Source organism: Symsagittifera roscoffensis, chromosome 2 (assembly GCF_963678635.1).
Source record: "Symsagittifera roscoffensis chromosome 2, txSymRosc1.1, whole genome shotgun sequence".
Lineage (NCBI taxonomy): Eukaryota > Metazoa > Xenacoelomorpha > Acoela > Convolutidae > Symsagittifera > Symsagittifera roscoffensis.
The window spans coordinates 30018720-30140783 of record NC_087063.1 but is presented as its reverse complement, the minus strand read 5'-3'; the positions used below and the strand labels follow the sequence as shown (position 1 = coordinate 30140783).

The window sequence follows — 122064 nt, the reverse complement described above, 5'->3', positions numbered from 1 at the left end:
CTGGTTGTCTTGGTGATGTGCGTTCATCAAAAATTTAAGTCAAAAATGAAATTCAAGTTTTTCTGATTAAAAAAATCCACAGCTAAAACATTTCCACTTGAGCGGTATACTATCTTGTCTAGCATATACCTTCAGAATAAATCTCTGGGCATTTTTGAGCGGTACAAGTTTCAAATATCAACGTATAGAATTTCCAACCAGAAAAGTTTTCGATAAGTTACAATCTTGTCAATCATTTGAAAACCAAACTGGCCCTCAACAGTTAGTTTTATTGAAATCTGTATCCACACTCAGAGGCACGTCTGCAAAAAAAAATATCTCAATGGACAAATAATTCTGCAAAAAGATTCTCATTGGGATTTTTTTCCATTGACGTATAGCATCCTTACTAATTCTCAAGGAGAAAATTCTAAGGGAATAACAATTATTTTGCAAAATTTCTTAAATGGTGACGCTGAAGTATAATTGATTGAGTTTTATCAAAAAAATTTCAAATACGAAAAATTCTGAAAGTTCAACTTGATGTCTTTATCATGACAGTGCGAAAAACGATAAACTTCTAAAAGTACACTTTTATCTGGTTTCTGGAGTTCGAGAATTCCAAGGTTTCTGCTAGTTGTTTTTTTCTTCAGGTATTAGTTTTTATGATTTAAAACAAAAAACGCCTTTTTTACTCATGCAACGGTATTGCAAACGGAATAAACGCTTTACCCAGTTTTTTTAATTTCAGTATGTGAACATTCGAAAAAGCAAAAATACAAAGGTGCTGCATTACCCGTTAACAACTTTTTAGTGAAGCTTGATAACTTCAAGACTCTTTCCCACTTGGTTTAGAGGTATCGTGGTTGCATTAGTGCCCTAAGGTCTGAGATTTTAGTCCGACTGCACCTTGGTTTTTTATTCAGTTTGTATGAGACCACGTATACAGGAAAATTTGGATCGGTTATTAGGAAATATTGGATTTTCATACTTTCTTTTGTATGCTTATGTTTTTTGTTCAATTTGTATGAAACAACGTATGTAGGAAAAGTGAATCAGTTGTTAGGAAATATTGGGTTTTCCTACTTTCTGTTGTCTGCTTATGTTTTCGGCTTGGTTGCAATATCGAGGATTTTGCTCGTTTTTTCCTAGATGCACGTAGCTTGAATTTACTCACGAAATTTCTAAAATTGACAGACTGGACGTTGAATATTTTTTTTTGGTTTAACTTTTTGTTTGTACTCGGTTAAAAGCTTTCTGCAGCCTGAATGGTTTCGGTTTACGTTTTATTGGCTTTGTAACCAATTTTGTAACGCTTCATAAGCAAAAACTGATTGATGATTTTTGAAAAATTCGATGATTTTTGAAAAATTCATGTATTTCATATTGCAAATTTTCAAAGCCTTGTAACTCATTTGCGTAAGTTTTTTTTAATTTACTTTCTGTCCTCTTTGCATCCTTTAGCTTGTAAAACAATGTTTCTTTATAAAATAAACCAATAGTTTTGATCGATTTTTGACTTTTTGTGCTGTCAGTTTTTTGTGTTAAATCTTGTTTTTCAAATTTTGCAAAAGAATTGATTTGATAAACTAAGCTGAAGTCAGTCTAAAATGCTATCAGAGAACAAAGTGAGTTTTTTTCGAAAAGTTTTGACTTATTCAGTTTCAACTTCTGAGAACAAAAAAATGTCATTTTATTCCGTTTTCGTTTTTTTTTGTGTAGTTTCGATTGTTTTAATTTGATGTCTTAGTTGATTCAATTTTTCTAAAGTATCCAATATCTACATAAACTGATTATCTGATGTTTTTTTTGTTTTTTTCTTTGCTAAATTTTTTTAGCATTCATATCATTTCCGCGTTCATTTTTTCTTTTGTTTAATCAATGTTGTGCATTCTTGTTTGTTTTCAATTGTTTGTAATTGACTCCTGCTGCAATTGTCTTCAAATAGCTCGTGGTTTTGATTTGAACAAAATTGTTCATTTACTTGATAGAATTGATAATAATTTGAGTTTCAAGAGATCATAAACAATTAGCTTTTCCTTAGTAGTGAGCCTATCGGACTAACTTTTTTCCAGGAGTTCTAATTCCATATACGTCTCCGGTATATTATGGCTCTCTACTATTCTTAAATTGCCATTAATTGTGAAAGAGTTTCATTCGTCAATTTTATTGAGAACTTTTTGACAATAGTTCGGATTGTTTCATGCATGCAACACTGCATTTAAACTACATATGATTTTCGGCATGGCATTTTGAATAGCTAAAACTACGCTCTTTTTGATCTTTGCTTCAATTTTGTCCATCATGTCCTGTTCTTCCTGTTCTACTAATGAACTCCACACTTTTCCGTTTGTGATCCTGTTTTGCAAAGAGTTGTGATCCTGTTTTTGATGAAATCGCTTCTGTTATCATTTTGAGTAATCAATTCTTTATTTAATAATTTTTTTACAACAATTAGGCTAAATTTCAGCAAATTGTTTTGTGGCCAAATTGAAAAGTTTTGAAAAGTATGTAGTAGAGCATATGCTACGCCAACGTAAGGCTTTACTTAATTTTCCTACATTTTAAACACCAGTCCGTATTGAATAAATCTTAAGGTCACATGTTGTTCGCCTGCTTTTGACCGGCAAAATTAAAATCAATTATGTAGCCATTTGGTTGAGCTGGTTAACTCTACCGCCTTGAAAAGCAATGACAAAACCTCCACTTGTAAATGTAAAACCAATAAATTGTGTTGATCTATTCACTGCTTGATTTGTAAACTATAAAGTCACTTAATTGCAAAAGTTTCTCAATGAAGGTAAAGAGATAAAAAAATCTGAAGGCTATGTTAGAAAAAAATATATTTGTCTGAGAACAAAAATTGAGAAAAAATTGGCATGAACCTTAACAAATTTTATGCCCCATTTTTGAAGTCCAGTTAAAAAATTTTCCAGTTAAAAAATTTTCCCCGTTTTTTTTTTTAATTCTCAAAGTTCATTTTTCCATTGAAAATTACCAATGAAATTTTATTGGAAAATATGATCTTCCAGATAAGACAGGGTTAATTTTTTTGACTTAAGCCAACTTGAATTTTTCATAGCTGTACCTATAATCTCCAACTCTAATTTGGCGTTTTTGACAGTTGTTCAACCAAGTACTTATTTTAACATTTTCTGTTTTGTCTGTTTTCTCGTTTTATTTTAGTTTTTGTTCCAGATTGATTATGGTCTTTGACAACAACCAAAGTGAGACACATTTTTTTTAAGTTTCAGTTACTAATCAAAACAAAAGGTTCTTTCAACGAGCATAGTTTCATTTAGGAAGATTTTTTGCATAATGATTGGATTACTGCGTCTTGAAATATATGAAAAAAAAACAAAAAATATTTTTCTTGCACTATTGCATAGTTTTAGGAAGTGAGACTATATTAGTCAATTTTTATGCTAGAAAAGGAGGCTATCTATCTTAAGGCCGGCGATTTATTTTAATGTCATGTTCTCAGATACATCTAATGGGGTCAAAAGTTGCAACTTTCATCCATTTCACACAACAGTCTAGAACACTTCTCCGCAAAAAATAACTTTTGAATCAATGTTATTGTTACAACGACAAAAAACTCTCGGACTAAGCCGGCTTTTAAAACCGTTTTGTTGAGTAGAGCGCAATTTAATTCAATAAAAAACGAATTTAGTTAAACATAATCCATTTTCGGTCAGGTTAAACCCAATTAAATTGACTAAACAATAAAATTCATAAAACTACTCAGTTTTAGTTAAATTAGGCACATTTGAAGCAATTAAAAAAAGATTTAAGCTAAACTTAATCCAGTTTTGGTCAATTTCACAAAACTAGTCTAAGAAACGTAATTTAAAAGAACAAAACAATTTGGAACGATACAAAAGACGAGATCAAAAATCGGTTCACTGATGATGATAAAAGTAGAAGACAAAAAACTGAAAACATTATAAGACAACCTGATGAGTTTCTCAAAAGTAAGGTATATAGATTATGCACGGCAGATACAGTTTTAATGAGAGCCAAAATAACAAATAAAAAAACTTTTTATACAAAATTTGCACTCTCAAGATTTAAAACAAAAAGCACGCCAGTCGAGTTCCAGTCGCAACTTGGCAACAACGAAAATATCACATAGCTACAAAACTTTGTAGTTTCGCAGTAGGCTGCAAGTTTATTCGATTAGCATCCAATAGCATTGATAATGAGTAGGACTTAGATAGAATATCAATATAAAGCTCTGTTTTTTTCCGAGATTTCAAGCAAAACAACCAAAGTGAGACACATTTTTTTTTAAAATTTCAGTTACTAATCAAAACAGAAGGTTCTTTCAACGAGCATAGTTTCATTTAGGAAGATTTTGTGCATAATGATTGGATTACTGCGTCTTGAAATATATGAAAAAAAAACAAAAAATATTTTTCTTGTACTATTACATAGTTTTAGGAAGTGAGACTATATTAGTCAATTTTTATGCTAGAAAAGGAGGCTATCTATCTTAAGGCCGGATATTTATTTTAATGGTATGTTCTTAGATACATCTAATGGGGTCAAAAGTTGCAAATTTCATCCATTTCACACAACAGTCTAGAACAGTTCTCTGCAAAAAAATAACTTTTGGATCAATGTTATTGTTACAACAACAAAAAAACTCTCGGACTAAGCCGGCTTTTAAAACCGTTTTGTTGAAATAGAGCGCAATTTAATTCAATAAAAAACGAATTTAGTTAAACATAATCCATTTTCGGTCAGGTTAAACCCAATTAAATTGAATAAACAATAAAATTCATAAAACTACTCAGTTTTAGTTAAATTAGGCACATTTGAAGCAATTAAAAAAAGATTTAAGCTAAACTTAATCCAGTTTTGGTCAATTTCACAAACCTAGTCTAAGAAACGTAATTTAAAATAAAGTAAAATGAGTTTAATATAAATTAGTTTAAAAATGAACTAAAAATTCTTTGCAGAAAAATGATAACAAACCAAAATGAATAAAAAATCGGTCGCAAAAAATCAGTCAAATTTCTAAAAAAAAAGTATCATACTAACCAAAATGAAAACGAATATATAATAAAATTTAAAAGTAGACCACAGCAAACCAAGAAGTCGAATATGGTCACAACTAAGTGTAAAGTGTAATATGGTCACAATTGAGAGCCAAAAATTGTAAAGTAATTAGAATAAAGTAACCTAGAGCCAATCTGAACTCTAAAATGATCGTGCTAAAGTAAAAAAAAAAAACTCAAAATTAAACAAAAATAAAATAAATAACTGGGAAGTATGGTCACAAAGTTTTTTATGGTACATTTCAACATTGAAAAGGGTCATATTGGCGTCTTTTCAAAATACCCTAGTCAGGATTAATAATGTTTGAGAGCTAAAATAAAAGTGTTTAACATGAAAATAGTGGCTGCCAAAATTGAAACTTTTTGTTTTTTTTTCATAATTTTAATCTTAAGTAAATAATTGCACTCCTGTAGAAAACATCAAAAAGAAGTGTCAGTTTTTTCTCAAGGCGAGAGGAAACCGCAAAAAAAAACAAATATCGGAAAAAGCTCTGGTTCCATATTGAATTTTTTTTCAACACTCATAATTTTATATTGTAAATCACTGATACTCAGAAAAACCCAGTTTCGATTTGGGCCGAACACCCCAAAAACAATCCGCGCCTTAACTATTCTCTCCAGAAGCAAAAAAACCTCAAAAAAATTCAATTACTTTGGAAAACTTCATTATTGAGACAACTCACCCACCCGCATAGCATACTCAATATTTCCAACAAAAATTTAAAGACTCTCGAAAACAAAAAAAATCTAAACAACTAACCTGTGCAAACTATCCGAAAGAAAAACAAGGAAAGATCTTTATACGCATAATCCTAAGTACTTAACTCCCAACAACTAAAGTACTTTAAGTTGATGGTAATTTTTCTAGGCAGTAAGCAAAGCCCATGCAAGGATCCACAAGGTTATGATAATAGACAGGGAGTGTAGTTAGATCCTTATTGAGAGGTCCAGATGCTCAATGGTACCAGGGAATTGCAGTTAGTTTAATTTGGAACGATACAAGAGACGAGAGCAAAAATCGGTTCACTGATGATGATAAAAGTAGAAGACAAAAAACTGAAAACATTATAAGACAACCTGATGAGTTTCTCAAAAGTAAGGTATATAGATTATGCACGGCAGATACAGTTTTAATGAGAGCCAAAACAACAAATAAAAAAACTTTTTGTTCAAAATTTGCACTCTCAAGATTTAAAACAAAAAGCACGCCAGTCGAGGTCCAGTCGCAACTTGGCAACAACGAAAATATCACATAGCTACAAAACTTTGTAGTTTCGCAGTAGGCTGCAAGTTTATTCGATTAGCATCCAATAGCATTTATAATGAGTAGGAATTAGATAAAATATCAATATAAAGCTCTGCTTTTTTCCGAGATTTCAAGCAAAATAAATTAAACCGCATTTTCTGCCAACTGATTTATCGGCACGTTGGACCTGTCTTTCGGTTGTAGCCTCCACCAAACAATGGAAAAAGAAACAAAAAATCTTACGACAAATCTCGATTGATATCATTAAAAGAGCCAAGATAATATTAAAACAGCACTAGTCAAAATGAAGCTATTTACTTGTTTAGGCGTGCAACTGGCTCTTACTTTTTGTTCCGCCCATTGAAAATGGGGAGGAGTTTTGTGTTCGGGTGTGTTTTAGTTATTTTCTTTTTTTTCTTTTTGTTTTTCACGCTAAACTAGGTACCACAAACAATTATCATATCAAAGACCTTAAAGTCTCAATGCGAAACACAATTGAATTTTTCAAACAAGATTTCCCAGTGTCGAGAAAAATCGGTTTTAAGTTTTTGCTTTTCCTCTTGATCGAGCGAATAAAGCGAGTGAGCAGTCTTATTTTAATTGCTTATAAGTTTAATAGCTTAATTTAAATTGTGAAATATTGGTTTTAATCGATTAACGTTAGTTTCTGAGTTTTTTAGCGCCTCTTTGGAATCAAAAATTTGAATGTTTTTTTTTAAATTTTTTTTTTCGTTTTTCCTCAAAAAATGCTTTTCAATTGGCCTGTTTTAATATGAATGTCAAATATTCCTGGTCTCTAATTTTTTGTTCGTCTGTTTTTAATTACACTAGGCCGAATCAATTTTATTAGTGATGATAACTTTGTTTCAAATCTTGATTTTCGATGAGAAGTGTTTCTTTTGTATATCAAGTACCCACTCAACCCATGAAAAAATTAATAACTAAAGGTAAACTGCAAAAAAGGTTTGCTAAAGTATACGCATTGCTTGTACTTCGGTTCATGAATAAGCTATACAGAACAAGACTGCTCTCATACCAGGGCGAAGCCTTGAATGCTCTTACTGCTCTTGAAAGCCAATTTGAAATTTATTTTTTCGTTTAAATATTGCAAATTTATCGAAAGAAAAACCAAAACAAATTATTAGGTTTTTTTTCTTCAATTTTCCACCACACGTTATTAGCACAGCACTTATATGTAAAGTTTATCTAATCTTGCAAAAAAATCATTTTAGTTTTGTATCATTTAGGTGAAATTATCGAAAGAAAAACAAAAAAAAAATCCATTTTTTTTCTTCAATTTTTCCCCACCCATTATTGTGAACGAACTACAAAGCAATTTGTTTTGCGTTTATATTGATATTGCGTTTGTCCTAATATAACTTATTTACCGTCTGTTTTAAAAAGATTTTAAGATTTTAAAAACGCTTCGTTTGGGTTATATATGCAGATGAGTTTTTTAGTTGTTCGTTGTTTCGTAGTTCATCTTTAACAGGATTTTTTTTAATGTGTAACGCACACACGCGTGATAAACTGCTCCCAATTTTTCCCAGATTTTTGGTCACGTGAACTTTTTTACTCTGTCTAACATAGCTGTTGCTAACATAGTGTTCATTTTGCTTATGCATTTAAAATGAGCATCATCATTACTCGTTGGTTTCGTATCCGTTATAATTACCCTTGCGATAAGCAAGGGTGTTGCAATCGGGTACTAGATTTTGTGTCAAATTTGTCCACAGGGCTCATTGGACTCCTGGTGGCACCTTGGTTCATAATGAATTCAAATTTTTTAAAGTCTCTTGCACACTTAGCCTGATGGTAACCAACACGCCTGGGACGACAAAGGTCCTAGGTTCGAATCTTTTATTTTAGACAAAAACTATTTTCGCTGCAGTTAATTTGTGCATTTTGAAAGTCTGGCCGAATTGAAGTTTGCTTTCCACTTTAGCTGTAATTTTACTAGCTCGATTTGTTAAAAATTCACTTTTTTTCATCATCTTTTTTCGTCTTTTGTATCGGCTTACTTAAGTTCGACTCAATGGCCTCCTATTGCGCCGTTAGGTCAAAAAAAAAATGTGCGTGCGTGTGTGTGTGTGTGTGTGTGTGTGTGTGTGCTCTGCGGGAAAAGGGGCTTAACATTTTTTTTGCACACTCATCGTTCTTAAGATCAGCTCTTAACATCAGGTCCTTTTTTTTCAAACTAGAGTTTTTGTGCTTTTTCGGACTATCGTCCACCTGTTTTTTTTTGTCGACTTAGTTTCCTTGGTTTATTGGTTCAATTTTATTCAAAGTTGATGCTACCCCCATGCTTGAGACGACAAAGCTCGGGAGTTCGATTCCAGTTGAGACCTGTTTTTCTTGCTAATAGAAAGTTTTGGCTAATTTAGTTTATCGTCTGTTTGCTTATTTTTGTCTTTTTAGTTCTGAAGAAAGATTTTTTTGCAAACTTGGCTTCGGTATAGCATTCCCGAAGCTCTTCGTTTTCATTGGTTCAGGCAAATTTTCCACAAAAAGTTTGGGCTTTTGTTGCATTTTTTTGACAAAAACGATTATTGGATGTTTTTTTTTCGTTTGATTTTCATAGTCATTCATAATGTTATCGCAAATCGTGCGAAACTCAGCTTCGCCTCTGTACTGAAACTTTGTACTGTGGGGAAGAAGGGGGGAGAAACTATCAAAAATTTACAACTATTTCGAAACTGGATAAAAGGCTACGTACGGCCCAGATTGTGAAGCATTTCCAACGAGATCATTGAACCATTGAAGTGTTTTTTGACACCCGCGAGAAGAAACGAGGCAACGGCCGGCAAGGCAGTTCAAAAATATTGAGTAGGGAAAGAACCAATTCGATTTTTGTTGTAAGAAAAATACTTTTAACAACCAAAATTTTTCATGATAGCGGGGGTGTTCAATTGATGTTGAGTCACACGATGTAAAGTATTGAAAGTAATGGGGAAAGTCCGGTCTCAGAAACAAAAGTTTGTACCCCTTTCATCTGAAAACAATATACAAAAGTTGACTATAGGAACATGTTTCACGGACGAATGCGGGTCAATTTTGGACGGCCCGGATCAACCGTACAACCTCTCCACCCCCACCTAAGTTAACAACTGTAGAATTCCCCCCTAGCCACATATTAAATTTTAAACATTAATTCTGTATATTGAATGCACTTCGAACAAACGCGCAGACAAAATTTGGTTGTCACAATTTCTATGTGGGATTGCCTTTGAATGCTGTTAATAACCTCAACTATAACGTGTTTTTAATCAATTTTCTCTTAATAAATTGTAATTAAAAGTCTAAGGTATACTCAAATTTATTTCCGGAAAAGTTGATATTTTTTCTCCCCTAAATCAATTGGGGGGGGGGGGGGGTTTGAATGTTTGATCCGACGGCGCTGATGGCTTTGCTAGTGGTTTGTTTGCCAAGATACCAATGAATCACTTTGGTTGAGACTTCAACAACAAGAAGGAGGATAATCTTGTCAGCTATTAACCACAACAAACTTATGAAATTACAAATTATTCGAGCAGCGTTGCCATCTGCATTCAGTCTAGTGCAAGCTGAGTGCTTGGCAATTCGTAGATTTCCGGATCAAAACACATGCGCTGTCTAATCAGTTCGAAGTTAAGAAACCAACCCAGACATATGTTTTTCTCACTTTCTTCAAAATTTGGAACAATATCACAAACAGAAAATTTGAAATGCTATAAGGAAAATTTTCAACGAGAGTTGAACAAGTGATTTAATTTCAATTTTCATCAAGGATAATTTTTTTGTTGCTTCATTGGCGTATTTGATCTGATCTTCGGTCTAACTTAAAAAGTCTGGATTAGCTCTTTCAGCTCTTTTCCCATCTTCGTTTTTCAGTAAAATTGCAATTTATCAAGATTACGTAACTTGAATTTAAGATAAATTTCCTCCAGCTTTTTTTGTCAGAATTTCGAGTCTTATATGCACAAAACGGCCCAAAATTAAAATCTTTATATCTTTTAGCTAAAACTACTGCGGCAGAATTTGATTGGTTAATATTGGCCAATCAAGTTCAAGCAACATGGTCAGGCATGTCAATCAACCGTTCTAGCAGAAAAAACATTTAGCCGAGCTTAATGAGAATCTGAATCTTAATCAAATAATAAGATTAATTTCATGTTTTTTTTGTGAAATGGTTTCAACGCGATATTTATCGTTTTGGTCATTTCGGCCAATAATTTTATCTGCTTTAAATTTTAATTGAAATGCCGGACCATGTTGTTTGCATTTGATTGGCTAATGAACCAAACAGATAGAACGACATATTTACCTAATATCGAGATGTAGAAATACGTATTTTGGGCCGTTTAGTGCATAAGACCCAGAATTTCCTACACCGATACTAAATTCTTTGGTGACTCAGTTGCATGTTTTTGCATTCATAATACCCATCGCTCATGGGTTTCCTATACTGTGGGAGGGTGATTTTTGGTCGACGTCGACTCGCTTCTTCAATTATGGCTCCTTAAGTTTTCGTGCCCTAGGCTTGGAACATGTTGCAATCTCATGTTTCACTTTGTTATTCTCGCCAGTAGCGGATTTGGTGGTTGGGTGGGCGGATGACGTTTCCTTCACGCAAGGATTTGACCCCCTGCCGACCCAAAGGGTCCACCCTTTGTACTATTTTGAGATACCATTTTTGTCTGAGTAACATCAGAATTTTTCTAAGGGCGCCGTTGGCGCCAAGATAAACTATTTTCGAAGGGAGACCTTTTTTTGGTCAAAACTGTCCAAAAATGCCTAAAAACACCTTTGCGAGCCGACAAAGTTTTCGAAAGTTTTTTGAAAATCCGCCATCCCTCGAGAAAAATCTAGATCCACCACTGATTCTCGTTGTCTCTTTTTGGTGGTTGGTAGTACGTCTAGAGATCGGGGAGTTTCTAAAGACCTAGCTTTCACGTTTTTTTTCGCGTTCGATAGTCGATTTCATGCCAAGAGAGCCATCAAGTAGTTCCAAAACCCTTTCAATGTGATTAAGAGATTCTTAGCTTTGGTGTTTTTGCGTGCGAACAGTTCAGCCATATTCAAGACTGAAAAATAACATCGGTCTTAATGTTTTGTCTGCCATCGCTTCAAAGAATTCGTTGAACATTTTTGCTCCCACTTCTTTGTTTGTTATGAAACAATATTCAACGCCAAATAACGGTTTTCTCTGTTTTTTTTACTGGCCCGATTCAGATTCTGGAGATTCTTCAAGTACTGAAAGCTGGCACATACTAGGGGTGTTCTTGTCACATTAACGAACCGGTATTTTAAAACCAGAGGACAAAAAATGTTTGCCGAAGAAGTTGAAATTTCATAATAACATCACCAGATCCATATAAGCTAACGAGTTTAAATATTAGATAGATAAATAAGCAAATAGAATTCTACCGCATGATCAGTATTCTAAGTCAAGTTTGACATTTATTTTGCGGCAGAAAAAAAAAACGAGTAATGGATCTCATTGACTCATTGACAGACAGCGTAGACATCACCTTGGCTAGAAGGAAGAAAAGTATGGAAATTTCTAAACGAGAGAAAATGCTGGAGTCCTACGGGTCAACGTTGAAAGAGGAAAAAGAAGAAGATGGGATACAGTATACAGTTTTCCAGATGACCAGAAGCTTGAGTTGCGCTAACCGGGAGCTGACATCGGTTCCAGGGTTCATAGGAGAGCATTACGGGGACTGGTTGGTACGTTTGGATTTGAGCTTCAACAATATCCTCTCAATCAACGGAATCACCCAATGCAAAACTCTTGAGGAGTTGATTCTCAATTGTAACGATATTTCAGACGAAGGTTTCTGCTTCTCCTCCCAAATGCCGAACTTGGTTAATTTAGTGCTTAACAACAACAGTTTGAAGGATATAGGGCACTTTCTCAAGCAGTGTCAGAATAGTTTGCCCAATATTTCGATCCTGAGTCTCCATGGAAATCCTATTTGTCAAGACTCGCTGTTGGCTAAATGCGCAGACGACGAAGAAGATTATGAGCGTTATAGAATAACTGTTCTTCATAGTTTGCCGACATTGACTTTTTTGGACTCAAGATGCGTCTCGGCCAATGAAAAAGAAGAAGCTGCCAAAAGGGGAGATTTTCTGACTCGGGTTGCAAAGCCGAAAATAGTCGAGACTTCGGGTGAAAAACAATCGAAAAGTAAATCCGCAGCTCTGGATTTCAAACCTCTGCCCGAGACCAGGACTCATCAGAACATGAAAGCGCAGAAAGCAAGTGCGGCTCGCGAGAAGTATCACTACAAGGGCAACCATTCGGAGGGAAACCGATTTATTACCGATGGGCAATTGTGATTTTGGTAAACGTAAACTAAACAAAACATTTCTTATCTCGTATAAATTAGAACTAACTAATGAGCAAGATAACTGTGAAAAACGTATTTTCAGCCTTACTATGAGAGGTGGAAATAATGCGAGGGAAAATAAACGAAAGCAAAAGATGAAAGTAAAAAAAAATCAGATTTTTGAGACTTTTTAGGGGGAGTGAAGTCCTTATTGAAGTACATGACAAAACTAGACATTGATGATACTTTTTTTTGCTGTTTGTGTTGATTAATTCATTTAAAAACCCCTTCTTTAATTAAGAGTAATGAACGCAGTAATTACTCTTTTATAGGTCTAGGTGATTTTTTTTTTCACTCAATTAATCAATTAATGATGTTAGGACCTAGAGAATTGACTGTTACTAATATATCTACTTCAACGGTTTTTTGGTTTATTAATTCAAAATACTGCTACACTTCTTTCGGCTTATTGATTGTCTATTGAATTTTTGCCAGTGTAGTTTGAAAAATTTTAATATCCTAATATTTTTCTTTTTATGGGAATTTTAGCAGTTCTTTGCTAAAAATTTTTTATCAGACCTAAATTTGACGGAAAAACATCAACTTCATTAAGTTAACTTCATAAAAACCAATTGTCGACAAAATATTTTAAAGTTATGATATGTATCAGGTTGGTAACAGTAGTCCGTTGTCGAAGTTTAGTTTTGTAGAATGTTACAGCACAAACTCCAGATCTCGTTTTTATTAGAAGTTGATTTTAAAAAATTAAGCTTTTATTTGCCTCTTTGCTTAATCATTTAATTGACCTGAATGGATGCTGATTTTTAGCTTTTTCAAATCTATAATTCAGATTATCCGACAATTTTTATTCCACGCGAAGGCATCACACTTAAAACTAACTCAAAGGCATCACACTCAAAAAATGGCTCAGGACGGAGCAGCCCACGCAATTTAAATATCCCATCTGAGGAATCGAAACGATTAAAATAACCTAATAGGTCATACAAAGGAATTACAACCAAGCTGCTGCAAATGAACAAACTAATCAAAGCAACGCTAACTTTTGAAAAAACGAGTAAAATCAAATTTGTTCAAGGCAAAAAATAATCAGCGCATGTTTGAATGCACCAAACGTTTAACTTATCAAAGCAGAAAAATGCTACTTTCTCAGCTCACTTTGCATTATGGCTAAAGAATAAGAGTCACATTGTAAAGATCAAACGATCAATTTACGGTGGGTTAAAAGTTTAGTTCGAAATATTGATTACAATTGTCCCCTAATTCTCAAAAAAACCTTTACATGGATTCAAATTAGGTAGGGGGTGAGGGAAAGATTCAAATTTTTGTTGTAGTGGCTTCTACCACTTCCCAAAAATGGCACCTCTACGATGGTTTTTAGTCCAAAAACCTATTTTTTTCAATATCTGAGTTCTTGTGAGAGTTAGAGATTATCTAGACTTTTTTTATTGAGTTCTCGGTTTTTCGTACGGGTTTGATTAGTGCTGCCGTTGCTTGCTTTCATATTATTGAATCTCTGGTTGAATGAGTCACGCTGAAGTTGTTCCAAACACGTATGAATCGAGGGCTGACTGCCCTGGAAAAGCGACGTAACGTCGTTATGCCAGCCTTCAACTACATTGTTTGGTCCAACACGTACTGACACCGCGTTGTTATAGTGATTCGAGAGATCTGGGGAAATCATGAATCATTGTTGTTTGTCAATTGTTTCTCCATATAAATTTTCTGGAAATGTGATAGGAGTTTGTCACTCTTCTCGAGGATATCAGTTGATATGTCAAAATTAACACGAGTTCGCATATTTGGTCGATGACTAGAGGATATGCAGACTCGAGATCTGACAGAGAAACCAGGCCTAAAGCTGGGACCTTTTCAAAGGTTAAAGGTTGTTTTCGTAGATGGTTTTCAGAATTAGCTCTGTGAGTTTTGGCGATGGAAGCTTTGGCACAGATGAAAGTAGCAGCTTTTGCTTTAATTTTTTTTATTGGAACGAAAAAACGTTCACGACAGCTTGCTCGAAGACAATTAATTTTTTTTCCTGGAACGGCGTTTCCAATAAGGCTAATCAAGGCCGCAAGGATCATTTTGTTGATGAAATCGTTTTTGTAACTACGCAAAACGTAAACGCAAGGGGGGTAAAAGGTTCTCCTTTAAAGATAACCAACGTCGTACCTGGTTGAGTTTTGCCACAGATAAAATCTGTCATATTCTTATTTGTTGTAATTGCGCTAAATGAAAAGTTTTATTTTTGTGTTTCTTTATCAAATATTTCCTAATTATACTTTCTTTAGGAAGTTGAAAAACAAAACTTAATCCCTAGAAACGAGTTTTTTAAGCACTATCGCCACATGGCGCTTCAAAATAATTGGGACAGATCATTTAATAGAGATTTGCGCCAACCCTCGACACTTTCTATCATAAAATAATTTTTATTTTGATATGGGCTATTTTGGAATGGGAAACCTTTTCATGGGATTTTTGTCCCATCACCGTATTTACAATAACAGAACGCAATTTGAAAGCATAGTAACAGATAGGCTGTTAATTCGAAATTGTATTTGCGTTAGATTTGTCTTACTGCGTGATAGTTAAAATTTTAGCAAAGCTTGATTTCGCAAGGTTTATTATTATGGCTGAGCTGAAAAACGTCATTTTTAACAAAATTACAATTTCCGAAGCTAAAAAAGTGTAGTACTCTTTTTTACGTCTCTATCCAAGTTTAAGATGGTTCCATGTCAAGTTGGACTTGCACAGCTTCAGTATACCGCTTATAGATAATTGAATATGTATTTTTCAAGCAGGCAAAAACGACAAACAAATGCTTTAGAAAATTGCAAGAAAAAAATTGTTCAAAGAAAAACAATTTGGACTTGACCATACTGCTCATTCATCAAAGCAAAGAACTGTAATTGTTAACCAACCTTTTAGTAGTTTGCATTTGTTTGATCGTGAAAATAAAAACAGATTGCAAAAAAAGCAATTTGAACAATTTTTTTTTGCCCACACTCTTCCCCGACTCCCAAAGTTAACTACAAGGTACTAGAATTTGCATCTCCTGAAAAACTATTTGAGATAATTGGCTCAATTTAAACTTATGTTCGAATCGAATTATTTCGGCGCTTTTGCTCTGTGTTCATGCTACATTTTTGCGACACATTTTGCGCAATATTGCCGCATTTGTTGTTTCCAGAAGAATTCATAAATTGACAAAATCGGTCAAAAATTGTCTGAATAAAACATTTTCGCAACCTGGAATATTTCTCAACTACTATTGAATCCCATTTCCAACCGCTTAGCTATGGCGTCCTGACAATAATTTTTGTACCGAAAATGATATTTTTTAGTTAACAGGCGGAATAGATTGTGCTTTAGTACAGCAAAAATAGCAAGAACATGCTGTTTGCTAAATTTACTGAAAAAAGGCTGCTTGTATAACACCACACTCGTACGCTCGGTTGATTAATGACCAGGGGACATTTTTCGTTAAACTGATATTTTTGTTCTACTAGTGGCAGCTGGAGTATTCTCTTTCTTCTTAGATTTACCAAAATTTTCTATCCACGGTGTTTTTTGATAGAGAAATATCAAAATACAACTCTTCTATCGATGGCTACCTCGTGCTATTTAATGACTTATCTCAACAGATAGAGTTAGGGATCCAAAAATCAAAACTCCGACAAAATAATCTATCAAGTAAATCTTGCACAAAGTCATCTTAAACATGGTGTTTTTAGTGGGTCAAATAGTATTTTTTCTGCTTTGTATTTTCAAGTGGATTAACGCTCGGCGAATTTCTCCAAATTATCGCCTACATGAAAATTTTTACCCGAAATTCGGTGAAATAAGTATTTTTCACATCAGTATAAAAATTAATTTAGCAATGATGTTTTTTTCGTGCTCAAAAATGTTTCCTTCAAGGCATTTTGATGTAGTGTTCTGTTTAATTTTCAAAAGAAACTAGCAATGCACTTCATTTTTGAAAACTAAATCAGTTATTTTTTTCCGGTAAGTTTATTTGATATGGTTTTGCAGATTCAAACTACGATACATTTTCCACTGTAACACAAAACATACTTTAAAAATTAAAGTTCGAATAACTTTTTTGATACAAAGTTGAGCAAAAAATAGAGATGAATTTTTTTTCTATACCCACATCCTTCTCCGAAACCCGATGTACAATACATTTTAGCTCAAGGCCTCAGCTTGTTTGCGGAAGATCAAAAAAATTCAAAAGCGGTCGAAACTGATCTGAATAATATTATTCTCCCAACTATCTGCATAGGTCAGGTTTTTTTTAGAAATGTAAGGAAATTGAAAGCGGCCTTTCCACTCTTGATTCAATGTTCTAACCGCCTGGCTATGGCATCTAGCCAAAGACTTTTCACATATCTGAATTTTTCAAGATAACAGGCGGAAAAGAGTATGTGCTTTAGTACAGCAGACAGCAAGAACATGCTGTTTGGTTAATTCATTGAATTTCTACAAAATTTGCTTATTTTCCAGAAAAAAATGGCTCATTGAATAACACTACCCTCGTAGTCTCGTTTGAGTAATGATCGATGAGCATTTTTTGCTCAAATAATTTTTTTTTGTTTAACTGCTAGCAGATTAATTACTCTCTTGTTTTGGATGTTCTAAAACTTTTCTGCACGGTGTTTTTTTGATAGATGAGCATCAAAATATAATATTGCTATCGATAAATGCCTCTTGCTTTTTGAAGTTTTATTTCAACGGGTAGAGATTGATACAAATGATATCTTTCAACGTTGGAAATTGATATTGATTAATGTCAGTTTAAATTTGGTTTGTTTTTAACGGGTCAAACAGGGGAAGAACCTTATTTAGCGTTGCATTTGCAAGTGGGTTAACGCTCTGCAAATTTCCTTCCAATGGTCTGCACGAAAATGTTTTCTTAATGCTCGGTGACACAAATACTTTTCAAATCAGCAACGAGACTAATTTGGCAAAAAATTTTCTATTTCTTTTCTATTTTCGTGCTCATTTGTTTCGATGTACCGTGTTTTGTTTTAAATTCAAGAGAATGCAATATTTTTTCTTCAGTAACATTATTCGTAATGGTTTCGCGGATTAGCAAAGTCTGATACGTTTTCCACAGTAACACAACAAATTTACTAATGCAAGCTTGTGAAACTTTCGTTGGTATAAAACCGGATTTCAAATTTCGAAATAAACAAGACTGCTCGTATCAGGGCGAAGCCCTGAAAAATCCGGCTGCCTCTTTAGATCTATGGAGCAGTAATAACATGAAAAAATAAAATGTATAAAAATAAAATGATTTTTTATTTGACCTTTTTTGTGAAAAACATCTCCCCTCACGCCAAATTAAGTACAAAGTGATAAATTATGCTCCTAGCTACAAATCATTTATGGCAAATAAGCTTCCTTCAACCAATTTGGAACGATTTTTAAGACGAATTAAATCTCCGCTCAGGAGATATTATCGCGAAATATATCTCGCGTTAATCGTCCCAAATTGGCCAAAATGATAAACTTCAAATCCTCCATAACTTTACAAACAAGACTGCTCGTATATCAGGGCAAAGCCCTGAATGTTGCGACTGTCCCCTAATTCATATCGAATAGTTTCTGGGAAAAGAAAGTATTGAAAACCTATAAATTTTGGACAATACCAAAGTCTGAAATGTAGAGTCGTATGAAATTAATACGATCGATTAGCTAGCCTCAATTTAATTTAGAACGCTTTTGCTGTGCCGGATAATTCGCCACGCAAAAAAAATTTGCGTTAGGCTCTCAGCATTATGAATAAATTCTTCAGAGCGGGCATAATTTAGCCCAGTACATGGCCAATTTGGCAATTCTCAAACCCCCCGAACTTAACAAAAAATTATCTTTTTAAATTTGAAATCGGGAAGCGATATCTTCAATGGGGTATAAAAATTGTTTTTCGAAAACTATTACTTCGATCGGCGAAAATTGACCGAATAAAAAAACCATACCGAGCATAAATATTCCGTTTTCTTCGAAAGCCGGAACAAAAATGATCACAGGTGAAATATCTTTTCAAATTTAAGCTCAAGACAACATAACTTTTTGAAGGATATTTTAAAACTCCGTCAAAAATGGCTAGTTAAAAAGTCGAAATTTGTCTGAAAAAAAAACACTCCGAGCACAAATATTCCGTTACTTTCGTCGGATTAATTACAGAACATTTCATTCACAAAACATTCAAAGGGGCCTCACATTGCTATATAACACAATCCGCACTTGCATAAAACTGAGCCTGAAGGATATATTGGTTAAACAATAAATATACTATGCTTAGTAATTTATAACATCGAGTTTCAATAAATTCAAATCCCATTTTTGGGTTCATTTCCGTTTTGAGCTGCTCTTTTTACTTTTCTTCTTGGTTAGTTGAGCTGATTTGTTGCTTTTGGAATATTTGCACTTAGGGCAGAACCACTTTTCATCTGGTGGCTCTTCTGTAATTCCCAAACACTGCCTAAAAATCATGAAAAATTAAAAGAACCCAATTATTTAAGAGCTTAACCGATATCTTCAAATATTTCCATCGTGTGAAAACAAGTTCAACGATGCATAACTAAGATGAATATTTCTACAAATTGGATATTCCACTTGCTAGCGGAATTTTCAACTAAATGAAGTTTCAAAGACAATTCTTCTCCTCTCAGACAGAAGAATCAAAGCTGTTTTCAGTACCGGCATAAACTGGCAGAACGCCTCCTCAGACGCATTTTTCTACACGTTAAGTTTCCCGGTGGAGCAAAATCTTTTCAAAAATGGGCCTTGCATTTTATTTTAGTTTATTAAAAACAGCCTTATCTGAAAAAAGTTTTTCTAACCTGAATCTTTGGAAATATATTTCAATTCTATTGACTCAAATTTGTTTTAAAAAATGATAAGTTTGTCATTACGAGGCCAAACTGTGCACTGCATGGGCGCACAATTTTGTGTCTGTACGTTCCTAGATTCCTGAGACAAGTCTTTAAATATGTTCCAAAATGTAAGTGGATTCCACAAACAAAATTTCAGTGGATTCCGCATACATATAGCTGTAACGTAAATTTTGTCGGCACATTTGTTTTGTTGCGGATTCCGCAACAAGAAAATATAGCTAGTTGTTCTGGATTCCGCAACTGTAAGTGGATTCCGCAAAATGTAAGTGGAATCCGCAAATGTAAGTGGAATCCGCAAAATTTTAAAAACGATTAAGGCCACTTGTAGAAAAGGCCAAAGAAAATTTGAAGGTGTAATCAGCAAAAAAAAAAAATTAAAGTACATAGAGAAGAGAAGGATTGGTATCCTTTAGATGGCGAAGGGGAAATATGCAACTTGAAGCTGCAGACTACCAGAAAGCGACCAAAAGAAACAAACTTTGCTTTTTAATCAACGACTTGCTCAATCTGGTTACACTTTGCCCACAACAAATTTATGACTCACCAATGATACCATGCGTCACACTGGTCGCACCCAATCATGGGATTGTGTCCGTTATCTGCGAACCCACATCCCGGACAAATCCACTCCTGACCCTCCCCCGCGCCACCTGGCTCTGCTCCCAACACGTCAGTTCCACCGGGTTCTAATTTGATCACACCACCAGCGCTGTGTATTAATGCAGTTGATGATGAAGCAGGTGTGGGGTGATAATAGTCTGGGTTTGCAGTGCCCACCAGAGGAGGTAGATTGGGACTCTGCAATACCATTTTCACCAAAATTATTCAGCCCAAGTTTTGACTTGCAAACTTTAAATTTCGACTTAACACTTTGAATTAATTAAGAAAAACCTTGCTTTTAATCTTTCTTTTCTTAACGTAATGGCAACACGACATAATTTGAGTTTTGAAGAAGTGTTCATGAATCAAAAACACCAGCATACTTAATAAGATCAGGGGCGGATTCAAAGGGGGCAGACGCCCCCGCAGGAATTCGACCCCCTGGGACCCAAAAGTACCCCATTGGTCTTATTTTAAGATATAAACTTTTTGCTGACCGATCCTAAAATTTGAAAGGCGACTTTGGCGCCAATATATACTAATTTTCAGGGCGATGTTTTATCAACATTTTCGAAGTAGCTAAAAACACCTTTATTGGCATGTTTTTTTTTCAAAAACTCGCCTGCGGCGCAGAGAATTTGGTCAAAATAGGTCTTAGTGTGATTTGGGAGAGCTCAGAAAATCAATTTGGTCGACCCAAAAATATTGACAAAATTTTGAAAATTCAACCCCCTCTCGAGAAAAACCTAGATCCACCCCTGAATAAGACCAATGAAAATAAGACTAAAACGAAAAAAAAACTAGAAAATGATTCAATAAACTGCACGATTATCAATACAAAATAAGTTATAACAATCTCACGGTATTGGTGAAGTCGCTGTCTCTTATTCCCACAGGGGTAATTGGAGAGGAAATCTGATCGCCAATTGATGAAACAGATGGGGCCTTAATGGTCAAACTAGGAGGAGCAGCTTTTTGCATCAGTTCAGCGTTGGCCAACAAATCTCGCATGTTATCTTCCTTCTGCTTCTTAGACGCTACAGTTTTCTTCCCACTGCTTGGTTCTAACAAGTCCATAACTGATTCGTTTGCTTCTGGAGAGTTATTCATTTCTGCGTCAGGGACTGCTGTTGTAGGCTCGGAAACTGTGGCTGCGTCTTCCGATTGGCCTTCTTCACCGAGCGTACTGGAAAAAAAATGTTCCAAAAATAACGTCGAACTCACAGTAAAATTAAATGAACGTGAACAAAAGCCCCGAGCCGTCAAAAAGTCATATCAAGCTTTGTCTACCATAAGCCATTTTCAGATTATTTATAAGAATGAACAGGACAACAACATTGTTACTTAGCGCGATAAACTGGTCTTTTCACTATGTCATTTTTATTTTTTATTTAAAATAGTACCAGCCCATGGAAGCAAATCTACCCTTTGAAAATTATGTCTATTTATCAGCTTGCCTATATGTCAAAAACTTACACACTCTTCCCTCCGAACTTCAAGATGAAACGAAACCCTCCAAAGGAACTCTCATCCTCTTCGTCCTCTACAAGGTCAACATACTCCTACAATACAAAACTTTAGAAAAACTAGTTTGATTGCTTAAAAAACCTCAAGACCTAAATGAGTGTCTTCACTTTTAAATTGGCACTCAATGAAAGCAGATCAATAAAACAGATTCAAATGTATTCAGGGAGAGAGAGGTCAATATTTCTAGGATTTCCACCCCATCATCATCCCTAGTTCTATTTTACGGTATCCATTTTAGGCTGACCAACCCCCAAGTTTTTCTAAATGCACATTTGGCGCCCATATGTAATTTCTATGGTGCGAGCGTCGGTAAACCCAATTTGCTGGTCAAAATCTTCCAAAAGCAAACACTAAAACAGCTATTTTGGCGTGTTTTCTGTAATTTGCGTGCGACAGAATTTTCGGCAGAATCGGCTCTTTTTAGTGTTTGAAGAGGGCCAGAAAATCAATTTCGTCAACACTTAACAGGCGTTCACGAGGGCATTCAGAAAAATCATATGTAGAAAAAAAACAATTCCAGTAAAAATTTCAACACTGATGTTCAACCCAGAAGAATTGTGATCGATTTTTTTGGAATTTTAAAGATTATCTGCTTATTGCCTTCTCATAGCTAATCACGAGAAAAACAGCTTCAATATTCTTCAAAATCTGGCTAGGGCATAGTTTCTTCTTACATAATTTTACGGTCGTAACAAGAATATGAAAAATTTGACAATAACGTCTATAACTAAAACTCAGAAATTAATCAAATTTATGTTGCATAAGTGTATTGATACCTTTTTCATCTTCTTGTGCTTCTTCTTCGACTTATGCTCGGATGTGTGTTTCCTTTTCTTGCTTTGTCCAGAAGATTTCTCTTTATCTTTCTGAAATAAAAAATAGTAGCGAAATTGTTTATCTACCCATCATCAAATAACCAGCGTATTAAGTTATTTATCGAATATAATTTCATCTCTAATTACCCAAGCAAACGCTTGTGTTAGATTACTATTTTTCCAAACTAACTCCATAAATTACTGCGCTATGAAATTTAGCCTTGGGAATGTAAAAGCATGAGTTGAATTCACTTTTTTGATAACTAATGTTTGACAACAGAAAGTCGTCATAATGCAGCTGGCAAGACGCTAGATTCTAAATCCGAGGTCGAGGAGTTCGAATCCCACAAACTCAATCATAAAGATGCATGTTTAATTCTAACCATAGAATCGGAAAAAAACTGCAATGGAAATGAAAAAGTCACTGACTTCCAATTTATTGATCTTTACTTTATTTTATAATTTCTGCACCAAAATTGGAAACAGCGAAATGCAAACAATGGTTATTTGTAACTAAACAAAAAAAAGATTTAAACGAACAACCACATGAAATATTGATGATCGCAAAAAGTTAGAAATATTTCATATTAATTCAACAGTAAGTACAATCTAGCCGTTTTCTAACAGATTTTTGATTCACAAAAACTGAATTGACAAACTCAAACCAAGCAAAGGAGCCATTTGTAAAAAAACAGAGGAAGAATGGTTTTAACTGATAGCAAATATTAGAAAAATTCAATTTTTCTCTTTTTTCACGATTTCAAATAATTTAATAATCGCCGCCCCATTTCTTGCCTTCCTGTGACTACGAGAGGACAAACAAAAATTGAACATAACAAACACGAGGACAAACAAAAACTTGAACATAACAAACCCGAGAGTTGGAAAATTGCAAAAGAAAAAAGAACCCAAGAAAAAATTGAATTCAAACAATTCAATAATCGCCGCCCCATTTATTGCCTTCCTGTGACTAAGAGAGGACAAACAAAAACTTGAACATAACAAACCCGAGAGTTGGAAAATTGCAAAAGAAAAAAGAACCCGAAAAAAAAAGGTTTTTGAACATTTTCGGCGTTCGAAAAAAATATATATTACCTTGAAAACCTTTGAGTTTATGATAGGCAGTAGTTTTTGCAAAATGAGATCATTCAGAGAAAACTGGATCAATAGGTTATTTTTTTATTCCGCGAAAAATCAAATTCTGCGAAAAATCATATCTGAGTAGGAACAATTTTTAAATTCTTCCAAAAAACAATACATCAAAAATCACAACCCATATATGTGAAAACCATTTCGTTTATTTACACTTAATAATATCGTCAAAAAATGGTATATCGAACATTTTTTTAATTACAGGCACCATAACGGGAATACTTCTTTCCATCCTTTTGACCAACACAGTAGCATTTCAACGGCCTCATCAATATTTGAACGGCCAATCAAATATCTAAATAACTAAGTTACACAAATTTTTACCTCAAGGTCCCTACTTTTTTGTTTTTCTACTAAGGTTCAGCCAATCTTTTTATAACAAAAAAATTTTACACCAATCCGAGCGTGGAAATAGATAACGGAAGCCTGCTCTTCAAAAAAAACATTCAAAAAGATTTGGTGTCTTCTTCGACCCGACCCTAAATTCGTTGCCGAACGCTGCAAGCGAGCTTCTGCAAAAACCGCGCGCATAATTTCAACCCTGACGGCTCTATCCAGGTCTTCTTGGAGATAAAGCGAGCACTGCCAGGCCGCAGGCTGGCAGTAAGTACAACATCTTTAACTGCAAATAGTTCAAAATGCTCCTCTCAGTGTGACAAAAGGGTCTACAAAGACGAGCGCAATAGAACATTTGCATTCAGAATATAAACTTTTAAATATGGACAACCAGCGTTATCTACTAGCAATGCAGTTTGCCCTCAAAACTCTCGTTCCGTCGAATCTGCTACTTTTTAATCATCATTATCCTGAGCTCTCGCGGAAAATTCGACCTTAGCTGATTGACTCAATACACCCAATATACACACATAGAATTCAACACCCTACCCGAACGTTCTGCCCCCTCAGAGAAATGACATCTCCCACGTCGAATAATCCTTCCCTTATTCCACTAGTAACAAATTATCCCCGTTGAGATCCGGGTACAGTCCCTTCCTCACTCTGTCTGGGTCCGAATTGACCTCAATGTCTCCCAAAACTGCCCAAAACTTCCCCCATAACACAATCCATATTTTTAACTGTTTTACAGAATACCACTTTTCTGAGCCACAATACAACTGTAGCGTGGTCCGCGGCCAGTTTGGACGTCTCTGAGGCTTGAATTGAGCATGCGAGACGCGCCTTTTTGGGGCCAATAACAACAACAAGTGCAGCAACAGCAACAACCACAACAACAGCAACAATAACACGAACAACCACAACAACAGCAACAACAACAACAACTACAACAACAACAACACCATCATCATCAACAACAACAACAACAACAACAACAACAACAACAACAACAGCTTCAACAACAACAGCTTCAAGAACAACAACAACAACAACAACAACAACAGCAGCAGCAACAACATCAACAACAGCAACAACAAGAACAACAACAATAACAACAACAACAACAACAACAACAACAACAAATGCAACAACACCAATAACAACAACAACGGCCAATCCGAGCGTGGAAATAGATAATCGCCACAATACCTCGACATGGTTTTCGAGGTAAGGTCATTATTCCTGTCAAATCTTGCTTGGAAAATCGAATGCAAAAAATTGTTAAGAATGAAAACAAACGGAACATGGTACCAATCAATTTTGCTGCTCATCAACAAAAATACATTTAAACAATTCTTTTCGCACATGAAATTACAATCAATCATAATGAGAAATAATTGGACTCATTTTGCCAGGGACCAAAAAACGCTGGTCTATAGAAAAAATTGATAGCTTCAGTATTAGACCATAAGTATTTGTAAATATCTCAGAGTTATGTTGGACAAAAAACAATTTGAAGAACACATAGAAAAACTTTTTAGAAAACTATAAGTGTATTTTCTCGTATTTTGTACAAAGCGATTGATTCCATTTTAAAACGCACACAGAAAATAAGATCTAGAAAACACTAAAACAGATCCAGGCCAGATTCGCATCCTTGACTTTTGTCGTCCCAGGCCTGGACGTTACCTCTGCGCCAAATGTGCAGACAAAACGCTGAATTTGAATTTATTATAATTCAAGCTACCAAATGATTCAGCGATTGTTTTTCATTGCATGTGTAAAATTCAAACAAGCTGACCCTATTTTTTGCATCAAATGATTTGCCTACAAATCTTAAAAAGAATGAGGTAATTACTGTTTTATGATGCATTGGCGTTTCTTCTACTGAACTTCCTTCATCTTGGAACTGTATTCCGAAATCAAAATCGAGCACTGAATCTAATTTTGACACTTTTTCTGGATTCGGATTGAATTCACTGTTTGGCAAATGAGCGCCATCACCGCCGACCAAATTTGGACTGGGTGGGTTAAATATCGTTTCCTTTCTCCCACCGAAAACTTCAGGAGGTGCCGTTGTTGTAGTTGAAACTGGATAATGATACGCTGGCTGGATTTGGGCAGGGTTGTATTCTGCGGTTGGACTGGTAACTCCAACTGAATTGGGACCTGAGTTTAAATCTGCGTCCAGATTCGGTGACCTAGGAATTTCGGTTGAGGTCGAAGGACTCAAAGGTATGAGGTCAGGTGAAGGGGGGATCTCAATTTCCCCGTCTGACTCAATTGTGACTACGGGTACCCTTGGTCGCAACAGGGAAGGAGGATCGAGCTTCACCTCTGGAGCAAGTACAACAGGTAGGTCAGTCTTGGGATATGAAGTTGGAAATAAGTCGAGACTGAAACATGTATGAAATTTTCATATCTAAAAGAAAAAACCTACTTAAGTTATATATATTTTAAACTCTTGTATTCTTATCATTGAATAGAATTGGAAAAAATTGTGAAAAATGGCAATCACTCGACAAAATAAGACACTCGAATTCTTTTCCATTTGTGTACTGGTTCATTAACAATTAGTGCGCATCAACTAAAAAAACAGATGCTCTACTAACTCTGGTGAACAAGGCTTCTCAACGTCACTTTCGGCATCCGTCTCTTCACCCAAATCCAAAACTTCCTCCTTTACTTCATTCGCTGATTGAGTGACAGTCAAACCAATATCTATCTCTGGACTCCTCGGACGTTTATCGAGACCTTCATCTTGGAAACTCTCATGTACATTTTCCAAGTTACTCGCCAGTTGCGGAACAACTCTTGAACTATCTTCCTCTTTTATACTCACAAGGAGGGGTGTGATGAACATAGTGGAGAATTTATCTTTAGGGGTGCTCAAATCAGGGGTATCTGGAATCATCGGAGTCTGCAGCTCCTCTGAATCGCTCTGCGTGCAGCTTTCAATTTTATCTTCATAGTCCTCGGAGTTTTCCTCCTTCAATTTTAACTCAAAACTTCGAGGTTCCAATTCTTCCTGCTGCTCTTCATTTGCACAAGACTTGACATCTACAACCCTTGGAAGCAAGCTACTCTCTTGATTTTCTTGTTGCTCTTCCTCACTTTCAATGTTTTCAATCTTGACTGGATTTTGACTCGGATTAAATTCTGTGCTTTCTTGCTGCTCGGAGATCTCTATATCTTCATAACTAGAGTCGGCGGAAGTATCGTCAAACATTTCTGAGGTATCCTCTTCTTCTTGGGAAAATTGTGAGCTTATCTCACTACTTTCCTCCCCACCTTCGGATTTGACACCAGAGCCTCCTGAAGGCTTCGTTGACTCCTGTTCTTGTTGAATCTGAGCTGATAGTTTCATTTTCTGTTTTTCGGTTAAAAGTGACCCCAGTTTAAACTGCATTTTTGGAGATTCCTCTTTCTTCTTTGTTTGGTACTTTTTCTTCGGCAAAGGCATGGAAGGGAAATGCAACACTGGCAAAGCTTTATCTGTTTTGACTTTTTTGATAATCATTCCGCGAACTTCGACAACTTTTTCTGTTTCCGTTTCATAATCAACCGCACTTGCCGGTTTCGCATTAGCTGGTGGAATCGGAAGCGTTTTCACCAAAACAGTCTCCTTAGTCGGCTCGGCTTCTTTAACCGCCGGCTTTGTGGAACTGCTAACTGGGTTTTCAGTCCCGCTATTAGTGCTCGATTCTACGTTGCTAACCGGCGGTTCAGATTCAGCACTAGCTTTTGAACCCACTTCTTTAATTTCAGGAACATAGGTATCTTTAGGAGGCGGCGATTTCTCGCGGTCGTCTTTTGTCGTAGTACTAACACCCGCGTCAATACCCAATCGCAATTTCCTAGAAACAGTTCCACTCAAATTTTCACCGCCAATTTCAACTTGATCTGGTTTTTTCAATAAACTTTGTTTCAAAAGGAACACTTTTTTGGGTGTCAAAATTGGCGCTTTTGAAGAGTCGAACTCGGACTCTTCGTATGTCAAGGTCACACTGGTCGGCAGCATTCCTCCGGACGTTACGGGTGCCAAATCTGCTGATATGGGGGATATTGATGTTCTCAAGACACCCGGGGGTGTGGTCTGAGACAAGCTTATTGAAACAGGTTTAGTTGGCGAGCTCTCGGATAATTTTCTGTTTGATTTGTTTTTCTCCGTAAGCAGTTGCGACTTCAAGGGAGATGTTTTTGGAGTGATAGTTGATGCTTCTTTCAAAGCTTGTTTATTTTGAGCAGCTTCAACTGACGACTTGATATCTGAAACTCGAAAAATATTTTTAAGATGGCGCATACTAGATATATTTAAATGAAGAAGGTTCAATATTGGATTGGAATATAAGAAGCAAAAGGAAAAATAGGGTAACTTAAACATCACCCCACTCACACACAAATATAAATTATATACACAAACAGATTATATACAAAAAAGAACCCACATGTAAAATACCCGATTTCGACAGATATGCCTACCAGAACTCATCTTAAATCCACGTCACTGTTGATCATATCATTTTAATACACCACGAAACATTTTCAGGAAACCAAAAGATGTTTTTGCACGAATTTTTGCATACCTTCCTCCTCTGCCGTCGAGGGGTCGAAGAAGTCTGCGTTCTTCATATCTCCTCCTCCCGCAGTAGGGGGAATGGGAACGGGGAAAAGGGGCACTTCCAGTCCCAGAGTTCCTGGATTGAACTCCCGCACACACTCGAATAGTTCTTCCACTGACATTCCCAGCTGGTCCAGTGCGTAGAAAGCATCTTCCACCTCATTGATGGTCCTCTCACAGTCTTCGCGAATAGGACAAATTAAGTACAAATATCAAAGAGGTTTTTGTTTTCAAACATCTAAAAATTAAAGCGAGTACTAATCTCAAATCTCAAAGAAAAAAAAACAATTTGTGACAAGTTGAACTGAGAACAAAAAGTCAACCTTTTGGTTATTGTTGAACTAATTAAAAACTATCCGACATATATTTTCATAAACTACTCGAGAACTTTCTGTTTTAAGAAGGGACATACATGTAACATTGGTGGGTTCCCAGTAAAAAAAAACTTGCACCACGAATCTGCACAAATTGTCAGGATCACCTAAAACGCTCCCAAAATGGAGACGAAAAAGAACTTACAATCTTCTGCGTTGACCCTCATCAGCACTCCAAACTTTGCAAAGAAGTTCGTGACTAAGTCAACCATGACCTGGAGAGAACTTCCATTTATGGAAGTGTAGCCCAACTCCACGCATATTTTGGCCACACTCTTCTTAACTACCGCCCGTGCAAATTCTTCTGAGGCAGCACTTGTCATTTCGATAACTTTACTCTACTTGAATAAAAAAAGTCACATTTTACTCTGAAACATTGAAAGAACGGGTTGAACTTTTGATGCTAAATTTTTGCAACACATCAGAATACCACACCAAATTACATTAACAAAAATCAAATTATTTCGCTTTTTGAGATACAGCCAATTCAAGGAATTGTTTGAAAACTTTTAATTCATGTTAAAAAATTTTTTAAAATCCAAGATCTTTGAGACAAGATTTGATGGGTCTTCTAGTCTGAGTTTGTCTTGTTCCTTTGCCGACTTCTTTGTTTCGTCGGTTAAAGCCGGATTATAAAACTTGTGAAGTCCGGCGGCCGGCGGGTTATATGGTGCTTTGTTGCCCTTAAAATGATGATTCTTAAAAAATGTGCAGCCTTGCTTGAATAATTTATAAAACCGGTGCTGAAAAGTTTGCTTTCTTTTTCATCAGTAAAAATTTCCCAAACTGCTTTATAAAAAAATGAAGTTTTCTTGCAGAGAGCGGGATGTCCTCTCTAAAATTGGAAGCTGGTCTGAGCCCCAAGTTAGACTAGGTTTCTAAGTTAAAGGGAGTAAAAATGATGATGACGCAGGAGAGAAGTTCTGGGAAGAGGATCAAGTGTTTTTCAATGGTAAGCGGGTCTGATAAAGGTCATTTTGAGGTACACGGTAAACAGTTATAGGGACCAGTGTTGGAATTGATGCCGGCACGTAAGAGTAAGATGAGTATTAATAGACGGAGCAGCCCAGTCGAGTTTGGCCGCTCCCAAACAAAAAAACTCATTTCGAGCATATTTTCTGGGTTTGCATTGGGGCCAATTGCGGCGACTGTAGTGGCTTGTCAGGTGAACCGCGAGTAGGCCGCACCGCTGGACCCATGAGACTCTCTCGTTATTCTCTACGTTCCATTGGCTGGAGAGTTTATTACCATCCTAGTAAATCATTCCAGAAGCTAGTTTTAACTCTTCGCCAAAAATTTCATTTAGAGTGTTTTCAAATTTGAAAATTATTTACCATTTTATGGAGAATGACTATGGATTGAACATTCTGCTCAGCAGCCATTTATTATTGACTATTTTCGATACTATTTCCTGAGGGGAAATTTTTCTGCATCGTTTTGATCGCTTTCTAAAACTATATAAAATCAATAACTTGAAAATCTGTCATGAGTTATGCGCTAGTTTTAACTCTTCATCAAAAATTTCTTTTTGAGTGTTTTCAAATTTGAAAATTAATTACCATTTTATGGAGAATGACTCTGGATGGAACATTCTGCTCAGCAGCCATTTATTATTGACTATTTTCGATACTATTTCCTGAGGAGAAATTTTTCTGCATCGTTTTGATCGCTTTCTAAAACTATATAAAATCAATAACTTGAAAATCTGTCATGAGTTATGCGCTAGTTTTAAATATTCGCCAAAAATTCCTTTTTGAGTGTTTTCAAATTTGAAAATTATTTACCATTTTATGGAGAATGACTATGGATTGAACATTCTGCTCAGCAGCCATTTATTATTGACTATTTTCGATACTATTTCCTGAGGGGAAATTTTTCTGCATCGTTTTGATCGCTTTCTAAAACTATATAAAATCAATAACTTGAAAATCTGTCATGAGTTATGCGCTAGTTTTAACTCTTCATCAAAAATTTCTTTTTGAGTGTTTTCAAATTTGAAAATTAATTACCATTTTATGGAGAATGACTCTGGATGGAACATTCTGCTCAGCAGCCATTTATTATTGACTATTTTCGATACTATTTCCTGAGGAGAAATTTTTCTGCATCGTTTTGATCGCTTTCTAAAACTATATAAAATCAATAACTTGAAAATCTGTCATGAGTTATGCGCTAGTTTTAACTATTCGCCAAAAATTCCTTTTTGAGTGTTTTCAAATTTTAAAATTATTTACCATTTTATGGAGAATGACTATGGATTGAACATTCTGCTCAGCAGCCATTTATTATTGACTATTTTCGATACTATTTCCTGAGGGGAAATTTTTCTGCATCATTTTGATCGCTTTCTAAAACTATACAAAATCAATAACTTGAAAATCTGTCATGAGTTATGCGCTAGTTTTAACTCTTCGCCAAAAATTTCTTTTTGAGTGTTTTCAAATTTGAAAATTAATTACCATTTTATGGAGAATGACTATGGATGGAACATTCTGCTCAGCAGCCATTTATTATTGACTATTTTTGATACTATTTCCTGAGGGTAATTTTTCTGCATCGTTTTGATCGCTTTCTAAAACTATATAAAATCAATAACTTGAAAATCTGTCATGAGTTATGCGCTAGTTTTAACTCTTCGCCAAAAATTTCTTTTTGAGTGTTTTCAAATTTGAAAAATAATTACCATTTTATGGAGAATGACTATGGATGGAACATTCTGCTCAGCAGCCATTTATTATTGACTATTTTCGATACTATTTCCTGAGGGTAATTTTTCTGCATCGTTTTGATCGCTTTCTAAAACTATATGAAATCAATAACTTGAAAATCTGTCATGCGTTATGAGCAACCAGTTTCACGTAAAAAGTTGGTTGCCATATATTATATGACACTAAGTTGTGGTACAACTCCCTTTTTTATATCTTTTAATGCTAGTAAAATATTGTACTATGACTCAATTTACAATACCATCATTGGTTTTCGTAAATTAGCTTTTGAAACGATCAATTCAACACAGAGGCGAAGCTGAGCTTCGCACGAATTGCAATAAAAAGAAAAAAATTTTTTAAAAAATCGGAAAGATCGAGAAAATTAGATCTATTAAATGAATAAAGCTAGTTTTGAAACAAAACATGCCAAGACTATAGAATGTGTAATAAGCATCGGAAGATAATGTACCCAGCGGCAACAAAGCCGAAAATACCTAGTCAGAAACCTTGTCAGAAATCGAATAAAAATCAACAGGACTTCAAACTTCAGAAAAAATAATAAGTCCACCTCACCCTCAAAACACTTGATTTGCTCATCAAATGAAACATTATGAGCCCACTTAGCCGATATAATATACTAAGCCAAAAAAATGAAAATAAAAACAGCCGAAAAAAATTACACTAATTTAAGACTAATAAAATTTTATAAAGCTTTTCTGGCTCGTCGAAAGATGCATTATGGGGCCAACAAGCCGATATAATATAGGCCAAAACCAATCAAGCCGAAAAAGGAAACAAAAATTGGAAAAAACTGTTAGCATCAAAAACTTGAACTATAATTATATAGGAAATTTAGCATTTTGTGCAATCCAGAGATGAGCATTAAAAATGTGTTTCTATTGAAACGACTCAAAGCTAGGTCACTAAGTCAAAAAAAAATAGGCCGAAATCATATCGGCATAACAAATATTTCAAACGAAAAAAGTATATATATATATATATATATATATATATATATATATATATATATATATATATATATATATATATATACGAGGTCAAGTTTAGTAAAAATACAAACAGCACAAACAGAGTGAAATCGGACTAAAAGCAAGAATAGTGTGAAAAAATTTTTAGAAAAACTATACAATATGGTAACTAAGCCGAAAAAAAATCAGCAGACAATCATCAGCCGACAATTTTTTTTGAAACGAACTATTTCCAGTTAGAAAAAAAAAACAGGTCCGGTCAGTTTCGAACCCAGGACCCTTGGCGTCTCAGGCGTATTTTTTACCTCCAGAATAAGTGTGCCGGAAACGCTCAGAATTTGAATTCATTATAAGCCAAGACACCAAATAATTCAAGTGATTCTGTTAAAATAGTTGTTAGCCCGAAAAAAAGTCTACATTCCAGTTTGATAACATTTGCGTAACAGACAGTTTCAGCTTTTGATAATTTTTAGGCCCCACTGCCAGAATACTAACGATGAGATTATTATCAGATCAATTTGCACGAGGGAAGCGTCTACACAGAGGCCAAGCTTCGCAAATACTAGCGAGAACACGAAAAAAAAGCAGCTCTAGAAAGTGCAAACATAGCCAATCGAAGATTGGAAAAGAGTAATGAACGCAAGTAAATGTTAAAAAACACTGACTTTGTTAAAAAAAATCTCAACTTTCGAACTTCAAATAAAAACAGATGCCTTTTCAGCTCTTTGAATTTGTATTCGATTTATGATTGGCGCATTTTTAATAACATTAACCCAACTTAAGAAAACTGGATCAGCAGGTAAAGTTTTTATTCCGCTGGTAATCTGAAAATTAAATTCCACTTTCGAAACTAGAAGTCATTCACATTTTTTGCGCCATTTCCACGTTCGTATTTGGAGAGTGCTATTTACGTCACTTTCAGCAGATGAATTTCAATTGCACTCAAAAAAATGCAAATTTACTTAAAAGCATGCATAAATATGTATGAAAGCACATCTAGGTTATTAGAGCATTTTAGGACTTTTTCCTGAAAAAAAAATACCTAGACTTATTTAGGAGTCTTCATTACTATTAATAAGAAAACTAGAAATAAAATTCGGCCAGGTCTAGGATTCCATCTGCGACCTACTGCAATCAAGAGATTTTGAGTCTCACGAACTAGCCACTCAGCCACGTACGCTTAACCACCGACAAACACAAAGTCAGGAATAAAGCAGCTACATATGCTTAAAAATTGCCAAGCTATTCAGCAAAAGTAGCACCAAATACAAATAGACACAATTTGCAAGTAATAATTTGGAATATAACAAACCAAAGGCATCTTCCATGAACTTAATGGAATCATAATTTTCCATGAACTTAATTGGAAAGCATGTAACCAGAAAAATCACGTTACAACACAAACATAACACGTGTAGGATTCGAATATGCGACCAACTGCAATCAAGAAAGTTTGAGTCTCACGCACTATCCACTCAGTCACACAAGCTTAACAACTCACAAACACTAGTCACGAATAAAGCAGCTACATATGCTAACAAATTGCCAATTTGAGTCAGCAAAATCGGCACCAAATACAAATAGACTCAATTTTGCAAGTATTAATTTGGAATATGACTAACTGAAGGCATTCACACTTACTTTGTACGTAACAAATCGCAAAACATCTGCGATTTGTTACGTACATTGTATAAATTATGCATTTCAAAAAATTGCGAGATATAGTGAGTTAGACAATTTCTGAAATCGAGTTCTTATCATTGTTATGTTGTTTGAAACAAATAGCTTTTTTGCTCATTTGATGAATTACAAATGCGTAACCTGTGTTAACTTATTACTATTCGAATGTCAAAGCACATGCTATCGAAAAACTGTAAAGGTGCCCCAAAAGCGGCACCAATATTTGCGACTTAGGTTAGAGAAAAGACGGTTCCTAATAATATACTTAGCTGACGCTAGTGTAATAATATGCCTTCTATAATTTTCACAAGACAACTGATGCAAAATCAGGCGAACATGAAAATTATCGAAAAAAAATTATAGGACAAAATTATTCAAGGAAAGAGCTCATCGACTGCCTGTTTTCTAATGCCCGTTTACTTTCTCAGAACTATCCGCTCGAAAAGTTGAGGAATAAGCATTCAAATTCTCTTATCATGAACATTACTTGAATTACATTAATTACTTTGTATTAACAGTTCTAAGCAAATGATAACAAAGTAAAATCTACAAATGGAATAAACATTGGAGGTCAAGACGAAGTTAAAGCAATCTATGATTCTGTTCGTTTTTATCGCTATCTTCACAGTCGCTGTCTGGTGCCTTTTTGGTCTCATCACGAGGTCGATCCCGGCTATACATTGAAGATCTGCGGGCAATACCGTCTACAAAATCTTCGTCATCAATCCAGGGTATTTTACCACTGTTATCATCGATCACACTCACTCTTTTCTTGAGATTTCCATTCGTAAATGAGACACTTTTTTCAGGTCGTAATTTAATTGGGACCTTTTCGTGTTCCCTTTGTTTGACGCGTTCTTGAGCAAACAGATTAACAATTCTGTATAACTGAAGAGCTATGACTATGAAATTTTTACCGATGAAGTATGCCACCGTATGGTTTACAACCTCGATAACGAATACACAATGCAGTCTAATAAGTACAAATGGGATGTCTTGCAAGCACAAAATGCAAACTGAGTTCCACAAAAAAGTTCCGAGAACCCACATTATCGGAGTTTTCTGTCCTTTCGAAACATTCTCCAATCGTGCTGTATATACAAGACTAAATTGAAGCTGACTGACTGAGAAAATCATGAGAACAGTGTAAACTAAAGCAGGGTTCCCAAATACTTGCTTCTCGTCCAGGAGAACCAGGAAGTTCAGTTGGTCGGCCATCATGCCCATCCAGCCCCCCAATTGTGCCGCCAGCTGTTCACGGGTCACTGCTGGGGGTCTTGGAATGATCCAGCGGATAAAGAGAAGAGTGACCATTGTCAGCTGTTCCAGCACTAGAGTGATAGTCGCTTTCTAGAAAACCAACATTTTTCATTCATCAATAACGAGCAGGACTCAAAGGTAAAATGGAAACTCAAAAAATCAAAAGCGTTTGTTTGTGTAATGAACAGTCGATTATTCAAAAATTACGGCACGGCATATGAACTCTTGTCTAACTCCAGCAATATCAAAAAATAATTAGAAATGGAAAACTGAATTTCATATGTAAAACGCAAAATTTGACGCAAAATTAAACTTAGCTGACCCAAGCAAAAGCAAAAACGGAAAAAAGAAGCTCTAAAAACGGCAAAAAAAAGAAAATACAAAAAGATACGAAAATCAAAAAAGCACCACGCCTTGAACTCATTTAACGAATGTTTTCTTCTTATATATAGACAGCAAAGTACGCTATCATAAAGCAGATAATGCGAAATCATATGTTGTTCATTAACACATAAAGTATGCAGTCTTTTCACTAAAATGTGCAATCAGCAACGGAAAAAAGATCGTAGAACACGAATCTCACCTCTTGTGTTTAAAATAAAAAGTTAATTTTTGTTTTCAGCAGAAAATGGGACCAATCAATTGTCTCTTGGGACCCATCAGTCTCTTCAGCAGAAATGCACGCAAATGACAGCGTACATTACTTCAAGTGCAGATAAAAACAAAAAACATAAACAAGAGAAAATTCAAAAATTCTAACAAGCTCAATGAGCAGAAAAATAGAAAAATATGCTTAAACTTATGAAAAAATAGATTTTCCTTAAATTTTTTGAACTTCCAGAAATTTGATTGGTATTTCTTTGATTTAAACTGACAATTATCACAGAGCTACTTTATCTTCAATTTAGCATCTGAATTAGAAGAAAACTTAAAATGACACTGAAGGTCAAACCGCCAAAATATTAACTTGCACCTGCGCAAATTTCCATATTTATTTTTGACAAAAGCTACAAAACCTAAAACAGCCAAAATACAGTTGAAAAACAAGGACACTGAAAAAAAAACGTTACTGAAAAACTTAAAACATGTTTCAATATTCGAAGAAATCACGTTGAAGCTCTTTCTTCGAATAATTCAAATAGTGTTTAAGGTTGGCACATTTAGAGAAAACTGGACCAATAAGAAACTTTTTATTCCTTTTTGTGGCCTTTTCGTTTTAACAGCTCGATAGCAAAGGAAATGAAGTCAACTGAAAAAGAAAACAAAAGACAAACCGCGAAAAACCAAATTTAAGCTGGAACACATTTGAAGACTTTTCCCTGAAAAAAAAGAAACCATCAAGATCACTTGGTTCTTTTACCCTTAATAAGCGATAACTCACTTTGTTCATTACGATAATTCACTTTGTTCATTAAGACTTAACTTACAGTGCGAACTTACACTCAATCGAAGAGTGCTTTACACTCATTCAATTCGCGCGCGTATCATTTCTTATGCTGAACTTGAGTGCAGATGAGCAGGCGCTCGTTAATGTCAGTCCCGAATGTGGAAATAATCGCGACACTAACGCAACTAAATCTCAATTTTTGGGTAGAATGTTGACTTTTAAGTTTGACCAATTTAGCTCTTTCATAATATATACAGCAACTCATTACTCTAATAAAGCTTTTTTATTGTCTAGGCTAAAAAGCTAAAGCATTATATTCAAGCATTAATCTTTTATAAGTGCACAGTAAGACTTTACGGCAAAAAAAGACTTCCAAACTAAAATTCAGAAACAAAAGTATATATGTCCAATATATTTTCAAAAAAATTTCAAAAACTTTTCGACCGTTTTTTAGATTGACAAAATTAATTTTCCAAACTCTGCAAAAGCACTAATAGACCCTATTTCGGCCAAATATTCTGCGACGCAGGCAAAATTCCACCCCGCCTAAATCAGTTACTGTACTTGTTCTTTTATGTTTTAAACATCGCTTTGCTATTCATACGTTTAATTTAAATAGCAACAGCACTTGCCATTTCTGCACTATCGTCCAGCAGTGCGAACTTGGACTTGGGTTCGAAGGGGTCGGGAGTCCTCCGGAGTCTCTGGGCTCTGCGGCTGAGCATCGAGTCACTCCTGCTGAAGATGTTGCGCTTTTTCCTCTTTAGCAGATCATATTCCTTTTCCTCCACAACTACTCTGAGTTTCAGTTCACACAACTGAAATAGAAAAACAAAATTATTTGAAATTGAAAGCGCAACTTAAATTTATTCTTGCTTCAATCAAATCAGTGCATAAGGTTGTTGACAAAAAATTCTTTTTTCGAAAAAGCCATGAGATGATTGGAATAGTGTTTTAAAAAGTCCATTTTAATACAGACTCAGAGAAGAAAAAAAAAGCTCAGAAAACAGAAAAAAAAACGCTCTAAAAACAAGCAGCCAGCAGATGTTTGAAAATTGGTAGAAATCTCCAATTTAAAATAACAAAGTTCACCATATGATAGCTGATTAAGTTTAAAAAACATCTTCAAATGGTGTTCAGTTATTCCGCTAGTATCTTTTTAGTGCTCCGATGAAAAATTTGACGCAAGCAATGAAACAACCAAAGAGTCTTTCAACAGAGGATCAGAATAAAAATTGTTAGTTAGTTGGAGCTTTAAAAAAGGGAAATACGTCATTACGGGAATAAGCTTCAGTAAAATTGTGGCTTAAACAGGGAAATCAACTAGCAGAAAAACTTGGCCAAAAAATTTAACACTTGACTTTGAATTTAAACACTAAGTCTTCCAGAGATCTGAACGAGAAATATTCGAATTAGCTCATTAACACTTTCAAAGAGTATCCAGTTGTTGTGAGGGTAGCATAATGTTTAAATTAACTATTATTTGTATTGATAACTTTAATATCGCAAAAAAATAGGAAAATGAGTTGGTCATTTTTCTGATGAGCTATGATGAGAGCTTTGATTGAAATCTATTGATATGGCGAACACAATGGGAGTGCTCCTATTCAATAGGCAATCTTTATTCCTGAAGTAACCATAAAATTTTAAAAAAAATTGTTACTATATTAGGCAATTTCTGCACTAATTCCAATTTTTAGCATGAAGCCAGGAAAAATAGCTAAACCATTTTCCGTTTAAATTTTGACCGCTATCAAAAGTACGATATCACATAATATATTTCTAAGATACCATAAAATAAATTTCCCATGATTGAATTTTTTCGTTTGATATTTCTCTCTCTTATTTTTATCTGAAGAATTACAAAACTTGAACATTGAACATCTCTGAAATATTTCCGTAAACATCAATCAGAATTAATCATTTTGGATGTTCATTTGATGACTCCACAATTTTTAATTTTTATCAAAAGCAGCATCCATCGTTTCCTTTGATGTGGGAATTTTTGATGATGCAGCTGGCAAGGAAGAGCTGAACTTTCAAATAAATCATTGCAACTTTAAAGATAAGTTGTTCGATTAAATGTCAGCTGCCAATTTTGATCTGAAGATACTTACTTGAAAACCTTCACTGGCGCTGTTTTTATTCTGGATTGTGATCACATTGTTGCCCAAGGATATTGACGGATCCAGTTCGATCGACTGTTCTCCTTTGTCTAATGTTAAGGTCCTGTTTAGAATCCCGTCGAACGAATAAATTAGAATATCGGTCGGATCACCCGAAGATTCCTTGCCATCGTTTTTAGGATAGAACTGAAGCTTTACGAACTTAAGCTGCTTATAAACATGCGTAGACTCGATAACATCAATCAGCATCTTTCTAAACAAAATTGAGCTTAATGAGAAATCCATTTCATTTTCAGAAACGGTTTCTTTCATATTTAAGAGCAATGCCTTTGTCTGAAAATTGAGAATGATATTAAATTAAAACATACCCCATGACGGTAGTAAAACAACAAAAAAATAGTCGCGACCAGTACAAGAGCCTGAATAACTTTTTATAAAAAAGTAGCCCAAATGGGTAACACTGGATCAATTGGTAACTTCCTTAATTCGCTGGAAAATTTACACAGAGGCGAAGCGGAGCTTGACACCACTTGCGATACAACACACATGAAAACATAAAAAGTCGAAAAAGCGAAGAAAAAATTTTTAAAAAAACTAGGTCTACCACAATTAAAATTTTCGTATGTCTCGATTAAGTTCATTCTAGTCAAACATAACAGACATTTGAAAATTAAATTAGCAACAGAAAAAAAACAAAAGAGGAGCCTACAATCTTTGAGCAGACACAAGTTGAGCCGACAAAAAATTAGACGTAATGATTTTTTTTAATATTTCATATCTTCACCCCTGAAACTAGAATGAACAACACTTGCATTTGCAATGAAACTTGCTTGCAGCTCAAGCAAAATCCAAAAAAAATCAATTGCATGCATGCTGAAAAAGAAAAGTCCAGCCGAGACCCGAATCCCACACGTTATGGTGCAAAGGCGACGGCGTTAGCCTGGACGAAGTGAGACGGAACGTGGATAAAGTTAGAAGATAACAAGGGAAGAAGTGAAAGAGAAGAATGTGTAAGATAAGTTGGTTATGGAAACAGTCTAGTTCCCGATTATAAAACAATTGCTCTCGCAAGTTAAAAAATTAAAATTTCACCTGAAAGCCATTTATTTTTTTGGCGAAGTTTCCATTTTCCTAATAGGAGAGGCTAATTTGCCTTCTCTTCAGTTCAGCAAACAAAATTTAATTGAATTTGAACAAAAATCAGAAATCAAACCGCAAAAGACCAAATTTGCTGTGATAAAATTTTTTCCTGAAAAAAAATCGCTTTTGATTCACCCTATTTTCGAATCTGAGGCATCAAATTACTATTCGGGCCAAACAATTCAATCGTAAAAGAAGTTAATAAAAACGGCACAAAGTATCTCTAAGAAATAAATGCACAATAGAAAAAACATGGAAAGAAACAGATTCATAAAAACAATATCAGTCTATTTGAAAAATTTCGAATCGGATCGATAACTGAAATAACTCCAAAACATTTTTGTTTCACCAGAAATTGATTCCAGCAATGAAACTTTGAAATATTGCAAATTATTTTAGTAGCCTGTTTCAGTTATTCAAAAATCTTGCTTGAATATAAAAGCGGGGTCTTATGCACTAAACGGCCCAAAATCAAATTTTTTACATCGTAAGCTGGAAATTATGCGAACGAATTTGATAAGGTAATTTTAGCCAATCAAATTCAAGTTAGACGGTCAGGCATTCCGATCAACCTTTCCAGCAGATAAAAATATTAGCCGAAACTTCCGAAAAGATGGAACTTTGTAAAATAATCAAATTAATTTTGAGTTACTTGTGAAACCTTGCCCAGACAAGAAAAACTTGGCTCGACAAAACAAAAACTCAAATTTTTTTTATCATTTCGGCTAATAATTTTATCTGCTTGAGATGTCAGAATTATTTCCTTTGAAATGGCAGAAAATGTCGATGGAACTTGATTGGCTAATTAGCTAATCAAATTCAACCACATTAATTTCAGTTCAACAGATGTAGAAATAATGGTTTTGGGCCGTTTAGTACATAAGACCCTAAAAGCGAAGATCTCAAGATAGCTTTTAGATTTTTTTAAAAAAAATAATTTTTTTTCACTATTAGTTCGCCTGTTGCCAAAAAAATGGCAGATACTATGTTGAAGTTCAATCGAGTTTATCTTGTCCGAAGTTTTGACTTCGGGTGGAAGAGTAGAACTCCAGAATACTACTGACGTCAGAATCTGCAAAAGATCTAGAATATTCTCGCCTTTCTTATATGATGAGCATAAAAACTCTTAAACATGCTGTCCACTTCAATATAGCAACATATTATTCATAAAATATGACTCGAACTAAACGTTTGCATAGGGGAGGTATTACGCTAGCAATACTATTCACGTCGGACAAAACGCTTGCTAGGAATAAAGGGTCCTTTCTACTTTCTATCTTAGAAAGTAAATCTAAAATTCGCTGAGAAATATTTTATTAAAAAAAGGAAGTTAGTATGAATTTACAGCAAGTTGCCTTTTGACTCAATATCTATTTTTTACGGTGAGATTGGAGATATTTTTTCTGAGATTGAATATTATTTTAGAGAAGGGTTGGGGTGGTTGAGGAGAGTGGTGGTGGTGGTAGAAGAGAAGTTGTTGGAATGAATTCCCGTAGTTTAGAGCTTCTATTTATACTCAAATGGGGAAATCACGCCACTTTTCGTATCAAATGAGAAGTTTCTTTTAACTTCGTATTCTTTATTCGTACATTCGTATTTTACGAGAAGAAGGTTTCGTATGCTCGTACTTTACGAGAGGAATCGTTATTATTCGTATTGAATGAGAATAGTCGTTTCAATTCTCAATGCTTAAAACGTTATACGAATTATTCCAATAGCATTTCCCTTCCTTTTGCAAGGGAATAAAAGCATATTTCTTTTGGTGGTGGCGGCGGCGTCACTTTTTGTGAACGCAATAAAATAATTCATGTTTCTGTTTCTATTTGAAATCAGAACATATCTATCCTCCTATTTGGAGAAGGAAAAAACTAAAACTTTCATTTTTATTACTTTCACTTGAATAGTGGGGTAATTGTTGATCGATCGAAGCTTTTTCTTTCAATCTCATAAAGTTTTGTTGGTATTACGGGTAGCAGATGTTTTTGAACAAAAGCTTTTTCTTTCAATCTCATAAAGTTGGTTAGTAGTTTATTGGTATTACAGGTAGCAGATGTTTTTAATCAACTGATACTTTGAGTCAGGCTTGAATAAAAATAAATACATCAGTTACATTTATAAATCAAAATAGGGTTTACACAACCAAGGAATTTAACTATAAAATTAAATACATCAAAATTATTTGTTTCTCAAAAGTTTGAAGGTTAGTTTTATTCCTTAAACATTCTTTTTCCGAAGTCTCCTTTTCTTCCTGAAGTATGTGAAGTCTGTCCAAACGCGTAATAAGGGGAGGACTGGTTCATACAAAGGGGGTATTTTTTGTGTTTTTTGTTTTTTTTAAAAGTCAAAATTGATGAGAAAGGAAATTAATAGCTATACTACATAGCGAAAGAATAAATGTTTAATTAAAAGGATAAATTTCTTACAATTTTCCTTCCAACCGGGCTATAAGTTGTTGATTTTTTGTTTTTAAATTGTGGATATGCTTTTTCAGCTCCCGGATTTGGTGCGTTTCATGTATATGACTGCGCTGAATTTGCTCAGTATAGTCATCTAACTGGGGGGTTTGTAATTTTGCTGTCAGATATTTTGCTGGGACATAGATTTTTTGATATTCAAGAAGGGAATTATTTATGGAATACATTTTTTTTATAGGGTGATAGGCTTCTAATTTAAAACGATTGATTAATGGATTCAAAGCATATTTGAGATCCATATCGAAGCCAGGATTGCTTTTAGAATTAATGTATCGTTCCCTTTCTAACTGAATATGTAATTTAGTGTTTAATTCAGTGGGTCGCAAGGGCTATCGCCTAATGGTCATTGGACAATGAGAAGTTGATACCGGCGTATTTGCCGTTAGTATCTTATATGGTCTTACAATCTGGGTCCGTTTTTTAATTTTAGAATTCGAGGGAACCAGGGGTATTTTAAAATCAGGGGGTGAAATTTTTAGGGGTGGTGGCTGTGATGCTGTAGTTATCGGGACAGCTGAACTGGTTTGAAGTAGTGGCTCAACGAAGGATCGTGTTGATGTCGGCTTTGCAGTGGGTGTTGTAGTAGTAGAAGCAGTTGGTTGTTGAGTGAGTGCTGAAATCTGCGAGTCCAGTGGATCGGTTGGTGGCAGAAGTGAGAGGAGATCCTCGAAATCTCTCAAGTCGTCATCAAGTGTTGCGTCCATAGTTGAATCAGTTGGTATATCCTAGAACAGTAGAATTTTTTTATTAGACTGGGTTTGTTGGGTGATCCAAGTTTTGAGTTCTTCTCTCAAAACTTGTTAATTGGATGTGAGGATACATGCGATCCTGGTTTATTTTATCAATTTCCTCTAAAAGAGGGGCTTGTATTTTCTGATCACATTCTTGTTCTATTTTAGTTTGCTCATCTTGAGTGAAAATTGAGGTCACTATGGAAGTGAAAAGTATATCATATGAAGCGGCAAGTAATACTTTGCCAAAGTGTAGTGAGCGGCCGGTGATTTTGTGAATATGCATAGCCTTTATTATGAATACTAGGCAATCTAGTATGAATTTCACAAATAGAAAAGAGGCGAAGACTATTCCGCATTTTTCTAAATAGTATTGTACTTTTCCGAATATACGGGTGTATTCGTTTTTCCAAAAGTTTGGAGAGATGAGATAGTCCAAATAGATTGTTTGGGAAGAGCCTAGTGGGCTGTATGAGTCCTTGAAAAGAATTTTTTTAGCATTTAGAAAGGACCTGGATACTTTTTGCAGTATTCCTTTCATCTCTGAATTATCGGAAATCATATTCCAGAATTTTTGCATTTGAGCATAAGTGTAGATTGAAGCGCCTTGGCTAGAGGCTAAAGAATGCTTAATCTTTTGAATTATCTCTTTTGGTTCAAAGAGATATGGTCCTGTAACCCTTGTAATTTGAGGGGTTAATTCAATCCAGGACTTATCATCATCAACATCTAGTTGAAAGAGATTCGAATGTTTGTCGGAGCAGTCTTGTAGATCTGCCGACTGAAAAGTTTGTCGCGTAATTGGATCGACAAATCGAATGTTTTCCTTATACATAATGGGAATGCGATTATAGCATTCATCCATTAATTGCAAAGGTGAATAAAATTTCGGACAATGGTAGAGCCAGGCAACATTGCCATTGGTCTCTAAGAACATAGAGCGGTTTTTGGTTAGAATATAGCCAGCCAAACGGGGGCTTTCAAGTGAAAGCATTAAAGTATTTAATATTGAGGAGCGTTCTAGCTCACATTGATTTTGCAGAAGGGCTAACTCGGCCGTTCTGAGCATGTAGAAGCTATAAAAAAGAATATAGTCCAATTTGGTACCTATATGAGCTTCGTAGTCAATTTGATGACTTGAAAATTGGAGTGGCGGCGAATCATCACTTAATGTGAGAAAAGTAGAATTTGGTTGGCCGGCATTATGAATAGTTCCCGTTTCTGGGGTTGGTTTAACTTGGATTCCAGTATCCATATTGAAACCGTCAGTGTATGCAATAAAAAGTGAATCATATGAAGTTGGATACACTATTCTGGGATGACCACAAAGAGATTGTGGTTTATTCATCACCTGTAGCATAAATTTTTGAGAATCCCTTGTATGGGTAGAATGAATAGACGGGCTAGAATCGCCTTTAATTATATAGTATGATTCTTCGTTTTGAATCATTTTAGCCGGAAATCTGTTTAAAACAGTGAAAATGCAATTGTTGGGTTCTTCCCAAGTATAAGCAAAAGCGTCTAAGGATGTTGTTTCACATCCATTTGTAGACACTGGACAGGGCAAAGGAATGTTTTGCCAATTATTGACTGTTCCATCTTTGAGGTTAACAGTCAGAGTTACATTTTGCATGTAAGTTTCAAAAGTGTCCAATTTAATCCAAGAACGGCCATCACATTCGTTATGATGTTTGCCGTCAACTTTGCCAGCATGGGCATTAGTTACTGTTTTAACATTAAATTTGAAAGGAATATTTCCAATACTAGCATAGCCTAGGTTAAGATAGCCTCTGTCGGCGGCCGATTTACATTGATCGGCAGATAAATGGAGATCAGTAGTGATCATATTTTGTCGAGCGTCGATACCGCTCGAATCAAAAGAATCGCAGAACCAACGCATTGATTGGTGTTTGATTCGACACATTGTCGCATTTACTTTTGTGCGATAATGTCTCTGATATAGAGTAACATAAGCATGGGCTACTTTAATATTTTCTGGTTGGACTTTGCAAGGTGCTACTTTATTTAGAGAGAACATTTTGTTAGAAGTCATTAGTTGACAATCATAATGAGCAACCTGAAGATTATTTGCAGTATTTGCATATAATTGTTCTTTCGGATCAAATGCTGAGGTTTGATTCGAAAGTATTATTAGAGTTAAAAGACCAACCAAATAAATTTTTTGCAAAATTATTTTTTGGTGGTGAATGATAGCAAAAGAATTTATAAAAGTACTCACTTTAAGCATTTCCTCGAGAGTGGTTAGAACAGGATCTTGGTCCATTAGTTCACCTTCCTCTATTTCATTATTAGGATTTGTCATTTTGTGGATTTTTGTGATGGGAAATCTGAGTTAGATTTCAATTTTTGTTGAGGAATTCAGCAGATTTTATTTTTTGGAGAGAGAGAGGAGGATTTGAATGAAAGATGTGGAATTGAGCAAGAATGAAAACAACTGTATATCAGTTAGTTTTTAAAGGCTGTTTTTGCTTTTTTGCAAATCTAAGCTCTGATTGGCCGTTGTTATTCGGCGTCTTTCGGAAGTGACTCTTTTTAAGTCGTAATTCATTCGCCATTCGTTTTGTGGTTTTTCCACTCTGGCTTAATGTCGTGGTTTTTCCACTTAGTTTTGATTTGTTGAGATCTAGCAGTGGAATGATAATCATTCGTTTATGCTGATGTTAATTTTAACAACTGCATTCCCCTTCCTTATTGGAGGAGGAAAATGAAAAAAAAACATCTCTTCATAAAAGAGGACTAAAAGCAACATCATTTGTTTGCTTTCCGTTTAAACTTCATCTGTTATCACAGTATTTTTAAAAATTTTTTGCTTTCTTGAAAAATGAGTTATATCGAGCCTGAAGACAATCTGGTGGACTTCCCCGAGAAGTTTTTGAACTTGCGGGATGAGTTAGATTTCACACACGAAGCCTTGCTGGAGGACAAGGAAGTTGAGAGAAGGGTCGAAATCTACGACGGTTTAGTCGAAAAGGGTGCAAATCTGACACCCATGGAATTCATGATATTCATGGACCGGAGTTACATCTTCAAGTATCCGGTCCTGAATACTGATGAACTGTTTGAGCTGGGCTCAATACAAAGTAGGTGCTTCGCGAAGAAACTTCGGAGCCCATGGAGTGGAAACCATGTGGTTTCCCAAGAGACAATGGACTTTTTGTCCTTATTCTTTGGAGAGGATGTAAGTTTGTTTTATAATACACCAAATAAAAAAAAAAATTTTTTTCAAGTGGCATGGCAACATAGAAATACTATATAAATTTGTTTTAGTTTCAAGAAGAATTCTTCAAAAAGCCAGTGGCGGAGGCAGAGTTTAGACGAAAATTAGAGCTTGATATTATGTTGGAGGAGATATATCAAGCTTGGTGGCGGCCTTACTCAGCGCTACAGTTTGCAGTGAGGAGCCTGAGTAGGGCCGCGGAAAACTCGTTGGAAAAGATGGCGGCAGCAAAACTAGTGAAATCGTACACAGATATTAAATCTTGTATTTATAAAAGTTATTTTTAAATTTATTTATTAACATGTTATTTTTGGTGTTTTGTGTTTTTATTACAAACGAAATATTTATAAAGTAGAAAAGAGAAAAAAAAAGAAAGAAAAGGCCAATAAAAAGAATTTAAAAAAATATTTAGTTTGGCCAAATAAATGGTTTAGTGTTTTTATTTCTTTTTAAATTTGCCAATTAGACTAGATGGAATTGTAGTTCCATAAAAGTTTGTAGGACGATTTGTCCGTTTAGGTTTTTTGGATTCAGAAACTGATCTAGGTGCGGATCGAGTGTTCTCATAGAAGCTTTCCTGAGAGCTATGAGGGATATTTTTTCCGTCAGTAAAGTTTTCTGATGATTCAGATAAACGAGAGATATCAGGAGGACGGGGAGTATTATATTGTGTTGTTATATTTTGGTGGCGGCGGCCAAAGTCATTTGCGAGACTAGTATTAGGACTTATACTGCGGCTAGGTAGGCGGCGGTGGCCATAACTACTAGATTGACTAGTTGGAGGATTAGGGGTTTTATCAGCAGGATAGGGGGTCGAACTTCGAATAGGTGTAAAATTCTGGTCAATCGCAGTCGCATCGAACAAAGTTCTTAGATGCATGGTTTCTCTGCCTGAATCTAATGAGTGCTCATGAACAATGGTTTTAATTTGATCCTCATTTGTAGGGGTATGATCAGTCATTTGCTGATAACCATTGTTGACTACTGGCCAAAACTGGTATTGTAGATTTTCAACCTGTTTAGGTTTATTGAAAGAGTCGATTTGATGATTTGTTATATGATCATAAAAATCACTTGAAAGTAAATCACTAGAGTACTCTTGTAGTAGCTTGGGCATTTGTTGTTCTTTAGTAAAGTATTCAACAATATGATTGCGGTGGACAATCTTTTTTTCGTTAGTGAAATCATTTTGAATTCCGTATGTTACTTCCGTGATTTTTTCAATTACGGTGTAAGGTCCAGATCTCAAATTCAAAAGTTTTTGACTTTTCAATAGTGGTTTGGATCTGTTTTCTAGTAACAATTTTGTGCCTTCTTTTATAGGCCGTCCTAATTTAAATTGATTCCGGAACATGTGGGCCTTATTAGTGATGCGGCGGCAATGGGTATAGGTGTTACTATAAATCAACTTAAAATCATTTTCCTTTTTTAGTATTTCGGCGGAAATTTGATTTTTTAGAAATCTATCTATGGTCTCATTGTTTGACTTATGCTCGGTATGAGCATGATTTTCGAGACCAGCGCAAAATTCAGAGGTACATCTTTTGTTTTGGTCGCGGTAGAGGCCTAATTTAAGGCTAAGGGGAACCTGAGGTTTTATGCCAAAGACAATCTCATATGGAGTGTAACCTGTACTTGAATTAATGGCGGTGTTATGTGCAAAAGCAAATTTATTTGTTAATTCAGACCAGTTTGAGCCTGAGGTACTCAAGAAATGTCGAAAGTACTGGGTTAAATGTTTATTCTGGACTTCAACTTTTCCGTTAGTCCAAGGCGAGTAAGTAGTTCTTGGCCTCAGGGTTATTCCCAATTCAGAGGACCAATGAGCAAAGTCATTACTCATGAATGCACTTCCATTATCATGAATAATTTGTTGTGGAATACCAAATGTTGTTATGTATTTCTCTAAGAGCTTAATGGTTTCCTTAGAGTCTGCATGGGTGCATGGATATACTTGAAGATATCTAGAAAAGGCATCTATCACAACTAAGCAAAAGTTTTTGCCGTGACTTGATGGTCTAAGTGGACCTTTATGATCAATGTGGATCGTTTTCATTGGGATTGTTTCTAATTGTCCCCATTGTTGTAATGGAGCTTCATTCAGGTCGGGTTTTATCAGCAGGATAGGGGGTCGAACTTCGAATAGGTCTAAAATTCTGGTCAATCGCAGTCGCATCGAACAAAGTTCTTAGATGCATGGTTTCTCTGCCTGAATCTAATGAGTGCTCATGAACAATGGTTTTAATTTGATCCTCATTTGTAGGGGTATGATCAGTCATTTGCTGATAACCATTGTTGACTACTGGCCAAAACTGGTATTGTAGATTTTCAACCTGTTTAGGTTTATTGAAAGAGTCGATTTGATGATTTGTTATATGATCATAAAAATCACTTGAAAGTAAATCACTAGAGTACTCTTGTAGTAGCTTGGGCATTTGTTGTTCTTTAGTAAAGTATTCAACAATATGATTGCGGTGGACAATCTTTTTTTCGTTAGTGAAATCATTTTGAATTCCGTATGTTACTTCCGTGATTTTTTCAATTACGGTGTAAGGTCCAGATCTCAAATTCAAAAGTTTTTGACTTTTCAATAGTGGTTTGGATCTGTTTTCTAGTAACAATTTTGTGCCTTCTTTTATAGGCCGTCCTAATTTAAATTGATTCCGGAACATGTGGGCCTTATTAGTGATGCGGCGGCAATGGGTATAGGTGTTACTATAAATCAACTTAAAATCATTTTCCTTTTTTAGTATTTCGGCGGAAATTTGATTTTTTAGAAATCTATCTATGGTCTCATTGTTTGACTTATGCTCGGTATGAGCATGATTTTCGAGACCAGCGCAAAATTCAGAGGTACATCTTTTGTTTTGGTCGCGGTAGAGGCCTAATTTAAGGCTAAGGGGAACCTGAGGTTTTATGCCAAAGACAATCTCATATGGAGTGTAACCTGTACTTGAATTAATGGCGGTGTTATGTGCAAAAGCAAATTTATTTGTTAATTCAGACCAGTTTGAGCCTGAGGTACTCAAGAAATGTCGAAAGTACTGGGTTAAATGTTTATTCTGGACTTCAACTTTTCCGTTAGTCCAAGGCGAGTAAGTAGTTCTTGGCCTCAGGGTTATTCCCAATTCAGAGGACCAATGAGCAAAGTCATTACTCATGAATGCACTTCCATTATCATGAATAATTTGTTGTGGAATACCAAATGTTGTTATGTATTTCTCTAAGAGCTTAATGGTTTCCTTAGAGTCTGCATGGGTGCATGGATATACTTGAAGATATCTAGAAAAGGCATCTATCACAACTAAGCAAAAGTTTTTGCCGTGACTTGATGGTCTAAGTGGACCTTTATGATCAATGTGGATCGTTTTCATTGGGATTGTTTCTAATTGTCCCCATTGTTGTAATGGAGCTTCATTCAGGTCTTTTCGTTTAGGTTTATTTTTCTGACATTCTAGGCAATCATGAAGAAGCATGTTGACCCATTTATAGAGTCCGGGCCAATAGAAATATCTTTTGATTATTTCCAAAGTTTTTGTTTCGCCGTGATGACCGCTAAGAGGATGCTTATGAGCTAACTCAAAGCAGTTTAGCACTAGGGAGATGGGTAAGCAAATTTTTGGACTCTTAGTGTAGTCATCATTATATTCATTAATACATAGAAGATCATGTTGGTCTTCAATGAATAATAATTCGAACTGCCTGATATAGGCTTTTAATCCTTTTTCTTCACGATAAGGATTTTTTTTTGTTTCTTTCTGGCTTTTCGTTTTGCTTTATGCAATTTTTGATATCTATGATTACAGTATCGTTACACTGCTCTTGCATAATTGTTTCAACGTCTAAATTTGCTTCTTGAGCAAAGTCGTCATTTTTGCTATCAGTTCAAGAGAATCTGATTTATTCTCTTCAGATTGGAGACTTAGGGGTTCAATTAACCTCAAGGATTTTGTTTTGGTTGCAAAATCATTTTTTGCTTTAACCAGGTCGTTGAGAAGGTTGTTCTCAACATTGCCTTCATATAAGTCAAGCCATTCTAAATTTTCCAAAGGATCATCAAGTGCAGATACTTCATCTGGAATTTCTTCATAAATGTTTTCATTGTTTATATCTGGTATAGATAGTCGTTTGATTTGGTTAATTTGTTTGCCAAATCGGAAGAAATCTGTTATATTCTGAATCGCACTACAAGATTCTTCAAAATATTCTGGAGCATCTTCAATGCTGAAGTCTCCTCTGTCGCTTATGTTGATTAATTTCTTTTTTCCGCCTTGCACTTGAGCAATGACTGGATAGCAATCGTTTTGAAATATGTTATCATCTTTGTGGAGTACTGAATAACATATTTGTTCTCCATTGTCTAGGATGAACTTTATATCATTTGGAATGGTTTTGTGTTCTAGTTGATATCTTTTGATATCAGCGATGGGTACATTTCGGCTCAATAAGTCAGGAAAAACTAGGTTTGAACCTGGGGTATAGATTATTTTCAAATTGTTGAATTTTGTCAATACGACTTGATATTTGAAAAATCTATGAGAAAGTTGTCCTTTTCTGGACCATAAGAAGAGAATAGGTCTGTGGTCGCAATATAGGTATAGAGGAAAGGGTGAACCTATAATGTAGAATTCATAGGTTTGCAAAGCAGATATTATTCCACATAATTCACGATGTTGAGTAGACATTTTCTGCTCAGCTTTATCAAAGACTCTAGAATTGGCAGAAACAATTCTTTTCCCTTCAGGGAAGTCTTGGATGAGTATACATCCGGTTCCTACATTTGAGGAGTCGGCGTGAATGTGGAATGGGTAGTTTACATCAGGTATGGCATTTGAAATATCATGACAGAATTTGTCTTTCAGTTTTTGAAAAACTTCTTCATGGCATGGTAGCCATTGAAACTTATCACTGCTGTTTGCCAGTTCATATAGACATTTTGCGTCAACATGAAAATTGATGATGTATGTGCTGTAGAATCCCATGACACCTAATACTCCTAGAACTTCTGTTTTTGATTCAGGGGATTTCAATTTTTTTATGTCATCAATTCGTGAAGCGATTGGGGAAAGACCATCTTTAGAGACAACGTGGCCTAGAAATTTAACTTTTCTTAGGAAGAAAAAAGTTTTGTCAGGGGCAGCTTTTAAGTTGGCCTTCCGTAAAAGAGAATGATATTCTCGAATTGTGTCAAACATTTCATTTTTATTTTGACTCTGTAACAGAGTGTCGTCTATGTAAGTAATTGCTTTTTTTTCTTTAATGAGGGGTCCGAAGGCATATCTCATTAGTTTACTGAAGAAATTTGGAAGTGGTTTCAAACCATAGAAACCAACTTGGTAGGTATATTGTCTACCTCCTAAAATAAAGCTTGTTAATTTCTGGGCCTCATCTGTTAGAGGTACTTGATGGTAGGCACAAGAGAGATCACTACTTGTGAAGTATGATCCGTTTATTCGGGTCATGAGAACTTGTAGTGGTTCTAATGGCCAACTACAATTGCTAGTATCTGTGATTGAGTTTAGATACCTAGCATCCAAGACCAACTTAACGTAGTCTTTTTTTGGAAGAATGATGACTGGATTTACGAACCATGAGTTCATATCATCTTTTTCATTTAGTTCTCTGACTATGCCTGCTTGGATTAATTCATCCATTAACTTGTCCAATTTATCTCTTAGATGGACTGGGATTTTACTCGGTCGTTGTTTTTTGAACGTTGCGTCCTTTTTAAGTGGTATATGGAATTTATGTTTTGTTTTTCCAATATCATATTTGTGATGAGAATAAACATCTTGATCCTCTATCAGCATTTGAATTAGATCTGCAAATTCATCATCCGAGATATCACTTTGTGTGAAATCGAAGTCAGATAAAAATTTAATAGTAGTTTCGATTTTTTCCAAAGTACTACTATTGTCCTTATCAATTGAGGAGTATTGGGTAAACGTTTCGTTGACTAGAAAGGCAATTAGCCGATCATTATGTTCTTTGTTTCGGTACTTTTAAATTGTTCTTTCAAGGGAGGCCTGCAAAGGTTCTTTGCATCATTAGAAAAGTCGGTTGCTATTTCATTTTCATTTTTGCATACTTTGACTATATCTGAACCAATTTGTTCAAATATTTCTGATACATTCTCTGTATCAAACACTTCAAGGGCAGGCATGTCCTTGATTTCTTGTCCTGAAACATAGACAAATATAGTAATTCCAGAATGTTGGAATACATCGACAATGATTTTGGAAACTTCTTCCCAATTCATTTTATCTAAGCCACAAGCAATTTTGGGCATTGCGATAGATCGAATGTTATTTGCTATAGCATGATCTTTCATTTCGGACAAGGTATTGAATATAGCGTCGTAAGTGGGTTTCTGAAAGTACCTCTGTTTGGTAATCAGGTTACATATGATTTGTCCAGATTTTGGATCAGTGAAGATGAGAATATCGTTAATGTTGGCATGTATTGAGTTACAAAAGTGTCGTAGCTCAGGATACCTTTTGCTAATTGATTCAGCAAATCCTTTTTTCATTGCTCTATCTGCAGAGATTGTATGGGCAATGGGCATATTCGATTCGAATATGGACCTTTTTTTGAAGTCTACATATTGTAGACAGGGGCCGGATAATTGAGTATTGCTTTCCTGTGTTGTATTGACAACAGTGTTCAGCATGAAACAGCTATCGAATTCTGAACTTTCATTTAAAATTCTCGTTGTGAACTCATCACAATCGTGGATAGCAAATATTTTATCCTCGTATCCTTGAATATCAGTTACTGCATAGCCTAGTACACACTTGTTTAGTGTGACAGGATGATCTTTCTGATTCTCAATTAGGATAGGTAGGCTTTGCTCAATTTGAGTACAAACTGTATTAATGAAAACCAATTCGGTTTTGGTTGTATTTTTATGAGGCAGGAATGTAGTCCCTTTTTCGAAGTATGAATTTGGTTCAGCCAAGTGTTTGTATAAGTATGTAGAGCGTGCTGAAATGAACAGGGGTTCTTTCAAGTTAATTGAGACAATTTTTGAAACGTTAGGATATTCTTTATCGTTGTTCATCAACCCGTATGATATTACACCTTCTTTTGATTTGAGTTCAACTGCGGGGATATCAAAGTAGAGAGCTTTTAAGAAGAGATGACAAAAGTCTACTCCTAACAGATTAGCAGTCTTTTCTTCAGTTATCCACACTTTGTGGTTAGATGGATATTTTCCATCAGTCTCGAAACAAGATTGGATGGATGTATGGCCAAACATACGTATATCAGATCCATTATAAGTCTTTGCTTTAATTTTGGATCGGTAAATTGTCATTTTTTGACCTAATTTTTCCAATTCTTGATAAGTTGGATAGTTTATGATACTACAAGTTGATCCTGGATCAATCATGAATTCAATTTCAAGTCCACTATTATTATTTTTGTCTCCGGTGGCAAAATGATATAAGCTAAGATATATCCTTGATTTAGGATTACTATCATCGCTTGGTTTCGGAGACTTTAATAGTTTAAAGGAAAGAAATCAGTGATAGCATCACAGTAATTGACTTCTTCCTCAACCCAGTGGGTAGTTTCAGACTGTATTTGATTCGATCTAAAATTTGGTGATTGAGATCGCGTTGAGTCTCGACTGTTATTGCTATTATAGCTTCCAGTGTTATATGGTCGACCTCTAGGGTTACTATTGAATTGCCTATTTTCTTGGTCGTAGAACTGTTTAGCAACTTGTTCATTTTCTCTGAATTTGTTTTCTCTGGGATACCTATCATCATAGGTTTGGGCTCTTTTGTTATTGAAAGACGATTGTGCATTAGCCTTTTGGAAATTGTTTCCGTTATAGTTATAATTATGGCGAATGCCATAGTTATTTTGGCTAGGATTTGAATTGTTAGTAGTTCTGTTTTGGTTATCCCAGAACCGGTTACTTGGGTTAGGGTTACTCTGGTTAGGGAAGTTATTCGGTCTTCGATTTCGTTTATAATCGGTTTCAAATGAAACTCTTCGTTCATTTTTTGTTGTGAGCTCCTTTCGCAACTTATTTACTTCGTCCTGAACTTGCTTTTTTGAACATCTAGATATAGAATGTCCATTCATTCTACAATATTCGCAGAATCGTGTACTATTAGGTCTTCCCTTGATGTCAGGGTGACGTCGTTGAAATGAAGTCTGGTCATTGATTGCACTAACTTCTTGATTCTTGATCAATTTAGTTAGTTCTTTAATTTGAGTTTCTAATGAAGTCATTTTATCCGTTGTTGACTTATTAGCAGGATCAGTAGCAACAATGAATGTTAGATCCTTAGTGATTACATGATTTGTGAATTGATCCCAATTGGCATTTGGATGCTCTATCATGTATTCATGAGCTTTTTGTTTAAGGGCTAGAGGTCTTAGTCCCTTAATTGAGAAATCGATATACTTTTGACTTCTTTGTCTGGTTTGTATAGTTCTCTCAGCATTTTGAGCCGCTTCAGTAGCATGAACGGTTTCATCAATACTTTCGGGCCATCCTCTATCTACAGAAGATTTAATTCTGTGGAAGTAATTTTTTATTAATTCGCCATCTTGGCGAGCTGCATTTTCAGCATCAATTCTATGTTTGAATTGATCTCGTCCGTCAGTGAATCTGTTTAGGAAGAGATCTTTGAGTTGTGCCCATGTGGTAGCATTGGTTACATTATCATTGAACCATTCAAGAGATGTATCAGTTAACAATGATCCGAATAGGGATCGTTGTCTGCTATCATAGCTGCGTCGTGCATCATTATCAGCAGGTCTTTGACCTAATGAGAAAAGAATTTTGTTTTCAACTGAATTCCAAAATGCTGTAGCATTTTGGTTCGGATCGTTTCCCAAAAATGTCATTAAAGACAAGTTGGGATGGGATATTGGGGTATCAGCCATTTTATATTTAGTTTAGAACTTAAAAAAAAAAAGATAGAAAAGTTTATAAATTTGTTTAGAAAACTTAAATTTCCGATTTGGAAATTTATTATTTCTCTTTATTTGTAAGAGAAATTTCAACAATTCTCCAGTTTGAGAATTGGAATCTTTGCTTTTTATCTCTTTTTGAGACTTTTTAGAAGGTGAGCCTCACTGGTCGCACCAATTTATTACGCTAGCAATACTATTCACGTCGGACAAAACGCTTGCTAGGAATAAAGGGTCCTTTCTACTTTCTATCTTAGAAAGTAAACCTAAAATTCGCTGAGAAATATTTTATTAAAAAAAGGAAATTAGTATGAATTTACAGCAAGTTGCCTTTTGACTCAATATCTATTTTTTACGGTGAGATTGGAGATATTTTTTCTGAGATTGAATATTATTTTAGAGAAGGGTTGGGGTGGTTGAGGAGAGTGGTGGTGGTGGTAGAAGAGAAGTTGTTGGAATGAATTCCCGTAGTTTTGAGCTTCTATTTATACTCAAATGGGGAAATCACGCCACTTTTCGTATCAAATGAGAAGTTTCTTTTAACTTCGTATTCTTTATTCGTACATTCGTATTTTACGAGAAGAAGGTTTCGTATGCTCGTACTTTACGAGAGGAATCGTTATTATTCGTATTGAATGAGAATAGTCGTTTCAATTCTCAATGCTTAAAACGTTATACGAATTATTCCAATAGCATTTCCCTTCCTTTTGCAAGGGAATAAAAGCATATTTCTTTTGGTGGTGGCGGCGGCGTCACTTTTTGTGAACGCAATAAAATAATTCATGTTTCTGTTTCTATTTGAAATCAGAACAGAGGGGCTGATCCACGAATGAACCTACAGTTTGGTAAAGATGGAACAGGTTTTGATGTCGTCGTCATATAGTCTCTGTACTAAGTCTGCCATGGTCACATCATCTGTGACCTCATTAGAAGAGGCTTTCAGGGCTATTGGAGGTTGATAGTACTCGGTTTTCCCACTGGCAGCCAGGTAGTTATCTGAACAACGAATCATTTTTAAGACTACGATTCCAGCTCTTAAGCTCATTATAAAAAATTGCTAAAACTGATTTTTCATTGACCATTAGATTCCTAAAAAACTATATATTTTCGGCAAATATTCGTAGCAGCAAAACAACGCAGATCAAATTTAATACCTAACTCACTTAAAACAAGGGTTCGGAAAAAACCAGCTTTTTGAAAAATCATATTAACAGCGTTTTTTTTTCAATAGAAAAATGCTAACTTTACGCGTTTTTTAGCCTCCATTTGGTTTCGTAACTTTCGAGATGTCTCTCATGTCGTTGTTGAGAAACGATATTATAATCCAGCTGAGTTGGGAACTCCGGAACGAGAGCCAACAGCAATATCTACGAACGCTGTTTCGAAACCCAGCCTCTTTCCCATTCTGATACCCTTATCGCCGCGGTTCGACTCCTAGCCATCGCTTGTTTTTAGCGGAAAACATTATAAAATAAAATATTTTGTTTTAAAACGTTTTTCGCCTTGTTTTAAAACACTCCCAACCAGGCTTGTTTTGTTTTGAAATTTTTTGATCATTTAGTAAACTAAATATAAACTCCAATCATTTCTAGCTTATCTAAGCAATCTCGAGCAGTCATTATAATGCGTTTGCGCTTTGATTAAATGATTAATCAGAAATTCACAAAAACCAGGAAGTCAATTAACAAAGCTTTCTATGAACTTTTAATATACTAATTTTGAAAAAATGTCTTTCAGATGTGACGCTTTATTTGGGCGACCAATCCACAAACTTTCGAAGCAAAATTTTATGACTGTAATGTTGACTGATAATGAATTTGATTTATTAATTTCATTTAGAACACCCTGAATTTAATTCAATTTTATCTTGACGAATTACTATCTCGGCGAAATTTTATCGCCCCCAAATGCTTGTTGTTGGCAGCCAAACTCGGCCACAATCAAACCATTTTTCAAATTAGGACAGGAAACGAATGAATAAATTATACGCTTTACTGGTCTGAGACGCGCTAGCCGACCATAACTAAGGGCAAACTGCCACACTGAGACTCATTTCCTCTTAAATAAATTATCATCGATCCAAAAGACCTAAGATCAATCAAAGAGAGGGAGATATAAGCAAAGCAATCACGTCCTCAAAATCACTGAACCTCATAAATATTTAAAACTTACCATCCAAAGTAAGGATAAAAGACGCCACTTGCCTGTGATTTGGATATTAATCAACCTCAAAACATACCAGACAACGGGACTACTTTGCACACGACCACCGAAAGTTTGCAGCAAGAATTGAAAACCCATAGTTGTTAGTCGTTAAAAGTCTATCCAAAAAGCGGGGAAAAACAACTCCAGCAGCTATTCTAAAATATAGCCAACAGACAATTGCAAAACTGCCCAAGAACTCGAACTCAAAGAGACCAAAAATGGCTAGAGAAATAATGCACCAACTTCAGAAAAACAGGATCACCTTAAAGCTCCGTGAATTTCTATAAAACTTCAAGGATGAAACTGTTTTGATCATCACTAACCCAAATTGAGAGAGCTCGATCAAACGATAATTTTCTCATTCCGCCGCTAATTCTGAAAAATTGAATCGAAACTAGAATTTGATCTTTTATTGGAGAGCGTAAATTGCCATTCTTTCAGCAAAACCAAATTGAACTAGCCTGTAACGCTCCTCCAGTCCTTCAATGAGGTTATTGAACATCACAATTACTTGTTTATAAAACATGAAAGGAATACTAACGTATCAGAAGATAGGGGTATCCAAAACCGCTTTTTATTTCTTAAACTGAACGATGAAATTAATTTCAATTTCTAGGTTCCTTTTAACCGAAAATGGTCAAATATCTAAGACTACTGAGTTTCAGTTCGTACTTTTAACTTGAAAAAATACTAAACAATAAAGTTAGGATGGATGCGCATCTTCAACTGCTGGTAGTAAAATGACATCACAACACCAAAGGATTGACAATTTCAAACATTGACACAGAGGCGAGGCTGCGCTTCCCAAACACTTGCGAGAACATGTCAGCTTTATGGAGTTAAATAAGAAAAAGTAGAAAAAAGCCTCGAACTAGCAAAAACTCGGCTACGTGTAAGATCCGAATCTGCGACCTACTGCAATCAAGAGATTTTGAGTCTCACGCACTATCCCTCAGCCACTCAAGCTTAACAACCGAAAAACACTAGTCACGAATAAAGCAGCTACATAAGCTAATAAACTGCCAATGCAATTCAGCTACAAATACAAATAGAATCAATTTTGCAATTAATAATTTGGAATAAAACACACTGAAGGCATCCACACTAAATTTGCATGTATAAAAATCGCAAAGCATAAAGTCACATTATGTATAAAATGTATAAATCATGCATTTCAAAAAATTGCGAGATATAGTGAGTTAGAAAATTTCTGAAATCGAGTTTTTATCATTGTTATGTTGTTTGAAACAAATAGCTTTTTTAATTCATTTGATGAATTAAAAACGCATCAACTGTCTAAACTTATTACTATTCAAATGTCAAAGCAAATGCTATCAAAAAGTTGTAAAGGTGCCCCACCATTATTGGGGTGCCGCGCCATAAAAGTGCCGCACCAATATTTACGACTTAGATGGGAAAAAAGAGATTTCGTACTAATACACTAGCTTCGAAAGTGTTAAAAATATATATATATTTAAAAATAAATATTTTTTCAAACATCTACAAAAGTATCAAGAAAAGTAAAAGGCGTTGAGCAGTCATATTTGGAGTCCAAGTAAACGCTTTTTTTTATCCCCGGTCCTACGTAGGTCCATCTGTGGGTAAGGCGGATGTCATCCGTTTGGCGTAGTCCCATCTCCTGAGACTACCTTGACAGAGCACCCCAAATTTTTGGAAAAACAAAACAAAACGGCATATCTTGGAAACAAAGACGGTTTAAGCATTCAAACTTGGAGGAAAGATCTGCAATCTCCGAGAGTAACTTGAGAGCAACCCACTAGAGTTGGAAAATTCAAATTTTGTGTAATTTTTTTTAAATCTTAACTAACGTGTAACGCACCACCGGTGCTTCGAGCTTTTGACAACTCAGGAAAAACCGCAGATAGTGGAAACCAGATCTACAGGCTTTTAGTGTACTCTGACGCACCCAATTACATGGTTAGAAATTTCAAATTTTTAAGAAAAAAATTTCGTTAAGTTTTCTGAAATTTATTCGAAAAGTCACAAAAAAAGTCATATCTCGAAAACTACAAGAAGTTGAGCAGTCATATTTGTAGGCAAGATTCGCAACCCCTGAGAGTACCCTGATATCACACAACTACAGGGTAAGGGATTTCAAATTTTGAAAACAAATTAATTTAAGTTTTATGAAAATTTTTTTGAAAAAAATCACAAAAAATGTCATATTTCAAAAACAACAGAAATTTGAGCAGTCATAACTGGAGGCAAGGTTCGCAACCCCTGAAAGTACTCTGATAGACCCCAATTACAGGGTTGGGCATTTCGAATTTTGAAAAGAAATTGTTAAATTTTCTGAAAATTTTTTGAAAAATCACAAAAAACGTGGTTCGCAACTCCTGAGAGTACCCTGACAATACCCAACTGCAGGGTAAAGATTTTCAAATTTGAAAAAAAAAATCATTTAGGTTTTTTGAAAACTTTTTGAAAAAGTCACAAAAACGTCATATCTCGAAAACAACAAAGATTTGAGCAGTCATAACTGGAGGCAAGGTTCGCCACCCCTGAGAGTACACTGAAATCAAACAACTACAGGGTAAGGCATTTCAAATTTTGAAAACAAAATAAATTAAGTTTTTTTGAAATTTTTTTTCTCAAAAACTACAAAAAATTGAGCAGTCATAACTGGAGGCAAGGTTCGCAACCCTTGAAACTACTCTGACAGCCCTCAATTACAAGGATGGGAATTTCAAATATTGAAGAAGAAAAATTCTTAATTTTTCTGAATTTTTTTTTGAAAAATCACATATCTCGTAAAACTACAAGGATTTGAGCAGTCAAATTTGGACGCAAGACTCGCAACTCATGAGAGTACCCTGACAGCACCCAACTGAAGGGTAAGGTATTTCAAATTTTGAAAACAAAAATTACGTCAAGTTTTTTGAAAATTTAAGTTTTAATTCAGAAACAAAAAGATATTTAAAAAAAATAGAAAAATAGATCGATAAGAAGGGTTGAAAGAGAAATCTAAAAAGGATTGACGAAATTTAAGAAAAAGGAGAATCGAAAAAAAATATAAAAAACTGAAAAAAGACCGAAAAGAAGAAGGATCGAAAAAAGACAGAATAAAAACATCGAATAGATTGAAAAAAAAAAAATCGAAAAAGAAGGATCAAAAAGATTGAAAAAAAAAATTGAAAAAAAGATCGAAAAGGAGGATCGAAAAAAATAGGAAATAAAGAGAAAAAAAATCGAAGAAAGATAGAAAAAAAGATCGAAAAAAAAAGATCAAATAAGAAGGATCGAAAAAAATTAGAAAAAAAGATAGAATAAGAAGATCGAAAAAAAAGGATCAGAAAAAAGCCCCAAAAAATACAAAAATCCAGATAAAGATGAAGAATTGGAGACAACCGTTTGACAGTAGTATTATTTTGAACTGAATCGTCGAAACCAAATTGAAAGTTAAAAAATTAGGAGACGGGTAGACAGACATAATCAAATTAAACAAAAAAGCAGGTATACAGACAGACAGACTTAATTTGGCCTGGAAAAAATACTGAAAAATTATCGACGTTGCGTAAAACTAATTGAAAAAATTTCTTAAGCATTGCAATATATGATATAGCTTAAACATGAAAAAAATCTTTCGTTCAAGATTTTAAATTATTACGCTTAAGCATGGGAGATAGCTGTCACTTGCATTTAAATATAGTATAGATATAAATAGATAGATAGATAGATAGATAGATAGATAGATAGATATAGATAGTAGAGATTTGCTGAAAATTTATTTAAAAATTCACAAAAATTTCGTAGACTAAAACGATTTGGGCATTTGTATTTGGAGGCTAAAATCGCAACCCTTGACAGCGTCCCATTATTTGGTTGCTTATTTCAAACTTGGTGAAAAAAAAACATTTAAAACAATTAAAACTGAAAAAACGAAAAAATTTCTTAAGCATCGCAATATACAATATAGCTTAAATGCAAAAATATTACATTGAAAAAGCTTAAACATGCAAATTTAATGAAGCCCGCGTTTAAATATTTAATAAAATCGATAGATTGAACTTGGAAAGATATCAAAAGTCAAAACACCAAAATTCAAATTTGCGGGTGAACAAAATTAGGACATTTATGAAGAAAAATAGCCAACAGACATTTGGAAAAGAGTCAATTCTGACTTGTTTTTTTCTAAACATCAATTATAGAAATTCAGAGAAAAAACAAATGCCCTTAAAACTTGCATTTCCAGAACAAATTATGATCGACTGTTTTTGATAAAATTGACGGAAATAAAAAGAAATGGATCATTAGGTAAATTATTTCGCTGATCTGAAAATTAAAATCCACTATCAAAACTAGAATTCGATCACGTTTTTCGTGATTTTTACACTCTCTCTATTCGATAGTTGAGTTTGCCTTCTTTTTAATAAAGGAAATTAACTGAACTTGAAAAAAATTAAAAATCGAACCGCGTAAACTTTGCTCAGAAAGGTAAACTTGAGCCTGAACAAATTTCAAGAACTTTGCTGAAAAAACGAAAAAAAATCATCGCGAGTCTGAACTACTTCAAGAGCCTGAACTACTTTCATCGACTCTTAAAAACTGAACACAATCGATATTAATGTCTACACTAAATATATTGACACTTGGAAATTCTATAAAATTTTTCAAATGGTTACTTATAGGCAAAGATATTGCTTTTTTCATACTTCTAAGGCAAGCATCAATTTCGTAGTATAAATAAAGATCGGGGAAACGGGACTCAACCTAGCCGAGAACAGTTTGAAAAATTAGTAGCCCGGAATACATCAGCAGTTCTAGATACAGAACTATACTGCACAAATTTTAGCAGTTTCTATCGAAGTTGTAAGTCCTTCAAGTGGTTCTAAAATGTTACAATATACAATGAGTGAAAATGCAAATAAGCATGCCAGTAGAAAGTTTGAAAATCGCTACTGAGCCAGGGTTACTGCGAAATGATGAAAAAATCTATTTAAATTTTGATTGTTTAACAACAAATTTCACTACCTCAAATGATCCTTTTTCCAGAGCAGTGGTGCTTGATATTTTTCAATTAATATGAGCCAAAGTTGGACTAATTTTATCATAAGGTTCTCTTCTTTCCGCTAAGACTACTTTTAATTAAACCCATTTTATAATATGAGGGCGAAGTGTAGCCGACACTAATTGGGTAGAATCCCATTGAGACGGAGAAACATAGCCAACAGACAATTGGAAAATAGTGAATGAACGAAAGTAAACAGAGAAAATACAGAAAAAAATAGACGCTCTTCGGACTCCTAGAACAAATTAAACAAGACCCGTTTTTGATAAAAAATAATCCGAACTTGAGAAAACTTGATTAACAGGTAAATCTGAAATTGATATTCCCTTTTCGAAAGTAGAAGTCAGTCACGTTTTTTGTGACCTTTTACAGTTCCATAGTGGAGCTTGCCTTAATTTTAACAAAACAAATGAACTAAAATTAAAAATAAGTCAGAAGTCAAAACGCTATAAATGAAACTAGCGTTTAACGCACCTCCGGTGCTTCGAAATTTTTCGACAACTCATGAAAACCCGCATATATTGGAAACAACATCTGCAAACTTTTAGTGTACTCTGACTGCACCCAATTACAGAGTTGGTAATTTCGAATTTTTTTTTTAAATTCCCATTTTACAAGCGTCTTCTCGAAAACTTAATGGGCCTCTAGAAAAATTTGGAGGCCAGATTTGCAACCACTGAGAGTCCCTGAGAGCACCCAACTATAGGGTTAGGAATTCAAAATTTTAAGAATTTTTTTAAACCTAAATTTCCCAAAAAAAAAATTGAAAAAAAAAACGTCTTATCTCGGAAACTAAAAGGATTTGAGCATTCATATTAAGAGACAAGATTTGAAACGCCTGGGTTTACGCTGACAATAAGGTTGTATCTTCATCAAGTAAGTAGTTTCAAATTTTTTGAATTTCTTTGTGGACAAGTTCTTTGAAAAGTTTTGAAAAAATCAAAAAACGTCACAACTCGGAAACCAAAAGCATTTGAGCAGGCGTGTTTAGGAGTCGCATGTGGCAAGATTTGCAACTCTTTAGAGTAGTCTGACTACACCGAACTATAGCGTAGGGAATTTCAAATTTTGAAAAATAATAATTTTAACTTTCTGAAAATTTTGAAAAAATCACAAAAAATGTCACATCTCGGAAACTACAAAAAAATTGAGCAGTCATACTTGGAGGCAAGATTCGCAATCTTTGAGAGTACTCTGACAGGACCTAACTACACGGTTGAGAATTTCAGATTTTTAAAAAAATAATGATAATTTAAGTTCTCTGAAAATTTTTGAAAAAAATCACAAAAATTGTCACATCTCGGAAACTACAAAAAAATTGAGCAGTCATATTTGGAGGCAAGATTCGCAATCCTTGAGAATACTCTGATAGGACCTAAATACAGGGTTGGGAACTTCAGATTTTTGAAAAGTAATAATAATTTAAGTTTTCTGAAAATTTTTGAAAAAAATCACAAAAAACGTCATATCTCGAAAACTACAAAGAATTGAGCAGTCATAGTTGGAGATAAGATTCGCAATCTTGCAGAGTACTCTGACAGGACCCAACTACAGGGTCGGGATTTTCAGATTTTGTGAAAAAAAATTAATATTTGTTTTCTGAAAATTTTTCGAAAAAAACACAAAAATTGTCATATCTCAAAAACTACAAGGATTTGACCAGTCATATTTGGAGGCAAGATTTGTAATTCCTTCAAGTACTCTGACAGCATCCAACTACAAGGTTGTGAATTTCAAATGTTGAAAAACAATTAATTAAAATTTTCTGAAAATTTTTGAAAAAATCACAAAAAACGTCATATCTCGAAAACTACAAGGATTTGAGCAGCCATAATTGGAGGCAAGACTCGCAATCCTTGATAGTACTCGGACAGTGCCCAACTACAGGGTTGGGAACTTCAAGTTTTGTAAACTATTTTGTTTTTTGAAATTTCTCAAAGATTTTTGGAAAAATCTCAAAAATCGTCTTATCTCGTTAACTAAAATGATTCGGGTATTCAAAATTGGAGGCCAAATTCGCAACCCTTAACTCGATATTGGGCTGCTTAATTTAAACTCGGTAAAATAACTACTAAAATCAAATTGGAAAATCGAAAAAAAGTCTTAACCATTGCAATATACGATATAGCTCAACCATGCAAAAAATACGTTGAAAAAGCTTAAACATGGCTAGATAGTCAAGCCCGCATTTAAATATATAATAGATTGGAGCGTGCATATATTTAGGGAATTTTCCTTTAAAAAAATCATCACGATCTACAAAAGAGTCTTCGCGACGTTCATCGACTTTTAATACATTTGCCAATAAAAATTTTGCGCAACGAAAAACCTTAACAGCTCGAAGATTTCAAGTCTCACCAAAGCTCACAAACGAATCCAAACATATTCTTTCACGTCGCAAAATTAAGCAGCTAAAACGAAATAGTATAAGCCAATTAAATCTCTTAAGCAAAAAACAAATTAAAAAAAAACATTCTTCGAAATTGGAGTTGTGAACCAACAATATCGAAAACGAAATTAGAACAAGACAAATATGTACAAGCAGACGTGCTCAAAATACCGTTGTGAATGAAGTCTCCGACAGAGATGAAAGTTAACGAAATGATTCAGTGATTCTGTCTGAGTTTTTCAGAGTTCTGTCTGACTTTTTCAGGTTAGCAACTTGTCTCAAAAATTTGACATGCTCCGATCTCATAAAGCATTCTAGTCGCAAGCGTAGACAAGGATTGACGGTTACTGTGCAAGTAGCACAGCATGTTCTGATAATAGTCTTAAAAACACAACTTTTTTCAAATTAGTGTCGCTTTTCTGCAAGGTAAGATAGAAGGATCTGTATAAAAAAACTACAACTTAGGCATACTCGAAAGTCATAGTAAAACAAGCAAATTAAAATAGGACAATAGTTTTTAAAGAAAAATGACAAAAAAAAAAGAAAAAATCGAAGAAATTTTTTTTTGAATTTTCGAAGTTTTTGATTCGAAAGTAGGCATAAATAAGCCAGAGAAAACTGCCTAAATTAAGCAAGCTTTACACGCTTGACATGAGACAAAAAATCAAAATTTTCGAACCGATTTTTCTCGACACTGTGTAAAAGTTTTGCAAAATTTATAATGTCGTTCGAATTACGACTGAAAGGGCTTTAATATGTTACATCACTCGAACCAATCCCATGATTATTTGTGGTGCCTGATTTTGCGTGGAAATCAAGAAAAAAGTAAAATAAAAAAACTAGAACACATCCAAATACCAAGTTACTCCCCATTGTCAATGGTCGGATTAAAGAACACTGAAGAGTGCTATGACTCAACATTTTATCTAGTGTTAAAAAAGCGCTAAAATAAAACTTTATATCAAAACCATAATAAAAGGTAGGTGTAAAGATTCGCTGTGCCAATAGCGCAGAACGTTCTGGCTACTATTTTCATGCAAAGATTTCTAAAATTTGAAAAAAAAACCTTTTTGTGGTTTTAAAATTAATATAACTGCAGCTGAAAAACCCAATTATGATGTTTTCGTAAATATTTTAGAAAAGTTACTATAAATTCCAATTTACTTATGTTTCGTTCTTCGATAAATAAACTGAGCTCGAAGGGTTATGTCAGGTACCATAGTAAGCTTTGGTCAATAACAGTTTCAAGAACGTATTTTCAATTCCGAGTAAACTGATTTTTCATTTTTTTGGTGTTCAGATTGAAGTTACGCGCAAATTTGGCATTTTAGAGAAAAGCAAAAATATGCGCTATATTTGCGGTACTCTATTAATCTTAAGCCATAAACCCTTACCACTTAAGAACGAGTACGATTACATTTCTATGCCAATAAATTAAACTTCAGAAGGGAATAGCTAATCGGTTACATTCTCTTGAGTTCAAAACCAAAATTATAATTTTAATTTTAGGACTCATCTTCAAAGTTTCATTGATCAAACTTAAGTTTTATAACAGCATGGTGGATCTAAATTACTTAAAAGGAGCTCCAAAATACTTTGGAAACCAAAATTATCAGGATTTTTTCAGGATGACTCCACGTTCAAACTGCTAAGTAGGTTAACAAAAGATTGAAACGAAAAAGCTACAAAATATACACAGAGGCGAAGCGGAGCTTCGCACCACTTGCGACACAACACAATCATAAAAAGCAAAAGTAAAAAAAATGGAACATAACCAACTAACAGTTGGAAAAAAGCAATGAACGCAAGGAAACTAAAAAAAACTGACTTGTTTTTTCAAGAGCCTTTAACTTTTGAATTTCGAAGAAAAAAACTAGATGGCCTTAAAGATCTTTGAATTTGTAGAACAAATTATGATGGACACTTTTTTGTTAAAAATAACCCAAACTGAGAAAACTTCTATTTCGCTGAGAAATCTGATAATTAATTTCCATTTTCGAAATTAGAAGTCAATCATGTTTTTCGTGACCTTTACATTTCTACTGTTCGATAGTGGAGTTTGCTTTCCTTTTAACAATGGAAATGCACTGAACTTAAAAAAAAATCACCAGTCAAACCGCGAAAAATCAAAATCGAGTGTGAACAAATTTTCTGAAAAAAAACTAAAATCAGCAAGACCTATATAAGAGTCTTCTCTACGTTCATTACTCTTAAAAAAGTTGAAAAAACTAGGTAAACCAAAATTGTTGTATGTATCGATGAAAACTAACTAGGGTCCAGCTAAAGCTGGAGGTACGCGTTTGATAATTGTTGAAACGAATTTGTTATACTGATGCGGAACGAAATGCATAATTTCAAACAATAACTTTTGCCCAAAACCTAGGTTGTTTCTTCAATAAAGTAAGTAAGAGTAAAAATTTGGACATAACATTGAGGACATAACATTTTTTTATTGAAAAATTCAGGAGTCGCTGTTTCTATACGAAATTCTCGCAGCCGGTTCTCGCAACCTTTACAGGGTAGTTTTTAAGAAAAGCTATTAAGAAAAATTCAAAAACATGACTTTCCGAAATTCTAGTTCTTTTTCTTCCAAAAAAGCAGGTTGTGAGGAAGCTTCACACAACCTTTTTTTTCGATTGAAGACAAAGTCTGAGATTTGGGAGGGTAGTTCTCGAGAAAAGTCACAAATTTCAAAAAACGGATAAAAAATTAAAACTTCACTTTTTCCGAGGGCCAAAACTTTATATTTAAAAAAATTTGGGCGTAGCCGCGTATGCAAAAACATCCCACAACCCATTCTTTGGATTGAGCCAAAAGAGCAGGGTTGTTTTCGAGAAAAGTAAAAAAAAAAACAACTGTCAAAAAATTGATTTCTCCGTGAATTACAATTTTTGTATACTAAAAACTGAGTATATCCACTTGAGCAGAAAATAATCAAGTAGCCTGTTGTTCGATTGAACCCAAAAACTCAATAATCGGAGAGTAATTTATGAGAAGTCAAATAGATTTAAAAACGGTTATAAAAAACTTTTTGAGATCCTTAACGTTTTGCATTAAAAAATGCGCGTATTAGGTTATGTAGGGGAGCTTCCCACAACCCGGTATTTCGGTTGCGCCCAAAATCTCAGATTTGGGAGAATAAATTTCGAGAAAAGTCAAAGGTTCAAAAAACGGCCAAACAATCAAAGATTTGCTAAAGATTTAATAAAACTTTAAAAAATTACAAAAAACTATTTCAACTATCATAATACTTGCTAATAGCATAAGAAAAATAGAAACGTGGCACCTAAGTCGACAAAAATTGAGCAGCCAAATGGAAGTCTGACAATTCAATTTTAGAGGAAAACTTTTGAATTCTATACATACTGAAAAATAAAAACAAGGTCCAGCCGGGATTCAAACCCCTGACCTTAGGATGCAAAAGCGACCGCGTTACCGTCAGGCCAAACGGCAAGGAATCTGGAAATTCTGACAAGTTCCCGATTAAAAGACACTTGCTCTCGCAATTGTAAAATATAGCCAACAGACAGTAAGAAAAGAGTCAAGGAACGCAATAAACAGGAAAAAAAACATAAATTTTTTGAAAAATCTAAACTTTTGATTTTCTAACGCTAAAGTTCTTGGATAATCTTGAACAATTTATGATAGACATTTACTTGAGAAAATTAACTCAAATTGAGAAAACTGGATCAATAGGTAAAGTTTTTATTCCGCTGGGAATTCTGAAACTTACATTCCCTTTTCGAAAGTAGAAGTCGATCACGTTTTTGGTGATCTTCTTACTTTCGCTGTTCGAAAGAGCTGTTTTAACAAAGTAAACGATCTGAACCTTAAAAAAATCAAGAGCCAAAACACAAAACGTTATTTTGAGCAAAAAAAACCATCGCGACCTATATAAGAGTCTGAACTTGGTTCATGGACTCTTAATATAAGATACGAAACTATCTAAGCAGATTTTTCAGTGCTGATTATGGCTGTCTAGCCGAAAGTACTCCGAAATAAACAAGTTTCATTATCTTGTTTTTCACATTGATGAGAAAGAAAGTAGTTATCTAAGCAGGAAACAATATAACGAATATTTGATTTTGAAGCTGTTGGGGCACGCTTAGTGAACTCAAGCAAACCCAAAAAAAAAACAAACGATCTTTTTTTTTTAAAAAACCGTTCATTTATGGAACTTTTTTCATTAATTAGCTATTTGTATTTATGAAAATTTCAAAATAAAACTAAACCATTTTTTTTCAAATCAATTTGTAAGTTTTTCATTTTAATGAGAATTTTTTTAGATCCGATTTCGAAACTTATGCGTTGAATAAAATTAGAAAAAAAAACAAACAAAGAAATTATCAAAATTTAAAACTTTTTTCAAAAAAAAAGAACAACAACAATACAAAATCGAAAAAAAATTCATAGAAACACCTTTCTTTTTTTTGATTTTGAAACAACAGAGTTTACTTTCATCACTTTCTTCGAAAGTCAGAAATATGCAGCAGCTACTCAGAAAAATCATATTGCCTTGATAAAATGAATTATTACAAAACTTTTTGGTTAACAAAAAGCCAACGTATTTCACTAAAACGCCGTCAATTTTCTTTCGATTGCGTATGCATAGAATAGAATAAACCGTCAAATTTCAACATGTTTAATTTAAATCAACATAAATGAGTCGAAGAACTCATAATCTGCAATCTTCAGACCTAATTTTTATGATGTTTTTGATGAACCGCACGATCAAGTGTTTTCACCACGTTCAGTCACAAAAACCTGAGATTTTCTGGACTTGATGAAAAAAAAATTCAGTGGCATATTTTTCTCAAGTTGATACTCAAACCATTTGGTATGGTTCAACTACATTAGATTTATAAATGATACTTGCTGTAGAACAAAACATTATGTGCAACCTGCATAGACGAGACGGTACATGGATTATTTAGCGAGCAGTTGGATTTTAAAAATTACATGTTTTTGCTCGATCGATTCAATGAAAACCAGATGGCTTTTAACTGATGTTCACACCATACCTTATGTATCAATATCAAAAATCTGAAACTCCATTGTAACCATTTCGAATGCATTATCTAAGCTAGAATATAAGGTCAGATACTTCACAGCGGGGCCGGGAAAAGGAAAATGATCGCATTTATTGCATTTAAATTCAGCAAATCGGTTGTTTCCTGACATTTGATTGTACTTCGCCGTCTAGCGGAAATTGGGACAGATCGAATTGCAAAGTGACCACTTTGCTGTCTTACCATGAAGGCAAACAGCATAATTCCCAATAGACAAAAGAGCTGAACAACTTAATGGATTTTAATTCTCCAAATTAAAGGCAACTACTCCCTTTAATTTATATACGAGAAATTTGATAATTTTTTACTCTTTTAGAAAAAAAACAGTAAATATTTTATGTGATAGCTAGTCCCTTTAATTTAACTAAGATAAATGTGATCATCATTCAGAAAGAAAACAGCAGATATTTAATGTAATAACTAGTCCCTTTAATTCAAGTACGACAAATTTGATACTCTTTCAGAAAAAAACAGCAGATATTTAATGAAATAATGTTGACATAACCTTTGCATTTAAGTTAAACAAAACAAAGTGAAGTTTTCTGCACCTCAAAAGACTTAATAAAAATTGGATAGGTTTGCCTGATTATAAATTTAGTCGCTAAATATATAAATACTTGATAAATCTAAGAACTTGAGTGTTATGAAATAGAAAAAACGAATACGCTTTAACTTCGTATTCATTCAGAAAAAGCATTAAATATCATGGCGACGACCTTTAGACAAGTCAGGAGTCATAATATCGGTGTTATGTTGTAGAACAGAAAACAGATAATACTCTAATTTCAGGATAAAAAAGTCAGAGGTCGATTTTCCACAAATTAAGCATGGAAGCAAAAGCTGTTTTTCGGCCAACTTGGCCTGTTTCTAAAATCTGATTCTAGCTCATCCAAAGCATACCGGAGTATTGAAGATCAATCTCGCATAGCACCATCCGTCCCGGTGTTGTCTTGGAAAAGGGTTTCATCACTATCTCCAGGTACTGGAACACTCGAGTCTAAAACGAAGTAGGCTGATTGGTCATAGTTGATTAGTAGTGTTCTGACCTGACATCGCAGGCTACTAACATCGCTACATATATTCTGAAGCAGCTAACACCGACCAGGGTAAAACTAAGCGCGGAAACATTTACAATTATTTTAAATGCATCTTTTGATCCAAGCATTTTCAACAAATAAAATCAAGAGCATCATTTGAACATCAATTGACATTCTCACAGTAATTTCTACACCACGTTTTATAGAAGCGTAATTTTTTTCCACTTTAAAAAACCCCAAGGATTGCAACAAATACAGGATTCAGTTTCCTTATGCATGGCCGTATGTACATCTTTTAAAAATCATTCGAGAGGAAATATATCTACAACTACAATAAAACTAATCCGGAATCCCCAACGCTCTTCCAAGAAATAAATAAATTGTCTTCAATAATTACCTATTAAAAAATTGCACATCCTAATTTAACGCAAAGAATTTCTCATAGTATAGACATGGGATTTGACCTTTCGTGAGAGGGATTTTCGAAAAAAACTCAGCAGTTTTGTTTAAGTTGAGCAATAATACTATCCAAGCAAAAAAATTTAAAACCCCATCTTTCAATCTAAATATTTTTTGAACTAACCTAATAAGTTTGCACACCATATTTAAAAAAAAATCACTTTCAAATTCGCTTAAGGAAAATAAATATGTCTTGAAATAGAAGGAAAATACGGTCATGATGGTGTTATCTTTATGAAAAATTGTAGATAAGGAACGCAGATTCAAAAGATAGCATCCTACGCCTACAACCTTGTGTTAATAAATCTTCAAAGAAAAGCCCAGACGAAATGTGCCAGGTGATCAGTAGTCTGAGAGCAGATTAATCACTCAGAGTCAGATTTACAGCGGCGATCAATCAGCCTCCCCCTTTGCAATAAGGGCAGGAAAAATCAAAGATGAATCCAATTGAATTTTATTGACTTCCTCCAGCTTTATTGCTTCTTGAGAAGAAGCGTCGGAAAAACCCTAAATGAGATGTCATAAAGCTTTGTTGATGTGCACCATTAGTCAAAAGAAATGAGTCGAAACTTCGAAGCGCCTTCAGGATTGATAAAAAACTAAAGATCGATTGATTTTTTCTGTTAAAAAGGAAAAACCAAGCGAATCAAAATGAAACAAGAGCAGCCATTTCCTGTGCAGGTTTTGAGGAAAACACGTCCAGCAACACAACCAACGGCGTTGAATAATTATTCAAAAACATTTTTCGAGCAGCAACTAAGCCGAAAAAACTTGAGTAAACGCTAACTGAGCCTAAAACAAAAAAATGTTTCCATTACGGCCGAAATCTTTTAGAAAATAAAACAAACAAAAAGAAATTATACAAAATCAGAGCTAGAATAATAACAAACAGAAATGAAAAAATTAACGGTTCCACAATGAAAATTGTTTGCAGCACAAAAGAAGTCGGTGACTCTTGGAACTAAATGTTTCCAGATAAAAAAAAAACAGGTTCCTGTCGTATTTGAACCTATGCCATAAGCCGTCCCAGGCGTAATCTGTACCTTTAGACAAAATGTTCCGGAGAAGCTAAGAAAATTGAACTTATTATTAGAGAAGTCTTTATTCTGATTTGATATTGCTTGCTAATCGTAAGCGTTAAAGAGGTTTCATTACGATACATGAAACAAACTCACTTAAAACCTAGTGATACCTGATTTTTCCTGGAAAAACGGAATGTAGAAAATTACACAAGGAGAAATGTTTTATCTGACCACGAAAACTCCGTTAAATGGTTGACATGTATAAAAACAAGTTTAGCTAAAATGGCAAGCGCAAATCTGTAATATAGGCGAATTTTTCGAAAATAATTTGATCGACTATTAATTTCAAGAGCTCATCTGAAATAATGGAAGATCTTATACAGCCAAAGATTCTTGAGTCACAAGACATGTTTGCTGAATTAGGGTCATAATGTAATTTTTCGACACTTACTGGAAAAATTTAAGCAAATATATTTTTGGAGCTCGTTTCTTAATTTGGAGGCATTTGCGCGACAACAACACCTTGAATTTTTCAGTTCGTATCACCAAAAACGGTGCAATCGCAAAATCGTAGATCAAAAATTTCTAAGAGTATTGACAATTGCCGGAATTTTGACACAACAATGAAAAAATTAAGATCTAAAACTTTCACTCTATTCTCTCAATTTGTCTTGATTAAAGTTGATTCTGAGAAAACATGCCAAATAAGACAATTGAAGGTTAAATTAGCATCGGAACAAAACTTGGACACCCGTTGAGCCGAAAAAAATTGTTACCAAAAAAAATTAACAACTCATTAGGTTGAGAGCACTTTTTGCAAAAGAAATCAACTCAGTTTCCTTTTCATAGCTATATATCATGAAATCAATTCTGACGTGACGGAAAATTCATCACCTAAGTATGTGCAGTGAATAGCATTGGTCAGTTTTTTGAATTATTCGACATGGTACAGATGGTTGAAATGTTTGTTCAGCACATAATAAAGTTTTGGGGGCTATTAGCTTAACAGAACTGCCGATTGCACAAAAATACTCAACTGTCCTAAAACTGGCTGAATCTTACGCTTAATTTTTTCGCATGTTTAATTCTTTCGTCCTTTGTACTGTTTAAATCTGACTTTTTCCGGCTAATTCGTTCGAATATTTAAATACCCAATTCTGATTGGTTGAAGTAAAATTCTGGTATTCGTACCTTCTGGCATGAGGCACTCCCTTTTGAAACCTATTTAAAAAGATCCCGAAACTATCATCAAAACAAGCTGTGTCAGTTTTCGTAGAGAAATTCAGATACACGTCAGCAAAAGTGTTTTCTTCTCTATCTTCATATCTTCTTTTTCAGTCCTAAGCTTCATATTTTTTGATAAAAAGTTTGAATCAAATAAATTGGCCAAAACACGGTAGTTAGAGACAGACAAAGCCAAACAAATACCACGCAAAAGGCAAAACCAATTCGTTATTTGATCAACGCAAATGCCAAAGTAGCTTTCAGTTTTCAAAAACAATACATCGCCTGCAAAAACAAACAATTTCATTTTCGGTGCACTTCAAAATGCTGAATTAATGATGAGCTCTGAGCAGAGATTACCTGTCTATCTTCAAGATTCAGAGGGCCATTACCATAATTGATCAGCACTTTTTAACGACATATTTGAGGGAATCCATTGCGTTCTTTTGTTAACAGTCTGGTACATAATTAATAGCCAGGGGGTTGAAAATCAAAAGAGCTATCAGGCCAGCTGAGATGCAAATTTAAAAACCATATTTATCGATAACTTATGATAACCTATCAGTATAAGGAGTATTTTTCAACCTATAACACTTGAAACAGGGAAAAAATAGAGTAGATAGCAAGTACTTCAGATCTTAAACTACATGTAACTATTTAAATTTATCCGATAAAACCACCCTATTTCCGATACCCGCGGGAACGCATTCAAGCTTGTCGCAGTTATGAAAATCCTTTTGGAGTTATAAAAGGAATATGACAATGAAACTGGTCAACAGCTCACATTGAGTATCAGTTGCGAAGCTGTACACAAGTAGTAGCAGTCTTTATGTGCATAGCTACTAGTGTATGTTACGGTGCAGGGATACCGATTGGTCAGATATGTTTTTAGACCTAGAAACCTAACCTCTGTCTGCCATCTGGGTATTAAGTAATCCTTTTGTAAAAATAACAAAAAATCTATCTACTCTTTGCCAAAATGCAAATCGGACCAAGTGGTATCCTGACTAAGTAGTATGAACAGCATTGAAATGCTAGTTTGCTATAAATCGGTGTTTTTTGCTGTTAAGGTAATTAAATTAGTTTTAGCGCAAATTTAATGTCAGTATTTACCAGTAGAAGACAGTTTAGTACGCAAATTGGTGTATCACATAGGCAAAGTTACACCTGTTATCTCAGAGCGAACTTACCGGTAGCTAAAAATATCAAATGGTGAGGGAATACAATTCAGGAACTAATTGAAGAGCAACTAAAAGTAAAAAAAAACGTGCACAACGAAAGCAAGTCCGACACCAACGAAATAAAAATCATCGTCTGTACATAAGTTCATTTTTGGAACAATCAGAAGCCCAGAATACAATTCAAGCAGGGGCCGATTTACGCGGGGGGCGGACACCCCCCCCCCCCCCCCCTCAAGGATTCGACCCCCTGCCGACCCAAAGAGACCCCCCTTTGGTACTTTTTAAGAAATCCATTTTTGGCCTACCGACCCTAAAATTTTTCTAAAAGTCGCCTTTGGCGCCAATATATACTAATTTTGAGAGGGAGCGCGCGCCAAAAAAAATCAATTTTTGTGACGAAATTTTCCAAAATTTGCCTGCGGCGCAGAAAATTTGGACAAAACAGCGTCTTTTTTGTGCTCTAGGAGAGCTCAGAAAATCAATTTGGTCGACCTAAAAAAAAAAGGTCGTCAGAACTTTCGCCCGAGATGCGCCCCTGAATTCAAGTCTAACCAATTCAGTCCTTTTTAAAGGTGAATCCCACTTCGTCGACGAAAAAGTCAAATAAGATACAAACGTATTTGACTGGAAAATATTCGTCGCCAGTGGAAACCAAAATTATCTAAGACCATTTATTTGGCACGATTATGTTAGAGTTCCGACCACTCTCGGAGATAGGAAAGGAACTATATAATGGGGTCTGTCTTTTCTAAATATTTCTTTCCACCATTTTTGACTCACTCAAGAAAAGCCAGTAGCTGGTCAAGTGTGGTATCATAATAAATCCCTTTTGGAAATGTTTCGGATTCTAAAAAAAAATCAGAAGAATCGTCACAGTGTCATGAGAATTAGTTTGAATATTGTCGACTTTCAGACTAAATTAGACGAGATTTGCAGAGAAGCTGACCTCCCGACAGCGTTTTCAAGAGAAAAAAATAACAGGATACTTACACAACAAAAAGTGCAAAAATCAACCTTATAATTTTTTGTTAATAAAAAATCTTATTTTTGAATTTTTTTTTCAAAATCAAATTGATCGAACATTCTATGCTACTTGTACATCAACCGGCTATCAGTGCTTTTCAGACCATTGAAAATGGGAAGGAACTCTGTAATCGGATGTGTTTTTCATCATGAAATCCCCTTTCAGTATTAATTTGCACATCAGAAAAATTTCCAAAAAACTTTCATGTGTCGAGAAAAACATGTTTGCAAATTTTCAGTTCTAGTCTAATTACGAGCAATAAAGTCTTCTGAATAACCAATTTTCAATGTGAAAAACTTAGTTTCAGTGTTTCCTTGGCTATATTTTTTTCAAAAATCAGAATTCTGCAAAAAATTATATATTTTTTTGTCTTGTTTGTTATTCGAAAACAACTATTGCTGATTATGCCTAATTCACCACCTATATACGCATTCGGTTAATTTTCTCATCACAACACGCACAAAAAGTTTTTATACTTTTTAAACGAATGGTCGGAACATTTTGCCACTTGGCTCAAAAACCGGCTACCCTGATATTTTAAACACATTACTCAAGTTATTACTTAAAGGCTACAGATTTTGATTTCGTTGGATGGGATATTGTGGCAGGAAAAAGACTTGAAGAAAATAGAGGTAACGGAAGTTCAGTCGGTTTAGATGAAAGTATTCCACCATTGCCTTTCATGCCAGCTAAAAAATAACTGAACGAAACTTCTCATTTCAATGCCTTATGAATCTTAAAACATTGGCACTAGTTTACACCGTTCATCTCTCAAGTTATTTTATCGAATTGATCCCTGCAATTTATCCTTAATCTTGTAAAAATATCTGTTTAAAAGATCGTGTATGCTCAGTAGGCCTAGAAATGTTTTCGGTTACATCTATTTGCTCAACAAATTTTCGCAAAATGACACCAAATGTAGAGTTAGCAAATAAATTCTAGAAGAGATCAATTTCTTTTCAATTTGTGACTTCCTTACACTGCGAATATTGGTCTCCAGGTCTAACACGTAGCTCCCATCCTTCTTCCTTTTGGGTACCATGGCATACTTTAGACGTTTTTCTTTCTCCCGGATTATGCTGCTGTCCAGGGTCTCCAATGGAATTACAGTGAATGCCTCAGGGTCTGCAACAAAAACAGACAATCAGTATTTGGCGAAAAAATCTGCGTCTTTTTTAAGGAGTTAAATTTTAAAATTGAAGAGCAAACTGCATTTCCTTTCCAGAGAACAACCAGATAAATCATTGGCGGAAACAATTTTTTCCGCTGCAATTCAGAAATCATTTGTTTAATTCCTATTAATGTAATCGGTGAGCTTCATTTGTTAAATAAAAAAACGAATTTCAAAACTAAAATCACTGAATTGGAAAATGAGCATTAAAAACTTTCAAGTAAAACAATTGAAACTAAAAAAAACGCAGTTCACTTCTTCTTTAACATTTACAACTTACAAAACATATGTGACAATTATGATATGCAACAAAAGAGGCGTAGAATACCTTTGAAATTATTTGCTAAGAAAATAATAAGAAGAACTTAATTGAAAGATTTCAAAAAAAAGACGGCAATTTAACGCTTAGAAAATTTACACTTTTGCTTTTCAAAACTCAAAACAATTTATGACATTAACTTCCCAATGACACTCAAAAACTTAAAATAAATTTATGATTTTAATTTTTCTGGAAAAAAAGGTCAGGAATTCTGAAACGGTTAAAGTTCTAATCTGTGAAATTTGTTGAGTACTATGAGATATAGCCCTCTCATTGTACTCAACAAATTTCACAGATTAGAACTTTTCTTCATTTTCTTCTGAATTCAGTTCTACAGAGTAAGATAGGTTACAGACTAGATTTTTGATTTCTGGTGACAACAGTGTTTTTTTAGTAAAATTTAATGGGACAAAAATCTGCGGAATATAAAACAAACCATAGCCAACGGCGTTGAAAAAACGAACATACCTTAAGAACAGTGTGAAAGTATATCAGAACAAGGTAACCGAAAAAAAAAAGATTTCGACTAAGATGCGAAGCAGAGCTTTGTTATCTGAGTTTCTGATATTTTTTTTCTTGATTTATAATTTATGCATTGCAAGTGATGCGAAGCACAGCTTCGCACCACTTGCGATAAAAAAATTGTAAGTCAAGAAAAAATTATCAAAAAATTACATAACAAAATTTTTGCTAAAACAGTTTTTAAAAAGATGCAAGACAGCTCGTATCAGGGCGAAGCCCTGAATGTTCTGACTGCCTTTTAAGGTTTTATGGAGCAGTAATAACATTACAAAAAATAAATGAAAAAAAAAAAAATTTAAATTTGAAATTTTTTATGAAAATCATCCCCCACACACAATTTAAAGTACAAAAAGATAGATTTAGCTCCTTGTAACAAATCAATTATGGCAAATAAGTTTCTTTCAACAAATTTGGAACAATTTTAATACGGATTAACTCTCCGCTTACGCGTTAATAGCGCGAAATATATCGCGCGTTAATTGTCCCAAATTGGCCAAAATGGCAATCTTAAAACCCCTCAACTTTACGAAAAATTATCACAGGTGAAATATCTTTTCAAATTTGAGCTGAGGAGAACAATACTTTTTGAATGATATAAAAAAAATTCCGTCAAAAATGGCTAGATAAAAAGTCAAAATTTGTCTGAAGAAAAAAAAACCACCCCGAGCACAAATATTCCGTTACTTTCGTATCGAACGTCGGAACAATAAGCAACAAATAAGCCTACTTCCAACATACTTTTGGAGCCTGCCTGCAATGCATCGAAGTATTCCGAGAACAAGCCATCAAACCATGGGTAAACTGCATTGGTAAACTGCATTGACGAAAGAACCAAAAACCACTAACTCTGGTAACTTTTTAAATTAGTAAATGAAAGACATAAAAACCCAACAACAATATTCAATTTTTCAGAAGCCTAGACAAATTAGTTAAAAAAACAACAAAAATGATCGGAAAAAACTTAAAACCATTCTTAAAAAACACAAATGACAATGCAAAGTTTCGCAAAACTTTCGAAAATCAATTCCAAAACAATTCAAAAAATAAAAACTTATTTTTTATGAGTTCAACAAAAAGTATATAAAAAAAAACTATTGGAGCAAAAAAAAAAACAAGAACTAAACTTTGTTTAAGAAAAATCGAAGGACTTTGAACAGTTATGAAGTAGAAACAAACGCCAATTTTCATTTCTAAAAAAAATCAGAGAAGACCAATAAGTTTACTAAAAAAACGGTTTACTGAAAAAAAAAAAACGGAATAAGTTTATTAATAAAAACCAAACAAAAATACAATTTTTCGAATAAAAACACCAGCCATTGAACTAAAGAGATAGCCCAAAAACAGATCGAAATTAACTTAACGTGAGAAAAAAATCATATAATTTTTTTTAATTAGCGAACAAAAAAGAAAACTTTCACAAAAAAAGATCAGAGAAGACCAACAAGTTTACTGAAAAAACGGTTTAGCAAAAAAATCATACAAAAAACCAAATTTCAAAGAAAAACATCAGACATTGAACTATTTTCCAAAAAGATGGAGCCCAAAAACATTTCAAAATTATTTAAAAGTGAGAAAAAAAACCATAAAATTTTTATATTAGCGAACAAAAAAGATAAATTTCCGAAAAAAAACCTATCAGAGAAGAGCAACAAGTTAAGTGAAAAAATGGTTTACCAAGAGATCAAAAAATCAGCCATTGAAGTATTATAAAAAAGATGTAGCTCAAAAACAGATCAAAATTATTTAAACGTGAGAAAAAATTACAATTTTTAATTGGCGAACAAAAAAAAAGGAAAAATGATAAATTCGTCTAGCGATTCTGAAAAAAAACTATCTAAATTTTTGATTTTAAAAATTTCTGATTTGATATCCCTTCAAGCTTTCTTGGTCCCATTTCTACCATCCTATCACATGAAACTTGGCAAAACTGGAGGAACAAAAATAAGCAAGCGGCAACTCAAATTGACTTTGCAAAACGATGAAATTGACTAGCAATTTTATTTGAAATTAACAGAATTTTTGAATTTAATTGAATCCGATTTGCTGGCAATTCAGCCTTGCTTGGTTTCCATTTTTAATTGAAACAGCTAATTTTTAAAACAAAATGGGCTAAAAAGTAATGAGACAATTTTCAATTGTTGAAGAAAACTTAACAGAAAAGTAAACAAAAAATTGCGAAACCTACACCAGAAAAAAATATGGTAAAAAAGCTGATTAAACAAACAAAAGCATGAAAGGTTGAAACTAAAAACTTTTCGCAATTTGAAAACAAAAACGTTGAAAAAATTCTAATTTTTTTTTGAAAACTTTCGAAAATCAATTCCAAAACAATTCAAAAAATAAAAACTTATTTTTTATGAGTTCAACAAAAAGTATATAAAAAAACTATTGGAGCAAAAAAAAAACAAGAACTAAACTTTGTTTAAGAAAAATCGAAGGACTTTGAACAGTTATGAAGTGGAAACAAACGCCAATTTTCATTTCTAAAAAAAATCAGAGAAGACCAATAAATTTACTAAAAAAACGGTTTACTGAAAAAAAAAAACGGAATAAGTTTATTAATAAAAACCAAACAAAAATACAATTTTTCGAAAAAAAACACCAGCCATTGAACTAAAGAGATAGCCCAAAAACAGATCGAAATTAACTTAACGTGAGAAAAAAATCATATAATTTTTTTTAATTTGCGAACAAAAAAGAAAACTTTCACAAAAAAAGATCAGAGAAGACCAACAAGTTTACTGAAAAAACGGTTTAGCAAAAAAATCATACAAAAAACCAAATTTCAAAGAAAAACATCAGACATTGAACTATTTTCCAAAAAGATTGAGCCCAAAAACATTTCAAAATTATTTAAAAGTGAGAAAAAAAACCATACAATTTTTATATTAGCGAACAAAAAAGATAAATTTCCGAAAAAAAACCTATCAGAGAAGAGCAACAAGTTAAGTGAAAAAATGGTTTACCAAGAGATCAAAAAATCAGCCATTGAACTATTATAAAAAAGATGTAGCTCAAAAACAGATCAAAATTATTTAAACGTGAGAAAAAATTACAATTTTTAATTGGCGAACAAAAAAAAAGGAAAAATGATAAATTCGTCTAGCGATTCTGAAAAAAAACTATCTAAATTTTTGATTTTAAAAATTTCTGATTTGATATCCCTTCAAGCTTTCTTGGTCCCATTTCTACCATCCTAGCACATGAAACTTGGCAAAACTGGAGGAACAAAAATAAGCAAGCGGCAACTCAAATTGACTTTGCAAAACGATGAAATTGACTAGCAATTTTATTTGAAATTAACAGAATTTTTGAATTTAATTGAATCCGATTTGCTGGCAATTCAGCCTTGCTTGGTTTCCATTTTTAATTGAAACAGCTAATTTTTAAAACAAAATGGGCTAAAAAGTAATGAGACAATTTTCAATTGTTGAAGAAAACTTAACAGAAAAGTAAACAAAAAATTGCGAAACCTACACCAGAAAAAAATATGGTAAAAAAGCTGATTAAACAAACAAAAGCATGAAAGGTTAAAACTAAAAACTTTTCGCAATTTGAAAACAAAAACGTTGAAAAAATTCTAATTTTTTTTTGAAAAAACTTCAAAAAAAAATCGAACATTTTAAATTTTTTTTCCACTTTCAAAAATTTTAATTTTTTAGAAAGGATTTGGGAAGATGATTTGGATTTGTCCGAAACATTTTGTGAGACTTACACTACTCTTTGAAAACCAAAAAAAAAGTAATTGAAAAAAAAACTATTAGGAAAATGAGCCGACGGAATTAAAGCCGACACTCAAGTGCCTAAAAAACCAAAAATTTTGACACATATACTATTAAAGGAATTCATAACAATCACACAAGGCGCATACCTAACCTAATTCGGACTAATCTGCAAATTTACCTCTACAGAAAAATACGAACGAATTCACGTGCGAATTCTGTGGACAAAGTTGTTTAGGGGAAAAGAAAGTCTGGTACCATGTTGTACTACCCTTGCTTACCGCAAAGGCAAAACAAATCTCACAAAAGATTTCTTTGAAAATTGTTTACGACTGGCAATTTTTACTCAAAATTATTCTAGATAGAGAGAACTGGATCAAAAAAAATTCTCTAATCTGCTGGGAATTTGTCCATTTTTGAAAATTAGACGTCAATGATTTTTTTCGTGAACTTCACACTTTTGCTGCTCGATAGTGGAGTTTTCCTTCAGTTTAGCACAAAAAACTGCAATGAACTTACAAATAAACCAAGAATTCGAAAAAGAAGTCAAACTGCGAAAAATCAAACTTGAGCCAGAATAAACCTTGAGTTTTTGGGGAAAAAATCATCACTACATGTATAAGAGTCTTCACTACGTTTATCAACTTTTAATTACTATAAAACAGTTTACAAATCTGTTCTTGCAGAGAGCAGTCTGTCCTACTATTCAGGAAATCATTTGAACAGCAAACTTCACAAATACGCAAAATAACAATATAAAAATTATGTCAATCTGAAAAAGCTGGATCACCTCAAAGTTTGCGTTCCACTAGAAACTCATAGTCCGTTTTGAAACTGAGAGTCACGTTATTTGCGCTTTCTATTTTTAAAATTGAAGAGCATAATTAGAATTTTATTTGACAAAAATCAAAACTACAACAAAAATAATTTTGAGCATGTAACTCAGAAACTTCCTTCAAAAAAACTCGACCTTAATGAGTCAACATTATCTTTCTTCTTTAACGCTCAAAATGAAACAATAGTCGTCGTTTGCTGTGTATGACGCCCAAAAACGCTCCTACCAAAACACAGAAGCGAAGCGGAGCTCCATATCAATTGTGATAAAGCACAAAAATAGTAATGCAGCTAGCCAAAATTAATTTTTTTTTTAAATGTTTATCTCGAATACGGTTTCATTTGAATGAAGTCGCAGATAAACACAATTCCCCGTGATAAAAATAAAAGTTATCAAAATATCAAGTGATAACAACGCAGACAATTTTAGGTGAACGACTGTTGATCCAAAATAAAAACAAAAACTTTGAGCCATAAACCAACAAAAAAATAGAGAGGCGATTTAAATGCAGAAAAGCTCCAAAATATCTGAAGGCCAGACATTCCATCAGAACATTTATGCCAACTGATAATCACGAATGTTTCAAGTGATTTTGTAATACTAATTGTTAACTTGAAAAAATAAATCTATATTCCGATTTGATAACGCTTGTATTTACAAAAAAAATCAAACACTTTTTGTCAAAAAATGTGTAAAAATTTCTTAAACAATTAAAATCATCTTAATTATATTAGGAGAAATTACACAAGACCCTGATACACGAAATTTCCGGTGGACTCAAGAAAAAAATTATTTTCAGAAATTGAGCCGACCGAATCACAATAGGAGCAACATTTTTTGAGGAAAATTCAGAATTTGTTAAAAAAACTTAGCAACAAAGTCAACGGAAAAATAGAATTGCACACACAGAAGGTAACAACATTCTTTTGCACAGAGGCGAAGTTGCACTTCGCATACACAAGCAAAAATATGACCGATAACTCTACTCGGAAAAACTGAATAAGTAAAACTTTGAGTCTACAAAGTTTCTTAAATGACACACGCATATGAGTCTACATAATTACTAAGTGACCAATTATGACGCACTAGTAGTACCAGTCAATTCGAAAAAAAACTTACCAACTAACCGGTTTCAATTTATAGAGCAGACCCATTTTAACTAGTATACGAAAAAGTTCATTAAAAACATCCGACCCTTCCCAGGTTCGAACCCTCTTGTTTTATTGCGGGTCTCCTTCTTTACCTCTACGCTACAGATCCATGATACCTTGAAAATATAATGCTATTTAAAATATAATAGTCTGTGTTAATATCAATGGCTGTACTTCATAGCTGGTTATTGATCAAAAAGAACACTTTCAAAATGAACACATTTTGTCGCAACAATATTTGCGTCGCAACAATATTTGCGACTTAGGTTGGAAAAAAGAGAGTTAATACAGTAATACAAGCTTTGCTTGTGTAAACAAGAGAAATTGCTTTGAAGAACAGTTCACCCAGAACAATTAAACCGAACAAATTAAATTTTTCGTTAAAAAAAAGGAAACTGACTTATCTCTTTTTATTAATGAAAAATTTCATTATAGTTTCGATGTCTAGACACAATCGCTTCAGTAGATTTAATTTCACTCAGAAAATTTATGAAGCTCGAGCAACGGCTGGTCATAATATTCCATACTGTAGCTTTTCGAAATAAAAGAAAACATACCAAAGTATAAACACTTTGCACTTCACGCGGCTTCAAAAAGACTGAACATTTCTTTCTGCTGTACCCCTGAGCTTTAGTTGTTGTAGTGTCATGTTTTTGTTATTGATAACCAAGGACCGTGAATTTTGTTTCAGCCAGTTTTTGCCACTAAACCGTTTTATGACCAAGAAAAAATACTATAGTGCTTGAAACTTCCTGCAACAAAATATACATTTGCAGCGGTCTTGTTATGACGCCGGAGAGGTTGCCATTGCAAAATAAAGATGGTATCGGTGCGTCTTTAGCATTGAAAATAAACCCCCTAGCTAGCTAAATATTGACCTTGGAACTAAAATATGTCGCAAACCCCCCCCCCCCCCCCCTCTCGGCACGCTACAGGTTCATAGACTATTTTGCAAAAAGAAATCATGCAGTTTTGTTGTTAAATTGTCAACACAAGGGAAAACATCAGAACACAGGAAAAAATAAGGAGAAATATAAACCATTCCGAGTGCAAAACACGCTTTTACTACATTTTGTTGACATGAGTTCATAGCTCGCTTATTAGTTTAAAGTATTTTTTCTTTCAAAATAGAGGCGTCAACTTGTGACTTCAAAGCGCTTTGTTGGCATGAGATCAACAATGCAAAAAACTGCGTTTTGAATAGTGTTTAATAAAGCTGTTTGAAGCTGTGTTGAAGCTGTACTTTATTCATTGATAAGAAATTTCTCAAATATGTAACCAAGATAACAATTTGAATTTACAATAAGCAATGGCCGTTCAAGTTACAGAAAGCACGCACCGTTTTGATAAAATTGATGGTGAATATCTTGCAAATGGGTTTCTCATGTACCCATTCTATGGCCGAGAATACATGCAGAAAATTCCTGATTTTCCTCTTGACTCTCGTGACCTCTTACTTGCAACATACCCCCGAAGCGGCACTACTTTCACGCAACGCATTATTTCTGGCCTAAAACATGGCTCCGATGCAATTTCAACTGAAAACTTCAACTTATTTGCAAAATTTCCGCATCTGGATCTTAATTTCGACTACTATCACTCTTGTAATCTGAATTATTCGGGGTACGAAATAGCAATCAAACAAGATGTACCTAGATTCATCAAAACTCATGTTCCTCTTTCCATTGCGCCAAAATCTGTTCACAAGAGAAGCAAAGTTTTATTTGTGTTACGTAACCCCAGGGACATTTTAGTAAGTCTTTTCAACTTCCACAAGGGGGATTCCACTCTCAATTTCAAGTTCGATTTCGATACTTATTTCGACATGTTTCTTGAAGGCTGTGTTATGAATGGCGATTGGTGTCAATACAATGCCGAGTGGTTAGACTTTTGTAACACAAACCCCAATCGAACACTGGTTATAACTTACGAAAAATTGTTAGACGATTTTGAAACAAACGTGCGCAGACTTGCTAAATTCATAGAAATCGAAGTCACTGATAAAATCATAGCACAGGTTAAACAAGAGACAAATGTAGAGACAATGAAGAAGACAACATTATGTCCCGGCATTGACAACTTTGTACGTAAAGGCGTTTCGGGCGACTGGATAAATCATTTCTCTAAGGAGCAATGCCAGAAATTTGACCAGTGGATTGAAGCGAACAAAAAGAAATACCCACAGGCACTGTTTGATCTAGTTGGGGAATAAATCATGTTTTGCTTCAACTTCTTAAAAGAGAAACAAGAGTAACCCGTTGCTGTGCAAGTAGCCAGAAAAAAAACATTCGAACACAATATTGTGGTTAAAAATATCGGCAATCGCCATTTTTCTCTCTAAAAATTGTCTTCTGTTCTTTTCTTGAGTCCTAGAAGAAGAAGTTAAGCTTAGAGAATTTGTTATTAATAGCCTAGATAAAGCTAAAAACAATTGTAAGAGGACAATGTGAGCGAAAGAGTAATCCACTCCTCTGTCAGATCCACACCCCTAGTCGAATTACAAAAAAATATCAGATGGGTTCTTCTCGAGACTAAGAAAATGCCTTTTCAGGCGAATGAAAATTGATCACCTACGAGCGTTCTTATGTCATCAAAAATAACGTTAAAACTCTATTCTACGCAACCCCACACCTCTGAATAATGACCAAACCTCCTCCCCCCCCCCCCCCCCCCCCCGAACTGATGTAATAAAATTGTGAGCATCACAAAGCCCAACCCAAATCTAGCACCCGTGAACGGAATAGGAACTGGCCAAAATTCAAGCTTGTTTTTTTCATATTCGGGCCGCATGGTTCATAAAATAGTTTCTAGGAAAGGCTTGTTGTCATAAACCTAAGGGAACAGTTGACAATGCAAGCAAAACAAAACTAAGTTTCTTTTTTAAGAGAACATTTCCCATTAAATTTACAGGAAGCTCCGATCTTTGAAGAATATTACCCGCAAAATCAGTGCTGTTGATTATTTTTGTTTAGGCTCGAAGTGGTCAACCTTTCGTTTATGCGCCACATAAGTTGCAAGTAATTGTAGTGACAAAACACAAGGTTAGATTTATACTCCAGGCCAGACTCGTTTAATACAGGTAAATAAAAATTAAAACCAAACTACTTCCAAAAATCATTCCTTATAACTTCTTGGAGGCACGGAACCTAAAGTAAAAGCTATTGGGATAAAGCAATCGCGACACTTAAAGTAAAACTCAAGACACAGACAAAATAAACAAATTCAGATAGTATGTTTAAGGTAAATGAATGCCAAGAACGCACGACATTAAAAATTGCAAGTGGTCTTAGCTGATCACTGTCAGTACCTAATTTAATTAAACACAGTAACCATGCTAGGTTTAGCTGAAAAAACTTTCACGTCGTGACGTATCTACCTCATGTAGAGTTGTGAAATCTTCAACCATTCAAATCGTAATCCACTGGCTCCTGAACACGACAAAATTGATAGACAGGAGAGACTGATAGGATTAAGCCTCGTGGGCAGTCTACCTTTTGCTTTGTTTCAGATTCAGATACGATAAATTGAGCCCAATCACTATGACAATCCTCTGGTTTACAGATATGACAAGCAAGACAGCCTAATTTACCAACGCAAAAGCCATCATTTGAGCAATTCTTCTCTAGTATGCAAAAAAAGTTCAGCACAGGGGCCGATTTGAAGTTGCTTGCCGCGAATACCAAAAATATAGCAAAATAGCTCTTTCCAAACAAAAAATGAAGTCAATGGACGCAATAAGAAAAAAAATACTGAGTTGTTTATTGAAATAGCGACATTTACTTATTGATCCAGTTTTCTCAAATTGGGTTAAATTTATCATAACGAAGTCAATCTTAAATTTTTCTAGGAAATCAAATAAGTTTCAGGCCATCTGTTTTTTCTTGAAAACTCATAAATTGAAGCTTGTTACTTTTCTGGAACAATTTATGGTTGACACTTTTTGATATAATTAACCCAATTTGAGAAAACTGGATCAATCGGTAAATTTTTCTTCGCTGGGACCTCTGACAACTAAACTCCACTTTTGAAATGAGAAGTCGATCACGTGGAGTTCGATAGTGAAATTCGCCTTCCTTTTAGAAAAAAAATTAACTGAACTTACTTAATAAAAAAAATTAAAAGTCAAACTAAGAAAAAGTAAATTCGAGCCGAGACAAATTTAACTTTTCCTGGGCCAAAAAAAATATCACGACCGATGTAAAAGTCTGAATTACATTCATTGACACTGAATAACGAAATCGTCAATAGCGGGAATCAGGGGTGGTAAATTCTGTTTTGACAATATATTGTTTGCTGACAATCAATTACTGCAATCTCTGTTTAGATAACTACAATTATTGCAATAATTACAACTATTGCACTAAAACATAAGCCGAAACCGTTTAATCGGAAAAAAAAACTTTTAAATACTTAAACTTTCAGTTTTAGTTAAAAATTCTAAAATCACAATAATATCAATTTTGACAAAATAAGCGGATAACAAGCAGTACCAGATAATTTGAATTCAATTTTAAAAAACGGAAATTGAACTGACAAAAACTAGACCGAAAACCACGAACCCGAACAAAAGATAAAATTCAACATTATCGATAAAACTATTTCAAAAAAAATCAACTCCTGAAACAAAATACATCTATTTGCTACCTAAAAAATAGGTAGTTTTATTGAATTTTCATGAAATAGAACATGTCCTGAAATTTACCATTCCTACAAAATTGACCATTTTGTGACTAAAGTTATTTACGGGAAAAAAGTCTAGTACCCGATTGCCAAATTCTTGCTTATCGCAATGGCAATAATTAACCACAAGGGAAAAAATTGCCTTCAAAACGTAAGAGCAATTTGATTTTTCGATAACAAATGAGAACAAACTCCGCTCTGCTGGAAAGCTTTTCCGCTGCATTTGAAGTAGCCAACATCCACATTAAAGAAAAACAACACTTGAGTATTCTGTTTTTTAAGGTTACACAGAGGTTATACAAAAATGGGGAAAACAAAAATAATTTCAGAAGCACTTCCGAAAAGCACAACCATCATTATTAAATAAGCTTTCAGCCTTTACCGAGCGGCTACTATGCCGACACCAATAACTAGACGACCATTGACCCATAAAGAAAAAAAATGACAAAATGTGTTGCAATTAAGAAATTTCCAGCATTTAAGTTTTAAAACTTTGAAACATTGCAATACAAACTACTCGAGTTTGTATTGCGCTGGAAGCGACACAAAATAAGGTAACTAATCAATGACAAATAAGTCGAATTAACTTTTGAAAAAAAACAGGAAGAAAAACCAGGAAGAAAGTATACAACGACAGAGCTACTAATTTTACAAATTACATGATTAAACCAAAAAAATTGCATCTACGATGAGAATTGTTGAAATACGAGAAAAATCCACGATAAGGCAAGTACGCCAACAGAATATCAGCAGACAAACGAAAGTCCGACGATTTAACTTTTCGTGGAGAAAAAAATTTCAATTTCATATAAACTATAAAAAACAATGTCCGACCTGGACTTGAAACCCCGACCTTAAGGTACAAAGACAACTGCGTAATAATCACCGTACAAGTTTTTTATTTGGATTTTTCAAATTTAGTAAAAGCAAAACAGATAACGACACGAGCCTGCATCAACCTCATACTATGTCAAAACTGTAACAAACACAAGAAACATTTCTATCAAGTTACTTCATAGATTGAATCGGTTTACGCTATGAAAGTTTGAAATATTTCAAGAATGCTTCTTAGACTGAAAAATTTGGCGAAAAATTAGTTTTTCTAAGCGAGCTGATTGAGAACTTCGAAAAAATCCAAGGAGTTTCTTAAACCGAATCGTTTCGCGATAAGTTATATTTTTCCTATGCAAGCTATTAAAGCAAGGGAACTCTGAAAATATTATTTCGTTTCTTATAGCGAATCAATTTAGTGTTTCTTAGCAACCTATTTAAGCAATGAAACTTTTGAATAATTCAAGTTATTTCATACAGCGTATCAAGTTGCAAAAATTTAAAGGTTTTCAAAACAAGCTATTCAAGCTATGAAAGTTTGAAAAATTTCAAGTTAATCCATCAACCGAAACGGATGGCGAAAAGTTTAAGTGTTTCTATGAAAGTTTTTCAGCTATGAAACTTTGAAATATTTCAAGATATTTCGTGAAGCAAATCGGCTCACGAAAACTTCAAGTTTTTCTTCAGCAAGCTATTCGACCTATGAAATGTATCAAATTATTTCATAGATCGAATCAAATTACAATAAGTTTTTTCCAAACAAGCTAATCAAGCTATGAGTATTTGAAAAATTTCATATTATTTCATAGACTATAGCAAGCTATTCCAACTATCAAAATTATTTCATAGACCGCCAATGGGTTTGTTAAAATTTTATTTTCTAAGCATGGAAGATGCTGATTTTAATTGATTCGCTTCAGAATGAAAGAAATCTGTTAACAGAAAATTTTGGACAAAAAGTGGGCAGGTACTGTCGAGCCTTGTAGTTGAATCGGATTAACCGTTTTATAGAGTTCCGGACTCTTTTAAAAATGATTCTATTCCAGACTTTAAACTTTTCGATGGTTGCTCTGAATGTTCTGATCTAAGCCTTCTTAAAAGTTGCGCCGGTGGTATTTCTTAACAATTAGGCCTTATGATAATGAAAAACATCTTACTCGATAATTATATAGAGATAGATAAACAGCGTATTCGAAAAACGGCTCGAGTGCTTAAGCAGATACCCAAATCAAGATATTGTTCAGAAAAATGCATTAACTACGAGATGATTTCCGAGTTTCAAGGTCAAGTTGGACTGCAGTTTTTGCGTGTGAAGATATCGGAAAAAAATAAGATCAGCAGAGGTGTAAAACTTCTAAATAGCATTTTCTTAATTTTGATAGCTCTGCTTATTTTGCCGAATTTCACTTGCTGTTCTCCATTGATTAGAAAAAAAAGCAAAAAAATTCTTCTCCAATCAGAGGACATGGCTTTTGCGGTATGAAAACCCCAAAAAACTACAGTTAAACTATAAAAAAAGTGAGCAACATAGCTTCAAAATTGGTTTCGCTATATAATACAGCAAACATAGCCAACTGACAGTTGGAAAAGAGCAATGAACGCAAGAAGGAAACTGAAAAAAAAGGAATCTTCAACTTTTGAATTTCGAATAAAAAAAGTAGATGGCCGTAAAGCTGTTTGAATTCGTACAACAATTTATGATTGACACTTTTTGATAAAAAATTAACCCAATTTGAGAAAACTGGATCAATATGTAAAACTTCTATTTCGCTGGGGAATCAGATAATTTATTTCCATTTTCAAAATTAAAGTCGAACTAATTTTTCGTGACCTTAACAATTTTGCTGTTCAATAATGGACTTTGCCTTTCTTTTAACAATAGAAATGCACTGAACTTAAAAAGAAATCACAAGTCAAACCGCGAAAAACCAAAATTGAGCGTGAACAAATTTTAAGACTTTTTCCTGAAAAAAAAAACAAAAAAAAATCAGCAAGACCTATATAAGAGTCTTCACTACGTTCGTTACTCTTAATAACAGGGGTTAAGAGCAGGTGTGGACAGCTGTGCAATTCCCTCCACTCTCAGGTGTTTATAAACACTTAAAAACAGTTTGAATGATATGAAATCATGAGCCAGATTCTCCAACGAATCAGGAGCACCAAAATTTACCACCAAAACTCAAGAAACTACTTTCAGAGTGAAAAACAAAATTACTAAAACTGATGCACAAAAATCCGACTTTTATCCGTCTCAGATGAAAAAAAAATATATTACTGCGTTCGTTATTAACGTGCTGCGGAGAACTGTTTTTGATAATCAGATAGAACGTTAGAGCACAAACCCTGGTAATTCACTTTCCTCGAGGCAATGATCATATAAATGCGAGGAAAAAGTGCCTGTAGAGCAGTAAAAGCTCAACTTAAGGGGCGCGAGAATAAAAGAAGTTTCCAAAACATACCAAAAAAGACATTTTCGTGCCTTTTTAAATCCAAAGCAAAAGAACTAAGCCACAAATGAGTTCTTTTTCATAAATTATGAGGTTTCAGAAAGTAAATTTGATCGATTTTTAAAAAAAAACAACACTGATCCCAACCAAAATCTTAAATCCACCGCCTGAATTTTCGAATCTACTTAAAACAGGCAGAATTTATTTAATATAACCAGAGGGAGACAGGCGGAAGGCATTTCCGTCCCTCATTCCTGTCTGGCAATTTGAACATAAAATCGAAAAACAAATTTCCAGGAATTATAAATTTCCGGAAACTCATTGACTAGCCAAATAATACGGTAAATATTGCACTTTGATGGAGACTAAAATGTCTGATTAAAAATCAGGAATTAATCATTCATCTCGTACTACCCATATTCTTCCAGAATTCTTTCTCGTCTCTACCTAGACCACACTTTCCGGTTAATACACCTGATTCTGGTTGATTGCATAATTCAATCATAGCGTCCAGTTTAATTTGGAACTGAATCTGCAGTACTTTACTTCTATCTGGTCAACTGTCACACTGGGTTTTTATTCTTGAATGATGGTTCAATTAGGGGCAGGAGGGTGCAACTGGCATCATAAATGACTGAATGAGAATCGAATCCACATTCCCTCTGAGCACTTCGCTTACATATTATTCGTGTTACATTATCAAGGACAAATTTCAACAGTTGTAACAATAAAATAATTTTCAATGCACTTTTTTATGAGAGAGGGAATAAAAAACATGTGACGCTCTTACCCAGGTTTATGTTGCCAGTGTACAGGACCAGTTTTTGTATCATCAGCACCTGGTTGAAGTTGATGACGACGGTTGAGTTTTGGTAACCTATGGTCCAGCATTTGTCCAGGTCAGTTGTATCGAAGTTGTCATCTATTATCTTCATCAGTTCTTTTTCTTCGCCATTGTCCGATTTTATTGTGGCGCCTAATCAAACCAAAGAATATACTGCTATGAAAACTTGTTTATATTTACGTCTAACAAGATTTACAAATGTGTTTTCAGAAGTTTTATTGGGCATATGCTGATCAGTTTATGAACCTAGTCGTAAATTTCAAGAAGACGAAAAGCATACAACTATCGATAATTAGAAGCAAACTCTTTCAATTGGAAACTACAATCAACCACAAAGAGATCAATCTGAACAAAAATATACTTGAAACGTATTTGGTTCTTTGAAGAATAAGTAACCCGTGTTAAAATTTTCTGCGTTAATAAGAGCAAGCTAAATCGAGGCAAATTCCACCTCCAAATTAATTGCGCAAACAAACAAAACATACGCGTTCATTCATCATAGTTTATGAACAAGACTACCCGTGAATCAGAGCGAAGCCCGGAATGTTCCTTTTTCTCTATTTTTTCCTTCATTTTATCAGCCCACACGCTATGCAAAATACAAAGTTTGTGTTTAGCGTCTCGTATTGTTTTACACAGAGGCGAAGCTGCGCTACGCAAACACTTGCGAGAACACAACCAAAAAGCAGCTCTATCAAGTGAAATCAGAAAAAGTAGAAATAGGCCTCCGATTTTAGCAAAAACTGGGCTACGTGTAGGCTTCGAATCAGCGACCTAATGCAATCAAGAGATTTTGAGTCTCACAAACTATCCACTCAGCCACACAAGCTTAACAAACGACAAACTCTGATCACGAATAAAGCAGCTAGATATGCTGATAACTTGCCAAGCCATTCAGCAAAAGTGGCACCAAATATAAAGAGACTCAATTTTGCATGTAATAATTTGGAATATAACAAACTGAAGGCATCCACACTAATTTTGCAAGTAACAAATTGCAAAGCATAAAGCCACATTATGTATAAATTAAGCAATTCAAAAAATTGCAAGATATATTGAGTTGGAAAATTTCTGAAATCGAATTGTCATTACTGTTATATTGTTTGAAACAACATAACTTTTTTCGTTTCGTTTGATGATTTAAAAATGCATCAACTGTGTTAACTTATTACAATTCTAATGTCAGAGCATATGCTATAAAAAAAGCTGTAAAGGTTTCCTACCATTATTGGGGTGCCGCACCCATATTTGCGACATAGCTTGGAAAAAAAGGTTCGTACTAATACACTCGCTTCGCAAATGTAAAAAAAAGAAGGTGCCTACTAATACACTCGCTGAGCAAAAGTAAAAAAACTCTCGCATATCAAAGATATTGCACTGTAATTGAGCTTATTGTTCCGACTATGGAAGAAAGTGCGGAATATTTATGCTTGGTGTGGATTTTTTACTCAGTCAATTTTCGACTTGTTAACTAAGCATTTTCGACAAATTTTTTATACCATCTGAAAAATATTCCTATCCTAAGCTCACATTATAAAAGAAATTTCAACTGTGATCATTTTTTTGCAAAGCTATGGGCGTTTGAAAATTGCTAAATTGGCCAGTTGGGGATAATTAAAGTGCGATACATTGCGTACTTATAACACGCGTAAGAAGCAAATTAATGCGTTCCAAATTGAATTGAGGCCTGCAATTTAATCCTATTATCACAATACGAGACGCTAATGACACCTTAAAAATTAACGTAGCGTGCCGGGGGATAAAATGAAGAAAAAATAACTTTTTTTCTCAATTATTTTTGTCAATTATTCAACCAAAAAAAAACTTTTCAATTGGCCTTAAGTGTAGTAGGAACATTCAGGGTTTTGCCCTGATATATGACATATGACCAGTCTTGTTTTCATATAAATTTCGAATGCGTGTTGTTACTTCGTCCGACGTCCCATGATGTTATTGAAAACGGGATTGAAAAGTGTTCCATTTAAGAATTTATGCATCTGGTAACGATGGTAGAATTTAGCTGTGAGTATTTCTAGCTAAATTATGAACAACAGACAATGAAATTTTCACTGAATAAGTTAAACGTCAAAGTTCAGTATGGTACAAGGACTAAACTGCTGGCCTCAATTCAATTTGAAACGCATTAACTTGCCGCTTACGCGTGAGATAAAAACTCAATTTATCGCACTTTAATCCTCCAAATTTTGCCAAATTAGCAAATTTCAAACACTCTTATTTTAAGAAAAAATGATCACAGGCAATATTTTGTAGATGGTTTAATAAAAAAATTCGTCAAAAACTTTGTTAAATAGTCGAAAATTGACTGAATAAAAAACCACCTTTAGCATAAATCTTACGGACTTTCTCGAAAGACGCAACAACAACGAGTAGAGCCGGTGACTGTGCAAACAGTAGTGTACAAACCACAATAACTAGAGCAAAACAAAAAAGAAAATATTGAGAGAAGTTTTTTTCAAATTTCTTTTCGCGAGTTCATATGATTTTCACAGTTGATGCCTTAGGAGCGGTTTTTAAGGTACTTGACTTTGCGTGAAAAATGCTCAATCTAGGAGGGTGGTAGGAACAAAATGAACTTTTTTTGGATTGTTTAAAAGTTGGGCTAACGTTGGTCAATTTTTTTGGTCTGATTGAAATTGAGCATCAAAATTAGGACAATAAAAGGCAATATATGGTTTTAAAAAATTAAATCTGATCAATTTGATGTTAGAGTTAGTGAGAGCGACTTATTTCTTTATCCACAACGCAGTCTGAATCACCTATCGTATACGAAGAGCCACAAAAAAGTTATATGATACCACATTGGATACTGTACAAGCCTTCTTTGAGGTCCTGATTTTGGAAATGAACCAATTAAAGGACGGAATCCGAAGAGACTATAGTAATTCTGTCTGTTTATGAATACTAACTTATTATCGATAAACTCACTTTTCTTCCATAGCTGTGGGACGTCGCTCACGAAAGGATTTCTCTCTTGCACATGTGTTTTGCTGTAGCTCTCGGCCATCTGTTGCTCTATCAAGTCCTCCATCGGGTCCCCAGGGGCAACCAGATCGGCCAATGAGCACTGCTCCGGATCCACTTGAGCCTGGAAAAGGTCAAGGTGAAGAATTCATATCTATCAATACTAAAATTCGAATAAATTGAACTATTTCAACGGATTCAGTGAATTAAATTTGCGCCTCGCTTCTCTTTTTCACAACAGATGGAAAATCGCTCATTAACACATAAAAGAATCAAAACTACCATGTGCGCAGCTAAAGAGCGAAATATTTCAGAAAAATTGTCTTTATTTCAAAAATAACTTCACAATTTTCAAAAAAGTCGCCGCTTTCGAAAATTCACGTTATTTTCATTTAAACTGTGGATTTCAAAGGCGGTTTTCTCAAACATTAGTTTTCTTTCCCACAAATCGGTTTTCTCAAACATTGATCCTATCTCGGACTTCCTTGGCACTAAATTGAACCATGATTAGTCACTTAGCACTTATCACTCTCCGAATACTAACTTGTCTCTGCATCTCTACTGCCACTTCGACTGCTGACTTTATGCCTTCCTCCTGGTACCTCTGTTTCTCCTCCATCATGTCCAACTCCAGTACCCAAATCTGGGGCAGGGTGCTCAGGGTGAACAGCAGAATACATGGACACACCCTGAAAACAATAGCATTGCATAAAATCCGAGCAGGACTTGTAAGCGTTTAATTGCCTGAGTACGATATATCACCAAACAAAATATATCGAGGTTCCAATCTGACACAAGCTGAACCAAAAGCATTTTTTCATCTTCGGTATTTTTGAAAACAGCAAAGTTTCAACCATCGAAGTATCCGAAAAGTGAGTTTTAAACAGTCCAAATGAAGCATCAAGATGCAAATGAAACGGTTTAAGCTTCACACAGACCTACTTCACCGAAAAAAAAAACTGTTTCTTTTTTCAAATTTGTCAACATTTTTGAAATTTCTATATATCCCGTGTATGTGAGGTTGGATTAGGAAGCGAAAACAAGCGATGAGAGTTTTTTTTAATCTAAAACAAGCTTTGCCGATAGATAGTTGAAAGAAAAACAATCATTTTAGAATGAACACACACATGCTCATCTGACACGAAATGCATCTTGAGATTAAAAACAAATTGAAAGTAAAAAAATTATTTGATTCCAAAAAACGATATCACAAAACAGAACAATTTGAATTTTTACTGAAATCAATCAATTTCGTTCTTCTCCTGAAAACAAACAATACACAGATGGGTCAACAGAACGCCGGTAGCTGGGAACAATCATAAAAGTTCTGATGACGGTTCTGTTTGCAAAACGAATTTAGAAAACTAAAGGTTTTTCGTTCCTTAGTATTTTTTTTGCAAACATAAGCCTCGCCAAAACTTAACCATCTTCTTCCCAGCAACAAATCACTTTTTTAATCAATTTTTATATTGTCCTTTTTCAGAAAAAGATCGAAAGTTTATTGAAACTATTCAAAATTTAAATACTGTTGTTGGCTTGCAGTTTCGTTCTTTTTCCTATTTACCTCACTTTTTTTCTTCATATTTAATTCGTTCATCTAAGAAGCTTCGTTTTGCTCGGCTTCTGTAGGCACGGCATAATTGGAAAGATTTTTTTAAAAATCATTATCCTTCGTTCAAATAGCTATCGGAAGCAACAGGAGCAAAGTTAGTATATCACATTGAAGTTTTCTCAATAAATCAAAAAAATTCTAATCACGCAATTTTCCCTACACTTAATCAAATGGATAGTTCTGATAAAGCGGTGTAAGCAAGAAAGAAATTTTTATATTGTCCTTTTTCAGAAAAAGATCGAAAGTTTATTGAAACTATTCAAAATTTAAATACTGTTGTTGGCTTGCAGTTTCGTTCTTTTTCCTATTTACCTCACTTTTTTTCTTCATATTTAATTCGTTCATCTAAGAAGCTTCGTTTTGCTCGGCTTTTGTAGGCACGGCATAATTGGAAAGATTTTTTTAAAAATCATTATCCTTCGTTCAAATAGCTATCGGAAGCAACAGGAGCAAAGTTAGTATATCACATTGAAGTTTTCTCAATAAATCAAAAAAATTCTAATCACGCAATTTTCCCTACACTTAATCAAATGGATAGTTCTGATAAAGCGGTGTAAGCAAGAAAGAAATTTTTATATTGTCCTTTTTCAGAAAAAGATCGAAAGTTTATTGAAACTATTCAAAATTTAAATACTGTTGTTGGCTTGCAGTTTCGTTCTTTTTCCTATTTACCTCACTTTTTTTCTTCATATTTAATTCGTTCATCTAAGAAGCTTCGTTTTGCTCGGCTTCTGTATGCACGGCATAATTGGAAAGATTTTTTTAAAAATCATTATCCTTCGTTCAAATAGCTATCGGAAGCAACAGGAGCAAAGTTAGTATATCACATTGAAGTTTTCTCAATAAATCAAAAAAATTCTAATCACGCAATTTTCCCTACACTTAATCAAATGGATAGTTCTGATAAAGCGGTGTAAGCAAGAAAGAAATTTTTATATTGTCCTTTTTCAGAAAAAGATCGAAAGTTTATTGAAACTATTCAAAATTTAAATACTGTTGTTGGCTTGCAGTTTCGTTCTTTTTCCTATTTACCTCACTTTTTTTCTTCATATTTAATTCGTTCATCTAAGAAGCTTCGTTTTGCTCGGCTTCTGTAGGCACGGCATAATTGGAAAGATTTTTTTAAGAATCATTATCCTTCGTTCAAATAGCTATCGGAAGCAACAGGAGCAAAGTTAGTATATCACATTGAAGTTTTCTCAATAAATCAAAAAAATTCTAATCACGCAATTTTCCCTACACTTAATCAAATGGATAGTTCTGATAAAGCGGTGTAAGCAAGAAAGAAATTTTTATATTGTCCTTTTTCAGAAAAAGATCGAAAGTTTATTGAAACTATTCAAAATTTAAATACTGTTGTTGGCTTGCAGTTTCGTTCTTTTTCCTATTTACCTCACTTTTTTTCTTCATATTTAATTCGTTCATCTAAGAAGCTTCGTTTTGCTCGGCTTCTGTAGGCACGGCATAATTGGAAAGATTTTTTTAAAAATCATTATCCTTCGTTCAAATAGCTATCGGAAGCAACAGGAGCAAAGTTAGTATATCACATTGAAGTTTTCTCAATAAATCAAAATAATTCTAATCACGCAATTTTCCCTACACTTAATCAAATGGATAGTTCTGATAAAGCGGGGTAAGCAAGAAAGAAAAAACTTTAAAAATAAATCAAGGGGGTGTATGCAAAAGGTTTAAAAAAACGCGGGGTTAAGAACTTGGTACCCAAACAGTGAGATTAGCGAAAAAAATCATCCCTCAATCATGCGTTTAAAACAGAGATAATCTACATGGTGCTATTTGAAGGCAACAAAAAACGTTTTTGAGTTTTATAAAACTCATTCTGCTTCAGTCTTTACCTATTGAAACACCATTCTCTGATCTATAATGTTTGAAGCGTCCTTCCCACCTTATCTTCGAAAGACAAATAAATACTGTTGGTATCAGGCCACAAGTATTATCTTCTTAGGAAAAACACAACAACTGCGAACTGGAACAGCTCAAAATACCAAGCTCACAAATGCCGAGCAGCAGCAGGTACGGATAGACAATTTTATTGACACGAGGGGTTAAAATAGTGACGAAATTTATACGGAACAACCTTATGCCCGATCAGTTTTGAAAAACATTAAGGATTTAAGCGATAGTAACACCCTACCTTCAGAGTCGCAACCGCAATTCAGCTTGTCACAGACGACACTGCCACTCAAGTAGCTCTACAAACTTGAAAAATTTAATTTGAACTTCACAACGAGTGCGCAAGCAACGAGGAAAGGTTGTACCAGTTTTTCCCAGCAAACCGAAATTTCGAAATACCCGAACTATTAAAAATTTTCACGACTTGCCAGAAGACAAAATGATCACGAGAAGATTATTTTAATCGGCAACTGTGAAATTCTACGTGTGCTACAAAATCATGTGCTACTGAAATTCTAATGCCTTTTGGTTGGCTGACAGAACTTCCAAAGTCACTCCTAAAATGTTTCATCAACTTTCATCTATACATGTTAGTCTTTCACAAATAGCGGAACGATCGCCTTTCTCGGGAAGATAGGTTGGGACAAGGGACTGTATGCCAACAATTGGCACTAGAGGTGGCATATCGTTTATACATTGCGTTGTATGCCGAAATTTTAATAAAACTGACAAACCTTGGATGGTTCCAAAAATTAAATAAGTTTTACTTTAAAAGGATTAGTATTTGAATAAAGCTTTGATTACATCAACGTTTTGGTCACAATCAACTTTTATTTTAAATTTCTCTTAAATTCAACCAACAAATCTATTATTGAAGCATTGACTTTTACCGACGCTATGGTTCCGAATCCATTTTAAATAAAATTCACTTTGATACTAACAATTCGAATTGAAAAATGGTTAAATTGTAGTGGGTTTATCTAATTCTGGAATTAGATAAGAGGGAGTTAAGAAAAGGGTAGTAAAAAACGAGGGGGTTATAAGTTTGAGAAACAATTTTAAAAAAAAACCATTTCTGTCAGCCTTTGAAACTTATAATGATGTCTCCATTCAACTCCAAGTTCTAATAATATTGCCAGTAGACCTAGCAAGTACGCGTGGACTGTATGCACGTACCTATACAAGTTGAGCGAAACTCCCTTTAGATCAGATTCTTACTCTTTTTAATAAGTAAAATCATTTTTTTATATAGATACTATAATACGGCAGCAAAAAGCAGTTTAATTAAAATTCAGAAAAATTAAGCAGATTGTAGGAAAAACCAGCCAAAATTGTTAGCAAGAAAAAGTCCGGATCATCCAACATAAGTGTAAAAAGATAAAGAACCTCAAAAATTTGAATCAAGCAGCATTGCTTTATAATGGGCTTCAATGCGATACTGAAATATTTTGAGCATAGTGATAGTTTAGAGTATGATGGTTTTCGTAAGGATAGATCCATTTGAAGCGCCATAAAGTCAAAAATCACCTGGAGCTGCAACTATAACGTACGTGCTTTTCAAAAAACGGTAGAACTGTACCATTGAAAAATATATGAGTGTCCTATAAAAATAATCCAGACTATTCTGCTCGAGGCAAAAGGGCGGCATATTAAGAGAAAAACGGAGATGAAAGGGACTTTTAATCAGCCTGTGGGCAAGAAAGGCTGCTTACTAATTCGTGCACAATAGTGCCACCATTTCTACCAAATGGGAGCTCGAAGCAGTCGTCCAAACTCAATTACCACTTATCCAAGAATAGCCAATACGTAATTGGAAAAAGTACCAACGAACTAAAGAAAACTGAAAAAAAATGAATGATTAATTTTGTAATATTTTCTTACAAAAGATGGTCTTAAGGCTCCTCATGAATTTCAAGAACTTTTTCATAAACCAAATAGAAAAAACTAGTCAAAATGTAATTTTTATTCCGCTGTGAAACATAGAAACTAAAATGCAATTCGAACCTTATATTCACTCTCGCTTTTTGCCTTTCTGCTGGGAAAGCGTAGTCTGACTGTTTTAGCAAGTAGTTTTGTATTCAAAATAAAGAAAATCGAAAGTCGAGCCACGAAAGATCAAATTTGACTGTGCACAACTTGAACACTTGCTTGACAAAAAAAAACAACACGACCTAAATAAATGGGTGTCCCACTCTTTAACCCTACGATATTTAACCCCCTCTGTTTACACCCTCTATATCATAACCCCGTAACATGATAACCCCACAACAATTTAACCCCCTTTTAATGACGATAATTTGTTTCAAATTAAGTCCTTTTTATAAGTACAGGAGTAGTCCAATTAAGCTTACTAATTGAGGCCTGAAAAGCTAGTCTTAATTCACTTGATGCCTCTAGCATCTCAAAAGTAATTGCATTTCGATTAGTTAGAGAAATAATCCCTCACTCACGCGTTTAAAACAGAGATAACCTACATGGTGCTAATTGAAGGCAACAAAAGACGTTTGTGAGTTTTATAAAAAATCATACTGCCTATTTCTTTAACCATTGTTATACCACTCTATCAGATCAGATATAATGTTTGAAGCGTCATTCCATTTTACTTTATCTTCGAAAGATAAACAAATGCTAGTGGTATCAGGCCACGAGTATTACGTTAAACGAAAAAACAAGACAACAACAAATTGGAACTGCTCAAAGTACCAAACCCATAAATGCCGCGCAACAGCAATTACGGAAGGAGAAAACTTTATTGAAACGAGGGGTCAACATAATCACGATATTTCCACGGGCAAACCTGATGCTCGACTAGTTTTGAAAAACATCAAGGAGCTAAGCGATAGTAACACCCCAACCGTCGCAGTCGCAACCGCCATTCAGCCAATTACAGACAACATTGCCACTCAACTAGCCCTACCATCCAAAGAAAATTTAGTTCGCACCGCACAACGAGCGCGCAAGCAACGAGAAGAAGTCTTACCAGTCTCCCCAGCAAGTAGAAGTTTCGAAATACCCGAACTTTTCAAAAGTTTTATAAGATTTGACAGTGGGCAAAATGATCACGAGAGGATTATTTTATTCGGTGACCCTGAAATGCTACGTGTCCTTGAAACATCCAACTTTTGGTTGGCTGATGGAACTTTTAAAGTCACCCCGAAAATGTTTTATCAACTTTACTCCATACACGTTAGTCTTTCAGGAATAGCCCCTGCTTGCATATATGCGTTCCTGCCAAATAAAACAGAAAAAACTTACCACCGTTTCTTAGAAGCCCTAAAAATACTAGTCCCTGATAGTAGACCTGAAAAAATTTTACTGGATTTTGAGCAGGCCGCTATTCAAGCTTTTCAGAATATTATGCATCTTTACGAAGAAAAAACTGATTTGCATTTCTTTCGCGCTATGGTGAACTTGAGTTAAATATTTGCTATTTAATCTATATTGCCAAGCAATAAAATTTTTTCCAAGTTTAATTATTTTCCTTGATTTTTCAAAATTGAGCTAGAGTCGATTTGAAACCGGCAAAATAATAAATACATACAAGGTGTTGACTTTTCTTTTCCCTCCGCCGAACCCTGTAAGGTTAACCCATTTATTGTACCCTTGATATACCCGTTATCATATTTACTCGAAATTCAACTTTTTTGGGAAAATTGGAAAATTTTTTGTGCCGCCAGGGATTCGATCCTTTGAACTCTAGATTTTGAGACTAACGCTTTAACCATTATACAATGAGGCCTTTGGTTATCATCCGAAAATTTCTTCCAGCTTTGATCATTGATCTTAATTAAGCCCATGTTTGAGTTTTCAAAGCGTAGATCAATTCTGTCGGCGCCAAAAGATCAAGGTCAAGAAATTCAAATGGTTTTGGACTGTTTTGTATATGCACCAATTTGAATCATGTCGGTCGGATTCGTTTTCAAGTTCATATCAAAGTCTAGACTATCGGCAAGGTCATTTCTGTTCAAATCTAAAACGCATTTAGCAGCGAGCGTGTTAACTCATTTTAGTTCGCAAAATTTTTCGCAATTAAAGCTTTGATGTTTACCGACGATATGGTTCCGAATCCTTTTCAAGTAACTTTCACTTTGATTCTAACAATTGGTTTTAAAAAGGGGTTAAATTGTAGTGGGGTTATCTGATTTGGGGGTTATATGAGAGGGGGTTAAGAAAAAGGGGGTTACAAAACACGGGGTGATAAGCTTGGGAACCAAATAAATGGCTTCACTTCGTACATTGACACTCAAAACAAGCACCTTTGCAACTCGCTTATCTAAATTTGCTATTTTCTAATTTCTTTGTTATATAATACCAGATTAAGCTGAACAATAAAAATTTTGCAACTTAATGCGCCAAATGTCCTAGCATTTTTTATCAGATAAAAAGCACATTGAAATTTTTAGCATCCTTTTTTTAACAACTGAAAATGGCACCATTTTGTTCCTAATATATTCAACATGATTCCCTAGGGAAGACTCAAATAGACTACATAAGGCTTTTTGAGGCATTTTAAAACTTTTCTCAGTTAAATAATGTTCTCAACTTACTTGCACTTCTCTGGTTTGTCCAAAACCTCTGATTAACCTATTACAATGAAAGTGCCGATCGAAAAACAAGAAGGACATATTTCAGTTTACAATAAAAAACTGAGTTCAAATAGATATTCTTCACTTAATCTATTTGAGACCAGAAAAAAATACAAATTTCATTTATTTAGGTCTCAGGCAAGCAGAGAGATGTAAACAAATAAATAATAGACCTAATTTCAAATTTAGTGGACGTAAGCAAACAAAATATTTCTAGAGAAGTGGATGTTAATTTAAAAAACTTCAAAAAGGTTTGCAACACTAGTTACGAATAAATTATGACACCATGGCTAGACAGCAAAAGACTTGTTTACTTCCAGTATCATCTGCCTGTTTGACTGGAATATATAAATTTACATCAAATCCATAAAAAATTAACAAAAAAAACTTTGCGCTCAAAATAGACATCCGAAATGAAACATTACAAATAATTCTTCATCAATAACTTAGAAGATTGAGATAAATAATTGTTCACAGTCAAAAGACATTAGGAAACGCGTTAATCCTTTCAACAAAGCCAAAAAACTAAAAACGTCACCTAAAATTTGCTTTTTTCATAACTCACTCTACTTTCCATAAAATCAACTCCATTTGAGAATTTGAAGATTAAATATTTTCATTATCAGAGTAAAAGTTCAATCTTAGAAACTGCTTTTGAAACTAAGTCAAGCTCCTTCAGCTCCATGTCAATTTTTAATAATGAGGAGTCTGATTTTCCCTTAATTTCGTAAATCAATTCGAAGCGAGCTTCAGATGAAATTAAATTTATAGGATTATAATTTGTTGAGCAAGTAACACAGAATGCTCTGACCACCGTAAAAATTGCAAAAAAAACTGAGATGGGAGCGGAACGCTAACCTAACCACTACAGCCAACAATATAATTAATCCATAGAAATTTTTAGTCACGTAAGGTAATTGCGGTTCCAATGAGAAAAACCGGCTAATCGCGCTTTGTTCTAACTTCGTCACACAGAGGCGAAGCTTTACTTTGCAAACACTAGCAAGAAAACGACAAAAAGTAGCCTTAAAAAGTGTAAGAAGAAAAAATAGAAGTAAGCCTCGAATTAGTAAAAATTTCGCTACGTATCGGATTCAATTTGCAACCTAGAGATTAAGAGTCTCACGCACTAACCACTCAGCCACGGACGCTTGATATATCTCAAACAATAGCCAAAGATAAAGCAGAGAACTGATGCTATGAAATTTCCAATGCTACAGATCGTGATTATAGCGAAAGAGCCACCAATAAGTGAACACTTTTAATGAACACTGTTATTTGCGATTTGGGTCGGAAAAAGGAAGGTAATACACTACGCTGCTCTGCAAACTAGGCTGCTTAAAACCCGCGGTGTATTAAAGCAGTGTATAAAATCTTGTGAGAATATGCAGGCCATTTTTTCACAAGATTTTCGGAATTATGCATGGCAGCTCAAATGACGCTAAAATAAGTTTTCATATACAGAGGCGAAGCAAAACTTCACACCATTTGCGATACTACTCAAACATAGTAAACAAAAGCTAGCAGACCAAAAAGGAAACCGAAGCCACTCGAACAAATGTCGAAAGAACTATTAACAAAATGCTCAACTTGACGTTGTCTCGAATAATGCTCCTTTTGAGATAAACACGCCCAGAAATCACCACATGAAATAAATAATTAGAAAGTTTTATCGATTGGAAACTACGCCGACAAACCTTGTGCACTCCATTGAGTCGAAAACAAAATTGCTGACATGAAAAACTTATGAAGTTCTGTAATTCTTACCTTTTACCCTTTTGTATATCCGGGAAAAGAAGCGTAGGAAATGGATGTCTCTTCAAATAATGTAAAATTTGATTATTATGCCGATCAATTAAAAACTGAAACTATTAAGGGCTAAAAAAAATTAAAGCGAGAAAAAAGGAAAATATAAGATGCCAAGGTTATTAAAATTACAAATGAAAAGAGTAAATCACAAAAACTTAGAGCTACAATGAAAGCTGCCTAAAGCAGAAGAAAATTACAGGATGTGACAACCAAGCCAACAAAAAACGTAGGCAACTGATAGTTGGAAAATAGTAATGAACACTAGGCAACAAAAAAAACTGAATCGTTTTATTTAAGAAAAAAACTTTAATTTGCGAAAATTTTAAGAAAAAATGCATTCTCTTAAAAATCTTACAACCTTGCAACTATAGGAACAATTGACCTTTTTAGATTTATATAACATAGGACAAAATTAACCTAATTTGGGAAAACTGGATCAATACGTAAAAATTTCTATTTCGCAGTGTAACCTGATAATTAAATTCCATTTTCGAACTAAGAAGTCGACCACATTTTTACACGCGACCTTCACATTTTTGCCGTTCGATAGTGGAGTTGATTTATGTTTTAATAAAGGAAATGAACTTAACCTACAGAAAGATCAAAAGTCAAACCTCGAAAAAGTAAATTTGAGACATGAACAAATTTAAAGGTTTTTCATGAAAAAAATTACCAAGACCTTTATAAGAGTACTGACTAGGTTCATTACTCCTAATTACATATTATGACAAACCGACAAAGGTAGCTTCACATCACTTGCGATACAACAAAATCGCAGCATTGCAATTGCAAGCTATCAAATAGTGAGTGAGATGGAAATAATTAAATCGAAAAAAAAACTTGAACAATCAACAAATTTTTTGAAATACAAAAATTCAATCTCAGAAAAAAAAACAGACAACAGAAAAAAAACCGAAACGGAAAATATCAAATACGTATATTTATTTTTTTAAAAATAGGAATTAATCGACGACACTTGAGGCTACAATGAAAACTGTTCACAGTGCAAAAAAGTGTGGCATGGCAACAAAACCGACAAAACTTGAGCCGACAATCTATAGTTCGACTAATCATTTTTTCCCAAAAAAAAATCAATTTCAGACACAGAAAAAAATAAGGTCCAGCCGGGACTAGAACCCTGGCTATAAGTCACAAATGCAAATACATTACCTCCAGCCCAGGTGTGATGGGGCCTGGAAGTTGCTAAGGTTCGGTAATAACACAAAATCAATTTTCAATTAAGTAAGAAATGTGTTTAAGGGGCAAAAAGTGTAGTTAACGATTACAAGACACGTGCTCTCGCAACTGCAATAACCTTAAGCTCATTCAATTCTTTTGATTCCTTGTTTTCGCGCTCTGACTCTGCTTTTCTTAGTCTCAAAAGCAACTGACTCTTAGAGATTTAGAGTAACTTAGTTCTATTATTGTATTGTTGTTTGCAACCAAAAACAATTTTTGGTTCATTTGATAAACTGAAGCCGCATCAACTCTGTCAACTTATTACTATAGAAGTCAAAGCACATGCTCAGAAAAAATGGCACCAAGATTTGCTACTTATGTTTAAAAACAGTATTCGTACTATTACAATTCACTTGCCTGTATAATCAACCAGTGTTTAAAGACAAAATCCATGAATATTGTAATCATACTGCAGTAAATAAAAACAATTCTACAGCGTTACAGCTCTTTAAATTTACGAATCTCAATTTTTTCTCATTTTCTTAAATTATATATTTGGTTTATTTATCTTCGTGCGTGCGGAGATTTGCACTGCAAGCTAGCGCAGAACAAACTTCCAATAAATTCCCAAGAATTGGCAAAAAATGCGAACTTTAGCTAATTGAAGAAAAATTTGCCACCCGAAACAAAAAGCTTTGAAACCGAAATCAATCGATTTTTACTTCAATGAAACATATGATTTCCAATTACGAAAATCACTACGAAACTATCACGTCAAATTTAAACACAAACTATCATACTAAACGATGGAAAAAACAAACAGGCTGGAATTTAATGAGTGATGATTTCTTATTAACCAGCATCATGAAATTGAAATTAAAAAAATGGAGATGAGAAAAAATGGAGAAATGGAAAAAAATGGAGAAATCAAGACCGAACAGCACAAACAAAAATTAAGAAACTAAAACATTTTTTTCATAATTTTGAGCAAAGTTTATAAAAAAACAAACTCATTCAGTATCGTATAAAAAATTTCAAAAAAACGCATGGCAAGCTAACTGAAAAAATGGGCAAGCTAACTGAGAAAATGAGACTCGGTCAACTTTTTTAAAGAAAAAAACTAAAAGTATAAAAACTTGTACATAATTTCTCCTAATTTTTATAAGAAACACGTTGAAAAACAATCATTTTCAGCATTTAACCCAAGCTACAGAAGTGGTATCTAAGCTGAAAACAATTGGTTAAACACCTGTTGTGACGAAAATCTTAAAAAATTGGGCTACTAAAAATTGAAACCCGAGTTTTTAAGTCTCGCTCAGCATGAAAACAAACGCTACCGAAGCAATATGACATTTAATTCAAAATGACGTAAGCAGAAATAGGTGCACGCTGTGCAAACAGCACAAACTTTCGAACACATCAATAAAAAAGCTAAATTTTTTTTCAACTAGTTAGTGGTGTGAAAAGATCTGAAAAAAAGCGTAAAAATTGGGCATGGCCAATAATAGCTGAAAACTTAGGATCAACCGTACAATCTCCGCCCCCCCTCTAAGTGACCTACCGTAGAAACTTTCCCTAGTCACGTATTAATTTTGTATAAAATATTCATTTCAAGCAAGAGCGCAGAATAGACTGCTCGAGAAAAGTTTTCAAAAGGAATACCTACTTATACCGTTAATTAACAAAAATTTTGTTCTACTAATACCAAAGTTTTTTTAGTAAATTTTTTGATTAATTAGATGAATATAATTTGCCCTCAAGTAAAAAAAAAACAGTATTTTATACCCCCTTAATCGATCAGGGGGGAATTTCACGATTGATCTAAAAATTAGGTATATTCACCAACACATTTCTTCAAAAAAAAAGAATAGAAAAATAAAAAAACATCCTTTTTTGTTTTTTCATAACTTCCAATTCCTAGTACGGGCTAAAAGAAGCCTCGAAAACGAATATTACTGGAGTAAAACTTAATTTTCTTGGCTTAAGAAAAGATTCAATTTATCTTCTTACTAAAAGCCTGCTCGCTCGCTTTTTTCGATCGGAAGCATTTTTTCTCAACATAGAAAAAACTTTTAAGAAACTTTTCAAAAACGATCAAATGATCAAATCACGACTGGAAAGGCTTGAAAATGATATTTTACTCGACTGATTACGATGATTTATCTTTTTACCTGATTTTGCATGAAAAAAGTTTGAAAAAAAAACTGGAAACTTGTTGGTAAATTTACAACCAAAATATAAATGATTTTGAATACAAGTGCTATTTAAAATGCAAACATTCCTACTAGGGGATGAACCCTGAGAACAAAATTTTAACGGGAAAAAGTATAGTACCCGGTTGCAATATCCTGGCTAATAGGAGGGCAATTGAGCAATGAAATTCAACCTGAAAATCACAGGTTTAACCCAAATCCAGTTGCGTTAGAATGCGCAAGACAGAATCACTAAAATCACACTGAAATCAGAAGTTTTTTCTTTTTCTACAGATAGTTTAAAAAAGGACTAACCATTTCCACTCAGTGGCTTTAGTTTTAACGTAGGTAAAAATAGCTTCAGGTATCAAAAACAAAGAAAACAGCGCGAGAGGTAACACCATAAACAGTGGCTTTCCCAGGGTCGTAGCCCGTACGATCAACATCGACACGTGACCTATGACTAGGCATCTTGGAAGAAATGTTTCTATTATGCGTGAAATACAAGACACTTTAGAATTCGGCTGGTTCAACTCAACTCCTGCCATTTGTCAACGTTTGTAATAAAATTAGAAAAGACAAAACAGAAGATTAATTAGCTGGTAAGAAAAATAGATAGTAACTTCGAACGAAGCACATCACTTTTTAACTGGGAGACAATCATCGATCTACTTCTGACAGCAGAAAAGCAATTTAGGTGCTAAGATTGCCATGAACTGACGACGTTGTGAGCATGATAAAGGATATAAAACGAATTAAGTGGAATTGAATTACAAATCTCTTCAATTTACTTTCGGTTAACTTAATCGATGAAGAATAACGAAGGCTTAGATTTCGATTTTAAGTGACTCAATTTTGTGAGACAGAGAAGCTAAGACACCTTTAAGATTGAAAAATAATGACATGCAACTGCTTTCCCGATAAAGTTTTCCCGACTGCTGGACTTTTCCATCAGCGATTTGCAGATGCAGGCATAGGCTGGGATGAAATAAATCTAAGTGATTGATTTTTAATATAATTTGACTGGCGGCAAAATTGATTAAATAAAAGGATTTTGACGGGTCAGTGCCATGCACGTGTAGTTCACAAAATGTCAGATGGCATTTTAATATCAGGGCACTGCCACAGTCAAAGCAATTCAAGTGCCCCTATTTTCCGATAAAATTTCCAATAAGAATGATCGATCAGCTATACAAACACCTATTGAAATTTTTCTCTTTGAAACAACTTTGATGAATTTACCAATTATAAATTATAATGCGTTATCAATCGATCTGTTTGCTCGTTTGTAGACAAGAAAGTCAATTGAAAGGCATAAATGACAATTTTTACTAGGCCAAGTGAACTCAAGAAGCAATTATTTACATCTTATGCCGGTGCTTGAAGATTTTTAATAACAAGATCGAAATCGATATGTTCTTTTTGAACGACTGACGCTCTCATTTTTTTTGAATGACTGGCTGTCATTTGAAAATACCGGCTTTAATGTTTCAGAACACAAGCTGATTTTAAAATGTATACTTTGTTTTTTTTTTTGCTAAAATGATGAATATGATTGATTGTAGGCAACCAAAAATTCAGAAAAAAGCTTGATATTTATATCTTTTGAGTTTTTTTGCACCAGTTGAAAAACGACAATAAACGTAGCAAAGTTTTCAATGGAAAGCAGTGAAATAGAAAAATAAAGAAAACTGAATAAATATGGGACTGTTCACGGCGACAACAAACATGAAGAACTAGTTGGCAGTGGAAAGAGGAATATTTTAAGCCAATGGCTCTCTTGCGAATAATGATCCGGATTATGTTTTAAAATAACTACATTTTACCATTGGGATATTTCTGGCACTTGCTAAGAAATCAGGAAAGCGGATGAAATACACAATCTGGGTTTCATTTTATCACGCAATCAACCTTACCTGAATTTACAATTCATATTTTCACAATTTAAAACAAAGCATATCCAATGAGAGCAAAGTCACTGGATAAAAGGTTACCCTCAAAGAATGGGTCTTCTCGAAAAATAGAAAGATTAAAAACAATCCTGGTTTTCAAAAAGCATAAGCTAAGCATTAATATTTGCAACAATAGTGATTATACTCTTTAACTCAGGATAAGATCCGAAAAACCTTAAGTTCCAGAAGCTCAATACGGAATCTGGCGCTTTAAAATCAAACACCCAAGAGCAGGTGCGGATCTAGGATTTCCTCTGGACAAAGGGCGAATTTTCATAAAACATTTTGAAAAATTTGCGCCCCTTTTTGAGGTCGACCATATTAATGTAACGAGCTCTCGCAAAAGAATGTAGCACATTTCTCCTTACACACACAAACACATTTCGCCCCTCTTAATTTTAGTGACCCTTTTCGCCCTTCACAATTTCACACATTATTTCACCTCTAACTTATTACACAAGGAACTAATCGCCAATTTATGATTTGAGGGGCGAAATGTGTGTGGGGCGAAATAAGCCAATAATTTCATGTGTTAATGCGAAATGTGTTAATACCCTCGCAAAACACTATACGGACCTTATAGTGTTTTGCGAGGGTTTTCCGCCATTCAAATTTAGCATATATTGGCACCGAATGCTCCATCAAAAGAAGTTACGGGTTGATCAACCAAAAATGGATGCTCATGAATGCTTAACAAAATCTCTCGAAAAAAAATTGTCAGGCAAAGAAATACACTTCAAGATAGTTGCAGTTAACTAGACTCAAAACACTGACACAAGTTCAAATAAAAAAACTAAAACTGCTAAAAAAAAACTAACATATTCAATATCACCGAAAATGATTATTTACTCAATTGAAGGCATCACTACAGCTCAAGAATTTTCAAAAAAGGAATAAGAAAACTAAAATAAGAACCTAGTTAAACCTAAAAATTGAAGCAACCGAAAAAATGAAAGAGAAAAACTGTCACAAAAACAGCAGCCATTTGTGACCATTTCCAAGCTTCCGCGAATGCAGCGCCAGAATTTCATAAAAACATTTAAACCATAATGAATACAAACATGTCATTGATGCACAAATCGCTCATAAAATAGAGGAAAAATATAAATTGGACTTGATAAAAAAGGCGAAAAAAGTGTAATCAATAATTCCACACAAGTATAAAAACATTTTAATTCGCAGTAAAAATTCAATTCTACTCGGCTGGCGGATATCCTGCAAAATGGCCTACTTACTCGCTAATATTGAATTTTTGCCGAAAAATTGCCTAAAAAATCATTGACACGAAACCGGAAATTTGATTAATTTGAAAACTGTAGCCTGAACCCATTAAAACATGAAACCACGGTCAACCCATTAAGCCACGGTCAAATTTTAGTTCTATTCAACTATTGAATAACCTACCAAAAATTCGTTTCTTATTTAATTGACTTTTAACCCAAAAAATGCCGGTAAAAAATCATTGACATGAAACCAGAAACGCATAATGAAAAACCATTGACATGAAACCAGAAATAAATTTTCCGATCAGAATGATCGCTCAGCTATAGACATACCCATTGAACTTTTTCTCTTCAAAACATCTTTGATGATTTTACCAAACCTAAATTATAATGCGTTATCAATCGATATGTTTGCTCGTTTGTAGACAAGATAGTGAATTGAAAGGCTGAAAAGACCATTTTCACGAGGCCAAGTCAACTCGAGAAGCACTTACTTACATCTTCGGCCCTTGCTTGTAGATTTATAATAACAAGATCAAAATCGATATGTTCTTTTTGAATTACTGACGTTCTTATATTTTTTGAATGACTGTTACTCATTTCATGTTATCGGCTTTAATGTTTCAGAACATAAACTGATTTTAGAATATAACTATGGTTTTTTTGCCAAAGTGATCAAAATGATAGAATGATAAATATAAGCGCTTTCAACTTTTCAGAATGAAAAAGGTCAAAACCGCTCATCTTAGATTTTAAAGCAGCAATTGTGACTAAAATTAAACTGATTTTTAAAGATTTTATGCGTAGAAAAATCAAAAAATAGGGCTCTATACTAGCTTAAAATTACACGAATTTGAAAAAAAAATCATCTTTAAGGACGACAAATTTTTGTCAGACGCTCTCTAAGGAGCCTAAAAATTATAGGCTAAGCAAGAAAAAAACACTGATATAGCTAATGTACTTAATATTTCTTAACAAGGCAATGCAGGAGAGCTTGATTTTCATAAGTTCAATTCAAAGAAGTTTAAAGTTCAGATTAAGTTATTAACCGGTGAATAAACTTGAATTGATAACCTTTCAGTCATTTTAAAAATCTCTCGCAAAAACTTCTCGTGTTAGAAAAAATTGTTCTCGTGTTGAGAAAAAATGTTTTGATTTCTAGCTAATAAAAATCAATATAAGGGTAAAAGGCTCAAGCTCAACCTAATGCAGTCATTGTTTAACTAAAGTAGAGAGATATCATGAATTGATATATCATGGTTGATATCCAACCATTGGCATCCGAATATCCGTATTTGTGAAAATCTAAAGATAATTGTATAATATCCTGCTCGAAGTGGAAAAAATAACAAGTAACTGTCACTAATGAACGAGAAAGGAAGTCGAACATTAAGAATTGAGTAGTCAACATTTACCGCAAAGCATGCTACAATGAATGCATAATGAAGAATTATCTATAAAATGCCTCCAGTAATCATTTGAAGATTCCAAAAAAGCTTCCACGAGTCTCAAACTTAAAAATCTGTCAGCATGCTTAGTTGATTTCTGCCGTACAATAACTTACAAAGGCTGGGCGTAAGCCACTACGCCTCAGAGCCTAGCTGATTACATGCTGGTATAATATGTACAGTCAATAAAATCGCTTCAATAAGGCGGATAAAATCCATGCTGGATACAATCACGAATCACAACTTGTGTAAAAACGTCAGTAAACGGGGTTTGAAAAATGAGTAGCCTCGTATTATATCGCAACCTACGCTTCTCTGACCATTAAGAAGAAAAAAGCATCAATCATTATTTCAAAAGATTTTTTATTTGATTGCGTTGGGAAAATCAGAAATATACAGAACATCTATAATCACAATTTTTCATATTTGCTTCGCAATAGAGCAAGATGAAAACAATCCAAACAAAGGATAGTCGGTTGCAGTGCAAGTAGCACAGAAAGTTCCGAACATAAAAACAAAACAAAGTTTTTTATCAAAATGCGTCGTTTTTCGTTCGTGGGTTGATGAGAGAATCTGAACTGAAGTCTAGAACTTCGCAAGTAAAAATAAATTAGGTACATTTGACAACAAATTTCTTCATAGAAGAAACAAAAAAGTCAGGTCTACCAAAAAAAACTTCCAATTTTTAAATATTTTCAAAATTTTGTTCGCAAAAAGGCGCTATAAAAAATTCGAAACTAATTTTACTGGATTAGAAATTTTCACGTCTCAACTTGATTTAAAATTACTATAATAGTCTATAATAATTGCATTATTAGCTCGAAATCAGACTAAATCTCAAAAACATCATACCGGTTTTTCTGGACATTTTTTTTTACACAGAGACGACGCTGAACTTCGTATCACAGGCAATTAGAAAAAAAAAACAGAACGACTGACAGAAAATCAAAGAAAATTGAAAATTCTGTATGAAAACTCTCGCGTCCTGTTTCATCGACTGAACTCTCACTCTCAGATTTGGCAGGGTAGTTTTTGAGAGAAGTCGAAACTTGATTTTTCCGAAGGCAATAGATTTTTTCAACATAAATAAGGGCGTAACCAACTTATCGCGCAAAAAATTCCGAAATCTAATTTTTCATAACTTTCCCACTCACGACTGACAGGAATTCATTGCAAAATGTCGATTAAACGCATACGTTTCTTTAAGGTAACTGAATTTGAGTAGGAGAAGGTTTTTACCAATTTTAGCACTTAGACTAACAGAAATATGTTTTCAACAAAGCAATCTAAAATGACTCTCGCTGTTGTAGATCATAATTAAACAGATCGTGTTAAAAAGTGATATGCATGAACAAATTGTTTTTTTATTGAAAATGCAAGTTCACAATAACTTAGGGCTCTTTAATCTCCTCCCTCCCCCCTCCCCCCCCCCCCCCCCCACTTCACACCAACATGGATTTTGTGGTATAACGAGAGTGGTTTTACGAGGTTCGGTAAGACGATCAAAAAGTGTTGCCGTGGCCTAATTAGTCTGCATGTCCATTTGCATAGCAATCGAGCAAAGTGAACAAACTTTTTATTTATAAAACTTTGCAGGTGGAGGAAAGGAAAAAAGCCTTATTTAGACAGTTTTTTGAAAAACGTTTTGCTCATCTCACTGCAGTCGTTGTCAAGTTTACTACGAGAAGGCAATTTTGAAAACGGTTTCTTTCTAGACTGAGAAGTATTTTAGGTAGGGCCACTTACGATACAAGAAAACATAGCATGGCATGCGGTGGCGTCCCTCATGCTGGAGAGACCGAATGCTTGAAATTTATTTTGGCTTATTTTCAGCCAATCAGAATTGAGTATTCAAAAATCTCGGGGAAATCACAAAGTAAGCAAATAAAACCAGGCCATTAGTGCTAATATTGACCAATTATATAATAAGTAGATGAATGAAATTAATGCCGGATCGAAGGCGGATTGGAACAATTTTAATATTTCTAGGATACCGATTTCAACAAATGGAAAAACAAATAACTAAATTTATCATACCTGCATCTATTATATTTGCATATAGTATATTTATTATATTATCATTTTCTGTTAATATTAACTTCGATTTTTGCGAGAAAGGCATTTAGCCGATAGGAGCGGTTAGCGAATTTGATTGGTTGAAATTTTTCCAGCATTCGGTCCCTCCAGCATGAGAACCCTCCTCATGGCATGCTAGCGAAAATAAATGAGACCAAAGTCACCCAATGGAAAAAGAAAAATCGAAATTTCAGGCAACTATGTCGAGAAAGTACAGAGACAAAATTTATGAAGAGTTAAATAAGACGGAGTTGAATTCATTATAAAGCACGTGAAATTTTGTCCGAAATTCTGCGAACGAAGTGTTTATAGGAGAAAGTCAAGTACCCTGTTGCAATACCCTAGCTAATTGGCAAGGGTAATTATCGATCGATTCATGACTTGAAGACTTTTATTATGATATATCACTCTGACATTTATTTTTGGTACTAGTTAGCGTGAAAAAGTACGAACTAAAACAAACAAATACGAAGTGCTTTCCCACTTCAGGATCCGAACAGTAAAACACATACGCAAAACAATAGAACGAACCATAAAACAGATACACATAAAAAAATTCATGGAACTAATTAAAAGTGGGTAGAAAGAGGTATTAGGTGGAGTCAACCGGTTCCATTTATGAAATCCTCTCTAAAATAAGATTTAGTCAGATTTTTTTAAACCATTCTACAAAACCAGAGAAGAAACAACGCCCCTTCTTCGTTAGTATGAAGTGGCTTAAAACCTTTCAAAAAGTTACATTCAAATATGAAGTACCAAGTTGTTTTTCATGTCTACTTTAATCCTTAGTTCGCAATTAATTCATGTTATTATTCGACTCTTACATGCGCACGTGTTCTATTTTGAAATTTCAGGTTGCTTTGAACAATTGGCAACTATAAAACACCTTTGAAACAACGCCAAAACAATAACACTTACATAACTAGTTGCTCAATTATTTCAGCTAACAGACAGGCAGATATCCGCCATTTTCCTATGCGGCGTGTTTCAAACTCCAGTTTTTCCCCTGGCTAGTTCGGGTCATTTAATCACAAACTATTTGATTCTGAGGGTACCTTTTATCGAGGCACCCTCGCGCAACAAAGTCTAGATGGCCTCTAAGGTCAAAAACAAAAAAGGCGAGGGGTCAGATTCGGAAAGCGACGACGAGGAAGAAAATGAGAAAATTGAGGGAATTTCCAAGAAAGTTTCCACTCTTGGTGGCACCAAACCTCCTACAGCCACCTCTCAAAGAACTCCTAAAGATTCGGCTAATTTGGGATCAGAACCTAACGACGTGCTCAGTCATTCAACTCCGAAACCATTCGAGACCGCTCGACCTTCTCATCAGTCCAGAACTTTAGCTAGTGGTTTGAAAAACTCAGGAGTTACTGAAGAAGAAACTGTTCCACAATCTGCAACCGGTTCTCAACTACAGCCTGGAAATGCATCGGCTAATGATCCAACCTTAAAAAACAGGTCTTCGCGAAAATCGGAAGAAGATGGCTCCCAAAAATTTCAAGGAAGTTATTTGAAGGAAGAACTCACACCAGAAACTACAAAGCAAGGGAGTAAAGCTTTGCACAATGATAATGCGGGAAGTTCACAAAAACTCAGCGGATCAAAAAGTAGTAATACTGTTGGTCTAGTAGAAGAAAACGCTCCACCAAATTTGGGCGATTCTAAGGTTGCCGAATCATTAAATGCAGAAGCGGCCGAATACGGTACGCGTGACCGGGAAGGCTCTGGTAGCGAAAAACGTGGTAGCGGAGAGAAATCAAAAGCGAGTAGCAGACTATCAAAAAATGGTCAATTAGCCCCCTCTGGAAGCTTACCAGGCTCAAAGCGACCTTCAAACCCGAGCAGTCAAAAACAATCAATAACAAATGCTAGTGGTCAGGATAAAACCTCTTTTCTGGACGGTTCAGCCAGACCTTCTAACAATTACGGAGTGCCTAAGCTAGAAATTGATAAATCTGGCAGTGATCAGGGCTTAGATAAGCCTCCTGAACCAAGCGGTGCTGGGTCCCAGAAAGATGATGTTCCCAATGATTCGTACGCAGACGAAGAGTTTGAAGAACAAGATCAGTTTCCAAGATACTCAGAGGTGTCACAAGGAACAATCGAAACAATGGGAAGACCCATACCTAAGCCATCAATGGCCTACACGCAAGAGAGAGGTCGCGAATACATGGTGCCCTATGATGCATCAATAGCAAACATGGAAGCAGAGCCTCCAGATTCTGAGTTTGATTTAGCTGAAACAATTTATCGGAGAAAATCAAATCAAACATCTTCTAACGAAGAGCAGGAAACTGGAATAGACGACAACCCTTCTTTTCGTGCGCAACGTAACAGCAAAAAAGACACTACCAAATCAACACACGTTGAGATGCCAAAAGGAAGCAACCACTTCGGAGGTATGCTACCAGTTGCAGATAAGGAACCTAGTTTAACTGACTATGACATAGTTGAAAACAAAAACGAACCGGAAACGCTAGGAGAGGAAGGTATAATAGAGCCATCGACACACTTAGATCCAGAACAAATAGATGAAGATCTGGAACAGGAAGCAATGGATGCACCAGAAACTTCAGAGGATCGAAAAACTGGTGACTTGGATACTGACGGCAACAGAATTCCTACACATTTACCGACTTTAACTAAAAGCGGAGGTTTCGAAGGCATGTCACAGCCATCTGGAACTCAGCCGGAAGGTACATTAGGTCAAATTACCGGAGAAACATTGGAAGCTGAAGAGCCGGAGCCAAAACAAATAGGAACACCAGGGTCAATGCCAGGCTCATCGCGCTTAACTCCGGGTTCCAAGGTTTCTGGATTACAACCTCAGACATCTGGATCAAAAGTATCTCAAACTGAAGGTGTTTCAAGCAATACCCAACCAAAGCCTTCATGGGAAGATGGCAACCAGTCAACGCCAAAGAGCTCAGGCATATCAGGACAGCCACCAGGAGTACCAAGTAGACCAAGCCAAACATCAAAGAAAGCGCCACTTGGATCTCAACCTCAAGATCCAACAAAGGTGAGTGTTATCACTTCTAACAACCGCCAGCCAGAATCTTCGGTTTCTGAAACTCCTAAAACGACTCAGAGAAGTAGCAGAGCAAAAAAGGACCCGGAACCTACCAAGCCAGCAGGCCCGACAATCGACGAGCTCGTAGCGCAGTGGTTGAAAGAAATTCCTAATCCAGCATCTCTCAAAAAGACCGATGATCGAATTTACAGACTGCAAGACATAGCTACAAGAATAAATAAAAAATATGCAAGGGGTGATTTCCAGTGTCGCGTAGATTTTCACGCGGACAGAACAGGTAGAAACTCAGTGAAACGGCCATCAACTTACCCTTACGAGCTTGAAGAATCAGGCCGCAAAGTCATCACTTCAACTTCTGTCTTTGAGTCACTGGAACTTGTCTTCGAAGAAGCTATTCAATATGTTGTAGATAATCACATCGATTATACGAACACAAATTTCTCCAGAAACTTAGGCGAAGACATGGAAAATATACATTATTTTGAAAACCAGAAGAAAAAGTCTCGAAAGGCAGGTAGCAAGGGATCCCGAAGGTCGTCCTTCCAGCACACTGAATCACAAGCTTCAGATAGGCTGCGAAACTCTTTATTCAACGCTGACGCCATTTCTCAGCGTAAGTCTAGAATGAGTAAATCCTCCGTAGATCTCTCGGGCAACACTGGGTTTCTCAACGACGAGATGAGCAGCTACTGTTCAAATACAAAAATCATGCCAAATCAAGCAAGTTACAAAGAAAAAGACAGACTTAAGGCCATTTTCAATTTCGTTCGCATTCAAATCAAACACTCTCGGATGCTTGATACTGCTTACTTCCTGTGCCTCAGCTCTAACGAGGAATTCACTGTTCAAAATTTCTGGTCTAGATACTTGGGTAACATTGCTTTGCAGAGCAATTTCTACAGAACGTGGTCTCTGATCCTTCTCGAAAGACTGACCGAGTTTTCTTTCAGCTGTGAAAGTCAACCACTTGAAGTTGGAGATCTACTAGTCACGCTTACAAAAAGTGAAATGTATAAAAAAATCATAATGGACAGTTTTGGAAAATGTATTGGAACTCCTGGCGAGTCGATGGAGGATTTTCTGGACACTGTATTCCCAAGTCCCGGAAACCCTCCAGTTAAAGACATCTTAGACAAGGGCAAACTAAAATGCTGTGGAACTTACGAGCTCTTCTTGGTTCAATACCTTTGTCATTGTGTGTATCTGCAACGACTGGCGATACTCTCATTACCGTATCAAATTTTGGATCTATTGACTTTCAGTTTGCGGACATCAGACCGTGAATTGGTCAATTTACAGGAGGCCTTGAATGAGTCGTTGATTTGTTTGGCGATTGCCAACTTTGCTCACTCGACCCAATTCAGCAGGAATAACTTTGAAGACCTCTTCAAATCTAAGGAAAACCCAGTAAGGTGATTTACATTATGCATTTTATAGCTAAGTTCATATATCCTTTGTAAAACTGTCAACAAAAAACAGTAACAGCACTCTTGTGAAACCAAATTGGTCACTTGGTCCAGAATCATTTCAATCATTGAAGCGCGTTATTAAAGTTTGAACACCGTTTTAGCTGCTAACTGATCCACAAGCTGAACTTGATACAATTTTATTTCACGGCGAAGGGAAAATGATAGTTGGAAAGCAGGAGGAAGGGGAAGGGTCCATCACACTTACAGACACCTCATTGATATACTTCAATCTGAAGGAAAACAAACCAAACATGCTGCAAATTGAGGACATTGATATCACTGGTGATTATGATTTCGACTCTCCGAACAACAAACTATCTTTATCCTTCGCAAACAAAAACAGCTTTACTAGAATACACTTGTATTTCAACGACAGTCCAAATGCGAAGGAGTTTAAGCGAATGTGGGATTTTCTTCGCGATACGTGGAACACTGAGAAAGGTGCAATGACACCGAATGGAAAATACCGCGATATCGGAGAAGTCGACAACAGTTCTAGGTTAGTTGCATTACATCTTTGGGTAAACTTGGTTCCGGTCGAAATCGACAGTATCAATGTTTTAAAAGAGGGAATCGTTGAATGTGATCCCAAAGACGAATCGTTGTGCATGGAACATACTACTCTTGAATTGGGATTCGAAATGCTAGAGAGGAAAATTTGTTCAATGATTGAAGATCCAATCTTGATTGAGTTTTTTGAAGAGAATATCACTTTTTGCAATAAACAACAAGAAGTCATAACTATTCGAGACGTGGTTACATTTGAAGAAATTGTTGGGAGTACCTTTGCTGATCTTATTCGGGCGAATCTGAAAATTTTGCCCAAGAAACCGAAAGATAAAGGCGAAGATTCTAAGAGATCTGAGAATGAGAAAATGCTCGTTTGGTTCCTGCGTTCCGAAATGGGTCACATTGAGAAGTTACTTAATATTGTAAACGGATTGAAGCAAATAAAGCACTCGAGATGTAGGTCAAGATTGACCGAATCTATCATCAGCATGTTTCGTTTCCATTGTAACTTAGCCAAAGCTATTGGTGAGGCAAAATCTCGGGGAGCTTCTATTACTCAAGTTTTCGGATACATGCCTAATCTCTCAATGGTCTCGAGTTGTATTTATACTTACGTCGATGACAAACGTTTGGAGGACCTGGTTATTTTGGAACACTGGCGAATCTTGGAGTACCTCGCGATGTTAGAACCTTTTCTGCGAGGTGCTCTCAAAAAACCGAGCTTAGCTGAGATAATGCAATTAAAACATGTTTTCAACTATTTAGTCGTCAATATTTCCGAGCTCGTCGGTGTCATGGAGTACGTTGGACAAGTTCGAAAATACAGCACTGGATTCAGCCAATGGTGCATTAATCATACAACAGGCAAAATGTTGAACCGGGTTCTAAGGTACAGTAGCAAAGTAGTGAAAATAGAGAAATTGGATTCGTGTCAAATAGTTACAAGAGGTAAGAAAACAATAACTGATGGAGATTCTGTTCCGTATGTCATCGAGACGAGCACCGAGCATCCTCTGGCTTTTATGAACATAATGCGTGAAGGTCTTCTGGTGACTATTGGCAACGAGAGGTTCTTCCATGCTCGATGGTTCATGCATTTCAAGGACGTTAAAGGAGTCGCTATTTATTTTATGGTGCATACGTATCAAAATACTATCATTTGTGATAGCATGCTGCGAATCGAACTGAAAGACAAATCTTTTCTGAGCGCTTGGGCAACTATACCTCCTGAAGATGCAAAGCATTCACCGATAACTTATTTTGACTACTTGACCCAGTTGCTTCTGAGGTCAAAGACCAAATTCGACGTGAA

The 122064-nt window shown here is 34.6% G+C and overlaps 4 protein-coding genes across 4 annotated transcripts; 2 read left to right on the top strand and 2 right to left on the bottom strand.

Annotated features, from left to right (window-relative positions):
• The first annotated feature begins 11579 nt into the window (after positions 1-11579).
• On the top strand, positions 11580-12698 carry LOC134839568 (leucine-rich melanocyte differentiation-associated protein-like). The gene has a single exon (XM_063855161.1). The coding sequence runs from the start codon at positions 11758-11760 to the stop codon at positions 12610-12612; it is 855 nt and encodes a 284-aa protein (XP_063711231.1). The 5' UTR covers positions 11580-11757; the 3' UTR covers positions 12613-12698.
• A 6191-nt stretch (positions 12699-18889) lies between these two features.
• Positions 18890-29308, bottom strand: LOC134840207 (transcription initiation factor TFIID subunit 3-like). The gene is made up of 9 exons (XM_063855930.1): positions 29090-29308; positions 28536-28751; positions 26562-28218; positions 25808-26345; positions 22423-22512; positions 21596-21681; positions 20981-21305; positions 20064-20317; positions 18890-19104 (listed from the first exon to the last, which is right to left on the bottom strand). The coding sequence occupies exons 1-9, from the start codon at positions 29265-29267 to the stop codon at positions 18972-18974; spliced, it is 3477 nt and encodes a 1158-aa protein (XP_063712000.1). The 5' UTR covers positions 29268-29308; the 3' UTR covers positions 18890-18971.
• A 5459-nt stretch (positions 29309-34767) lies between these two features.
• LOC134839792 (uncharacterized) lies at positions 34768-110835 on the bottom strand. The gene is made up of 11 exons (XM_063855414.1): positions 110662-110835; positions 109356-110371; positions 96296-96440; positions 95716-95875; positions 92716-92901; positions 77227-77372; positions 71201-71297; positions 56448-56604; positions 39086-39347; positions 37601-37786; positions 34768-35671 (listed from the first exon to the last, which is right to left on the bottom strand). Exons 2-11 carry the CDS (start codon positions 109586-109588, stop codon positions 34904-34906), a joined length of 2340 nt encoding a protein of 779 aa, XP_063711484.1. The 5' UTR covers positions 109589-110371; positions 110662-110835; the 3' UTR covers positions 34768-34903.
• LOC134840713 (sulfotransferase 1C3-like) lies at positions 85152-86326 on the top strand. Its single transcript, XM_063856707.1, has one exon. The coding sequence runs from the start codon at positions 85277-85279 to the stop codon at positions 86177-86179; it is 903 nt and encodes a 300-aa protein (XP_063712777.1). The 5' UTR covers positions 85152-85276; the 3' UTR covers positions 86180-86326.
• Positions 110836-122064: the final 11229 nt, after the last annotated feature.

What these genes read in the sequence shown, in the direction of transcription:
- LOC134840713 (XM_063856707.1), top strand. Translation starts at nt 85,277, where the DNA reads ATGGCCGTTCAAGTTACAGAAAGCACGCACCGTTTTGATAAAATTGAT.
- LOC134839568 (XM_063855161.1), top strand. Translation starts at nt 11,758, where the DNA reads ATGGATCTCATTGACTCATTGACAGACAGCGTAGACATCACCTTGGCT.
- LOC134839792 (XM_063855414.1), bottom strand. Translation starts at nt 109,588, where the DNA reads ATGGCAGGAGTTGAGTTGAACCAGCCGAATTCTAAAGTGTCTTGTATT. An exon ending in TGTTCCATCTTTACCAAACT is followed by an intron (nt 39,348 to 56,447) that starts GTAGGTTCATTC and finishes AATTTTGTTTAG; the next exon opens with AAAGATGCTGATTGATGTTA. An exon ending in TGGACGATAGTGCAGAAATG is followed by an intron (nt 35,672 to 37,600) that starts GCAAGTGCTGTT and finishes TTGGTTTTCTAG; the next exon opens with AAAGCGACTATCACTCTAGT.
- LOC134840207 (XM_063855930.1), bottom strand. Translation starts at nt 29,267, where the DNA reads ATGACAAGTGCTGCCTCAGAAGAATTTGCACGGGCGGTAGTTAAGAAG. An exon ending in GAGAAGCCTTGTTCACCAGA is followed by an intron (nt 26,346 to 26,561) that starts GTTAGTAGAGCA and finishes TACATGTTTCAG; the next exon opens with TCTCGACTTATTTCCAACTT. An exon ending in TGTGACGCATGGTATCATTG is followed by an intron (nt 19,105 to 20,063) that starts GTGAGTCATAAA and finishes CATGATTTTTAG; the next exon opens with GCAGTGTTTGGGAATTACAG.